The sequence below is a fragment of the Choloepus didactylus genome, chromosome 11 (genome assembly GCF_015220235.1).
Source record: "Choloepus didactylus isolate mChoDid1 chromosome 11, mChoDid1.pri, whole genome shotgun sequence".
Lineage (NCBI taxonomy): Eukaryota > Metazoa > Chordata > Mammalia > Pilosa > Megalonychidae > Choloepus > Choloepus didactylus.
The window spans coordinates 9,187,526-9,331,704 of record NC_051317.1 but is presented as its reverse complement, the minus strand read 5'-3'; the positions used below and the strand labels follow the sequence as shown (position 1 = coordinate 9,331,704).

The 144,179-nt window shown below is 36.1% G+C and overlaps 4 protein-coding genes and 1 non-coding gene across 11 annotated transcripts; 4 read left to right on the top strand and 1 right to left on the bottom strand.

Annotated features, from left to right (window-relative positions):
* Positions 1-34,515: 34,515 nt before the first annotated feature.
* Positions 34,516-41,039, top strand: CCNG1 (cyclin G1). The gene is made up of 7 exons (XM_037799347.1): positions 34,516-34,737; positions 35,821-36,084; positions 37,391-37,644; positions 38,252-38,330; positions 38,411-38,509; positions 38,743-38,937; positions 39,755-41,039. Exons 2-6 carry the CDS (start codon positions 35,821-35,823, stop codon positions 38,932-38,934), a joined length of 888 nt encoding a protein of 295 aa, XP_037655275.1. The 5' UTR covers positions 34,516-34,737; the 3' UTR covers positions 38,935-38,937; positions 39,755-41,039.
* Positions 41,040-60,946: 19,907 nt separating this feature from the next.
* Positions 60,947-65,792, bottom strand: NUDCD2 (NudC domain containing 2). Of its 2 annotated transcripts, none has more exons than XM_037799424.1 (4): positions 65,343-65,792; positions 64,355-64,403; positions 63,954-64,105; positions 60,947-61,333 (listed from the first exon to the last, which is right to left on the bottom strand). In XM_037799424.1, the coding sequence occupies exons 1-4, from the start codon at positions 65,529-65,531 to the stop codon at positions 61,247-61,249; spliced, it is 477 nt and encodes a 158-aa protein (XP_037655352.1). In that variant the 5' UTR covers positions 65,532-65,792; the 3' UTR covers positions 60,947-61,246. The 2 variants fall into 2 exon arrangements, with proteins under 2 accessions (XP_037655352.1, XP_037655353.1); XM_037799425.1 differs by lacking the exon at positions 60,947-61,333 and adding an exon at positions 61,389-61,504 and having other exon boundaries at positions 65,343-65,773.
* Positions 65,793-66,122: 330 nt separating this feature from the next.
* HMMR (hyaluronan mediated motility receptor) lies at positions 66,123-99,228 on the top strand. 3 transcript variants are annotated; one of them, XM_037799044.1, is made up of 19 exons: positions 66,123-66,219; positions 70,927-71,025; positions 71,499-71,578; positions 73,558-73,605; positions 76,728-76,916; positions 79,458-79,544; positions 79,633-79,733; positions 81,980-82,054; positions 82,183-82,361; positions 83,218-83,363; positions 84,701-84,915; positions 87,306-87,422; positions 90,857-91,003; positions 91,285-91,437; positions 91,538-91,637; positions 92,200-92,376; positions 92,912-93,074; positions 93,659-93,703; positions 98,427-99,228. In XM_037799044.1, exons 1-18 carry the CDS (start codon positions 66,174-66,176, stop codon positions 93,676-93,678), a joined length of 2,142 nt encoding a protein of 713 aa, XP_037654972.1. In that variant the 5' UTR covers positions 66,123-66,173; the 3' UTR covers positions 93,679-93,703; positions 98,427-99,228. The 3 variants fall into 3 exon arrangements, with proteins under 3 accessions (XP_037654972.1, XP_037654969.1, XP_037654971.1); XM_037799041.1 differs by having other exon boundaries at positions 83,215-83,363; positions 98,427-99,226; XM_037799043.1 differs by lacking the exon at positions 98,427-99,228 and adding an exon at positions 94,280-94,980 and having other exon boundaries at positions 83,215-83,363.
* Positions 99,229-105,724: 6,496 nt separating this feature from the next.
* Positions 105,725-105,831, top strand: LOC119506628. Its single transcript, XR_005211040.1, has one exon. It is a non-coding gene; the product is annotated as a U6 spliceosomal RNA (small nuclear RNA).
* A 6,594-nt stretch (positions 105,832-112,425) lies between these two features.
* Positions 112,426-134,318, top strand: MAT2B (methionine adenosyltransferase 2B). 4 transcript variants are annotated; one of them, XM_037799304.1, is made up of 7 exons: positions 112,426-112,572; positions 127,560-127,754; positions 129,496-129,610; positions 129,792-129,944; positions 131,751-131,944; positions 132,911-133,024; positions 133,406-134,318. In XM_037799304.1, exons 1-7 carry the CDS (start codon positions 112,543-112,545, stop codon positions 133,574-133,576), a joined length of 972 nt encoding a protein of 323 aa, XP_037655232.1. In that variant the 5' UTR covers positions 112,426-112,542; the 3' UTR covers positions 133,577-134,318. The 4 variants fall into 4 exon arrangements, with proteins under 4 accessions (XP_037655232.1, XP_037655231.1, XP_037655234.1 ...); XM_037799303.1 differs by lacking the exon at positions 112,426-112,572 and adding an exon at positions 114,712-114,865; XM_037799305.1 differs by lacking the exon at positions 112,426-112,572 and adding an exon at positions 126,508-126,563.
* Positions 134,319-144,179: the final 9,861 nt, after the last annotated feature.

Sequence of the window (144,179 nt, the reverse complement as noted above, 5' to 3'; positions counted from 1 at the left end):
TCCACCCCCTTCCAACACCCACAGAAACAACAATAAAAAAACTAAAAATATTTCAAAATATTAAATAAAAATATTTAAAACTATACTTCCAAAATGCAAGAGAATAGAAGAAGAGACAAAAAAGAAGTTAAGTTTTTGGAAGATAGAAAGTAGATAGAGGAATGGCAACTAGTTTACCAACCTGCACTGAGAAAACTTAAAATACGACTTCTGCAAAGGGGTTTGTTAAACCAAAAAAACAAAACAAAACAAAAAACCTATTCAGTCAAAAATAATAATATTAATGGAAGGAAGGGGGGAGGGTGGGGGGCCTCACAGGAATTGTAGGCTCCATGTATGTCAGAAAGCGGGATGCAACATGGGTGATCTTTGAAAATGTGTATATGGAGCAGTTAACCCCCCAGATCCATTCCCATCCCCACATCAGAGCCAGGCAGTTATTCTTCCTCACCCCAACAGGAGACTGTAGGATTTATTCTCTGAAGACACTGAACCAGAGAGATCTTGGATCTGAAACACCAGGTGCAAAGGAAAGCAGGGCTGAGGCACTCAACTGAAAACAGTGGACTGAGGACTCCATCCCTTCCTCTGCCTCACTCCCAGAATACTGTCAACTTAAACTTATCAAACAAAACAGAGAATCCCATGGTGGAGAAAATGAACTCCCTCTCAAGAAGTTCAACAGATAATAATCTTTGTGAAATAGGTGAACATCACCAATACAGCAGAGGTGACCATACCCAATCACCTTGGCATAGCTGACATTTGGACAAAATAATTCTTTTTTGGAGGGGGGAGGGATGCTGTCTGTGAATTGTAAGGTGTTTAGCAGCATACTTGGCTGCTACTCACTAAAAGGTAGTAGCACTGTCCTGAAGGATGACAATCAAAACTTTCTCCAGATATTGCTAAATGTCCCCTGTGGGAGCAAAATCACCCTCGGTTGAGAACTGCTTTACAAGAAAACCCACTGACCAACAAATACTAGAGACATACATAGTTTCCAGTCATACTTGTAATCACTCACTCCTAAAGATGAACAGTTAGCAAAAATTCAAAAGTGAATACTGAGATTAAAACAAAGAGAACAAAGGAACTCTCAAAAAAAGAGACACTGAAGGAAGCACTTTTGTATATATTTGAAATTTCCCATAATTAAAAAATAAATAAATAAAAACAAGTAGAAATATAGAGTTAATTGCAAGAAGAAGCAGTTACACGTAGAGGGCTTTTGTCTCTGAAGAACAAAACAGTGTTGGGGAGGGATGGGGTAGAAGATTGAGTCTCAAATAGATATGGAATTACCTTTTACTGTTAGTGCTGAGAAGGCAAAACGTGATGACTGCCAAATGTATATGTAGACAAGTGATGTGTAAAAGTTCCTTTTCTTTTGGGAATCGGGGCATCAGAGATGTCTTCTCTAAAGAATCTATGTTTGCAAACAATCATAAATGGCCAGTAACAATTGAAAACGGTGGAAATAAGAGGTGGGAGACATTTCAGGCAGAGTAATTTACATTCAGGTAAGATCAAATATGCAAGTCAGGAAAGCTCCAAGCATACTTCGAGAACAGAACCATGGAATCACCGTCATTGAAACAGTAACAGCTAAACCTGGGAAGGGGTTCAATTCCCTCAACCAGAGGCTAGAAGGGCAATCTTCAAGGTCACATCAAACCATCATTCTAGGAATCTACAGTAAATCTAAAATATTTTAAAAGAGGGACATGTCAACCCAATATAAGTGCCTGTGGGATTCCAGTCTTAGGAAAGAATTGCTATGGTGATATCCAGGCCCTTAGCTCCCTGGCAACATGGGACATGACTCCCAGGGATCAGCCTGGACCCAACATCATGGGATCAAGACTGCCTAACCAAAAAGGGGAAGAGAAATTTAAAAAAAAGTTTTGGTGTCTGAGAGATTTCAAATGGAGTCAAGAGGTCATTCTGGAGGTTATTCTTATGTATTTTATAGATATCCCTTTTTAGTTTTTAGTGTATTAAAATAGCTAGAAGGAAATACCTGAAACTGTTGCACTGCAATCCAGTATCCTTGATTCTTGAACACAATTGTATAATTATATAGCTTATACGGTGTGAACGTGTGAATGTGAAAACCTTGTAGTTCACACTCCCTTTATCCAGTGTATGGACAGATGAGTGGAAAAATGGGGACAAAAAGGAAATGAATAACAGGGGGGTGGGAAGGGTACAAGATGTTTTGGGTGTTGTTTTTTACTTGTTGTTTTTTACTTATATTAATTTATTTTTATTTTTTGGAGTAAGGAAAATGTTCAAAAATTGATTGTGGTGATGAATGCACAACTATATGATGATACTGTGAACAACTGATTATACACTTTGAATGACTGTATGGCATGTGAATATATCTCAATCAAATTGCATTAAAATATATATATGTATATATGTATATATGTGTGTGTGTATATACACATATATATGTATGTGTGAGTGTATATATATACATATATATATGTGCGTGTGTGTGTGTGTGTATATATATCCAGGACCTTAGGAAGCTACCAAGATGAAGAATATCAGTTTAGGAAGTCCTGGTTACCTGAGGATAATTGATAAGAGAAAAAAATTAAATCTACTTAAAAGGGGAATATTATTTCTTATTAAATAGAGGGGGGAAAGATTTTTAGAGAGACTTTCATATTGAGAATACCAACTACATATTATGAAATAAGCTTATACTAAAAAATATTTTATAATTGCAACTGTGTTCCAATTCTTACAACAACAACAACAAAAAAGAATTACGGAATGATTTTCTTTTATTTTGGCATTTTCTTTTATTTTTATCTTTTGATAAAATTGTATGAGAGTCCATACGTCAGACTTTTTTCTTCATATTTGATTTTCAGATTTTTGCAAAATAGTCTCAAGTTTCATCAATTTTCCCAAGAGCCTCTCCTTATAACTTGATATTCAAATCATTCCCTTCTGAATCATCTAACCCGTCACTATCCCTTTACAAGTTTTGCAATTTCATTTACAATCCATCTGTATTCTACTTATGTTATATGTTCTGTTTGACAGAGACATTGACCTGATGGGAGGGATAGATACAGAACTACTAATGAGTGAAGGGATCTCTGAGATGAGACTTTGACATGAACATTAGTGAATATGCTCATATTTTGATCCACTATTTTAACTGTGGGGTAACTTGAATCATGAACACTTACTTAACAAAAACTCCCTGTACCTACCACAATAGTCCTAAGCTTATATATAAAGTAAACGCTCTGTTGTCCAGGGAGATGGTAAAGTAGAGTTAGTCTAACATTCTGGTTAACTGATATTATTTGGATTTCCTTAACCTTTAACCTACAATTCATGGTAGTAAACGGGAGTGACGATAACTGTTAACAGCCTATCACAAAGAGTATGAAACAATTTCTTTCTTCTCAAACCAGAATAAACCTAACTCGAAACCCAATATTCACTTACTGCTCTATTCCAGTGCATTTCAACATTTGGTGCCAGTAATTAAACTAGCATTTGCATTAAAATATTAAACATGTCAGATTTTAGAACTTTCTGTTTGGCAAAATGATAAAAAAAAAAAAATGTACAGTTTTGGAGTAGTTCCAAAATTGGGATTAACTTTCCCAATTAATTAGGATTAACTGTCTCAACAGACATGTATTGACCATGGAAATAATCAGGCCTAGTTATACAAATGTCAATCACTTATACTTTAAGCTTGGAAACAGCATGAATAAGGCGCTGACAATATTCTCAGCACTCAAACTGCAACAGGATTACTCTTTCTCCATAGAATTCTATGTGAACTTTAAATTCTTTCCCTTTTGACTTTCCTTGGCATATTACTTTTTTAAAATATTCATCTTTCAAACTTTATAATCTTTACAAATTTGATAATTAAGTGGTTTCAGAGATTTTTAAAAGAACCCACAATGATAACATCATGACCATTTTGGATGGCAATATTTCTGCACAAGTTTAAGCAGCAATGAAAAGAGAACTTATTAGAATACTCCTTTTGTAACTTGAGATTAGTGACTTTGCAAAAATAAATTCTACTTTTCAAGGCTATGCATGGAAAGCTTGCTTTGCATAATCCTTAGAAAAATTTGTTGTATTCCTTTAAAGAACCAGCCAAGAATTGTAGAATATGTGGTTACCTTCCTCATGTAATTAAAGTTATTTAAAGAGCTGCCTGTATTTCCCCCAGAAGTGTGTTCTGGTGCCTGAAATTCCCACATGGACACATTTCTTTAGATTTTGGCATTGCCTTTTGAAGATTTGCATATTACCATTGGGAGTTGCGGAAGACCATATTTTCCAAAAATAGCCCCAGCAATATTTCTGGTACCACATGCTTTTCTAAAATCTTGCCATTTCCTAGCAAGAGGTGGAGCCCATTTTCCCTCCACTTGAACCAGGATAAGCTGTTGTGACTGCCTTGACTGACAGAGGACAACAGAAGGGATGCTTCATGACTTTCTAGACTAGTTCATAAAAGGCAATAGAGCTTCCTCCTGACATGTGCTTGCTCTCTCTCTCTCTCTCTCTCTCTCTCTCTCTCTCTCTCTCTCTCACCTGTGGAACCCAGCCACAGTGGGATGAGGAAACCAAGCAACCACATGGAGATGTCACACGTAAGTGTCTGGCCACATCCCTAGCTGAAGTCCCAGCTGACTTCCAGCATTAAGGCCAGGCATTTGAGTGACAAGTGAGCCTTCAGATGATTCCAACCTACAAACCTACAAACCACTCTAGCTGATTATAGTTGTAGTGGAGATGAGTATCCCCAGAAGTCCTATCTGAATTGTAGATTTGCCAGTAAAGTAAATGGCATGATTGTTTTAAGCCACTTAGCTTGGGGTACGTAGCAATAGACAACCAGAACAAGAGTAGCACATAAATATTGGCACAGATTAATTTGTCAGAATAGCTAGCTATTTTGTAGTAGATATAAGAACCATAACAACATAGCATAGATAAGACTTGATAAAGAGAAAAGGAAAGAAGGAAAATATTATATCTAAAGCAAGACTTTTTCTACTTGTGAAGCATAGGCCTGGAAAGGGTGGGAGTGCTGGGGAGAAGAGAAGTAGTGGGAGGAGAGAAGTATGAGTTTTTAAAAACAAGTCATTTGGGTGGGGAGCACTGACAAAATTCCATATTTTAGAACTAAGAGATTTTTTTTATATAAATAAATAACATGGTTATATATACCACTATCTTTAATTTTCAAGACACATTCTCTACTCCATTGTTTTTTTTGAAGTAGCCAAGGACTCCAAACTATGTACACCAAAGTTTTCAGTACCACATCCATACTTATATAGAAATTGTTTCAGAGGAAAACAATTTTCTACGCCCCTCTTCTCTTAATCAGAAAAATTCAAATTATCCATAGCCTTCTAAATGTATGACCCACTACCCATAGGAAACTACTGTGCCTTAATTTTCGGAAAACAGTTACACACATACACACATATCTTTATATATATAAATATATAAATATAAATATAAATATATATATATATAGATATAGATATACAGAGAGAGAGAGAGAGAGAGAGAGCCAGTTTGCATGTATTATGTCCCCCAAAACACCATGTTCTTTAGTGCAATCTTGTGGAGACAGATGTATTAGTGTTGATTAAGTTGGAATTCTTTGATTGACTGTTTCCATGGAGATGTGACTCATCCAACTGTAGGTGATAACTCTGATTTAATGTTTCTGTGGAGATTTGGCCCTCCTCATTCCGGGTGGGTCTTGATCGGTTTTCTGGAGTACTTTAAAAGGAGTTACACAGGCCCAGACACTTTCTGCAGCCAAGAGAGTCATTTTGGAGATGGCCATTGAATGTAGACTTTTGCTAGTCTGGAGATTGCCTGGGAGAAACTAAGAGAACACCCCCAGACACCTAGAGAGAAATGTCCTGGGAGAAAGCCATTTTGAAACCAGAACTCTGGAGCAGATGCCAGCCACATGCCTTGCCAGCTAACAGAGGTTTTCCAGACGCCATTGGCCTTCCTTCACTGAAGGTATATTTGTGTTGATGCCTTAACTTGGACATTTTCATGGCCTTCAGACTGTAAGTTTGTAACCAAATAAACCCCCTTTATTAAAGCCAATCCATTTCTGGTATTTTGCATAATGGCAGCATTAGGAAACCAGAATAGATATAGATATAGATATAGATATAGATATAGATATAGATATAGAGATAACTAGATATATAAACTATATATATATAACTAGATAAATAGACACTTAGACACATATCCACACATTTTTTAGCTTTTAGCTCACCCATGGTGGTATGCAATAAAATGTTACAAAATAATGAATGGTTTTAATAAAAGATTTTCCTTACTAAGTTTTACTTAGCTTAATACTGCCATTATGGCATACTTTCCCTGGGAGCAAATCAATTATAAACAGTGGGGCTTAGGGGTACTACAGAAAAATATTGTTAGAGGAAAAAAAAATGGGATGAAAAATCAATATAGATAAACTAACAACAAAGTCCCAAAAACAAGGAGCAAAAATGGACAGAATTGAAGAGGCATATAGGCAATTCAACAATAAAAGCTGGAAACTTTAATACCCATTTTCAATAATGGGGAGAACAACTAGGCAGAAGATCAACAAGGAAACTGAAGACTTGAACCATAAGCCAAATAGCCCTAACACACATCTACAGAATGCTCCACCCAATGACAGCTGAATACATATTCTTCTGCACATGGAACAGTTTCCAGGATAGATCATAGTCTACGCCATAAAACAAACTCTAATAAATTTAAGGGGATTTAAATCATATGAAGTATATTCTCTAATTACAATGTAAATTACAGAAGTAAATTTGTTGAAATTCAAAGCTGTGAAAATTTTAAGAGACATCCCTAAATAATTAATCAGTCAAAGAAGAAATCACAAGAGAAAATTAGAAAATATCTTGAGATGGATTTTTAAAACACCGAAAGTTAGACACAGCTAAAGCAGTCCTAGAGGGCAATGTATAGCTATAAATAGAATTCTGAGTTCAGAAATAAACCCTTAAATTTATGGCCAATTGATGTTCAACAAGGGTGACAAGACAATTCAATGGGGAAAGACAGTCTTTTCAAAAAATGTTGCTGGGACAACTGGATAACCATGTACAAAGGAATGAAGTTGGACCCATATCTTACAACATACAAAATTTTTAACTCAAAATGGAATTTAGATGTAAATGTAAGAGCTAAAACCATAAAACTCTTAGAAGAAAATATAGGGGCAAATTTTCATGAACTAGGATGAGGCAATGGTGTCTTATATATGACACTGAAAGCAATAAGCACAAAGATATGTCAAAATTAACATCAATGTTGTTTTTCTGATTTTGATGGTTGTATATAATGTCCTTGTTTATAGAAAAAAAATTTAAAAACAAAAACTTTTGTCATGCAAATGATACCATCAAGAAAATGAAAAGATAACCCATGCAATGGGAGAAAATATTTGAAAAACATAAATATGATAAGGGGCTGGTATTGATAATATATAAAGAACACTACCAACTAATAAAAAGACAACCTAACTGAAACATGGACAAAGGACTTGAATCAACAGTTCTACAAAGATGACATAAAAATGGCTAATAAGCACATGAAATGATGCTCAGCATCATTGGTCATTAGGCAAATGCAAATCAAAACTACAATGATCAAAAAAAGAGAGAAGAAAATGGAAGAGTAGGGGGCTCTAGGACTCAGTGCTTCCAACCAAACAAAATATTAGTCAGGCAGGAAGTGTCTGAAGCAACTGTTTTGAAATTCCAAAGGCCAGAATAACACTGTACAGCATAAAGAGAAGAGTGGGAGGAAGAGGCTGATAATTTAAGGTAAAGAACAGTAAATTGCTCTATCTGCAAGCATTGGCTACCTGCACACATCCCCCACTCCCACAGCAGGCCACCATAGGTTCTAGCCCCTGGTTAGACTGTTGGTGATAGAAATGGACATAAAAATACTATTCACCAAGAACAGGGGTAGGTGCAGCTAATCACTAGTCACAGCTTTTGATTAGCAGATTCAGACAGCTGAATGCATGGCTAAGAGAATGGCAATCATTCCAGGCACCTGGACAGAGGTGGCGGCAGCTATTGTAGTCTCCCTAGACAGAGGTAATAGCAATGGAGACTTAAAGATGCTGCACTTCCTCAGATGTGTTGCACTTCTTACTCCTACAGGTACTAAAATGCAAGTGCATAAAAGTAAAGATTAATCTATGTTTTTGGACATACAATGAACAAAAATATAAGTGGTAACAAGTACAAAGAAAAAGGTAGAGGGACAAAAGGGTATAGGAAAAGTATTTGTGCATGCTATTGAAGTTAAATCACTATCAAACCAAATATGATTGTTATATATTTAGGATGTTAAATTTTAACCCCATGGTAATCACAAGGAAAATAAACAAAAAATATATCCAGATAGAAATGAGAAGGCACTCAACATGGAATAACACAAAACAGCAAATAAATACAAAAATAGGCTTTAACGGAAGTGAGGGATAAAAAAAGGTATAAGACTTACAAAAGCTAAATAGTACAATGGCAGAAAAAAGCCCTGTGTTATCAGTAGTGACTTTATAGTAAGTAGATTAAACTCTCCAGTCAAAGGGCAGAGATTGGCAGAATGGATATAAAAGCATGCACCAACAACATGCTGTCTGCAAAGGACTCACCTTAAAGTCAAAGATACAAGTAAGTTGAAAGTGAGAAAAAAATATATACCATGTGTGCCAGTTTGGATGTATTATGTCCCCCCAAATATCATGTTCTTTGTTGCAATCTTGTGGGGCCAGATGTATTAGTGTTGATTAGGTTGGAATCCTTTGAGTGTTTCCATGGAATTGTGACTCAATCCACTATGAGTGAAATGTTTGATTGGATAATTTGCATGGAGATATGGACCCCACCCATTCAGGGTGGCTCTTAATTAAATCACTGGAGTCCTATATAAAAAGCTCAGACAGAAGGAGCTTGCTGCTACAGCCTAGAGAGCAACTGAAAGTGACATTTTGGAAAAGAGCTGCAGCTGAGACAGACATTTTGAAGACAGCCATTGAAAGTAGACTTTCTCTAGTCCAGAGTTCACCTGGGAGAAACTAAGACAACACCCCCAGATGCCTAGACAGAAACATCCTGGAAGAAAACCATTTTGAAACCAGAACTCCAGAGCAGATGCCAGCCATGTGCCTTCCAGCTAACAGAGGTTTTCTGGACGCCATCGGCCATAATTAAGTAAAGGTACCCTATTGTTGATGCCTTACCTTGGACACTTTATGGCCTTAAGACTATAAACTTGTAACCAAATAATCCCCTTTATAAAAGCCAATCCATTTCTGGTATTTTGTGAAATGGTAGCATTAGCAAACTGGAACACCATGCAAGTAGGAAGCAAAAGAGAACTTGGGTAGCTATACTAATATTGGATAAAATAGACCTTAAGTCAAAAACAGTTATGAGGGACAAAGACAGTCATTATATACTGATAAAGGGAACAATTAGACAAGAAGATGTAACAATTATAAATATATATGCACCTAAGAGCAGAGCCTCAAAATATATGAAGAAAATGCTAACAGAGTTGGGAGAAATTGATGTTTCTATATTAATAGGAGGAGACTTTAATACACCACTCTCAGTAAACAATAGAAGATCAAGCCAGAAGATCAGTAAGGAAACATAAGACTTGAGTGATACTCTAAGCCAACCAGACCTAATAGAAATACATAGAACAATCACCCAACAGAAGTAGAATATACATTCTTCTTGAGTGTGCATGGATCATTCTACAGCTTAGACCATATGTTAGGTAACAAAAAAAGTCCCAATAAACTTAAAATATTGAAATCATACAATGTACATTCTCTGACCACTGAGGAATGAAGCTAAAAATCAATAACAAAGGGAGAAATGGGAAATACAAAAATACGTGGAAATTAAACAACATATTCTTAAAAAACAATTGGTTAAAGAGGAAATCAGAAATGAAAACAGGAAATATCTTGAGGCAAATGAAAATGAATATAGTACATACCAAAGCTTATGGGATGCAGCAAAGGAAGTGCTGATGGAATTTAGAGCTCTACATGCTTACATTTAAAAAGAAGACTTCAAATCAGATACCTAACCTCAAAACTGGAAGAACTAGAAAAAGAAGAGCAAATTAAACCCAAAATGAGGAGAAGGAAGGAAATAACAAAGATTAGAGCAGAGATAAATTAAATAGAACATTTTTAAAAAATAGAATTAACAAGGCCAAAATATAGTTCTTTGAAAAGATCAATAAAATTGGCAAACCTTTCACTAGACTGACAAAGAGAAAAGAGAGTATACAAAAAAAACTAAAATCAAAAATAAAAAGGGAAATATTATTACTGACCACCCAGAAATAAAAAGGACTAGAAGAGGATACTATGAACAAGTGTATGCCAATAAATTAGATAACCTAGATGAAATGCAAATTCTTAGAAACACACTGTTTTAGTTTGCTAATGCTGCTGGAATGCAAAACACCAGGAATGGATTGGCTTTTATAAAAGGGGGTTTATTTGGTTACACAGTTACTGTCTCAAGGCCATAAAGTGTCCAAATTGGGTACCTTCACTGGAGGATGCCCAGTGGTGTCTGGAAAACCTCTGTTAGCTGGGAAGGCATGTGGCTGATGTCTGCTCCAAAGTTCTGGTTTCAAAATGGCTTTCTCCCAGGATGTTCCTCTCTAGGCTGCAGTTCCTCAAAAATGTCGCTCTTAGTTGGACTTGGGGTATTTGTCCTCTCTCAGCTTCTCTGGAGCAAGAGTCTGCTTTCAACGGCCATCTTCAAACTGTCTCTTATTTGCAGCTCCTGTACTTTCTTCAAAGTGTCCCTCTTGGCTGTAGCTCCTCTTCAAAATGTCACTCACAGCTGCACTGAGTTCCTTCTACTTGTCAGCTCATTTATATGGCTCCACTGATCAAGGACCACCCTGAATGGGTGGGGCCATGCCTCCATGGAAATATCTCATCAGAGTTATCACCTACACTTGGGTGGGGTGCATTTCCATGAAAACAATCTAATCCAAATGTTCCAACTTAGTCCCCACTGATATGTCTATCCCACAAGATTACATCAAAGATAATGGCATTTGGGGGACATAATACATTCAAACTGGCACACACACATACTACCTACATTGACTCAAGAAGAAATAGAAGATCTCAATAAACAAATTACTGGTAAAGACTGAATTGGTAATCAAAACCTCCCAACAAAGAAAAGCCCAGGACCGGATGGCTTCACAGGGGAATTCTAACAAATATTCCAAGAAGACTGAACTACAATTCTGCTTAAACTCTTCCAAAAAATTGAAGATGAGGGGGAGGGAACACTCCCTAATTCATTCCATGAGGCCAATATCACACTCATACCAAAGACAGATAAAGATGCCACAAGAAAACTATAAACCAATATTTATTATGAATATTGATGCAAAAATCCTAAACAAAATTCTAGCAAACTGAATCCAATAGCATTTCAAAAGATCATTACATAATGATCAGGTGGGATTTATCCCTGGCATGCAAGGGTGATTCAACAAAAGAGATGCAATTAATGTAACACCAGATTAATGGAATGAAAGGAAAAAACATATGATCATCTCAATTGATGCAGAAAAAGCATTTGATAAAATCCAGCATCCCTTCTTGATAACACACACACACACACACACACACACACACACACACAGCACTTAAAACACTAGGAACATAAGGAAACTTCCTCAACATGATACAGAGTATATATGAAAAGCTCACAGCTAGTATCCTACTTTACGGTGAAAGACTGAATGCTTACCTTCTAAGATCAGAGACAAGACAAGAAACGGCCATTGTCACCACTGCTATTCAACATTGTTCTGGAAGTTCACACCAGAACATATAGGCAAGAAAAGGAAATAAAAAGCATCCAAATTGGAAAGGAAGAAGTAAAACCTTCCCTATTTGCAGATGAAATGATCCTATGCACAGAAAATCCTGAAAAATCCACAATAAAGCTCCTATAGCTAATAAATGAATTCAGTAAAGCAGTGAGTACAAGATCAAAACCCCAAAATCAGTAGTGTTTCTATACACAAGCAATGAACAATCAGAAAAAGAAAAAATTCCATTCACAATAGCAAGAGAATCAAATAACTAAGAATAAATCTAATAAAAATGTAAAGAAATTGTACACAGAAAAATACAAAACACTGTTCAAAGAAATCAAAGAAGACAAAAACAAATCAAAGGACATTCCATGTTCATGGATTTGGAGACTAAATATCATTAAGATGTCAGTCCTACCCAAAGCAATTGATGATTCAATGCAATCCCAATCAAAATTCTAAAAATCTTCTTTGCAGAAATGCAAAATCCCATCATCAAATTTATATGGAATGGCAAGGGGCCCCAAATGGCTTGAAAAAGAGGCCATCTTGAAAAAAAAGAATAAAGTTAGAGGACCCACACATCCAGAACTTAAAACTTATTACAAAGCCACAGTAATCAAAGCAGCATGGTACTGGCACAAGAGCAGACATTTAGACCAATGGAAGAGAACTGAGAACACAGAAATCAGCTCTCACATTTATGGTTAACTGATTTTTGACAAGAAGTCAAAGACCATTCAATTGGGAAAGAACAGTCTTTTCAACAAATGGTGCTGGTAAAACTGGATCCTCATTTGAAGGAAAAAAAAAAAAAAGGAGTACCCCTAACTCACACTATATTCAAAAATCAACTCAAAATGGATCACAGATCTAAATATAAGAGCTAGAACTATCAAGTTCCTCAAAGAAAATGTAGGGAAGCATCTCCAGGACCTTGTGTTAGGCAATGGTTTCTTAGACTTTACACACAAAGCACAAGCAACAAAAGCAAAAATAGATAAATGGGACCCCATCAAAATTTTAAAATTTTGTGCTTCAAAGGACTTTATCATGAAAGTAAAACAAAAACCTACACAATGATAGAATAAATTTGGAAACCACATATCTAATAGTGGATAAATAGCCACATATATAAAGAAATCTTTCAACTTAACAACTAAAGACAAAGAACCCAATTAAAAATGGGTAAAAGATTTGTACAGACATCTCTTAAAAGAAGATACACACATGGCCAGAAAGCACATGAAAAGATGCTCAACATCATTAGCAATGAGGGAAATACAAACCAAAACCACAATGAGATACCATTTCACTCCCATTTGAATTGCTGCTATTTTAAAAAGGGGGATTAAAAACGTGTTATGGGAAGGAAGAGGGCAGATTAGGAGAGACAGAGCAAAATTCTCTTCCATGAAAAACACTAGATTAAAAAACAGAAAGTGCTCCAGAACAGCAGTTCCAGGGTTCCACCGGCTGCGCAGGGACTTCTACACCCATAGCAAGTGTGTACTTGGAGAAACAGAGAGACTGTGTTTAAGACTGGTGAGTGTTCAGCATGCAACACTGCTGGGGAATGGGAGATTGGACCTGGCTGGCAATCATGGAGGCAAGCAGCCTTCCACACCCTGGGCACTCTCCTTGGCACTTGGTTTGTGTGATAAACCTTCACAGACCCATTGCCAAGAGTGTCTGTCCCAGAGATTGGTGATTTGAACAGGTAGACAAGCATGGAGGGGGACAGTGTTCCATACCCTGTGCAGCCATCTTTGCAGTTGGCTGGGAGATGACCCTTCAGAGTCCCACAGCCAGGAGCTTTCTTGAGGGAATTCAGGATTTGGTGGGCTTGTGAAGACATCCATTCCTCCTCCGTGGAAGCCAGTGGTGTGCACAGTCTAGAGACATGGCCACTGCATGGAAGTCCCAGGAGCCCTCCCCCAATCCTGGGGACTTGTGGGAGCATGGAAACAGGGACTGTGGGACAACTGAGATGGAAGTTGAGATGCGCAGCTCTGAAGACCCAGAGTACTCCACACACAGCCCTGGAAATGGCCAGGATCACTGTATCCTGGAGAGGAGAACTTTCCAAACTGTACAGGGCACAACCTCCACTGACAGGGCTGGCAGTCCCCAGTGCACAGAGAAAATTGGTGCACTGATTGGACTGCCACATGATTTATACCCCTACTCATTGCAGAGGCAAAGTTGGGGGAGAACTGGCTTGAGGGTAGGAGGTAGCTCAAGAGCAGCATCTGCTGGTAGGTCATGGAAAGTGCATTCCACCAAGCTGTATCTCAGCCAAATTAAAGATAAATGTTCCAATAATCTTGCATATCCTAAAACATACCTATCAAAATAAGCAAATGCAAAGAGGACAAAAACAACAGAAAATTATAAAGCATATGAAGAAAACAAAACATATGGCTAACCCAAACATCCAAATTAAAAAGCCAGAGGAGACACTGAACTTGGAGCAATTAATCAAAGAAGTACAGGGAAACATCAATATCATGGCTCAGGATATAAAAGACATGAAGAAGACACTAGAAAAGTATAAAGAAGAATTTGCGAGAGTAAATAAAAAAATAGTGGATCTTACAGAAATAAAAGATACTCCTGATCAAAATAAAAGTATTCTTGAGACAGATAACAGCAGATTTGAAGAGGAAGAGGAACCAAATCAGCAAACTTGAGGACAGGTGATGAAATGTGAAAGCACAAAAGAAGGAATGGTGAAAAAAATCAAAAAAATTTGAAATGGATATCAGAGAAATGTTGGACAACATGAATCACATAAATAATCATTGGTGTTCCAGAGGGGGAATAGAAAAGTAAAGGGCTAGGAAGAGTATTCAAAGGCATTGTTGGTGAAAACTTCCCAACCCTTCCAAATGAAATAAATGTGCAAATTAAAGATGCCCAGAAAACTCCAAATAGAATAAATCCAAATAAACCCACTCTGACACATATCCTGATCAGATTGTCAAGTGCTGAAGAGGAGAAAGTTCAGAAAGTGGCAAGGGAGAATTGATTAACCATATACAAGGGAAACAACGTAAGATTAAATACTGACTACACAGCGGGCACTATGGAAGCAAGAAGGCAATGGTATGACTTATTTAAAATTCTAAAAGAGAAAAATTGCCAGCCAAGAATTCTATATCCAGCAAAGCTCTCCTTCAAAATTGAGGCAGAGCTTAAAAATTTCACAAACAAATGCCAAGAGTATTTGCTAACAAGAAAATAGCCCTAAAGAAATACTAAAGGGAGCTCTACCAGCTGAGGAAAGAAAAAGGCAGGAGAGAAAGGTCTGGAGAAGGACACAGAACTGAGGAATTCTAGTAAGGGTAATATAAAGGAAACAGAGAGAGGGAAAAAAATGGATCTAACAAATAAAAACCAAAGGATAAGATGGCTGATTCAAAAACTGCCTTTACAGTAATAACATTGAATGTGAATGGATTAAACTCCCCAATTAAAAGATATAGATGGGCAGAATGGATTAAAAAATATGAATCATCAATATGCTGTTGACAAGAGATTCATCTTAGACCCAGGGACACAAAGAAATTGAAAGTGAAAGGATGGGAAAAAAAGTATTCCATGCAAGCCACAGCCAAAAGAAAGCAGGGGCAGCAATACTAATTTCAGATGAGAGAGACTTTAAATACAAGGATGTCATAAGATACAAAGAAGGACACTATATACAAATAAAAGGGAAAATTCACCAAGAAGAAATAACAATCATAAATGTTTACGCACCCAATCAAGGTGCTCCAAAGTACAAGACAAACATTGGCAAAACTGAAGGAAACTATAAATGTTTCCACAATAATTGTGGGATACTTCAGTACATCACTCTCTCCTATAGATAGATCAACCAGACAGAGAGCCAATAAGGAAATAGAGAACCTAAACAATATGATAAACAAATTAGACTTAAAGGACTTACATGGAGCATTACATCCCAAATTACCAGGACATAACATTCTTCTCTAGTGCTCATGGAACTTTCTCCAGGATAAAATATATGCTGGGGCATAAAACACAACTCATTAAATTTTTTTTTACTTTTTTAATTTTTTTTTATTTTGAAATAAATTCAAAGTTATAGGAACAGTTGCAAAAACAATATTAACCCCATACACAGAATTCCATCATACCCTGACCCCCCTCCCCCAATAGCACAATCCACCAACTTTAACATGCTGTCACATCGCTATTTCTTTCCCTCCCTCCCTCCCTCCCTATCTATCATCCATCATCTATTGCTCTGTCTTCTGAACATATGAGAGCTAGCTGCTCACACACTTGAACAAACACTATAATTCACATATACACTTCCCATGAATAAGAACACTCTTTTATGCAATCCCATTAAGTGCAGCTAAGAAGTACAAGAGATTCAACAATGATACAAAGCTTACATTCTATATTTCCTTTTCCCTATGTCTCAACTGTGACCCTGTGAGCCTCCTGTCCTCCATCCTCCAATCCCATCCAGGTTCATCCTTGGAATTCAATTGTCATCTATTTAGACTTTTTTTTTTTCAATTGTAGAAACATATATACAGCCTAAATCTTCCCATTCCACCCCCTCCCTAGCCTTCCATTAGTGGGATTAATCACATTTAGAATGTTGTAATGCTCTTTCCCACCATCCATTACTAGAAATTTCCCTTCACCTCAAACAGTAACCCTACACTCATTTATTCACTCCCCATTGCCCCTTCCCCCATTTCTCTTAACCTATACTCTAACTACTTTTCATCTCTATGGTTATACTCTCTAATAATTTCTTTGTGTTTACTGTGGGGCTTAAAATTAACCTCTTAAATCCATAACAATCTTCCTTTTCTTTGAGACCACCTTCATTTCAATAGGACACATAAACTATGTTCCTATACTCCTCCATTCTCCCACCTTTATATAGTTGTCTAAAATTACATATTTTACGTTGAGTTCAAAACCACTGATTTGTCATTAGAGTTTGTGTATTTTATATCATGTAGGAAGTAATAGTGGAGTTACAGTTCAAAAATTATTGACTTCTATTTGTATTCCATTGTGGTTGGAGAATGTGCTTTGAGTGTACTCAATTTTTTCTTTTTTTATTTATTGAGGCTTGTTTTATGTCCCAGCTTATGGTCCCTTCTGGAGAAAGATCCGTGATCACTAGAGAAAAATGAGTGTCCTGGTGATTTGGGATGTAAGGTACTATATATGTCTGTTAAAATTCTCTGTATCTCTTTCTCCTTTCTTTGTTTCTCTGTTGGTAGGTTCCCTTTAGAATCTGAAGTAGGGCAGGTCTTTTATTGGCAAAGTTTCTCAGCATTTGTTTGTGAAAATTTTAAGCTCTCTCTCAAATTTGAAAGAGAGTTTTGCTGGATAAAGTATTCTTGGTTGGAAATTTTTCTCTCTCAGAATTTTAAATATGTCATGCCACTGTCTTCTCACCTCCATGGTGGCCACTGAGTAGTCACTACTTAGTCTTATGTTGTTTCCTTTGTATGTGGTGAATTGCTTTTCTCTTGCTGCTTTCAGAACTTGCTCCTTCTCTTCAGTATTTGACAGTCTGATCAGAATATGTCTCAGAGTGGGTTTATTTGGATTTATTCTATTTGGAGTTCACTGGGCATTTATGCTCTGTGTATTTATATTGTGTAGAAGGTTGGGGAAGTTTTGCCCAGCAATTTCTTTGAATACTCTTTCTAGACCTTTACCCTTCTCTTCCCCTTCTGGGACACCAATGAGTCTTAAGTTTGGATGTTTTATTTTATCTTTCATATCCCTGAGATCCATTTCGATTTTTTTAATTTTTTTCTCCATTCTTTCTTTTGTTCTTTCATTTTCTGTTCTGTGGACTTCTAGGACACTGAGACATTGTTCATCTTCCTCTAATCTTGTATTGTGAATATCCAGAGTTTTTTTAATTTGGCCAACAGTTTCTTTTATTTCCATAAGATCTTCTATTTTTTTATTTACTCTTACAATGTCTTCTTTATGCTCTTCTAGGGTCATCTTTATGTCACTTATATCCTGGGCCGTGGTCTTCTTGATGTCCTTTAAATCCTTTGTCATGTTTTCATTCCTCGATTGTAGTTCTTTGATTAATTCTGCCAAGTACTGAGTCTCTTCCGATATCTTGATTTGTGTGGTTGGAGTTGGATTCTCCATATCATCTGGTTTTATTATATGCATTAAGATTTTCTGTTGTGTTTGGCCTCTTGGCATTTGTTTTGCTTGATAGGGTTCTTTCAAGTTGTAAAAAAAAAAAGGATATCGATCTAATTTTTCAGAAACACAGTTTGGTGACATACACTTTCTCTAACTACCCAGATGATGGCATCTGTGAGTCACCTATACCCCTCAAGTCAGTTCTCAACCTTGTTCCTGTGGTGTGTGGGGAAATGATTCTTGTGGGGTTCAGTTGGAGAATTCAGTTTGGGTGTGTTGCTGGAGCCATCCGCCCTGAATGTGGGGCATGTGTATGGGTAGCCAGGGAGGAAGGGCAGCTATAATATTCAAATCCCCCAGGTTCCCTGAGATTCAAGGCCACTGCAAGAGTCTAAGCCTTCATTTCAGTTCAGCCCCAGACCCTCTCTCTCGCTGTCCTACAAACCACCGGACTTGGCGTAGTGTCCCTGGGTTCTCCGAGCCAGTCCCCCCTCCCAGCTGCAATTCTCCAGGAACTCAGCTGAGGGAATGCCATCCTAAGTCACCAGTGCACGCTGTCCCTCAAGGGAAGCCCCAGGCCACCGGGCCGTGCAGTGGCGCTCTCAGCCTGAAGCAAAAATGGCTGAATGGGGTGTCTCAACCCCCTCCTCCTTGCACAGTTCCTCCTTCCTAGCTCTGGGACAACTGGTGGAGCTCTGGGCTGTGGGCACGGCCCTGGGCAGAAGTTTATCCAGCCCTCCGAGGAGCCAGCTGTGAGCCGCAGGGTTTCTTTCAGCTTCTGGCTCTACTCTCCATTTCCCCCGGCCCCAAGGGTATCTGCAGCAGACTATCCTCCAGGCCAGACACTGAGAGGCCAGCCCAGCCCCCTCTTGCTGTGTTTTACCGCATGGTTCCCACTCCCACAACTGCAGCCTCTCCTGGGCTTTTCCCTTTTTTTTTTAAAAACAGCCAGTCAGTCTCCAGACGCCAAGCCCTGACTTCCCCACAACACCACACGGCTGCGGGTCTTCCAGCCAGCTTACTCACTCGTTTCAGAATGCAGACTCCCGGTTTCACCGAGTATACGGCCCCTGTGATACTAGCAGAACTCATCCAGCTGGCGCATCACTGTAACCGGTATTCTGGGTCACTTTCTGGTTTTTATCTAGTATTTTTCACAGAGGTGTTTTTTGCCCTGTCTCACCTAGCCACCATCTTAGTTTCTCCCTCATTAAATTTTAAAAGATTAAAATTATTCAACTCACATTCTCTGGCCACAATGGAATGCAACTAGTATTAAATAACCCTCAAAGATATAGAACATTCACAAATATCTGGAGGTTAAGCAACACACTCCTAAACAATCAGTGGGTCAAAGAATTGCAAGAGAGATTGCTAAATATCTAGAGATGAATGAAAACAAGAACACAACATATCAAAACTTATGGGGCACAATGAAGGTGGTATTGAGGGGGAAATTATAGCTCCAAATGCATATATTAAAAAGGAACAAAGAGTTAAAATCAAAGAATCAATGGATGAAACTATCAAACACCAACCCAGTAGTCTGGACTCCTGTAGATGACTATATAACAATGTAGATTACAAGGGGTGACAGTGTGATTGTGAAAACTTGTGGATCACACTCCCTTTATCTAGTGTATGGATGGATGGGTAGAAAAATGGGGACAAAAACTAAATGAAAAATAGGGTGGGATGGGGGGGATGATTTGGGTGTTCTTTTTTACTTTTATTTTTTATCCTTATTCTGATTCTTTCTGATGTAAGGAAAATGTTCACAAATAGATTGTGGTGATGAATGCATAACTATATGACGGTACTGTGAACAGTTGATTGTACACCGTGGATGACTGTATGGTATGTGATATATTTCAACAAAACTGAATTTAATTCAAAAAATATATAAGAAGAAGAATTCCTGAGTGGAACACAACCCAGGATCAGCAGATGCCAGCCACATGCCTTCCCAGCTAATAGAGGTTTTCTGGATGTCATTGACCTTCCTTCGGTGAAGGTGTACTCTTGTTGATGCCTTAATTTGGACATTTTCATGGCCTTCAGAGTGTAAATTTGTAACCACATAAACCCCCTTTATATAAGCCAATCCATTTCTGGTATTTTGCATAATGGCAGCATTTGCAAACCGGAACACCTTCTCTTCTCCTTCTGGGACACCAATGATTCTTATATTTGTTCACTTCATGTTTTCCATCATTTCTCTGAGAGCCATTTCAATTTTTTTAATTTTTTTCACCATTTGTTCTTCTGTGCATTCACATTCAATTGCCTTGTCTTCTAATTCACCTATTCTTTCTTCTGCATCTTCAAGTCTGCTGTTGTGTGTCTCTAGCATATTTTTAATTTGATCCAAAGTGTCTTTATTTCCATAAGATTTGCTATTTTTAAATTTACTCTTTCAAATTCTTGTTTATGCTCTTCTAGAGTCTTCTTGATTTCCTTTATGTCTTTAACCATCTTGTTGAAGTCATTTTGGAGATTTGTTCATACTTTAATTCCTCTAAATTTTGTGTCTCTTCTAGCTTTTTAATTTGTTCATTTGCTTGTCCATAGCTTCTAGATTCTTCAAGTGCTTTGTGATTGTCTGTTGGCTTGGTGGCATTTGCTTGTCTTGATAAGGTTATTTTGGGAAATGCAGGAGTATTTGAGTATTTATATATAATTTGGGAGAGCTACAGCTTGCTGGCATGCAGTCTCCCAATCCTACCAGCTGGTGGCACTCTTGAGCTACAGCTTCCTGGAGTGCAGTTTCCCTATAATACCAGTAGGTGGTGTGCTCAAGCCTGTCTTCCTCCAACTTCTCCTTTGCACTGGGTGGAGTCCAAATTAACTGGGGAACCAATCAGTGCACCAGTTCTCTGTGGGCTCCGGGGACTGCCTGCCCTGGAGCCACCACGTGGGCCCTGGGCAGTTAGGCAGGGAGTCCACTCAAGGGCACCCTGTAGATCAAACATGCCCTGCTCCCTGCCTGCCATGCCCCCATGAGTCTCAGGTGTGGGAGGGGTTCCTGATGCACTGGTATGGCTACCTTTCCTTTCCCTGCCTGTTGCTGGTGCACCCCTCAGACTTCCGTGGGCAGAAGTGGAGCAAACTCTGTCTCCCAGATTCCCTCATGGGAGTTCCTGGCCATCTGGCTGTGGACGATCATCTCCCCAGCTAACCACCAAGGTAGCAGCACTGGAGTAGAGAGTGGGTGCTCACTCCCTTGCCTGGGGGTTGTCTTGCAGCTGCCAGCCCGGGAGGCAGACCTGGCCAAACAAACCCACCCTGTCTCTCCTCACCATCTCTTGTGTTTTTGTCCATGTCCCCTCCACATACTGTGGGGGACCCTCTGTGGCTGGCCACACCCCAAAACTGTGGTCTCAGGCATCATCCGGCCCGTCTAGTTTCTTTCATAGAAGAGAAGCCTGTTCTGTCTCACCTACTCCGCTACCTTCCCAGAAGTCCCCTCCATTTGCTGGTTGCCTAGAGCAGGGAAGTTGGGAGGGGGTTTGGGAAGTGACTGTTACTAAGTATTGGATTTCTTTGAGGGTGATGAAATGTTTTAAACTTAGATTGTGATGATGGTTGCACAACGCTATGAATATAACAATTGTACACTTTAAACAGGTGAATTTTATGGTTTAATTAAACCTTGATAAAATTGTTTAATAAATTTAAAAATCACTTTGATAATTGACAGATGTATATTATCATCTATGGAAGGCACATGCATGTGAGGAAGTGTATATTCAAAAGCAAACACACATAAATTCATTAAATTCAATTTTGTTGTGGTCTCAAACTGGAGGTAAGAAAAGGCAAGTAGGTTCACTGTGTGTGGAGATTTTTCTATAGAATATTATGAAGATTATCTGCTCTTGGAAGAAGAATAGTCACACTGGCTATGAAAACATCTTCTGTTTAAAATGTACAATGACTCATAACAATAAAAATACATGATTAGAAAAATAGTTTAATTCCTAATACATAACCAAATTCTGTCTCTCAATGTACTAGAAAACTGTTGAACCCTGTGAGAGAGAGAATCAAAGAAGACTGCTCCTGATGAACTACAGGATGGGAGAGGGCAGAAGGACTGAAACTCTGTGTTCCATAACAGATATTTCATTTGTTTTAATACTCACAGAATGTCCTTGTAAATTTGTCTGTTTAAAAACATGAAAATTTGGAACTGCAGAACAGTCAATTCATGGTCCAAGAGGGGTTGTAACCTCATCAACCATTTCATAATAGACTCTTTCCCCATTTTAAGTGCTTAGTATTAAAGATTTTGTTCCATAAGTTTACTAGGTTGTATTTGAATAAGCTGCCCTTTAATTTCTCACACTAGTCCAGAAGCTATTATTGAATTTTGTCAAATGCTTTTTCAGCATCTGTTGAGATGATCATTTGATTTTTTCCCTTTTGATTTGTTAATGTCCAGAAGCTATTGTGAAATGATCATCTAAAAGTGAACAATAGTGAAGTCTGAGACAGTGAGTTTAGTAGAATGGAGAAAGTGCAACCAAGCAATGAAATTCTCTTATATGTGGATAAGATATCTTTCTTTTGTCCATGAATTTGAAATTATTTTATAAACATACACCACCAAGAAAAGATTTCTCAAGAAGTAATTCCATAAGGGAATGTGAGATGTGCAGTGGGGAAAAATGGATTTAGAGTGAGAAGTTCGGTGCTTTAATCTTAACTCTTATTCACAAATGAAGTGATCCTGAATAATTTGAACTCTCTGGATTTACTTTCTTCTTCCAAAAATATGGATTAAAATCTCTGCCATGGAGATCTGGCAAGGGTCCTGGAGTGTTTGGATGGCAAATACATGTGAAAGTCTTTTATAAACTATAAAGTTTACTAAAAATAGAAGATACCATTAACTCATATAATATATAGATATTACATATAGATATTATATATATATATATAATATATATTCACTTTCCTATATAAAGGACAATCCTCTTGACAGAAATTAATTTGTATTAAGCTAATTCCTCCTAATCTATGAGTTCACATGCCTGGATTATTAGGAGATTGTTCTGGGTTGAATTGTACCTCTCTCCCCCTACAAAAGATACATTGGAGTCCTGACCCCCAGTACCTCAGAATGAGACCTTATTTGGAAATACGGTCATTTCAGATGGGATTAGTTAAGTTAAAATGAGGTCATACTGGAGTAGGATGGGTCTTTTATCTAATATGACTGGTGTCCTTTAAAAGAAGAGGAAGTTTAGACACAGACACAAGCAGATACTGGGGAGAAGGCCACGTGGAGATGGAGGAGGCAGAGATTAGAGTGATGCATCTACAAGTCAACGAACACAAGGATTGCTGGCAAACACCAGAAGATAGAAGAATCAAGGAAAGATTCTTCCCTACATGTTTCAGGTGAAGTACAGCCCTGCTGACAGCTTTGTTTTGGACTTTTAGCCCCCAGAATTGTGAGACAATAAATTTCTGCTGTTCTAAGACATCTGGTTTGTGGTACTTTATTACAGCACACTGAGGAAACTAAGACAGTTTTTGGTACCGAGCATGGGATGTTGCTGTAACAGATACCGTATAATAGGAAATTGGCTTTTGAATTAGGTAATGCATAAGGCTGGAAGACTGAGACAATTAATAATACAAGAAACTAGATCACCTTGAAGAGACTGTTGGTAGAAATATGGATGTTAAAGGTGACTCCAGTGAGAACTTAGAAAAATGTGAGAAGAGCTATAGAAAAATCTTCCATTGTATTAGAAAATATACAGAGATCATCATGAACAGAATGTTGCTATAAATGGTAAAGGTGCTTTTGGTGAGGCCTCAGATGGAAAGGAGGAATATATTATTGGACACTGGAAGAAAGGTGATCCTTGCTATAAAGTGGCAGAGAAGTTGGCTAAATTATGATCTTGTGTTGGATGGAAAATAGAACTTGTAAGCTATAAACCTGGACATTGAGCAGAGATTTCCAAGCAAAATGCAGAAGGTCTAGCATGGTTTCTCCTTGCTGCTTATAGTAAAATACAAAAGGAAAGCGATAATTTGAGGAAGGAACTTTTAAGAATAAATGAACCAGCACTTGATGATTTGGAAAATTCTCAGTTTATCAAGATAGTGTGCTCTAGAGTCAGCACCAAGGGTGTGGCTGGACAACTGTTTGCCCATGAGATATAGGCCTGTGACTTGTGGATCCAATCAACCATCTCAATAGAAACCAGGAAGAGAAATATGGCTTTCCAGAAAAGATCTGTTGGAGGACGCTCTTGTTTGCTGACTTGGACCCCTGTGAAATGCACAAGACTTTTGAGAACAACATAGCAGCAGAAATACTGCCAGCTTGGAAGGAAAGGAACAGGGATGAGATGAAATGAAGAAAGAATGACACCAATGGCAGAGCCATGAATGTAGAGGCTTGGCCACCCAGACAACCTCAGGTCAGGAGGATGAGGTGTCTGCTCCAGGTTGGCCTGAACTACTGAGCATTAAGCCATACAAGATTATTCTCAGGGCTTAAAATCTAATGGAATTTGTTGCTGGGGTTTCAGACTTACTTGGAACCATGACTCCCTTTTTTCTTTCCAATTTCTTCCTTTTGAACTGGGGATTTATATCCTATGCATGTCCCACCATTATATTTTAGAAGCAGATAACTTGTTTTCTCATTTCATGGGTCCCTACATGGAAAGGAATTTTGCCCAAGGATCAACCATACCTAGTCTCACCCATAACTGATTTATAGGAGATTGTGGCATTGATGCTGGAATGGTTAAGACTTGGGGAATATTGGAATCAGATAAATATATTTTGCAGGTAGGAAGGACATAAATTGGGGGAAGGGGGCAGAGAACACAGAGCAAACCATTATGGTTGAATTGTGGTCCCCCCCAAAAAAAGATATGTTGAAGTCTTATCCTTCAGTTCCTCAGAATGTGACCTTATTTGGAAATAGGGTCATTTCAAATGGAACTAGTTAAGTTAAAATGAGGTCTGACTGAAGTATGGAGGGCCCTTAATCTAATATGACTGGTGTCCTCTATAAGAAGAGGGAATTTGGACACAAACACAGACAGATACTAGCAGGAAGGACATATGAGGATGGGGAGACAGAGATTGGAATGATACATCTTCAAGCCAAGGAACACCAAGGATTGCCAGCAAACCCCAGAAGCAAGAAGAAACAAGCAAAGATTCTCCCCTAAAAGTTTCAGATGGAGCATGGCCCTGTAGAAAACTTGATTTTGGACTTCTAGCCTTTAGAACTGTGAGACAATAAGTTTCTGTTATTTTAAGCCATCCAGTTTGTGGTATTTTGTTATGGCAGACCTAGGAATCTAACACAGAAATGAATTCCCACTTTAAGGTCAAAACAACCGGAAGCTTAACTTATTAGTGTAAGTAAAAGAGGTCAAAGACCCTGATATACAGCTCAGTTTTAATATTCTGATGTTTTAATCAATTGATTGATGTTTTGATCAGTGGATATTTTAATCAATTGAGTTTTAATCATTGATGTCAGCAATGTGATGGGCTGTAGATTGAAAGTTATTTATCTCTCAAAATGTTATTTGTCTATAGATAATAATAATACCTAATATTTATTGAGCCCTTACCTGTACTCTATTCATGTATTGGTCCATTTAATTCTCACAACAACCTTTGAAGTAGTAGTATTATTTCCCATTCAAAATATGAAGGTACTGAGGCTTGAGAGCTAGTAAGTGGGGGTACTAATACTCCAACTATGATCTGTTCCCTAGTTTTTCAACCAAATCAAAGCTTCTAGTTATTAAAAGTTCTTAGATAACACCTGGATTTAGAGGAAAATTCTTAATAGAAAAATGTGTAGCAATGCTATTTTGCAACATTGTTTATCATATCCAATATTTCCATGCTCATACACACTGTATTATGAATACTTGATGTAAATGTGTGTATATTTACACTAAAAATGGAAACATTTATAATGTGCCTAAATTTCATGCTATATGAGCTAAATCTCTGCATGGGTGAGTTTCAACAAAAGCTAGACATTTTTAAAATGCTTGAGCAAACTGATGTTTTGTTCCATCATATTTTAACTAAGTATGGATATATAAAATCCATGTTTTTATTTATTATTCATAGTTCCCCACTGGTGTAAAGCTCCTTAACTTGACAAGCCAGAATATTTTAAATCAAGAAGAGCCCTTTGAATAATTTAAAACTGAAAGTTATAAAACTGTTAAAACAAACGAACCTGGAAGCTATAAATAAAAATAGCTACAGAAAACAAACATTTAAAAGCATTTAGTGATAGAGAATTTCTGCACCTTTTTGTTATTTGCTTCCCTTGTAATCTGTATTTGACTATATAAATACAGCTGACTGAGTGTAAAATGACTAGTGTTAATTAAATTCACTAACATCACACAAGGCCTTACATTGTTTCAGAAGACAGACACTTCTTTTTCTCTGCTGGCCCTTTCCTGTCATTATTTAAACATGCACAAAACTATCTCATCTTGGAAAAACAACATATTTCCCTCAAAACCATGCTCCACCTTCTGGCCATTGCCTGGATCTTACAAGGTTCCTTGTAGGAATGATCTCTATATTCATCGATTCCACTTTCTCTCTTTCTTTTTTCTACTTCATTTCATCCTCTCTAGAGCATCAGATACCATTATTCACTCTCTCCTTTAAGCACTTTCTCTCTTGATTCCTATAATAAAACTTTCCTCTGATCTTTCTCTTCCTCTCTCTCCTCTCCTACTAGATCATCTACAGTCTTCTCTTCCCCAGATTCTTTCCTCAGGTTTCTCCCATCACCTTTGACTCTCCCTAATTGATCTCTACTTCCATGGCTCAAATTACCTTCTATATTCTGATGAATCCCAAAACTATCTCCAGCACCAAAACTGTTTATTTGCCTCCTGAATATCTCTAGCTCTAAATATCTACATCTTATTCATCATCTTCCCCACAAACCTGGTCTTTTTCCTGAATTTCCTGGTTAAAGTCAATAAATTATACCCCCATTCAACCTTTGACTTAAACCAGAAACTTGGAAATTATTCCTGACTCCTCTTTCGTGCTCTCCTAAATTCAGTCAATCACCACCATGTATCAGCTCTACCTCCCGAGGTCTCTTGACTCTATCTCCTCTCCATTCTTGCTCTCACTCCCTCAGCTCAACCTTCCAACTTCTTTCCCAAGCTAAGCCAATGGCTTTTCAATTGCTCTTTCTGACTCCAGTCTTTGCCCCCCTCTTCCCAGTCTCCACATTGTTACCAAGTGGTCATTTAAAAACACAAATCCAATTGTGATGTTCTTTTTAAATTCTATGGCTGGTTCCCCAAAGTCTGCAGAATGAAGTCCAAAATTCTAATCATGGTGTTCATAGTATTCGGGCCTTTCAGGATGAGCAAATGTTTCTCTCCCCAACCTCATCTCTAGAAAGTACCCCATCATCCTCCATGCTTTAGCCAGAATGACCTATAATTTGCTGAAATTAATTTTCTCTTTCCTCTGTACAATTCCATATACTGTTGCTTCTGTCTGGAATGCTCTTTGCACACACGACCCTCTTCATCTGGATAAATCATATAAAACTACCATGAGGAATTGTAGTATCTTGAAAGGTTTCCTTGAGTGACCCCCTTGGCCCTGGCCTTAAGTCTTCTCATGTGTTCCTGTGGCACCCTAGGCATAGTTTTCAGAGGACTTACTCCATTGTTAGTCATCTGTTTCCCTCAAAGGTTTTTGTTTCATTTTAAGGAAAACTGTCACCTGAAATGTGTTATCCTAACCTCAGTGCTTTTCTGCCACCTGGGAATGCTGAGCCTCCCACTGCTCTCTACCAACTGCTGGCAGCTACAGAGAGGCTTTGACTGATAACTAATACTAGAGGCAGTAAAAAAGAACAACCTTGGAACTTGCTGATTATAAAGAGATTGGGGTTGGAGTAGAGAAAAAGGGCAAAGGGATATCAAAGCCGGATAAGAAAATAAAGAATTAAAAGGCTAAAGAGATGAAGAAAGTGGTGGCCGGAGGAAAAGAAAGACTTCACTAGTTCACTGCCAACCTGGGGAACAGAAGATCTGACCTTTAGTCTCTTACTTAGGACAATGCAATGGAACAAAAACACTGGATTAGAAATTGTGATATCTCATTTTCTAAATCTCAACTCTGTCAAAAGTTTCTATTAGGTGGTGTGTGTGTGTGTGTCTGACGGAAGTAGGTTAGCAGCCTAGGCAGAAACCTGAATAAGGAAGGGAATTGTTTTCCCCTCCTCATGCCCACCTTCTCCTACCAAACCAGATAACAGAGACTCTTTCAGTGTGGGCTTTGAACTGGGGAAGAGATGCACTTGGAGGACAATAACCTGGCTGATACTTCTGACCCCTTACCTTTACAGAGAATAATAACCAACCCACCCTCTTCCCAAAAGCTGTGCAGTTCTAACCTGGGATGATAAAACAAAATGGTCTGGTACCTAGAAAGTTCTCAATGTTTGCTGAATGGATTGTCAAACAGAAAGTAAATAGGCAACATGGGCAAAATGCTGATGACTATTGAAATTGGGTTATGAGTTTGAAATGTTACAAAATAAAAACTTTTTTTAAAAAAGCAGTAAAATCCTAATTTATGTGTCAAGTATACTCAGTAAATAGTAAATAGTTACTAAACAGGATGTATTCAAGGTATCCCTCATCTTTGAAGATGATAGCAATAATAATAATAATATCAGAGTTGTTGGAAGACTAAATGAGATCATGTGTGCTTAGGGTCAGCACAGTAGCCTGGCATGGGAACCATATAACAAACACAAACTGTTGTTATTATATTGGCTGATCTTGGCTCTGAAACTTGCACTCAATAAAGCCCATAGCCATAGCCTAAGATCTCCCCCCTAATGTCTCCCAGTACCTTTATACAGCAGTGGTTACTAGACAAGTTAGTTTGGTTTTACCTGAGATACAGTAAAGCCTCAGTTAATTGGAAGGGGTTACTTTGGAATATCTGTGAATGCTAGAGGTGTACTTCAAATTATTAACCTGTTTTCTATGTATCCTTCCCCCTCTACCTCCCCTGGATCATACACAATTTTACTGGTAACACAGTGGCTAACAAATACTTAAAGAAGCCACTGCCAGCAAGTTTTCTTCAAATGAATAAAAGAAAGCAAGTGCACTAGAGAAAAGCTAAGGTGATGAAGAAAGATCAGGAAATAGAGAGGAAGGACCTTGGCTGAGCTCTTGTTAACACTCACTTCCTGGCCCTCATCATAGTTGGAAAAACCCTACATTCACACTTCTCAGTGACCCAGACTAGAGGGTGAGGTGCATAGACACTTTATGTGGGTGAGGGAAGGCAAAGCCTTGCCCTCTCTCCAAGGTGGAAAAGAACAGGACCAATTTGGAATTTCCCTATGAGTCAGAGCAGCAGTGTACACACCACCACATGTTACAACTGTTTGTCATAAACTTCATTGCTCAAAGCCATTTCTATCGTCTAAAGGGTAGGGAATAGGATATAATCTTCCTGTTACTTCCTGTGATTCTTGCCAAGCCTCAAGGCATAACTCTGAGCATCGGTTCTTTTTGCATTTAACTTATGATGGGGAAGAAAGTATGAAGTGGGAGTTGAATATATCATTGATCCTAGAAAATATCCCAGAATTCAGTCATTTGAAAAATTCTTGATAGGAACTATTACTAAATTTACACTTCTTTAAAAATAAAATAATAGTTAATGAAAGTTTTTCCTTTTTTATGAGTAAATGAGCCTTTTTTTCATAAACAGTTAAGAAAGTTTCTTTTCCTTTTTCACGAGTAAATAATGGAGTCTTTTTTTCTTAAACAGCTAATTGTTGAGGTATATTCACATACCTTACAATCCATCTAAGTGTATAATCAATGAATTTTTGTATAATCACAGAGTGGTACATTCATCATCATAATCAATTTTAGAACATTTTCATTACTCCAAAAAGAAAAAACCCATAAACCTTAGCAGTCACCTCTCAATCCCTCTTTCTTTTAACAGCCCTATAAAACCACTAATCTAATTCTGTCTCTACAGATTTATTTATATTTACATTTTATACAAATGGAATTACACCATATGTAGTACTTTGTGTCTGGTTTCTTTCACTTGGCACAAAGTTTTTATTACAGTTATTTTATTTTAATTAGAGAAATTGTAGGTTTACATAAAAGTCATGTAAAAAATACAACATTCCCATTTATCCCCCTATTGTTGACACTTTGCATTGGTGTGGTACCTTTGTTACAATTGATAAAAGAATATTAAAATATCACTGTTATTTATAGTCTATCATTTGCATTAGGTCTACTTTTCCCATATACCTCCCTATATTAACACCTTGAAATAGTGATGTACATGTTACAGTTCATAAAAGAACATTCCTATATTTGTACTGTTAACCACAAATGTTATCATCCACAACAGGACTGTATTATACACTCCTGGTTCTGATATTTAGGTCTGATACATTTTGAGTTAATTTTTTTATAAAGTGTGAGATAGGGGTCCTTTTTCATGCTTTTGGATTCAGAGATCCAGTTCTCCCAGCACCATTTTTTTAAAAGAGATTATTCTATCCCAGTTGAGTGGACTTAGCAGCCTTGTCAAATATCAATTGCCATAGATGTAAGGGTCTCTTTCTGAACTCTCAATTCAATTCCATTGGTCAATATATCTATTGTTATGCGAGTACTATGCTGTTTTGACCACTACAGCTTTGTAATATGCTTTAAAGTCAGGCAGTGTGAGTCTTTCAACTTTGTTCTTCTTTTTCAAGATGTTTTTGTCTATCTGAGGCCCCTTACCCTTCCAATAAATTTGATAATTGTATTTTCCACTTCTGCAAAGCAGGCTGTTGGAATTTTGATTGGGATTGTGTTTACTCTGTAAATCAATGTAGGTAGAATTGACATGTTAATGATGTTTAGTCTCAATCCGTGAACATGGAATGCCCTTCCATTTATTTAGTCTTCTTTGGTTTATTTTAGCAAAGTTTTGTAGTTTTCTGTGTCAAGTCCTTTACATCCTTGGTTAAATTTATTCCTAAACATCTGATTATTTTCATTGCTGTTGTGAATGGAATTTTTTCCTTGATTTCCTCCTCAGATTGCTTATTGGTAGTGTGTAACAACACTACTGATTTTTGCATGTCCATCTTGAATCCCAACCACTTTGCTGAACTTGCTTATTAGCTCTATTAGCTTTGTTGTAGATTTTTCAGGATTTTCAATATATGGGATCATGTCATCTGCAAATAATGAAAATTTTACTTATTCCTTTCCAATTTGGATGAATTTTATTTATTTATTTATTTATTTATTTATTTAGCTAACTGCTTTAGCTAGAACTTTTAGCACAATGCTGAATAACAGTGGTCCTCCTTGTCTTATTCCAGATCTCAGAGTAAAAACGTTCAGTCTTTCACCATTGAGTACAATGTTAGCTGTGGGTTTTTCATATATGCCCTTTATCATGTCAAGGAAGTTTCCTTCTATTCCTATCTTTTGAAGTGATTTTAATCAAGAAAAGGTGCTGGATTTTGTCAAATGCCTTTTCTGCATCAATAGAGATGATCATTTTTTTTTCCCCCTTTGATTTGTCAATGTGGTATATTACACTAATTGATTTTCTTGTGCTGAACCATCCTTGCACACCTGGGATAAAACCTACTTGATCATGGTGTATAATTTTTTTATGTGCTGTTGGATTCAATTTGCAAGTATTTTGTTGAGGATTTTTGCATCTATATGTATTAGAGAAATTGGTCGGTAATTTTCTTTTCTTGTAATATCTTTATCTGGCTTTGGTATTAGGGTGATTTTGGCTTCATAGAATGAGTTAGTATTCCCTCCTCTTTGATCTTTTGGAAGATTTTGATGAGGATTGGCATTAATTCTTCTGGGAATGATTGGTATAATTCACTTGTGAAGCCAACTGTTCCTAGGCTTTGCTGTATTGGGAGGTTTTTGATGACTGATTCAATCACTTTACCTGTAATTAGTCTTTTGAGGTCTTCTATTTCTTCTAGAAGTATAGGTTGTTGTGTGTGTTCCTAGGAATTTGTCCATTTCATGTAGGTTGCCTAATTGTTGGCATACAGTTTTCATATTATCCTCTCATGAACCTTTTTACTTTTGTGGGGGATCAGTTTTTAAAAATGATTTAAATGATGGTCTGTATTCTAATTTTATAGAATAAAAATGGCAACAAGGGATAAGAAGGAGGAAATTTTAAGTATATCCACTTGGCTTGATTTCTGCTTAAGGTTTCTTCATCACTAGTAAAATAATTTTTTTCATGTAGGGCTATTGATATTTTAATAAAATTTTTAAAAGTAAAAGCATGATCCTAATCTGAGAGAAACATTTTATTTCTCTTTATTAGAGAAATTGTGGGTTTACAGAACAATGATGCATAAAATGCAGGAGTCAGAGAAAACATTTTTATTACATAAATAGCAGTAAGTTACTGAAAGCCCTCAAATGAAAATTTCAAGTATAAATAAGGTGTACAATTTCATACATATAATTTAGATACTTTTGTTAGTGTTTCATAAACAAGTTGAATACTCTGCCCTTCTAGGTTCATAATATAAGACTGACAACAGAGAAAACACAATCAAATGAGTATATAAGCAAGACCTTTTGAAAGAAATGTTAATAATTGAACAATAATATATTTATCAAGTATTTACTGGGTCCTAGGAACTGGGCCTAGCTCTTTATGTACTTTATATGTATTTAATCCTCTCAATAACCCTATGAATAAGGTATAATTATTTCCTATTTTTAAGAAAAGAGAAATTGCTGAATTTCACATAGCTGGTCAGTAGCCATTTCTAGATATGAAAATGTTAGTTTTATTCCAATCTATGTTTCATGTTGTGGACACCACCACATGTTCCATGAGTTCAAGAATCACTATATTGTGTTCTCCCCTGCACATATTAAGTGTTTAATAAACATTAGTAAACTAATAAATGTTTTATATTGAAATAAAGGTTTAAAGATTTTAATGGTTCCTTAGGCTTAAAAAAAAAATTGCATGTGTGTGTGTTTGTATACCAAGACACGTCCCCATTTGATCCCCAGTCTCTCACAATGACCTGATAATGGCTGGGATATTATTTTGAACTATTAACTTTTTCTCCCTGGTTTTCTTTTCTTTCTTCTACTCCCTTCCCCCTATTCCCAGCTCTTTTCCAGGGCTTGGTTCTGTGGCATTACCCCAAGAGAAGTACATGTCAGGGCAAACAGCGAAGGTGTCCGCAGATCATTCAGATTTTCACTCTTTTGTAGCCTAGATATCCACTAAATGGTAAAAGGCCATGAGAACAGAGACCTTCAACTACAATCTGTGAGAGCTGATAACTAATTCTCTGCCTGTCCTTCCTCAGGCCCCTTCACATGTAGACCCCCGACCTATTAAAATCAGGGAGGGAGGGAGAAAGTACAGGAAGGATTTAGGTTAATTAGTTTTCCAGTAACCTGGCATAGGAGAGGCTCACATTCAGAGATTAAATTTATTTGAGGTAAATAAAAATAATCCTGTGTCAAGCATGAATCTGTAGTATGAGATTCATACTCCAATTATCTTGCCTATGTATTTCTTGTAGACCCAATCTGACACACCTTTCATTTTAGCACATTGGAAAAAAAGAACCAATTTTCCATTTAAATTTGCTTAAAAAGCAAATTCAGAAAATTGGAAGATGACCAAGAAATTAAATATGATAAATTACATAAAAAGCAGAATTAAGGCAAAGGATCCATTTATTTCCAGACTTCACAGAGAAACATCTATAATTTAATAAAACACAACTTAGAAAATCCTCCACCTCTCCATCTATAACAAAAATCAAAGCTTGGCTTTTTTTTTTTTTTTTTTTTTTCCCTTCTCCCTCTTAAACTAGTCACTGTATTTTCAGAAACTAGGGAGAGAACCACTGTACACCTACTCAACCACACGGAACAAAAACTCCCAGTACATTCTGGAATGATATCCCGTCCCAACCGGCTTGTGGGAGACACCTAGCCCGGGCCTGGGTTGGTGCGTACACTATTTCGTTCTGCCTCTTACTGAATGAAGACACTTTAGGAAGTTGTCCAATGAGAGACGCTGAGTAAGGGAGCATAGTCTTAAGGAGGCGGAAAATTTAACACCGGAATAATGGTAAATGCGTCCTGATTGGTCCGGCTTCTTGCCGCGGTAGACCAGCCCCCTGTGCACCGCGTGGCCATCTATCAAAATAACTAAGCCAATCAGCGGTGAAAGTAGGGCCCACCGCCCCTTCCCCTGAGGAAAGGCCACGCCCTTCAATATATTACTCAGGAGGTCAGGCGCGGCCCCTTCTGCTCCGAGCTGAGCCGGGGAGAGGGTAGGCTCCTCTCAGCGGCGCTGCGGAGACCTCAGCCCAGGACGCTGCCCCTCCCCGGGCCTCTCCCCTCTTGCCCACGAGTCCCCACAGTTCGTAGGCCTCTCGGATCTGATACCGTGGGGTGAGGTGCGAGCAGGCCCGGGGAGGGTGATTGCTGAGGAGCCGCTATCGCGATCAAGGTGAGCTGGGAGTGCGGGGTCGATCCCGGGGTGGGGGCGGGGGGTGTGTGGCAGCGGGAGAAGCGAGCAGGGTTGAGGATGCAGGGTAAGGGAGAAGTTCTGGCCTCGCGTCCTTTTGCACGATTAACTCTCCCGCTGATGTTAGCACAAGCCCCGGCTTGTCCGAGCCTGGAGGGGCGGGGCCGGATCCATCCTCGCTGAGGTGTCTTGTGTCATGCCCTCCCCGTCCCAGGGACCAGCCCAAGGGCGGAAGAGTTGGTCTTACTTAATGGGCTCTCATTTGTTCCCCTCTTCCGTCTCCCAACCCTAAAATATCCCGTCTCCTGGCTTTCATTTGGTGTGGGAAGGGACCGTTCGTGTAACCAGCGCTTAGCTTAATACCCGGGACGTAGTAGATGTGTAACATACAGTCTTAAATGAATGAGACGTCTACATTCATCTTGCTGTATGACTACGTTCATCTTGCTAACTAGGCTAGACCCCCTACTACGGGCTTTGATGGCAATCTTTAAAGTTCCTTTACTAACACCAATAAAAGTTAATTATTGAGTCCTTGCAATGTGCCAAGCACTATGCTAAACTCTACGTGAATCCTTGTTTAATTAATCTTCATATCTAAAGAGATAGTTATCGTCATTTCATAGATGTATAAATAGGTGTTCACACTTTTTATCATCCAGTGTCTATTAAGCACCTACTATATTTTTTTAACTCTACCTACATAATCTGGTTTCTTGCACACAAGTCCATGGGGTAGGTATATGGCAAAATGCATGCTACCATCTGATTTCACAGGTGCTTGGTATTCTGTCTTGGAGCAGTCTATTAATAAGTTATCTACTGATAGTTAATGACTTGAAGTATTTCTTGAAAATTTGCAATTAAAAAAAGCATGTTTCCTGCCTTCTAGGAACTCCCAGTTTAGGATGAGTGACAAAGGGAGAAATATTAACAGATAGCACTCTACATTGAGTAGATTCACAGGGGAGATTTGTGTTATTAAGCACTTGGCACAATACAAAGATGGCCAAAGAAAGTGGGTAGAGCTCTTACACTCCTTTCTGGGTTTTGTTCTATATATAGATGATAGAGGTCCTGACAACAACTGACGCTCAGAAACTGCTACACCAGCTGAATGCCCTTTTGGAACAGGAGTCTAGATGTCAGCCAAAGGTCTGCGGCTTGAGATTAATTGAGTCTGCACACGATAATGGCCTCAGAATGACTGCAAGGCTAAGGGACTTTGAAGTAAAAGACCTTCTTAGTTTAACTCAGTTCTTTGGCTTCGATACAGAGACATTTTCTCTAGCTGTGAATTTACTGGACAGATTCCTGTCCAAAATGAAGGTATGTTTACAGCTACACTACCCTATTAATTTTGTTCAATGTGTTTTGGAGAAGGAATTCTTTACCTTTTTCTAGCTTTTGGCTGGAATTCATAAACTTGCCCTTTTTTCTTTTAGCAAGTAGCTGAAACAGTATGGTAATTCTCCGTACTACAGCATTCCTTAATCACTGCCTGTAAATACAATTCTAACTATTTGACCTAATCAAGTCTTGCTAATTATTGGCATTTCCAGCATTGGTTTGCATGCAATAAAAAGAGTATCTTAGGAATAAAATATATTTAATCATTCCCTATAATGGATAAGCAAGATACCTGAGTAACTTTCAGAGCTTAACTGTTAAAAATACACCTGCCTTTTCTGTGTGTCCATGGTCATTAGTGGATAATGAGATAGTGTAACAATTAAAATGAAACTCTTCTTTTAGTCTTCAGTACCTAACAATGCATCTCATATAAAAAGAACTCAGTATTAGTTGAATTGAACGGTTCAAAGAAACTTTTGTATTAGTTTGTTTGACAGACTGATTAAACTCTTTAGACACTTACCAGGTTTAGGCACTGGCCTTGGAATTGTAAATGTTGCACAGATGAATATATAGCTGTCCCTCAAGTATATTACAGTTCTACATGGGAATAAGATGGTTACACCAATAACTATCATAGAAGGCATAAAAAGAAAAATAATTACATTATACCTTTAAAGAGATAAATATACTGGTAAAGGCTTTTTAAAGTTTTGAACTGAAAAAAGACTGGGTAGGATTTTGGTGGTGTCTCACATGTTGCAGACATTCAGAAAATGATGAATAAATGAAAAAAAAGTGATTAGTAACGGATAAGGCTTTACAGGCAGAGAAAACAGTATGTGCTATTGTACTTAAAAAGGATTTTACATATGTTACTAAAAAGAAAACAGCCTGGAAAAGGCATGACATCCTGGAAAGAAATTTTGTGAATAAGTCATCTATGTAAGGTGTTTCAATTCATTATATCAGTCTTTGACCAGTTAACTTATTTGGTCAAACTCAAGCACGGTACAGTGATGAGAAACAATAAAAAATTTTCTATGCTGAAGCTGAACATCATAGTGAAACTTAGTCTAATTACTCAAAAATTGGTTCCAAGTGGGGTGTGTAGCATTCACAGATGACAGATGAGGTATGAATGATCTTGCTAAGCCCATTACAATTGAGAAATATACCTCAAAGATACATTTTCCTAATGATAGGTCTGAGTTCTAAATTGTTCCTTGTGTTTTATTAATTGAAATAAGGCAGAGATGTGGGGTTATTATTTCTTTTTTAGGTACAGCCTAAGCACATTGGGTGTGTTGGACTGAGCTGCTTTTATTTGGCTGTAAAATCAATTGAAGAGGAAAGAAATGTCCCATTGGCAACTGACTTGATCCGTATAAGCCAGTATAGGTTCACAGTTTCAGACTTGATGAGAATGGAAAAGATTGTACTGGAAAAGGTGTGTTGGAAAGTCAGAGCTACTACTGCCTTTCAATTTCTGCAACTCTATTATTCACTCATTCAAGAGAACATGCCATGTGGAAGGTATGTGATCTTTGTTTTCAACAAAGGACATTTGAAAATCAGAATGGTATCTGAATGTTACATAAAATTAATATCCTCCTAGAATTTCAATTAAAAAAGTAAAATGGCACCTGTAGTTCCTTAAACTTCACTATCCAGCACCAGTGAGATGACTTTTAGTTGTCAATAGTTCCTGGAAGTCTATGAAGGTTAATTCTTAAGATCAGATGATATTTCAACTTGAAATTTTCCATTGCTAGACTAGTTAACTTATAGAATTTTATAGGTTAGCATCTAACACAAATTTATGGAGAAAGGAACTTGATGAGATGTGAAAAAATATCTATTAAAATGTAAGGAAAATAAACTTTGTTTTGTGGTATGATGCTTTTTATTTTTTATTTGTTTTTTGGCCCAAATCAGTTAAAACTCATGTGTGGTTTCCTTAAGAAATTAATGTATCCAAGGAAAGGGGAATTCCTTCACTTCAAAAATTTTTTTTCCTATGATAAACTTCCTATGATATAGACTTCACTTTAAAAAATGACTAAAATGTTTTTCTAAACATTTGTCTTCTAACTAGACGTAAAATTATCTACATAAAATTAATTTCATCTTATTTTTAAAGGAAAAACAGCCTTAATTTTGAAAGACTAGAAGCTCAACTTAAGGCATGCCACTGCAGGATCATATTTTCTAAAGCAAAGGTAAATATTTTATAAAGATTAAACCTATTTGTATAAATTTTTTAATTTGATATTTATTTAAAAATTTTTCTTTCTTTTAGCCTTCTGTGTTAGCATTGTCTATCATTGCATTGGAGATCCAAGCACAGAAGTATGTAGAGTTAACAGAAGGAGTAGAATGCCTTCAGAAACATTCCAAGGTGTGTCAAATTCACAGCCTATGTCCTATTAGCAGTTGTAAAAGAAACGAAACCACTTGTCCTATCTCCTGAAGTAAAATGAGATGTCATCTGTTTAACTGAAACCTAAGTAGCTTATCCTCAATATTTTTTGATGAGGAAAGACACATGTTAATAGCATTGCATTTATTACTATAGTTTAATGGTGGGGATTTATTTTAATTGAGTAATAATTTTAAAAATTTCATATACAGATAAATGGCAGAGATTTGATCTTCTGGCAAGAGCTTGTATCCAAGTGTTTAACTGAATATTCATCAAACAAGTGTTCCAAACCAAATGTTCAGAAGTTGAAATGGATTGTTTCTGGGCGTACTGCACGGCAACTGAAACATAGTTACTACAGAATCACCCACCTTCCAACAATTCCTGAAACGGTTCCTTAATTGGTAAATTTGGTTCATAGTTATTCTCCATATAGAGAAACTTTTCCAATATTATAATTTTTTTCCACAATTGAAGAATTAAAATCTAAATTATTGTTTTCAAAATAAACAAAATGGAGTTGGAGCAAAGGGAAAAATAACAACTCATCTAATAATTAATATTTGAAGGCATTTACTACATACAGGGTACACCACACTAAGAGTAAATAATTATCCAACCTCTGATATGTACACTAATCATTTTTATTAAATATCAGCTTAGAAAAATCCTTCTTAATAATCTGAATGTTAAAAGTAGCATTAGAATAGAAGTTTTTAATTGCATAATAGTTTGCTATATGTAGACCCAAGCTCTGGTTCACAGTATATGTCATTTGAAGTTAACACAAGCCTGAGTTGGGCAACAGGACCAAAAGTCTGAAACATAGATGAACTAATTTGAAGCTATTAGCTTATTAGCAAAATCAGTGTGAACTTGAATATGGCAGATGGTCTCCATATTAAATATTTGGAAACTGCTAGTGTGTCTCAACACCAAAGTTGCACACTATTGCTACAGCCATTGAACTAACTGTAAAGTAGTTATAATCATAAAGAATGTCCAGACCCCTGCATACATGATATTCATCCTTGCCATCTAAATTACTTAACTTACAGTGGTGACTTATCTTTTTCTACTCAAAACCAAGTGTACCATTTTTAATATGTCTACATGTGACATAATTATGAAACTGAGATCTGAATAGTTCATTTTAGCAGTAGCTAGTAATATTTATGTTTGGCAGATTTTTGGTAACTTGGTTTTTGTTTATTTATATAGGATTATTACAGCAACAATATCTCCTCTCTGAAGCCTTTTTCCACTACCCTGAGCTATGGATTCATTAGTGTTATAACAGATTTAAGCTGTGAAGTCTTGAAATATCACAACTAGATTAACATTGATGTTCTCAGACTTGGGAAAACTGCCTGCTTAATATTATGCTACAGAATTGTTTAGATTTGAATTCATCTATGAAGCCTACAAATCAGCTAACAGCATACATACAAGCCTGGGAAGATAAACTGTGAATCTTCATTTCTAACATTGATCCAAATTTCTATATTGGATCAATATATGTATTTAGATGGTACTGAAATTGGTAACCTACTTAAGTCTCATTTTAAGTGTGTTTTTTAAATTGTGAGGTGTATATCAAAACCAACTTTCACATGCACTTTTCAGGCATAACAGAGTACTATTCTAGGCAGTATAAATGATTTCTTGGTACTCACAATGCCAAGTGATGGATATTCCATAGATGTGGATTTATTACTACATGGCAATTACATTTAAATTTAAAGGCATTTTATATAAAGCAAAAAATACAGTCCTGGTAAGCTTGGCATATTCATTAAGTTATTGTTAATATTTTTTCTAGAACACAGGTGATGTTTATATCCATGATAAAAATTTTTATATAGAATCTATTGCCTCAGTCTAATCCCATCGAGAAAGTCAGCTTCTCTTGTAACAAAATAAATTATTACTCTTGTAACAAAAAAAAAAATTACTTGCTTTACCCCACCAAAGCAAGTAGAGGCTAAATTAACACTCTAGAGGTTTTCAACAAGGACCACTTATATAAAATTGCCATTCTTTAATTTAGATTAGTTTAAAAGGAAGAGAGTACACTTTGAGTAATGCCCATACTGTGCCAAAACAAAGTCTTAAGGAGATCCCTCAAAATAGGTAATGTTCAGGATTTTCCATGTAATCAGTGAATGTAAGGTCGGCAGTATTAAAGTTGCCATTGTAACAGTCAGTCAGTGCAAATGTGTAGCCTGGGTCCAACTAGAATAGCTGTTCCAATTCAGATTTACTTTTGACATCATGTTATGGATATATACTGAAAAATAAACCAAAGAACTACAGTAATGCCTAAAAAGTTATACCTAACTTTTGTAAACTATGTTTGTGGATAACTATTCAGTTTTCCCAAATGAGTGATACATTTCATTTTGAATACATCGGTGTTAATTTTGAGTTGGCAGAGACAACCTAACAAACTACCATTGTGTCTGGTACTAAACAATATACCTTTCAATAAAATTACTGAAATGGATTCCTTTCCAGGTGCATTTTGTTTGTGTTTCTTCTGATTTAAATGAAGAGTCTCCTGATTTAATTAACTATTTTGGCAAAGTAGTATAACAAAAAGCTATCTCTACTTAGTATATTTCAACGTAGCACTAAAGTAAGATGCATCTTAGCAGAAACAATAAAATCTCTTAGTATGGCTTTTACCTATGTGGCACTTTACTTTCTAATGGTTACTTTAAAAAGATGATGACAAATATGTTTAATATGCATTAAAAGCTGGTGTTAATGCACTATTAGTCACTTTTGTCACTTAGATTCATCGCTGCCATGTATACCATCCTTACACAATTTCATGCTTAGAATCAGCCCACCTGAAAGTTACTGCAAACCCTGTTGCCTAATTAAACAGTATTCCAGAGAAGTGGTTGCTAATGACAAGTAACTAATGCCAAGTGCTATGTTAGCCCTCTTAGATCAATTGGTACTACTATGGGAACTGAACCAATTAATATATGATTTTGAACTGTTCATTTTAATTAAACTAAAAAGCCATCTTAACACAAACATTACAAGGAAAAATTATTTTAAAAGAAAGCTCCTTGTGTGCTTGACTCAGACTAGACATACTTAATAACCCCCTTTTCACAAGTGTTATTAAAAAAAAAGGTAAAAAGCACCAGAACTTTAAATCTATTTCCAATTATGTGACATATAATTTAAAAGCAATAGACATTTCTGATCTAACATTTGTGATTAACAATGATAGTTTTTACTGTCGGGTACTACTGCTAAGTGTTTTATATCATCTCATTTAATTCCCTTAACTGAATGAGGTTGTCCCACTTTACAAATGAACCAGAGACACAGAAAAGATAAATGATTCCTGGTACTTGGAGGTAGGATTCAAAATCCGGGCAGTTCTGACTCTAGGGGCTGTGATCTTAACTACTCTGCACATTACCTCTCATAGCAAATTTACTGTACCCATGTAAATTTGTATAATTTCCCATCAAAACTATATTCAGGCCATATTAACAGTGCTATCATCATGGTCCTAGAAGAATAATAATATTCAGTGAACTTATTTTCTTTAATTTATACTAATAGTTTTTGTCAAATTTATTACTTGATAAAAATAAAATCCATAATTTTTTATAAACCTAGAAAAGTAAACATAAATAAAAGATAAGTCAATTTTTATATTAATTCAGACAAAGTAGACTAGGAGCAATCAAAATTACCTGAGATAAAGGACATTATATATACAATAAAAGAATCAATTCACCAGGAAGACATGACAATCCTAAATACCTACAAGCCTAAACTTCAAAGCCTAAAAATACATGAAGCAAAACTGACAGCATTGAAAGGAGAAATGACAAAGCCGGTTATAGCTGGAAATGTAAATACTCTTCTCTCACTTATCTACAGAATATCTAGAAAATCAGCCAGGATGTAGAAAATCTGAACAATACCAAAAACCAACTGGATCTAACACGACATACTAAAACAGCAAAATAAGCATTCTTTTCAAGTGTACATGGAACATTCACCCAGATATAGCATAACCTGGGTCATAAAAAAAAAAAAAATTAACAAATTTAAAAGAACTGAAATCACAAAAAGTATGGTCTTTGACCAGAATAGAATTAAACTAGAAATTTTAATAAAAGTTAACAGGAAAATTTCCAAACCCTTAAAAATTAAACTACAGACTTCAAAATAATTCATATATCTAAGAGGAAGTCTCAAAGAAAATTAGAAAACATTTTGAACTAAACGAAGATGAAACTAACAAAATGTATGGGATGTAACTAAAGCAAGTACTTAGAAATTTATAGCATCAACTGCTTTTGTTAAGTAAGAAAAATGGTCTCACATCAATAACTTAACATTCCACTTTAAGAAATTATACAAAGAGCAAAATAAACCAAAGCAAACAGAAGGAAATAATTTTTAAAAGGAGAAAAGTCAATGAAATTGAAAACAAAGAAACAATAAAGAAAAATCAATGAAACCAAAAACTGGTTCTTTGAAAAGATCAATAAAGTTGATAAACCGCAGATGACATGATCCTGTATTTAGAAAGCCCCGAAAAATCTACAACAAAGCTACTGGAGCTAATAAACAAGTTCAGCAAAGTGGCAGGATAGAAGATCAAGATGCAAAAATCAGTATTTCTGCACACTAGTAATGAGCAGAGGAGGAAACCAAGAAAAAATTCCATTTACAATAACTAAAAGAATCAAATATCTAGGGATACACTTAACCAAGGGTGTAAAGGACCTGTTTTCAGAAAACAACAAAACATTGCTAAAAGAAATCAAAGAAGACCTAAATAAATGGACATTTTGTGTTCATAGATTGAAAGATTAAATATTAAGATGTAAATTCTACCCAAATTGATTCACAGATTCAATGCAATCCCAATCAAAAATTCCAATGACCTACTTTGAAAAAATGGAAAAGACAATTACCAAATTTATTTGGCAGGGTAAGAGACCCCGAAAAGTAAAAAAAAATCTCGAAAAAGAAAAATGAAGTTGGAGAACTCAGATTGCCTGACTTCAAAGCATATTATAAAACAGCATGGCACTAGCATATTGATCAATGGAACTGAACGGACAGTTCAAAAACAGACCCAGTATCTCTGTGACACCTGAAACTCAGAGCTAGAGCTTGGCAGATATGAATGTTAGTATTAGCACATATAGCAACTGTTTAAAAAAAAAAAGAAAAGGCTGAAAAAGAGTCCAGACTTCAATTAGTGATATGAACGAAGCAGATAAGCAGATCTGGTTAACACTAGGGCAAACCAGGCCAAAGGGTCAAGGTTGAAACTGACTGTGTTTTAAAACTTCAACTTCCATGTGAGACCAAGGGAAGACATGTCTATTTGGTGCAGGATCTATATTTTCTAAATAGTATACCTCTACAGTCAGTTTGTTCAAACACAATTACATGGAACTTTGACTAGGAAGTGAGATATGGTAGGTTTGTACAGGTTAGAGTGAAACTTTAACAGATCCCAAATTAATATGGGCAGAGAATAAAAATATATTTGCAGCCCCCCCCCCACCCCCCCCGAGGAACTGGGGGAAAATGTGGCAGAGTTGGACTTCCTCACCTGGACTGATGCTGATATTGTCACAGACATTGAGGACTGGCGGTTTGATTGCTGAGACCTCTATCATGAGACTTACCCTTATGAAGCTCGTTACTGCAAAAGAGAGGCTAAACTTGCATATAATTATGCCTAAGAGTCTCCCCCCAAGTACCTCTTTGTTGTTGAGACGTGGCCATCTCTCTCTAACTAAGCCACCTTGGCAGGTGAACTCACTGCCCACCCCACTACGTGGGATCTGACTCCTAGGGGTGTAAATCTCCCTGGCAACACAGGATATGACTCCCGGAGATAAATCTGGACCCGGCATCATGGGATTGAGAATATCTTCTTGACCAAAAGGGGGATGCAAAATGAAACAAAATAAAGTTTCAGTGGCTGAGAGATTTCAAATGGAGTTGAGAGGTCACTCTGGTGGACATTCTTATGCACTATATAGATAACACCTCTTAGGTTTTAATGTATTGGAATAGCTAGAAGTAAATACCTGAAACGATCAAACTTCAACCCAGCAGTCTGGACTCTTGAAGACAATTGTATAACAATGTAGCTTACGAGGGGTGACAGTGTGATCGTAAAAACCTTGTGGATCGCACTCCTTTATCTAGTGTATGGATGGATGAGTAGAAAAATGGGGATAAAAACTAAATGAAAAATAGGATAGGATGGGAGGGATGATTTGGGTGTTCTTTTTTACTTTTATTTTTTATTCTGATTCTGATTCTTTCTGATGTAAGGAAAATGTTTGAAGATAGATTGGGATGATGAATGCACGACTGTATGATGGTGCTGTGAAGAGTTGATTGTGTACCATGGATGACTGTATGGTATGTGAATATATTTCAATAAAACTGAATTTAATTAAAAAAAAAACAGACCCACACATTTAGGGTCAATTAATTCTGACAAGGCTGCCAAGTTCAATCAACTGGGAAAGAATAGTCTCTTCAAAAATGGTGCAGGGAGAACTGGATATCCATCTGCATAACAATCTTATTTCATATCTTACACAAAAATTAACTCAAAATTATCAAAGACCTAAATATAAAAGACAGGACCATTAAGATCCTAGAAGAAAATGTAGAGAAGCATACTTCAAGATCTTGTGGTAGGCAGTGGTTTCTTAGATTTGACACCAAAAGCACATGCAACAAAAGAAAAAAAAAATAAACAGAACCTCCTCAAAACTTAAAATTTCTGTGCATCAAAGGACTTTGTCAAAAAGGTGAAAGGCAGCCTAATCAAGGGGAGAAAATATTTGGAAACGACATATCCGATAAGGGTTTAATTAATATCTAGAATTTATAAAGAAATCCTACAGCTCAACAATAAAAAAACCAAACAACCCAATTAAAAAATGGGCAAAACTTCAATAGACATTTTTCCAAAGAAGAAATACAAATGGCTAAAAAGTACATGAAAAGATGCTCAACATTACTAGCTATTGGGGAAATGCTAATCAAAACCATAATGATATCATTTCACACCTACTAGAATGGCCACTATTAAAAAATAGAAAACTACAAATGTTGGAGAGGATGTAGAAAAACCGGAACACTTACTCACTGCTGGTGGGAATGTAAAATGGTACAGCTGCTGTGGAAGACAGTTTGGTGGCTCCTTAGGAAGCTAACTATAGAACTGCCATGTGATCTGGCAATCCTGTTACTAGATAGGTGCTTAGAAGAACTGAAAGCGAGGACATGAACAGATATTTGCACACCAACGTTCATAGTGGCATTATTCACATTAACCAAGATGGAAATGACCCAAGTATCCATCAACCAATAAATGGGTAAACAAAATGTGGTATATACATACGATGGAATATTATTCAGCAGTAAGAAAGAATGAAGTCTTGATACATGTGACAACATGGATAAACCTTGAGAACATTATGTTGAGCGAGGTAAGTCAGACACAAAAGGACAAATATTGTATTACCTCACTAATATGAACTAATTATAACAAGTAAACCCATAAGGTTAAAATCAAGACATAGAATGAGAGTAGAGAATGGGGAATGGATGCTTAATTTGTGCAGAATTTTTAATGCGGTTGAATGTAAATGTTTGGAAATGCATAGAGGTGATGGTAGCAGATTATGGTGAGCGTAGTTAACAGCACTGAATTGTGCATGTGATGGGTGAAAGGGGAAGTTTAGTGTGTATGTCACTAGAAGGAAAGCTAGAGGATAAAATGGAATGTATGACAGTGAACACAGTTTTGGATGATGACTGATTAATAGTACAACTATAAGAAAGTTCTTTCATGTACTAGAACAAATGTACATCACTATTACCAGGCATTAATAATAGAGTTGCATATGGGAAAAACGCACACAGTGAAAACTATGGACTAAGTAACAGTATATTCTTTCATCCACTGTAACAAATTTACCACACCAATGATAAAGGCCAATAATAAGGGGGGGCAGGGAGGATAAGGGGTATGGGTGTTTTCTTTCTGGAGTAATGAAAACATTTTTAAACTGTGGTGATAATGCACAACTCTGTGAGCCATTGATTGTATACTTTGGATGGATTGTATAGCATGTGAATATATCTCAACAAAACTGCTTTAAAAATTTCATAAAAAATTGATAAACCTCTCTCAAAACTGACAAAAAAAGAGAAAGACAGAAGTACCAATATCAGAAATTAAAGAGGGGATACCACTACAGGCCCTGAAGACATTAAAAGTACAGCGAGAAAATACCACAATTCTTAGCACATAAGTTCAAAACATTAGATGAAATAAGCCGATTCCTTGAAAGACGTGAACTATGAAAATTCATCTAAAATGAAGTAGGTAACCTGAATAAGTTCTAAAATTATTTTTTTTAATGAATACATTGTTTAAAACCTTACTGGCACCATGACCAGGTGGGATTTATTTCAGGTATGCAAGGCTGGCTCAACACAAGAAAATCAATTAATGTATTACACCCCATCAATAAATCAAAGCAGAAAAAGCACATGATCATCTGAACCGATGCAAAAAAGGCATCTGACAAAATCCAACATCCTTTCTTGATGAAAACACTTCAAAGGATAGATATAGAAAGGAACTTTCTCAATATGATAAAGGCAATATATGAAAAACCCACAGCTAGCATCATACTCAATGGGGAAAGACTGAAAGTTTTCCCTCTAAGATCAAGAACAAGACAAGGATGCCCACTGTCACCACTATTATTCAACATTCTGCTGGAAGTTCTAGCTAGAGCAATTAGGCAAGAAAAAGAAATAAAAGGCATCCAAATTAGAGAGGAAGAAGTAAAGTTTGCACTCCTTTCAGATGACATGATTCTATATGTAGAAAATCCAGAAAAATCTACAACAAAGCTACTAGAACTAATCAATGAATACAGCAAAGTGGCAGGCTACAAGATCCACACACAAAAATCTGTAATGTTCCTATACACAAGAAATGTGCTACGAAAGGAGGAAATCAAGAAAAAAAATCCATTTACAATAGCAACCAAATGAATCAAGTATTTAGGAATAAATTTAACCAAAGCCATAAAAGACCTATACAGAGAAAACTACAAGAAAACTGCTAAAAGAAATCAAACAGGACCTTAAAAAATGGAAGAACACACCGTGTTCATGGATTGGAAGACTAAATATAGTTAAGACATCAATTCTACCTAAACTGATTTATAGATTCAATGCAATACCAATTAAAATCCCAATAACCTACTTTGCAGAAATAGAAAAACCAATAATGAAATTCATTTGAAAGGGCAAGGTGCCCCAAATAGCCAAAAATACCTTGAGAAAGAGGAACAAAGTGGGAGGTCTCACACTACCTGACTTCGAAACATTAGAAAGCTACAGTGGTCAAAATGGAATGGTACTGGCATAAGGATATACTGACCAATGGAATCAAATTGAGTGTTCAGAAACAGACCTCACATCTACAGACACTTGATCCTTGATAAGGCAGTCAAGCCAAAGCAACTGGGACAAAGCAGCCTCTTCAACAAATGGTGTTTGGAGAACTGAATATCAATTTCCGAAAGAATGAAAGAGTACTCCTATCTCACATATTATACAAAAATTAACTCAAAATGGATTGAAGACCAAACATTAGCACTAAGACCATAAGACTCAGAAGAAAATGTAGGGCAGTATGTTAAAAAAAACTTGTGACAGGAGATGATTCCCTAGACCTTACACCCAAAGCGCAAGCAGCCAAAGATGAAATAGATAAATGGGATCTCCTCAAAATTAAACACTTTTGTACATCAAAGGACTTTGTCAGAAAAGTAAAAAGGCAGTCTATGCAATGGGAGACAATATTTGGAAACCACATATCAGATAAGGGCTTAATATCCCAAATATATAAAGGGATCCTACAACTCAACAACAGAAAGACAAACAACCCCATTAAAAAATGGGCAAAAGACATGAACAGACACTTTTCTGAAGAGGTAATACAAATGGCTTCAAAACATATGAAAAAATGTTCAACTTCACTGGTTATTAGGGAAATGCAAATCAAACCCACAATGAGATATCATCTCATACCCACCAGAATGGCCACTATCCAAAAACAAACAAAAAAAAACCAAACCAAACCAACCAACCAAAAAAAAAGACAAAACAAAATGACAAGTGCTGGAGAGGATGTAGAGAAAGAGGCACACTTATTCACTGTTGGTAGGAATGTAGAATGGTGCAGCCACTCTGGAAGGTAGTGTGGCAGTTTCCCAAGAAGCTAAGTATAGATTTGCCACATGACCCACCAGTCCATCACTAGGTGTTCCGGTTTCCTAGTGCTGCTGTTATGCAAAATAACAGAAATGGATTGGCTTTTATAAAGGGAGTTTATTTGGTTAAAAATTTACAGTCTGAAGGCCATGAAAATGTCCAAATTAAGGCATGAACATGAGTATACCTTCACTAAAGGAAGGCCAATGGTGTCCGGAAAACATCTGTTAGCTGGGAAGGCAAGTGGCTGGCATCTGCTGATCCCAGGCTGTGTTCCAGCTCCTCTCTCAGCTCCTGTGCTTTCTTCAAAATGTTGCTCTTGAGATGTTTTGTCCTCTCTTAGCTTCTCCAGAGCAAACACTGAGCTAACATCCCCTAAGTGTCACCAAAAGTCTGCTTTCAGCGGCCGTCTCCAAAATGTGACTCTCAGCTGCTCTGAGGTTCTTCTGTTTGTGAGCTCTTTTATAGGACTCCAGTGATTAAATCAAGACCCATCCTGAATGTGTGGGGCCCATACCTCCATGGAAATAATCCAATCAAATGTTTTGCTCACAGTTGATTGAGTCACATCTCCCTGGAAACAATCAAGGGATTCCAACCTAATCAACCCTAATACATCTGCCCCCCCCCCAAGATTGAATTAAAGAATATGGCTTTTGGTCAGACATAATATACCCAAACTAGCACACTAGGTATATACTCAGAGGAACTGAAAGTTAAGACATGAACAGACATTTGTAAACTGATGTTTAGAGCAGCATTATTCATGATTGCCAAGAGACAGAAACAGCCCAAATGTCCATCAACAGACGAGTGGATAGACAAACTGTGGTATATACACATGATGGAACATTACGCAGCTGTGAGACAGAACAAAGTCACGGAACATATAATAATGTGGATGAACCTTGAGGACATTATGTTGAGCGAAGTTAGGCAGAAACAAAAGGACAAATACTGTATGGTCTCACTAATATGAACTAACATTAATGAGCAAACTTTGAGAGTTAAAAACTGATAACACAGGTTATCAAGAGATAAAAAGACAGTAGAGATCGGGCATTTGATTTTGAAGGACTATAGAATATTCAACAGGATTAATTGTATAGATCCAGAAATAGAGAGCATAATATTGTGTGATGATAGCACGATACTGTAAGTACACTGAACAAAGATGTCTGTGAGTAAAGCTGAAAGAGAAGGGCTAAGGACATGTATGACACCATAGGTAAAGACAGACAATAAAGACTGGGACAGTATAACTTAGCGAAAACTAAAATGGTCAATGATTGTGACTAAATGTACAAATGTACAAATGTTTTTACATGTGGGAAAACAAATGAATGTCAAACATGGAGTGTTGAAAAAGGGATGGTATTGAGGAAAAAAAATATAATCAAAGCAAACTGGAGTCTATGGTCAACAGTAACATTGTAATATGCTTCCATTAAATGTAACAAAGGCAACATATCAAAGCTAAATGCCTATGAGAGAGGGATATAAGGGAGGGATATGGGATTCTTGGTAGTGTGGTGTTGTCTGACTTCACTATTGTATTGTACGATATTTTATTTGTCTTATCTTTTTTATTATTCTTAAAATTTTTTTTCATGGTAATCAATGTTTGAGTGCTGACTGTGGTGATAAATGCACAACTGTATGATGATACCATGAACGACTGCACACTGTGATGATTGCATGGTATGTGAATACATCAATAAAAAATTGTAGGAAAAATAGAAATAGGGATAAAACTGCTGGAGAAAACATGGAGAGAGGGAGGTACCTATTGTTTACTGTTTGTGGAGAGGCAGAATGGTGTAGCCTATTTGGAGAACAGTGTGGTGGTTCCACAAGAAACTATGTATGTGGGCGCCATGAAGTCCTGCAACTTTATGTACTTGGAAGTATGTACTTTATGGGGTATGTACTTGGAAGATCTGAGAGCAGGAACATGAATGGACATTTGCACACGGTGGTTATGGAGGCAGTATTCATGATTTGCAACAGGTGGAGTGCTTAAGGGTACACAGACTGATGAACAGAATGGTGAACTGAGGTGTATGCATACAATGGAATATTGAGCAATTGTGAGAGTGAAGCTGTTAAACACAAAACTAGGTGAATGGATCCTGTAGACAGCATTTTGAGTGAACTACACCAGAAATGAAAAGATAAAACATTATAATGCCTCACCAATATGGACTAACTACAATGTGTACACTCAGAATTGAATCTTGGCGCACAGCCTATCAGGGGAATGCTTATTTAACAATCCCTAGATTGTAAGTTCTTACAGCAGTCACATCTATTCCTGAATTGTAATGGCTATTTCCAAATTCTGACATGCTGATCCCTTTGTGTATAACCTGGTCGGTCTCTGGAACTTTGGGTATATGTGTGACACCTGAAACTCAGAGCTAGAGCTTGGCAGATATGAATGTCAGTATTAGCACATACAGCAACCGTTAAAAAAAAGCTGAGAGTGCAGACTTCAATCAGAGATATGAATGAAGCAGATCTGGTTAGGACTAAGGCAAATCAGGCCAAAGGGTAAAGGACAATACTACTGTGTTTTAAAACTTCAACTTCTGTGTGAGACCAAGGGAAGAGATATTTATTTGGTGCAGGATCTAAATTTTCTGTAATATACTAAATAATTTAACTTGTATGTTCAGTTTATTCAAACACCATAATTACATGGAACTTTGAATAGGAAGTGAGATTTAGTGGGTTTGTACAGGTTGGTGTGAAACAGTGATACATCTCAAAGTAATTTGGGCAAAGAATAAAATTATATATGCAGGGAACCCCTGAGGAGCTGGGGGAAAATGCAGAAATGTTGGACTTCCCCATCTGGGTTGTTGCTGATGTTCTCCCAAACATTGAGGACTGATGGTTTGGTGTGCCGAGCCCTCTATCTTGGGGCTTGCCCTTATGAAGCTTGTTACTGCAGAGGAGAGGCTAAGCCTGCTTGTGATTGTGCCTAAAAGTCTCCCCCAGAGAGCCTCTTTGATGCTCTGATGTGGCCTCTCTCTCTAGCTAAGCCAACTCAGCAGGTGAACTCACTGCCCAACCCTCTACATGGGACCTGACTCCCAGGGGTGTAAATCTCCCTGGGAAGGCAGGATATGACTTCTGGGGATGAGCCTGGACCCAGCAACGTGGGATTGAGGACATCTTCTTGACCAAAAAGGGGATGAGAAATGAAATGAAATAAAGTTTCAGTGGCTGAGAGATTTCAAATAGACTCGAGAGGTCACTCTGGTGGGCATTCTTACACACTATATAGATATCCCTTTTTAGGTTTTGGTGTATTGGAATAGCTAGAAGTAAATACCTGAAACTATCAAACTGCAACTATTGCATAACTATGTAGCTTACATGGGGCGACAGTGTGATTGTGAAAACCTTGTGGATAACACTCCCTTTAGGCGGTGTATGGCTGGATGAGTAGAAACATGGGGAAAAAAACTAAAAGAAAAATAGGGTGGGATGGGGGGGGATGATTTAGGTGTTCTTTTTTACTTTTATTTTTTATTCCTATTTTTATTATTTCTTGTAAGGAAAATGTTCAAAAATAGATTGGGGTGATGAATGCACAACTATATGTTGGTACTGTGAACAGCTGATTGTACACCGTGGATGACTGTAAGGTAGTGAATATATCTCAATGAAACTGAATTTAAAAAAAAAAAAAAACCTTACTGCCTAGTTCAATAAAATATTTAAAGAGGCATTAACACAAAGTCTGCATAATCTATTCCAGAAAATAGAAAAAGAATCACTTCCCAACTTTTGTTAAGGTCAGCATTACCCTGATACCAATATAAGACAAAAATAATACAAAAAAAAAAATTAAAACTGTTGACCACTATCCCACATGAACACAGACACAAAAATCCTCAACAAAATAATCCAATATATATAAATGGAATAATACACCATGTCCAAGTTTGTGGGGGTGAAAGGGTGGGAGATGGTATGCAAGCTAGTTCAGCAGTGTAAAATCAATCAGTGCATTGTGAAGACCTTGTGGATCACACCCCCTTTATCTAGTGTATGGATGAGTGGAGGAATGGGGATAAAAACTAAAGGACAAATGGGATGGGATGGGGGGATGATTTGGGTGTTTTTTTTCACTTTTATTTTTTATTCTTGTTCTGGTTCTTTCTGATGTAAGGAAAATGTTCAGAGATAGACTGTGGTGATGAACGCATAACTATGTTATCATACTGTGGACAGTGGATTGTATATCATGGATGATTGTATGGTGTGTGAATGTATTTCAATAAAACTGAATTTAATAAAAAAAAAAAAAACAAAAAAAAACACCCAAAACATCCTACACCAAAAAAAATAAAAAAATAAAAAAATAAAAATCAATCAGTGCAATTCACCACAGTCTAAAGAACAAAAAACCCAACATGATAAAATCAATTGATACAGAAAAAGTATTTGAGAAAATTCAATGTCCACTCAAAATAAAAACTCAAACTAGGATTAGAGGACAACTTCATCAACCTAAAAGAGACATTTCTGAAAAACCTACACCTAACATAATATTTAATAGCGAAAAACTGAATACTTTCACCCTAAGATCTGGAACAAGACAGGGATGGCTGCTATCACTTCTATTGGTCTAGCCAGTGCAATAAGGCAAGAAAAAGCTCTGAGTAGTACACATTTTGTGCACTGGCTTGAGGGAGGAAGGAGAAGGCAATGCAAAGGATCTCTATGCCAGTGTGTTGAAAGAAAGACAAGATTAACCATTTTCCCTATATTTGTACATTTGGTTTTACCTTGTTGTGTATATAGTGTATATAATGGATGTACACATTCTAATTTACATCCCGTCTTCTGGATGTTGAAGAGGTTGCCAGTGAATGACAAAAATAGAGTTGGAAACCAATACATCTTTTACATTTTGTGTTAAAATTCCTAAGAAGGATTGTCTGCTGTAATTATGAGCATGATAGCCCCCAGGGTTGGCACAGGAAGGATAAAAGGGGAGGTTTCTAGAGCAGAATGCTCATATTTAGAAGACACTTTCAGATTAACTGTCGTTACATGTGTGCAGTTTATTCAAGACTGCTCTGTATATAGTGGACAAACTAAGTCCTTATTTGAAACATCTAGTCTGTCTAGATGTTTAGAAGAGCATGCTGTATGTTAAAAGAAGTAGTAAAATATTACTTTGTATATATTTTTTTTGCACAAACTCATAGAAAATAGTGTGTTTTGGAAACAGGATTGTTAAGCCATCTCGGTGAATAGCATACTATTGTCTATATGCTCGTTCAGTGGTTTGGAGGAGGTGGGAGAGAAGCAATTGCAAAAGGTAATATGCTACTTTGTTAAAACAAAACTTTTTCCGTATTTCTATGCATTTTATTTGGTTGTATATACAGTGTATATAACGGACAAATGAGTCCTAGTTTTGCAGCATGTAGTCTGTAGATGTTCAAGAGGTTGCCAGCGTTCTGACAAAGTAGAATTATTAAATTTAGCACGTTCCAAAATTCACTGGAAAGCTATCTTCTGTAAATGACTCTTGGGTATGAATTTGTTCACCCACTTCTAAGCACTACGCATGCCTGTATTTGTCTACTGAACTGGTAGTGGAGAGAAGGAAGTGAGGGAATGGTTCAAGGCAAAGATGGTCACATTTGGGTGATAACTCAGATGATAACTATTATTATGTGTGCAGTTTTACTTAACAATACTATATAACAAGTAAATTCTTATTTGAAATATCTAGTCTTTCTAAATGTCTAGAAATAGTTGATGTGTTTCAAAATAGAGGTAGCAGGATAATACTGTAAATAGCTCTTAAAAATTGATGAGAAATATTGTCTTTGAGAATGAATTGTTAAACCACCTCTGAACATTGCACTTGTTCATTGGTATGAGGGAGGTGGAAAGGGAAAAAGGTATTTTGCTAGTGTGTACTAGAAAATGTCTGACCACCAATTGCCCTGTATGTTATGTGCATTCATTTAACTTTGCTGTACTGTATGTGTATACACTGTACAAATGAGTCCTAATTTTATAATATCTAATCTCTAGATATTAAAGAGGTTGCCAATGTATGACAAGAGTAGTTAGTAAATGTGCCAGTTTGAATGTATTGTGTCCCCCAAATGCCATTATCTTTGTGGTCTTGTGGGACAGATCTTTTGGTGCTGGTTAGATTTGCTTGGAATGTGCCCCACCCAGCTGTGGGTGGTGACTTTGGTGGGATACTCCCATGGAGGTGTGACCCCACCCATTCAGGGTGGGCCTTGATCAGTGGAGCCATATAAAACATGCTGCTGACTCAAAGAGACTGAACGGAGTGCAGCTGTGAGTGACGTTTTGAAGACGAGCAAGCTTGCTAGAGAGGAACGTCCTGGGAGAAAGCCATTTTGAAACCAGAACTTTGGAGCAGACGCCAGCCATGTGCCTTCCCAGCTAACAGAGGTTTTCGGGATGCCATTTGCCATCCTCCAGTGAAGGTACCTGATTACTGATGTGTTACCTTGGACACTTTATGGCCTTAAGACTGTAACTGTATAGCCAAATAAACCCCCTTTTTATAAAAGCCTATCCATCTCTGGTGTTTTGCATTCTGCAGCATTAGCAAACTAGAACAGTAAACTAACACATTTTGTGCACTTTGTGTTAAAATTCATAGAAAGGCTGTCTTCTGAAAATGACTTTTCGAAATGATATTGTAAAACTACATCTAAGTGACACATGTGCCTGTAACTCATCCACTGGTTTGTGGAGAGAAGGAATTGAGAGAAATGAAGGGCTCTAGACCAGAATGTTTCTATTTAGAAGACACTTTCAGATATAACCATTGTTATTACGTTTGTAGTTTATTTCACCCTACTGTGTAAATAGTGAACAAACTTAACTCCTTATTTGAAACATCTAGTCTTTTTAGATGTTTATAGAAGTGCACAAAGTATGTTAAAAGTAGAGGTAATAAATAACATATTTTGTAGATATTATTTTGTTGAAAATTCATGAAGTATCTTCTGGGAATGGAAAGGTCAAACCACCTTCAGAGCAGGGTGCACTGTTTGTGCTGTTTCATGGAGGAGGGAGAAGCAAGTACCAAGGGCTCTAGATCAATGAGTCTACAGTTGGGCAAGATAAACCATCATCCCATATGTTCTGTGCACTTTGTTTTACTTTATTGTGTATATAGTGTATACAGTGGACAAACAACTCCTAATTGTTTGTTATCTAGACTTTCTAGACTAGTGTACGACAGAAGTAGAGTTAGTAAACTAATACATTTTGTGTTAAAATTTATAGGGAAGACTTTGTTCTGAAAATGACAGAATTTTACTTGTGGAAGCAAAATTGTTAAAATACCCTCTAAGCATTGCAGATGCAACCTCTGTATTGATAGAGGTGAGAAGGGGAAGGGTTCTAGGTCAGAATGTTCCTATTTAGAAGACATTTTCAGATTACATACTGTTATATTTGTATGGTTTATTAAAAGCTACTGTGTGTATCCTTGACAAATTTAAGTCCTTACTTGAAACATCGTTTTTCAAGACGCTTAGACGTATACAACATATGTTAAAAGTACATGTAAAATAATACTTTAAATTTTTTCAGAGGAATGGCTGTACTTGGGGAATGGCATTGTTAAACTAGTCGTCTTGGAGCAGTGTGCTGAAGGGTGGAGATGGGAGCAGGGAAGGAAGTGCAGAGGGAAGGGGTCTTTGATAGACAAGTTCGGATTCTCTGACCATTGTTCTACATAGGCATTTTAGTTATTGCTGTATATTAAACAACATGACCTAATGTCCAAAGTATATTAAAAATAGAGGTGGAAAGATAATCCCTATAGAAATGTCCTTTTGTTAGTTTATAAGAAGGACTGTCTTTTGGGAGAGACCTTTGCTAATCCTCCTCTTGTAGCTAGTCTCATTTGTGTACTGAGTCACTGAAATGGTGGAAGAGGAAGAGGAAGTGCAAAAGGAAGGGCTCTTTGCTAATATCTCTTTATCTAGAAGGCAATTTTAGATTATAATCATAGTTCTATGTGCATTTTTTGTAAAAATACCTGTGTTTATTGTGGATAAGATTCATTATTTCAAAACACCTAAGCTTTTTAGATAACTTGAGGTGACAATGTATGATAAAAAGTAGAGCTAGTGAATTAACAAATTTATAAATATCTTTTTGTTAAAAGAAAAGAAGCACCTTTGACACTAAATTTTTAAACCACCTATGAGCAGTATGCATCAGAACTTGTTCATTAGGTTAACTGCAGAGGAGCAAAAGAAAGTGCACGTGGAGGGATATATGAAACTGTGTTCCTATTTCCATTTTGATGTAACCATTGTACAAGAACATCTCTTGGCTGTACCATACGAAAACACTGTTAAAATAAATTCATTGGAAACATACCTTGCTATTTCTATGCAGATCTGATAATGAATTCTCTTAGATGCATTGTACTTATTATACTTTTGCTTTATGTCTCATTTTAAATTAAGCCTCAAGGGAATGCAATATTTGTAACTCTGACAATATCTGTAGAGGCCTGCTGGATTTTTGTCTTCTATGAAATTTTTGTCCCCAAGAAAGGCAGAAATATATTTTCCCCCATGATTGAGTTGGCATCATGTACTCATGGTCTGGGGACTCTGAATGGGCAAATATTCATGAAAAAGCATGATATATTCTGCATGATCTCAACCACATAAAAATGTATGTTCAGTTGTGTGTACACACATAAAGCACCTAGAAGGATATATCAAACTGTACACTGTGATTCTGGATGACTTTTGTGTTCTTTGCTTCTTGTGCTTTTCAGTTTTCTATGTTGCACAATTAACTTACAAGTTTGAAAAAAATAAATGTTATTTTAAAAACCTTCAAAAAAAGGACCTATATAGCAGAAAGAACAAAATAAATTTGCTATTATTTGTGATTTACGTAGAAAATCCCAAGTAATCAACAACAAAAACTTCTAGATCTAATAAGTGAGTTTAGGAAGTTGCAGGGTATAAGGTCAATGAACAAAACTCAAACATACCTATACAAAAGCAATGTCTAATTTAAAGAGAAATTTAAAAAACAAAAATGAACACTTAGGAATACTCTAACTAAAGCTGTACAGGATCCTACAAAATGCTGGAAAATGAAATCAAAGAGGTCCTAAATGGAGAGATAACCCATACTGTGGATTGGAAGATTCATGCAATTCCGATCGAAATTCTAGCAGGGAAGGGATAGAAATATAGATCATGCATAGAACAGTCCCAAAACAGACCCAAATAGTAATCAATTTTTAACAAAGGTGCATTAACAAGTCCATGTAAAAAGGACAGGCTTCTCAGCAAATGATTCTGAAACAACTGGACGTCCACATGCAAAAAAAAAAAAAAAAGGAACTCAACCTAAACGTCACGTCTTCCACCAGATAACTTCAAATGGATTACAGATCTAAATGTAAAACAGAAAACTATAAAACTTTCATAGGAAAAAATGGGAGAAAAATCTTAATGGCCTGGTATTAGGCAAAGACATGACAACAAAGAGCACGATCCACTAATAAACCATGATAAATAAATCAGACTTCATCAAAATTTAAAACTTTTGCTTTGCAAAGGATAGGCTACAGACTGGAAAAAATTATTTGCAAAGCACATATCCAAGAACTCTTACAACACAACAGTAATGAAATTATGTGATTTTAAAAATGGGCAAAAAAACTTAAAACACTTCACCAAGGAAGATATATGGATGGAAATGAAGCTCATGAAGAGATGTTCAACATTATTAGCCACTAGGGAAAAGCAAATTAAAGACTTCATGAAATATCCTCTACAAATTACTAGAACGTGTAATATTTTAAAATTCTGACAATACCAAGTGCTAATAAGGATGTGGTACAGCTAGAACACTCATTCACTGCTGGTGGGAATACAAAATAGTAAGTATAGTCACTCTGGAAAACAGTTTGGCAGTTTCTTATCAAGTTAAACATATACTTACCATATGACCCACCAATCCTCACCTACATTATTTACTCTAAAGAAATGAAAACTTATTTTCTCACAAAACCTCTATGCAAATGTATATAGCAGTTCTATTAAGAATTGTGAAAACTACAAACAACCCAAATGTTCTCCAACAGACGAATGAAACAGACTGTGGAACATCCATATAATGGAGTACTACTCAGCAATAAAAATACATGCACTATTGGCTCATGCAACAAGTTGAAAGAATCTCAAAGGCAATAAACTGAAGAGCCAGTCTTAAAAGATTACATACAATTTCATTATATGATATTCCTGATGAGATAAAACTGTATCGACAAAGAACAGACCTCTAGTTTTCAGGGTTATGAGTAGTAGTGTAACCATAAAGAGATAGCATGAGGGAGTTTTGTGTGATAGAACTGTTCAATATCCATGGTTACACAAATAAACACGCCAAAATTCATAAAACTATGTAACAAACAATGTTACATGTTTATCTAAAAAAGAAAGTTTTTTAAACGTCAAAAAGAGAAACCAATTTTTTTAAAACAAGGAGAAAAGCCTCTTCCCCAACAATTCAGTCCTAAAGCTATGTATAAAGGTGACAAAACAGACATCTTGCCAGAGGATATGCATGAGCCATAGTGGCCCAGAGTGAGGTGTCAGGATCCAAGCAGAGTTAAGAGAGATCCCTGCTTGTCAGGGTGTTGGAGCCTGAGTAAAGGTGAGGAAGGTATTCACATGGAGGAGATGGCTCAGATTAGGGAATCAAATATATTAAGGATAACAGGAACCGGGTTACTCACGGTTGTTAAATGTTGTTGAGTTACAAATATGGCAAAGGAGAAAGCTCAAATGAGCCCCATGGGATCAGAATTTAAAATATCAGTGTGGTCATGGTTTTCAATATACATGGAGATAAAAACAAATATATATGTAAATATACATATCATATACAAACACCAACAGCAATGAGCACATCTAGCATATCTTGGCTTCTAGACATGTTTCTCTACTAAAGAGAACCAGAGTTCTTTGGACAAAATGCTGATTTGTGGGCAGAGGCAGGGAAAGCACAATGAGGGTGATATGTCTTATGCCACAAAGTAAGAAATTGTTTGTGGAATTATGAGGATGTAGTGAAAGGACACAGAAGCCATCCAGAATGGGCTTTTACTGGCCAAATCTGAAAAAATTTTGAGCATCAATTTACAAAAGTAATAGATTTCTTAACTCACTGACTAGAATAGGAATTTATGAGCTACACTGATAAAAATAAATTGAAACTTTGATGAGAAACAAGGTGGTACTTTGAAACTACCTTCCCACAAAATACTTACAGAAAGAGTAACTTTACAGTGTAGAAACCTGGCAGACACCACCTTAATCAAGTAATTACGTATCAGAAATGGGTCAACTTGAAATTAATTCATAATAGAATGCAAAAAGAACACAGGATTAACTTTATAGCATTTCTTCCATATATGTATAACCTGATTCGAAGCATGACAACTCAAAATGAGGGATGTTCTACAAAACCAGCCTATAATCTTCAAAAGTGCTAAAGTCATGACAGTCAAGGGAAAAATGAAGTTGAATACTTTAAGTAGATTAAATACACCTAACATCTAAAGGCAAGGCTTGATGCTGACATAATACTTGATGGTAAAGAAGTCTGAAGCTTTGATGGTAGTAATATATCAATATCAACTTCCCGATTTTAATGATTGCACTGTAGCTATTTAAGAGAATGTCCTCCTTTACAGGAAATGCACATTATAGTACTTGGAGCTAATAAGGCATCACGTTGTCAATTTATTCACAAATGGTTCAAGAAGAAAAAAGTTCTGGGTACTTGGCAACTTTCTGTAAATTTGAAAGTTTAAATTTAAAAGTTTTGAACTATTTTTCAATTTCCTGACATAAAGTAATCTCTCAAAGAGTAATATTAATTAAGAAATTTTCTTCATCTTTGAAAATTAATTTGCTCAAAATACAATTGTGGATTGTTTCTTTCCTTTCTTGTCATTTTTTTCAGTGAAATAATTTCCTTGTGTGACCTAGTATGCTTAGACAAAGGGGTACACAATTCCTATTTAGAAAAGTTTATTCAACATTATTCCTGGATCACACTTACGGAAAGAAAAACTTAATTTTCCATGAAGGCACCCTGGCATCTCACATGAACTATACTCTAATGGGTTTTTTTGTATTAAAAATACAGATTAAATACAAAATTACTGAGTTTAAATAGGAACATATAAAACTTCATACTGAGCAAAAATTAATCCAAAAAAGGTTACCATATATCCACAGAATACTTCCCACAGTAGTTATGATATTTCCTATATAAATCACGTTTGAATGCAATTTTTAGAACTACATTTAACTATATTTTGCAATTCATTAATTGTAAGCATCCACATTTTTCTTCCACCACATAATCTGTTTCTTTGATTTGGGTTGCCAATATCTTCTAGGATCCATGGAATATAGGAAAAAAAAAAAAAAAAACAAAACAACACACCCACAACAAAAAAAAAAAAAAAAAAAAAAAAAACAGTTATTTTTCAAGATTTGAGAAATCTGGTCCACCTTTAGTGTAGTTTCCTGAAATTTCTGCTTCACTGAAGTCAAAACCAGGATTCTAAAAGATATGAAAAAAGTTACAATAAAAATAAAATAAGGAAAAATACCAATAACCTTAAGGAAAAATGGAAAAAAGACATGAACTGGAAACCAACTAAAAAGGAAATCTAAATGGCCAATAAAACATGTGAAAAGATATTAAACTTCACTGTAATTGCTGAAATAGAATTTAACATAATTAGATACTTTTTACATTTCAAATTTATAAATACTTAAAAGACTGATATGTGTATTACCATGCTAAGCAAATGTGTGGGGAAACATATCCACCAGTGTCTAAACAGACATTTAATACCTAACACATTTTGTGAGTTCACTATATGCCAGGTAAGTTCTAAGAGCTATGCATATAGTGACATATTTGAGCCTCACAACAATCCTATGAAGGAAGTACTATCATTGTAGAGAAATCAAGGAAGTTGCCTTAGGTCATACATTTACTGTGGATTTGGGATTCAGGCAACATGATTCCAAGACACTGAGATCTTAACCACTATAGCATACTAACTCAGGTGTTAAACTTCTGAGGCAATTTCACTTTTTTTTTTTTTTTTTTGAGGCAATAAATTCAATGAACATTTATTGAGCTCCTATGGTTAGCCAAACAAAGATCTCTGTTCTGGTGGAGCAGGAGGAGCCAAATAATAAGCAATACATTATCTATGCAAAAGTCGGCAAATTTTTCTGCAAAAAGCCAGGTAGTAAATATTTTAGGCTTTGTCGGCCAAAAATAGTTCTATGTCACAACTACCCAACTTTGCCAGTATGTGAAAGCAGCCATAAACAATACACAAACGAAAGAGTACAGCTGTGTTTCAGTAAAGCTGTATTTACAAAAACAGGTGGCGGGTCATATTTGAACCACAAGCCAAAGTTTGTCAACCCCTGATGTTAAAAGTTAAAAGTTTTTATGTGTGTTAAAAGCTGGTAAGAGCTATGAAAGGAAAAAAAAATAGGGCAGTGTAAGGGAAATGAGAAAATTATAGTATTACATAGGATGATCAGGACAAGCTTCATTGAACAATGATTGGAAAACAGTGAAGTTAGCCAAGTGGATCACTGGAAGAAGAACATTCCAGTCAGGACAGTAAAACAATGTCTAAGGAACAGCAAACAGGGCAGTATGGCTTGAGCAGAATCACTGAGGGACACTACAGTAGGAGAGGAGGTCAGGGAGGTAACAGAGAGCCAGATCATATAAGGTCTTGTAAAAGAGTTTGTCTTATACTGGAATGAAAGAATGATTTGCAGAGTTCTGAAAAGAGAAACAATATGATATATCTTGAAAAGAGAAATGATGTATCTGAAAGTTTTAAAGAATTGCTCTAACTGCTATGTTCATATAGACTACCTGGGCAAGGGTAGAATGCTGGAGACAGATTCTAGGTTACTGCTGTAATGCAGGCAAGAGATTAGAAGTGGTCCAGATGAGAGCAGTAGTAGTGTTGGTGGTAAGAAGTGGTTAAATTCTGAATTTATTTGGAAGATACTACCAGTAAGATTTCCTAACAAATAGATGGGGTGTGAGAGAAAGAAAGGAATCAAGAATGATTCACAAGTTCTCTTTGCCCTGAGCAACTCGAGTTTCTATTGACTGGCTAGAAGTAGAAGAAATCTGGGAAGGAAATTAGGGAGTTCATCTGGGATGTGCTAAACTGGAGATACTGTAAATGCTTTTGGATATGCAGATCCAACGTTCAAGAGAAAAGTCTAGGCTAGAGATATAGATTTGGGAATTATCAGCATACACATGGAAATTATTCATCAAAACTTTAAAAGTGCTTTGAATCCAGCAATTACTCTCTTGGATATCTATCTTAAAAGAATATTTGAGCAGTTTCACAGAATTTGAAAGCACAAGCTTTGTTTGAAAGAGAGAAAAATGGAAAATTCTAAATCATATCAAAAGGGAATAACTAACTAAATAATTATGATACACCCAAACCAGGAAATACTCTAAAGCAGTTTAAAATAATTTTATCTATATGCGCTAACATGAAGAGACCCAAGCCATACCATTAAATGAAAAGGCAAAATGAAGAACGACATACACAGTATTATCCCCATTTATATAAAATAAAAACCAAACATAAAATAAGACAATACATGAGACACCAGTGAGATGGAGGCATGTAATTAGAGGAGATTGGTGAAGGGGCCTTTCACTTTTTACACTATCTAAATCTATACTGACTGAATTTTTGATGAGTCTATTCATGTATTACTTATGATAACATGGCAGTACAAATACAGCAAAATTCCTTTCAAGACAAAAAAAAAAAAATCAAAACATACATAGAAAGGCCATTTTTCTAACCATTAAAAAAATCCCTCTAAAGAATTTTTGTGCCTTTTCATAACTACATTTGAGTTTTAATTTCAAATAATAATGATTATTCTATGATTTTTACATTTTAATTAAACATATTAATACATTCATGACTTACTTCTTTCTGGAATCTCTCCAAGGTAAGTTTTCTCTGCATTTGGTCTTGCACCCAAGGATCAGCCGCATATTCAGATTCTAGAAGAGAAGTCCAACAGTTTGCTGCATCTCTCTTTGTCTTCGTAAGAACAATACGAACCATTTTTCTGTCCTCTACACACAAAACAAAATCACAAAGAAATTGGAGTTCATTATTAGACTTCATTTTTTAAAAATCATTAAGTATGAAAAGAAAAAACCCATTATGTAATCTTGACATACAATTGTGTTCAATACATTTCTATTACTTTTATCTTTCAAAACTGTAAAGACAAAAAGACTACAAAAGGGAGAAAGATACTAAGTTTCAAGACAAAATTAACTTTAAAAAAGATTCTATGAAATATAATAGATTTCCCTTACCTAAAGTCCATGTTCCCTCATCAGCTATTGTAGAATCAAAGAGTTTACCCTGAAAAATAAATTTACAAGGTACTAAAAATAAAGCATTTCATTAATTTTTATAAGGCTTTCATGACCAAAGACTTACCTAATTGCCTATTTTACATAAAATTGTTGAATTTGGTTAGAGTAGGGAAATCAAATTTTATAGTACTTTATAGGTTCTCAATCCTAAATTTCTTTCCAGAAAATGAAATGAAGCCTAGTTTACATTATTTGGAATTTCTATTATGCCAAAAAACACAGGGTCTTGTAAAGAAACATCAGGGCTCCTGAATTTATGGAAGATGTAGAAATACTACTTATTGATCACCGATTAGCCAAATGTGAAATTAATATCTGAAATGCTGTAATTTTCCCAATTAAAAGGAAAAGGTTTCCTGCTGAAACTAATAAGAAATGCTCCCTTTTAAAAGAAACTTAAAAATTGGGATTTTTCTAATTTTAGATAACAAAATAAATCACCTCACGTCTTCTTTGAAAGCAAATCTCAGTAACTCATCCCTTATTTTCTCTGTTGTGCTTCCAATACCAGCCTCAAATAATTATCAATTTAGTTGTTTTATTACGTCTCCCTACAAGAGCTAACTTCTCTGAGGGCAGGAACTTTGTCTCTTATCACCGCTCTACTCCCAGAACCTAGGTCAGTGCCTGGTATAAAGTATACGTCTGACAAATATTTGTGGATTTAACGACTAACTTAATCTGTTCTCAGCTGAAGACCCTCAACGGAACAAAAGAGGCAGTCTTACGTGACAGAAAAAAGGGCCCTAGTTTCTAGATAGGGACTCCACCGGATCAAAACCAGGCCAATTTTATCACTTTCTGAGAGCCAGAGGAGCGGTACAGCCTCCCAACAGTCTTTACACGAAAACAATGAATCTTAGGATTCGGAAACTCTCTGAGGACCGGATGAAGAAACTGAGCACAAGCCACGACCGTCCGCTACCTTGAGGATCTCGCGGCCACCCACGGCCAGCGCCACATGACGGCTCTGCAGGCCGCACTGGATATCCTGGGCGCGAGTGCCTGGAGGAACCTGAACTTCAATGAACACCTCCTCCAGGGTCTGATACCACTGGCCCCACGGCGTCCCGCACAGAACCACTCCACTCCGTTCCTCAAAAGGGGTAGACATACTCCACTTCCCTCCCGGCAGCCAATGCACCAGCAAGCCGAGCGCAGGTGCGTAACCCCCACGCTCAGCCTACGTCCGGGGCTCTAGGCTAGGGTCACTGCACATGCGCAGAGACCCACGCTGATGTCTCGGTAGGAGTTCGTTTTTCCTTTTCAATTGCCATTTTGGACTCTGGCAGAACCTAGTTATAAAGAACTGAAACCCAGAAAAGTTTACATCCAAAGGATGGTGGGGAAGGGTTGAAACCAGTGAATCAGGAACACACTATACCGTCATCTGTGTGACGCCAAAATGCAGACTTGCCAACGCCTTAGATGTAAAGTGCGCTTGCGCAAATGCTGCTAAGTGCATAGGTAAAATTACGTAACACCAGAAATGATTGGAGGGGGGCGGGACGAGAGTACAGTACTGGTCTTTCATTGGCTGATCACCTAAATTCTTGGGTTATTTTATTAAATGATGGAGAGTGCGCATGCTCCTTTGGCGTTCCCGTACGGGATTGGCAACCCCAAGATTTTGTTTTTCAATTGGCTGACGTCCGGAAGGGCGGGGAACGTGAGGTCAGATTTGAATTTGAAGCAAGAAAGCAGGCAGTTTGCGGAGGATCGCTGCGAGCTTTGGTTTGTGGAGCTGGTTGTCAACATGTCCTTTCCTAAGGCGCCTCTGAAACGATTCAATGACCCTTCCGGTGCGTACGAGGGACGGAACTGGGGGACGGGAGACCCTCTGACACGCTTTGCCCCTCTAGGTTTCCTCCATCGGAGGCAACCTAGGGCTGGTATGGGGTCCATTCAACTGAATAATTTTCTCAAATATATATTAAGCATTTACTACCTGCCAAGCACTGCTTAAAAAGCTACAGATACGACGGTGAGCGACCAGAGTTCCCCATGAAGCTTAGATTCAAGTGAGGGAAACTAAAGAAGGTGTAGGCCAGGGAAGATATTGATCGCTATTTGGTAGTCAAGCCCGGAAGTCACCGATAGGAACATATGAGCCTTGCTTTTCGTCTTATATTTTGGATTTCCTTCGGATATTCCATTCTGGCAGTTTCTGGGCGTAAAGTTATGGAAGTAGAAGTTATTGAAAACAATATAACCGAAGTAATGGCAGCTCATTTTGACCACTTACCATGCACTCCAGGCACCGTCATTAGTTCTTTGTTAATTTCTGACACCACTAAGAGGTATCTTGTTATTATTAAACGGATAAAAAGACTGAGACTTAGAGAAGTAAAGTGATTTTCCCAATATCCCACAGTAAAAACTAGGGCGAACTGCGTTATGAACCTAGGCCTCCATGAGTCGGTCCTGTGGTCTTAACCACTGTAATGCATAAGCACAATAATCCCGGAAGCCTTGGATATGGTCCGTAGGCATTCATATTTTAGTGAGAGCCATCTACGTGCTCAGGTCTTCCCTACATCATTTCATTTATACCTTGCAACAGCTAGGTGAGGAAGGTCCTGATATTGTCCTCATGTTACAGATGAGAAGAGTGACAGTTGTTTGTAATTGTGTTAAGCAGCCAGTAAGTGTTAGAGCTGAACATCAAAGCCCGTGATTTATCCATTATATTATCCACTACTTAATGGTCACTCCTTACATCTTTAATTTTTATCAGCCAACATGAGAAGAAAATGTGTGCCACTCTGCTTGCAGATGAAGACCAAGGGAGCAAGTGGATCAGCATAAGTTTATTTTCTTAATTAGAAGGCTGAAGAACTGTATTCTTTCCCAAGTATTCACAGGACCTTCTCTAGTTCTGTCAGCATTTAAGGAAAATTTATTTATGTTAAACTGACTACCAATGATGCAGTACCTCAGGCCTACAGTTTTAGAAATAATAACAGTTGAAAATTTTTTGACATTTAGTATGCATGAGGCACTGTAGTAACTCATTTTACTACAGTAATCCTCACCACAATACTGTGAGGTAGGTACTAGTTTTTATTCCTGTTTCATGTATGAAGAATCTGAGTTTCAGAGTATAAATAACTTTCTGGAGATCTTAAAGTTAGATGGGAAGGGGAGAGAGCATAATGAGCTTAACTCACCATGGTCTCCCCATGTCCCTAAAGTATCTGGCACTTGATGATGTCTGCTGATTGGCCGACAAAGTGGGATTTAAAACCTTGTTGGGCTGATAAGGAAGCCCTATTCCCATTCCCACAATTCATATGTCCTCCTTTTCCCCCTCATCATACTGCTAAACTCAACCCTGAGCAAAATATTGAGTATATTTACGTTCCCTAACTTTTGTCTTGTCTCATGCGAGATGGATAAGTAACAAGCCATTACAAAACTGAGAAGTTCTATAATAGGAACAGTAAGCACAGATGCTATAGAGAGGAGATTTTAACATGATTTGTGAATTCAAAGAAAACTAGAAGTGGCATACAGGCTGAGATGTGAAGGATAAATGAGAGTTGGCCAGGCAAGTGGATAGTGAACTGTCTGTTTCAGGAGGAAGAAATAGAAAATACCAGGTCTGAAAGTCTGAAGCATTTATTTAAGGAAATGCATGAAATGTTTTGTTTGCATATAATTATTGACTGTATTAACTTTGGATCAAGATACAATTTTTTTTTAATTCAGTTTTATTGAGATATATTCACATACCATACAGTTATCCATGGTGTACAGTCAACTGTTCACAGTACCATCTTATAGTTGTGCATTCATCACCCCAATCTATTTTTGAACATTTTCCTTACACCAGAAAGAATCAGAATCAGAATAAAAAATAAAAATAAAAAAACAACACCCAAATCACCCCCGCATCCCACCCTATTTTTCATTTAGGTTTTGTCCCCATTTTTCTACTCATCCATCCATACACTGGATAAAAGGAGTGTGATCCACAGGGTTTTCACAATCACACTGTCACCCCCTTGTAAGCTACATTGTTATACAATCGTCTTCAAGAGTCAAGGCTACTGGGTTGGAGTTTGGTAGTTTCAGGTATTTACTTCTAGTTATTCCGATAAATTAAAACCTAAAAAGTGTTGCCTATATAGTGCATAAGAATGTCCACCAGAGTGACCTCTCAACTCCATTTGAAATCTCTCAGCCACTGAAGCTTTATTTCATTTCATTTCGCATCCCCCTTTTGGTCAAGAAGATGTTTTCAATTCCATGATGCTGGGTTCAGATTCATTCCCGGGAGTCATATCCTGCATTGCCGGGGATATTTATACCCCTGGGAGTCAGGTCCCACGTAGGGGGGAGGGCAGTGAGATCACCTGCCAGGGTGGCTTAGTTAGAGAGAGGGCCACATCTGAGCAACAAAGAGGTGCTCACGGGAAGACTCAAGATACAATTTTAATCCTTGTTCCGCAAAGCTTGTGGTATCTTCCAAGATACGTCATTCCTTTTCTCTGATGTTCTAATCTGGGTATCTTAAGTAAATACGAACATTAATAAGGAAAATACTTAGTGCCTGTAGGTCGCATTGTGCCACATTGTTTTCAACTTGCGTGATGCTCCTTAAATACCGCCCACTGTCTCATCTAATGCTGCTAACTAGTATCCCTTTTTAAGAGCGTGGTCTCCACAATAGACTAGAATTCAGCATCATTTTGTTTTTTCTTCTAGGTGCTCTGCCAGGTCTAGTGCAGTGCTTCTCACATTTTTCTGCAGAAGCATTTCCTAAGAGCACAGAGCAAGGGTGAATAACCATAGGCTGTGCATACTCCCCACCCCACCCCCAATCCCCACAATGATGTAACTACCAATATTGGTGGCAGTTTTCTTTGAAGTCTCCTGTTTGCTTTAAAATAAAGATATGTCCCCCCACTGCCTCCCCTATCCTACCCCAAATGAATAAAAGCAATTGCTATAGGAAGATATGCCATGCTTAGCCTGATTTTCAGGAACCCCCCAGCATCCTACTACTCACACCAGGGTGTACACAGTTTGTAAGGTTTGGGAAATCTGAACTACCAAGATTACTACTTTTTTGCTAAGTCTCCTTTTACCTTAGATACCTCCGTGAATTCTGTCCTTCCATTTTAGACTTTTTCTCCTAGTTGGAAATCTGCTCTACCCTTTATTGACCACATTTAGATCTGGGAGCTCCCAGGACTGGAGTCTTTGCGTCAGTGCATATGATCGTGGTTCCAGATAAAGGGATGGAAACTTAATTCTGTCCTTTATGTTTTTATAGTCTGTCTAGAATTGTTGAGAGCAATGACCTTCAAACTTTTGACTATGTCCCAGGATAAGAAATAAATTTTATGTCTTATATCACTACCCAGGATATATTTTTATATTTTTACAAACGCATATATCACTGAAACAAAGTTTCAGAAAACAATGCTTAGCCTTGCTACACATGACTCATACTGATATTTTGTGTTGTGTTTCACCTTTTGAAAATGCTAGTCAAGACCTAATGAGTCTCTGCCATTTGAAAAACACTTAAAGAATAGTAGTAGTTATCTTGAGAAGGTCAAGGCTATTTGCTGTTCCTTTTTGTTTGCATGAGACTATGTAATAAGTAGGAAGAACTTCAGAGAATAGTATAAAGCTACTGGTTCCTCATCCTGAAGCTTTATGCTAAGAATATTATTACGAGTACTGAGGGCCTTATCTCAACTCCACAAAACAAACACTCTGAAATGCCTTCACTTCAGGCCTCCAGTTAAGTGAGGTTACACGGTATACATTTCTGGAACATAAAAATATAGCCTAGTACAGTTTATATTTTGCATAAAATGGCTTTATAAATTCCCTGAACCTCAACTTCCTTATCTGAAAATTAGAATATTAATACATTATGCTTTAGGGTTATTATGGGGATTAAATGAGATGATAGCCATAAAATGCTTGGCATAAAAAATAATAGTTCTTAGTGTGATTGCTTTTTTTCTGTGTATACAAATTGTAGGTGTCATCATCAGTGAGTCTGATCTATTGATATTAACCAGAGGAAGATTATTACTTTATTTTATTTAGTACTAAATAAATTTTGGCAGTAATATACTTAATATTACTATGTTATGTAGGCTAAATCTCAAGGGCTAGACATTTTTAATTGCTTCATTTTTAGAAAATCAATGATAGTTACTCCTAGTGAGACTTTCTTTGAATAGAGTTGATACCTATTATTTTCTTGCTTCTCATATTCAGCCCTTCATGACAAAAGCCATGTTGCTTCTTATTACATGATAATTCATCCCAAGACTGTCTTCACTATTTCATTATGTTGCTTTGCCTGTGTTTTCCTTTGACCCAATTTAAATAAAGGACATTTGGGAAAGTAATCTTACCTGTCTTTATAGAGACGCCTTTTCTGAGTTCTCTACAACAGCAAATGGATACTATTTTTATATTTTTTAAAAATGTGAATTAGTTCAGTTTATTAATGACATGATGTTTTATGTTTCCTCTAGGTTGTGCACCATCTCCAGGTGCTTATGATGTTAAAACTTCAGAAGTATTGAAAGGACCAGTATCTTTTCAGAAATCTCAAAGATTTCAAAAACAAAAAGGTAATGGATCCCAAAATAAAATAATGGTTATATGATCTTACGAGTTTTACAGTTATGAATTGAATAACTAGTTAAATTTAAAGATGCTACAGTGTTTCTAAAAATAAGAAGGTAGAACTGTATTTAAATAATTTCCTTATTTGATGGATTTATAAAAGGGTCAAGTACAGAATAACACTTTCATCGTTACATTGTTGTATAACCGGTAAAATTAAGCAAGACACTCATATATAGAATTTCCTCTTGGTAATTACCTTAACCCATTTGTCAAGAACATGTTTGGAAAATAAAAAATGTGTTAGATATGTAAAAAATATTGTGCAACTAAATTTGGAAATACACATTTAAGAAAAGAATACCTTTATGTTGCCACACCAATAGTTGCAATAGATATTTGGAAACTGTATTTTGCCTGTGGTTAAACACATGAGGGCACCAACCATGACCTCTACAATTTTACTTTGCTTTTGCAGAATCTCAACAAAACATTAATGTTGACAAAGATACTGCCTTGCTTGCTTCAGCAAGAAAAGTTAAAGCTTTGGGATTAAAGGTGAGGAACTTTTATATGCCAGCTTTAAAATGTTTGATATGTTGTATCAGCTGTATCATTGTAAACATTTCTGAAAGGTGTTGTATTTAACTCAAATGAGGTAATTGTGTAAATAAAGTTTACAGGTAATTAGTAATTTATTAAAACATATTAGGACTCCAGCAAGTTTTACATTTCTGATTGTATCATTACTAAATATATTATGTTTAGACATGTCCTTCATTTCAGAATTATAAAATGGCCTGTACCTCTCAGTCATTTCTGTATCTGGATGAATTTTGCAATACCTAGTAAGCCTTAAAAAATTGTGTAATGCTTTGATTTTTTAGTAACCAGCATTAGAGTTGTTTTTTTTTTTTCTTCCATTGTTTGTTTGTTGGGAAGGGTAGGTATTGGTGAAAAAAAAGCAAAAATAATCCTAATGCCTAAATTCTAACTAGCATTATGTTGTGGTTTTATGTTGTGCCTTATGCAAGACCCCACTATTACTGTTTCCATTATTCCTTCTATTAGTTCACAAGCCCTCAAACTGTACTTAAGGAGTTGTACGAATTAATAGATATTAGTGTGAAAAAATTTAGAGTTGGACAACCAAAGCTCTAGGTTAATATTAGATGTGTTCATACATTTGGCAATTACCTAAATCTGTGTTCTGCAATATACCATAATCCAGTACAGAAGCCATTAGCTACATGTGGCCATTGAACATTTAAAATGTGGCTAGTGCTATGAAGAACTAAATTTTTATTTTAATTTAAAAAGTGATAAAAGGATTCATTTATTGAAAAACTCTTAAATGTTTTTGGAACAATTTGGGTATATGAATCTACTTTTTCATCTGTATGTTTTGGGGAATCTAAATATAGATTAATATTTCTGGTGAAAATTTAGCATCTTAGTTGAAATGTAGTGTAAGCGTAAAATGCACATAAAATTTGAAGACTTAGTACCAGCAATTTAAACTATCTCATTAATAGTTGTTTATATTAATGACAAGACAAAATAATATTTTTGATATGTTGGGTTAAATAAAATATTAATGTAAATTTTTTACTTTTTAAATATAGCTTCTAGAAAATTTAAAGATACATATGTTCTTGCATTATATTTCTTTAGGACAGCGCTTGTATAGACAGTATGTTCTTGGAAATTGATATAAATGGCTTGACTCAATTTTTTTTAGAAAACCAATTCTCAAACTTTGAATTAATTTTAGAATTTACAAGCCCTCTTAGAAAACTAAATTACATACAAGTTCATGTAGAACCCTAAAATAATAGACATTCCTTGACGGAAAATATCATTTGTGTGAAATTAATAAACAAGTTACTGGTGTGGTCCTCCCCAACTTAGAACCATAAAATTGATTTCATTCAAGATGTTTATGCATCTTCTTCCATTTTTAGATGGAGAAGTTGATACTGTTTCTGATGATTGTGTCATAAAGGCTATTGTAAAAGATGTAATGTGAAAATTATATCATAATTAGACTAAAGACAATGAGAAAATTTGAGTCAGAGTTTGTACTATTTCAATTTTTCTTTATTTCTTTGCATCAATTTTTTTTTTTTTCTTCTTTGGGTTTCAAAGTTGAAGTTGATTGCTCTTTGTAAGATTCTTCTCTTTCTGAGATAGCATAATTAGATATTCAAAATATATTGCTCTTTAATGTTGGAAGGAAGGTAGTCTGTATTTATTAAAGCTCTACCTGTTCCTTCCACTGGGATTGTTAGAAAAATCTTTCTCTGTCGGGGTGAAAACTTATAAATCTGAAATATTTTGAGATTCTAAAAATCCTTTTCTTCATATACCAGATAAGTTACCAACAGAATGTTTGTTAGACTAAATGAAATGTTTAAAATATAAATTGACTCTTTGGAACCTTTGATCTTTTATGAAAACTAAAAATTTAACTTGGCACTGATATTTGTGGCACCTATTTTAAATGTATTTATCATTGTTCTTTGATTTTGAAATAGAAAGAAACTCAAAAGAATGATAAAGATCTAAAGGTATTGGAAAAAGAGGTAAGAAGTGCTTTCAAATCATTGAAAAATAAATGTACTATATGATGGAAAGAGAATTACATAATACATAAAGTTAAGAGACAAGGATTCTGTTTCAATTAGAGGATGTGTACAATGAAGCAAATATGCCTTCCAGACCGGTGCCAGTTGCTTGGCACGATAGCACATTTCTGAACAGTGACTGGCAAGGTCAAGTGTGATAGCATACTGAGGGACAGACAGAAGATAACCCACTCCATAAGAAACAGATCAAATCCAAGGTATAAGTTTATTACAATTAGATATGTGGATCAAGTATTTATATTTACATGTAGCTCACACTCTTCCTATAGGCTAATCTATTTGTTAATATAATGGCAAGTTAGAGAATTGACTTGGTAGCATGAAATCCTAGCATGTTAGTAGGATTATGATCAAGTTATGTTAACATGATGCATTCCTCTGCACCCCAGATAATATATCTTCCTCAAGGATGAAATAACCCACAGCTGTGCTACCTTATATGGTAGCCACTAGGTACATGTAGCTATTTAGATTTAAATTTTAATTAATTAAAATGAAATAGAATTAAAAACTCTGTTCCTCCATTGCACTAGTCACACATTTCAAGTGCTCAATACCATGTATGGTAAGTTGCTACCACTACTGTCATGGGTAGTGCACTTCTGCAGTGCCAGAAAGTTCTATTGCATAGTGGTGACCTAGAGAGCACCCACTTACCTAAGCAACCCTAAGCTGCCACTGCCAATTTTGCTTTTCTGGCAGTCTTTTTTCAGTGTTTCCATTGCTGACCAGCTTTCCTTCTAATGGATGTATTCTCTTGATATATAAAAACTTTCAATTGATTAGTCAAATGTTGACGTAGGACAAAGACTATTGCAAGGTGACTCTGTAAATCTCTGCCCTGATGCATTTATTCTAATAATATTGGCTATCCTTTTGTTGAGGACACATGCTTATGATGTAGGAGTTAGTATTTTACAGATGTAATAACTGAGTCTCCGTTATACAATTGGTGAATAAGTGGCAAAATTAGGTAGAAATGATTATTTGGGTTACTTAATCTTGTAGAATAGTTATTTTTTGACAACACAGAGCTCTATTTTCTTTAAGCCCCACTGTATTTGTTTCTTTGTTCATTTTGAATTGTCAATATTTTAAAATAAAATTTCACACACAAAAAATCCAGATTTCTGACTTCTGTTGCACAATCAGAAGATCTGACAACACTGCTTCCACATTCCCCTCCAGGGCAACAATCTGCCAGCGCTGAGCTGCATTTGCCCTTCAGCCTTCATATTATTGCTTGACCCTGTTGACATTTCCAAAACCTTTTTTGGAGCTTAAGCTTCTTTAACTGCAAAATAGAAAAGGTGAAGTACATAATCTCAGTGTTCTTTTACTTTATAATGCTGTGTTATAAGCATTGGTTTATAAACCAATAATACAAGCATAGGGAATCTTATGGTAGGGAATCTTAATGCTCTTTCTGTCCTTAGCAGTTCATAACCGTATATATAAATGGTGTTTGATATATTTCCAAGTAAGCACTATTAGCCTGATATGAATACAAAAGTCAAGAGTCGAAAATACTTTTTCACATGACAATGCAGCTGTGCCTTCTAGAGATTTACTTTATAGCCCAAAAATAGTCTATTTTGGTAAATGTTCCACATGCACTTGAAAAGAATGTATATTCACTTGTTGGCTATATTGTTCTATATATGCTAGTATGTTAAGTTGGTTAATACTTTTGTTCACATTGTCCTTGCTGTACTCATAATTTTGTTTGCTTATTCTATTAGTTACTGAGAGAAGTATGTTTAAATTTTTAGTTCTAATTGCAAGTTAGTCTATTTCTCCTTTTAGTTCTCTCAATTTTTGCTTTGTATCTTTTGAAGTTATGGTGTTAGGTACACAACAAATTTAAGAGTGTGTCTTCCTCTTTTTATCGTTATAAAATTCCCTCTTTATCACAAGTAATGCATTTTGCCTTAAAATCTGTTTTGTATGAAAATAATATTGCCATATCAGCTCTCTTTTGGTTAATATTTGCATAGTAAATATTTTTCAGTTCCGTTTATTGTCAAGCTGTCTGTGTCTTTATATAGTACATATATAAGTACTTATATATGTACTATATATAAGACAGAAAAAAGACTGTCTTTAAAGTACATATCTTATAAACATCTGGAATCATTTTCCTTCAGCCTAAAGAACTTTCTTTAACACTTCTTTTTGTGTTGACTTAATGGTGACAAATTCTCTCAGGTTTTTTTCTCTGAAAACCCCTGTATTTTGCCTTCATATGTAAAAGTTGTTTTCATTGGGTATAGAATTTTAAGTTGGACCCCTCCATTCCCCACCCACCCACCCCACTGAGTATTTTAAATATACCATTCTATTGTCTTCTGTCTTCATATTTTCTCCTGACAAATCAGGCATCTTTGTATTGCCCCTTTGAAGATAATGTATCTTCTTTCTCTGGCTACTTTTATTTTCTTCTATCATTTTTCGAAGTATTACGATGTACCTGGAATAAATTTTTTCTGTACTTTTGCTGCTTAGGATTCATTGAACTAGACCTCAAATCATTTAAGAAGGTCTTTTTCTCACTGGAGTTTTAGTTTATTGAGTCCTTTTCCACAAATAGTTGGTCATTAAGAAAATTTTTGATAATTTATCTTCTTTTTTAATTTAGTCGTAGCAGCAGGCATGACAGCTTGTTGATGCTTGCTGTATCCTACCCAGAAGCTGAGCTCTGCCTTCTTGAAATAAAGATGGTTAGCATTTCAAACTGTAATTTGAATTTATGCGATTAGAACTATAGACAAGAAGAACTCTTATAGGTTGAAATACCTTAAAAGTGAATAAACAGCTTACTTGAACCTGGAAGTTCATGGCAATTAAAATGCTTCTGCTCTTAAAATGCATACAGATTTTAAGATGTGTTGAAAGGTGACTGTAATTGTTTAAATAGCTAGTAAAATTAGAATACGTAGGGACATAATCTAAAAATCTGAGTTTTTTCTAGAAACTTTAATGCTTTAATTATCAGTAGCATGCATTTACATTGGCATTGTATCCGTGAATAATTTATTTATAACCTTATTTTTGTCCAGATTCGTGTACTTATGCAAGAACGTGGTGCTCAGGACAAGCGGATCCAGTATCTGGAAGCTGAGTTTGAGAAGACAGAAGCAAAGCTAAATGCTGCAGTTAGAGAAAAAACGTCTCTCTCTGCAAATAATGCTTCACTCGAAAAACAACTTATTGAATTAACCAGGACTACTGAATTACTAAAATCTAAGGTATTGAACCTCATAATAACATTTACAACTGAATAAATAATAAATGTGGTTTTTCTCATTACAGTAGTTTGGAAACTTTAGGCTCTACTTTAGCCATATTCCTTCTCTAAATGTACCTTTAATACTAAGGTGCTTTAAATTAGAAGTATTATTTCATCTTTTTTATTATGGTGCCTGGCACGTAAGTGACTTTTTGCTTTACTGCCTGACATTACCTTACCCTTTGTCAAAATCATCTCTAATAAATAAGACTGTTAATAAAAATGACAGTTTACATCTAGAACTCACATTAAAGATCTATCTCTGAAATAAATAGTAGCATAACAGCAGCTTTCCATCTCAAATCCTTTTGGGAATGAAGCATTTAAATGAACTGATGGACTAAATATGTTCAGTAGATCAACTGGATTATCAGTATTAGATCTTAGGGGCCTAACATCGTCGTCCTGCTTTTTACAGTAGTAGAGAGAGCGTATAAATCACTAGTCAGTATAATGAGTCGTTTTTTCCAAGGTCTATAATGTGCTGGGTGCTCTTTGCTTACAAAGGGAGTGAAAGGATAATCAGGGAAGCCTCCAGAGCAGATGATAACTTGAATGGACCTATCAGTTGGGGAATGGGACCAGTTTTCAGAGGAGGGATACCATCCAAATGCATAGAGACTTGAAATATTTAATATATCGGGCGATCTGCCATTGGCTCTGCCATTGGAGGACTAGGTGGCAGACACAGGACTGACAAGATAAAGCAATTATAGATAGCCTTGGCATTCAAATGAGGGAGAATGGATTTGAGAGAGTTGGAATTAGACATCAATCTATTGAAATACTTAGGTGAGAGATGAGGGTTATGAACCAAGGTAGTAGAGGTGGAGAAGAAGAAATAGACGAAAGAGGCAATTGCAAAGTAAAATAGATAAGGTTGTGTTGATTGGTTGGATATAAGGCTATAGAGGAGTCTGTTATTCCTTCTACAGCACTGCCGACTCAGGATATAGAAAATATTAAAGCTAGGCATCTCGTTTAGGAAGAATGAAAGAGGTTAAAGAACTTCACACAATCTCACAGCTAGTAAGTAACTGAGCTGGCTCTTTCTGACTCCAAAGACTCCTTAACCACTTTACTAGACTTCTTCCCAATGACTTAAACTTTGGGGAATCATTTACCCTTAAAGAAGCCCTTCCCCAGAAATATCTATATTTTTAAAACATGAAAATTTGTCTGTGATTTTAGGAAGTTTAGAAGCCCATTTCATGCCATCTCCATACTCTTTTGGTTTGTAGACCCAGAGTAAGTACTACTGGTTTATACTATTAAAAATATGACTGCCTGCTTCTTGGTCATAGAGCTATACGTGTCAAGCAAAGGAGGAATTGCCGATGCTACCTAGCAAGATGAAAACCATGTCAGGCTGCCAGGCGAAATCTAGGTCCTTCCCATCCCTGCCCCCTAAACATAAATTATATGTTTACTGAGGCATGTTCAGGTTCCGTCATTTTACAGTATTGCCATAGTAATCACCTCTTTTGCTGTGAGACTATTTCTAGAGAGAAGGGAAGAGATGGGAGAAAATTTGAGTAGGATTTTTAATCTTCTGCTAAGGAAAGAGTTTTCACTGCATGCTAGATGAACTGGGATTAACCAAAATTTAGATATAAGAAAATGAAAAGTTTATCTTAGTACAGCTTTTTCATCTGGGTATTGTAGGTTGGAAGAAGAATTTAGTGAGTATTGTACATATCTAACAGGACAGAGGCTTTCCACACTCACTATAGCCCTTTGGCCTACAGTTGGGGTGTGGATTCCTGCCTTACCGCTTAATAGCTGAGTGGCCACCAGCAGGTTATTTACACTCTGTTTCAAGTTCCTCATCTGTTAATATTAAAAATAGAACCTTCTTCATAGGGCTATTATTAAGTACTGAATACAATTCTTAGTAAATTACTCACAACAATTGCTATTCACCTTTTTGGAATGAGCAGGATCACAGCCCTTGGTTTTATAAGTCTCAGTTCCACTGCTGCCTGTTTCCACCTAAAGAAGTCACAGTTTGGACGTAGAAATGCAATGCTCTTTAGTTCTTAAAAGTTAGGGTGCATAAGAATCGATCATGCTGTAGGGAGCAGATTTCTGGGCCTCACCCAGGGAGATTCTGATTGAGTAGGTCTGGGGTGGACCCTATAATTTTCATATTTAAAAGATACACCAGGTGATCAGATGCATATTGTTAACCAAGCATACTTTATAAGAAGTCCTACCCAAAAGACTTGTTTCAGAGTCATGCAGTGAACTTCCCAGTGTGTAGAAGTAGTGACCACATAGGCTGCCTTTTTAAAAATAAACAGAAAGTCACATTAAGGAAAAGGAGGGACAGAAACAAAAGCGTGCAATCAGTTAATTGTGGTGTTGGTCAAAAAGTATTTTCTTCTGAGGTGTATTGCAGGCAATGTCCACAGTAAGAGTAGAATAATCAATATTTTACTGATTTTATAGATGACAGCAGAAAATATTTATGAATTTTTTACATGTTTGCTGTATCTAGTTTTCTGAAGATGGTAGCCAGAAGAATATGAAAATTCTAAGCCTGGAGTTGATGAAACTTAGAAACAAAAGAGAAACAAAGATGAAGGTGAGTGATGCCTTTGAAAGTTTGTTTTGTCCAATCTAGAGATCTGAATAATTTCTCATATCCTAAAACAGTTTTATCTGTTGCATAGAGTATGATGGCTAAACAAGAAGGCATGGAGATGAAGCTGCAGGTCACACAGAGGGATCTTCAGGAGTCTCAGGGGAAAATAGGACAACTTGAGGGGCAACTGTAAGTGACAAAAAGGAATGAGAAAACATTAAGTGTAACTAATTCTTTGATTTGTGTCTCTCATTTAGTTATTGTTTACTGATATGTTTTTCTTCCCTCTCAACTCATCTCATTGCCTCCCTCTAATTGCCCTGTTTTTCTTCCTAGGTAATAGTTATGCGTAATCATTCCAAAACACTTTATGCTGAAAAGTTGTATAACTTGGTTATTTTTTGTATTAATGAGGTAAAGTCTTCATAACCTTTTTAATATCATAATCTTATGGAGATGGCAGTCAGACCAAAATTAAGAAATACTGGTATAGGAAGTTTTGATTAAAGTGTGTTCCTAGCCTTCCTTTTAATACTGAGCTATACATTCAATAAAATGCACAGATCTTATGTTTTCAGTTTGATGAGTATTGACAAACGTAAACACCTGTGTAACCTCCACCCAAGCCAGATAGAGAACATTTCCATCCCTCCAGAAAGTTCCCTCATTCCTACTACTACTCTGCAACTTATATACTCTGTCCCCCCCCCTACAAAATTATAAATCAGATTAGGTGTTTTTTGGAAGTTTATTACATGAATTTGTGTGTTTGTGGCTTCTTTGTTTAATTGAAGTTTTTGAGATTCTTGCTAGCTATCATGTGTAGTATAATTTGTTCTTTTTCATTTCTTAGTATCCCATCATATGCATATATCTTATTTTGTTTACTATTTTCCTGCTGGTGATTATTTGGGCTGTTTCCAGTTTCTGGCTGCTATGAATATGTTGAATGTCTTTGTGGGGAAATGTTTCTATTTTGGGTAAATCTCTGGGAGTAGCATTGCTAGGTGCTAGCATATATGTATGTTTAACTTTTTAATTAACTGCCAAATAGTTCTTCAAAGTGGTTGTACCATTTATATTCCCACTAGCATGAATAGTTGTTCCAATTTTTCCACATTCTCACTAACATTTGATGTTGCTCTTCTAATTTAGTTTTAGTCTTTCTAATAGATGTGAAGGTGGTATCTCATTTGTGATTTTAATTTATTACTAATGTTGGCAACCTTCTTTTTGTGTGCTTATTGACCATTCATATATCTGCTTTTATAAATATCTAGTTAAATCTCTTGCCCAGTTTTTAAGTTGGGTTGTTTTTCTTTTTATTGTTGATTTTTAGGAGTTCTTGGTGCTTGTATTCTGGATAGAAGTTCTTTTCAGATATGTGGCTGAATATTTTCCCCCAGTATTATTTATTCCAGACTTGCATTTTTTTTTTTTTCTAGTGGAGTCTTTTGATGAACAGAAATGTATAAGTGTTTGTTTTGATTAAGTCTGATTTATTGATTTTTAAATTTATGTATTTATGGGCTTTATGTTTTTTCCAGGAATTCTTTGTATACCAAGGAGGTGAAGATATTTTCCTGTGTTGGTGTATAGGGACTTTATGATTCTACATTTTACATTTATGTGTATGATCCATTTGGAATCATTTTTTGGTTTTGGAGTGGTATAGGGATCAAGGTTTACTTTTATCCATAAGAATATATAGTTACCTTAACACCATTTATAAATAAGATGATTTTGTTTTTATAGCTTTCATGAGTTTTTTTTTTCTAATGTACACATTCATGTTGTCTGAGATTAACAACCCTTTAGTTCTTTCTTTCCAGTTTTATGCCTTTTATTTTCTTTTGTCTGTATTGGTTAGCTTCTTAATCTTTTGTGCATCTTCATTTGAAGGGCTTAGAACTTTGATTGGATCCTTATTCTAAAATAGAAACATATACACAAGGACAATACCTCATAGGCCCAATTCTGACAAGTATCAAGAATGAGCCCCTTTCTGCTCAATATTTCTCAAAATTTTTATTTTATATTGCTAAACTTGGTTAAATGTTCATCTCCTGAGTTTTTCTTCTGTGTGCCAGGCATTGTGATATGTGTTGTGATGGGTACACAAAATGTTATATTGTATGTCTGGTGTGTGAGAAAAACAGGAAAGCTACAAAAAAAAGATTGTTTTTGACACTTGGAGGGTTGTAAATGATGACTCTTGTCATCATAGACCTTTTATCAGAATATGTTTGGAAAGCTATCTTACTTAAAAATTTTGTCTCCTATTTGTATGTAAAACGCCATCTTGAGATTTCACATAAAATAATGGTTAAGAGTTGGACTCTGGAGTCAGCCTACCTGATAAGACAGTATCTGTTGCATAGGAATCGTGTGTAATTAGTAAATAAATATGTATTAATATATGTAATATTTTTTAGTGTTTCTATAGAGAAAGAAAAGATTGATGAAAAATCTGAAACAGAAACACTCTTAGAATACATCGAAGAAATTAGGTAATATAAGTAATAATTTTAAATTGTACTTTATTTTGTTGAATAGTGATGAATACATTGTTTTCATCATTTTTTGGTTAATTTTCTCTACATAGATGTGCTATTCAGAATAATTTGTTTTAATACAGTTGTGCATCAGAGCAAGTGGAAGAATACAAGGTAGATATTGCCCAGTTAGAAGAAAATTTGGAAGAGAAGAATCATGAAATTTTAAGCCTTAAGCATTCTCTTGAGGAAAATGTTGTTACATTGTCCAAACAAGTAGAAGACCTGAATGCTAGATGTCAACTGCTTGAAAAAGAAAAAGGTATCATTGTATTACTTTCTTTAGATAAGTACTGCATACAGTTTTTAAGAAAAAATAAAGTATTGCTATGTTAAAATACTTTTTATTATAAAAGCAAACAAAAAGTCCTTTTCTATATTTGAGAAATTTTGACCATTATGATGTTTGCTCTCTGCTTACGTCGATGTATCACTTGTCTTGATTGAAGTACATGCGATTGTTCGGTTCTTGACTTCTCCACTGAGTGGCCATTTAAAATTGGTAGATATGTAGAACTAGATTTCGGGTTTTATCAGATCCTAGAGCCTAAATTCTAAATTCCTTTTCTAAAACTGCAATTCAATAAAACTAATTTAGATTCTGAGTTACAGTCACCTTTATCTTGTCTGAGAGGATAAAAAAGAAACCCTCATCTAAACAAGAGTAATGATATTGAAGAAATCTCATGAATGCAGCTCACCTTAATTAGGTTTATCAACATTTAAGATTTTAGCAGTACGCTTTGCATAAGAATTTCTATACTTGCTTATCTCTTCCCTAAATAATTTTTTATACCTCTTGCTTGTTTCTTTGTTTATATATTAAATGGTATTTTCAAAGTTTCTATGATTCTGACTTATAAATCAGGCTAAATTGGTAACTATTAACTTAGTAAGTTTGGTTTATTCAGTAAGTTAATGCAAAATGATTCTTTAATATTCATTTAAATATGCAGACTTAAAAGTTAGGCCTTGTTTTGCTTTTATTTTTTATTCCTTTGGGAACACTTAATCTGTATAACATGCCAAAAGCAAGGAATACTGTGGGAGTCTGAGTTTCTCAAAGTTTTTGTTAAGTATCTAGTCATAGTATTTTTATGATTTCTCTTTTATAGAAGACCTTATCATCAGAGACAGTGAACGGGACAAAAGTCTAAATGCTGAGATTCAAAACTTAAAAGAGAAGTTTATTCTTGAAAAACAAGAATGTGAAAAGTTGCAACAAAAAGATTTACACATTGATTCACTTTTGCAAGAAGAGAAGGTAGTGTATTGCAATTTTTTTTTTAAAAAGCTGGTGCTTCTGTTATGTTATAAATTTCCACATGTGTCAGAAAACCTTTAAATTGTGTTTATCCTTTGATACAATCATTCTGTCTTTAGAGTCCTATCTGGAGGAAAATAATCATGGATATGCTGAGGATGTAGCTACATAATGTTCACCATAGGGTTATAGATAACATGAAAAAAATTATAAACAACAGATATCCCAAAGAAGGAAATTGTTTAAAAAATTTCCGGGGCACATCCTTGGGTTAGATTACTGTGTTGGCATTAAGGATTATATTGTAAAAGAGTGTTTAATGGCGCAAGAAACAGAAGATACACATTTTTAAAATCCATATTACGTAAAGAACATTTTACATATCAATGAGAAAAAAGTCTTCACTTAAAAAAAAAAAAGAGAGAAAAGGCCATAGGATGTAAATAAGCATTCTCAGAAGTAGAAATTCAGATAACCTGTAAACATGAAAAGATGCTCAACTTAAGTAGAAAGCAAGGAAATAGAAATAGCTTTATTTTATTTTTTTTTCTTTTACATATATGGAATATATATCATTAATATCCAAAAAATGTATAATATGTATATAAAAAGACCAGATCATGTATATACCAAATTAGTGGTTGTCTCTGGAATGGGAGAATGGGGATTGGGGTGGGGAGTAGTCATAGGTAATTTTTCACTTTATTTGTAATGTTAGAATTTTTTTTCAACAGTAATGTATTTATGTATTATATAACTTTAAAATATTTTTGTATAGCATTACAATCACAGTATGTTTTTATATATTAGAAAGGCCCTATTTTTTAAATACATTTTTTTGTGTGTGAAATTTAGCATATATACAGAACAGTGCTAACTTTCAAAGTACAATTTAGCAAGTAGTTAGAGAGCAAATTTCAAAGAATGTTATGGATTACAGTTCTACCATTTCAGTTCTTGCCTTCTAGCTATTCTAATACCCTAGCATCTAAAATATATATATATACACATATATATATTTATATACAGATTCAGTATTCATAATCCTTTTTTAAATCCTTTCTTGTCTGTTGCTACCCCTTCCCCTTGTTTAATCACTTTCTTGATCTTCACGGATGTCTAGGCAGCTTGTTCTTTTATAAAAAGTTTTCATGTGTGGCATAGAAAAAAGGTAAGAATGATATTTACCATGATGTTAACAAAGTGTAGATATAATCTATTAAGGCATGACGCTCTTAAATTTAGTTTTCATGCCTCATTATCTGTTCATTTTGTCTCTTAGTAAAACCTCACAATGCCATTTCAAATTATTTTGGTGGTTTTCTATTTGGGTGTAGGAATTATCTTCTAATCTTCAGCAGAAACTATGTTCTTTTCAAGAAGAAATGATTAAAGAGAGGAATATCTTTGAGGAAGAATTAAAGCAAGCACTGGATGAACTAGATAAATTACAGCAGAAGGAGGAACAATCTGAAAGTCTGGTCAAGCAGTTGGAAGAGGAAACAAAGTCTAGAGCTAAAGAACTAAAACTCCTAGAAGAAAAGCTGAAAGGGTTTGTCTTAATAGAACCTGGTGTTGATATATAACTTCTAAAGTTACAGAGTATTTTCAAGCACATTCTTTAATGATCCTCACATAAATCTTGGGAGTGGGTAAGGCAGAATTATTTTACAAGTAAGGAATAGATAAAGAGAGGTGAAGTACATGCCCAGGATGTAAGACAAACAAGTCTGACAGCCAAAGTTAGGAGCCATGCCCTTTCTTTTTTTAAGGACAGTGGTTTCATTAAAGAGAACTTTCATAAAATAGTGAGCAATATTTCGAGTTTCTTTTGCTACTCTTTTATTTTCTAAGAATTATTGGACCTCAGTATTATAACAATAATGGATTAAGGGAAGAAACTCACAAGAAGAATCCCATCCTTTAATAAATCACTACTTCCATTTTTTATGTCTAAAAGTACATTAATTTACGTAGTGAAAGTTATACCTTTGGTTATCTTTTTTTAGAAGGCATACTGGCACTTTAGAAGCAGCGACCAAAAAGCAAAATGGAAATAACAACAAGAACTTGGGAGAAGAAACAAACAAACAAGCAAAAAACAATTCTAAAGTTTTTAAATGAAAATCTCACAAAGCTTTAGGAGAAAATAATCTTTATAAATCATGTGTCATCCTTTCAAAAAGCATAAACTGCAAAAATAAGTTTATCCTTCAAAGTAGAAAGATATCTCTTTGTTTTTTACTCTAGTTTCATGTTATTTCCTTTACACTGTGCTGCCTTCTCTGCCACATTTATTTAAATTCAAATATCTAGTTTGATTCTTGAGTTCAAAATTGCAAGTAGAACAATTGTGTTACTAAAAACCTTGGCAAAGCTCATCGCTAGTTTTATAGCAAGAAACCCTGGACTAGGCATGAGCCTGCATGGTTGTAACAAATGTCACATCTGTGTAGCTTTCCCTTTTTGCATATTATTGTGCTAATCCCTTTTAGATTTTCTTGTAGTGATTAGTGATGAAAAGTAACACTGAGGTTGTGTATATGTCTGCTTATTGGAGGACAGTACAAAAGTTTAATTAAGGGAATTGTTGTATTCTGCAGCCAGTCTTCCTAAGGAAGAGAAACCTTAGGGAAACTGAGTAGATGATGACAGTTTCAGAGAGGAAAGTAAGTTTGTTCTAACTCAAAAAACTCTTGTCCAGAGGTCAGAAGAATAAGAGTTTTATTACTAGATATGTTAACTAACCATGTAACCCTGAATAAGGCGATCTTAATTTCTTTAATTTTCTACTTCATTAGATATACAAAAAGGAGTTTTGTTAGATGATCTCTAAGGTCCCTTTCAGCCTGGAAATTTTAGGCTTTAGGGAAAAAACTAAAAGAACTGAAAGTGATTCCTAGGGGTCAGGAAAGGGAATGTTTTTATTATAAGTCCTTTAGTACTTTTTAATTGTTTTTTTTATAGCTGTGATATATGTATTTTAAAAATCGCATACTCATTACAGAATTAATTTTATCTCTACTAGTTTATATTGTCCAATATCCAACTGAGTCTATAAATAAATCATGCTTCTTTTTTTTTTTTTTAACTTTGTTCCTTCAAAGATCTCTTGTAAACTCATGCCTGTCTAAAAATGTATCACAATTTTGGTGATATATTGATATCTCAAAAATATTTGGTATTTCTAATACTTATTTATAAAGATGACTTAAAAACTATTCTGTCTATGCAAAATAATGATAATTCATTAAATAAGTTGTTAAATCTTTGAATAATAATATGCAATTGTACATTATATAACTTCATAATGTTATTCTGTAGCATGGAAATTATAGTACATATTTTATATAATATGGTAAAAGTATATTACATGATAAAACCAATTTTAAAGCTGTTTTAAAATATGATTTTAATTTTATAAAAGTAGGTTATGAATATAATCAAAATAAATCCACGAGTCCCATAACTTTACAAAAGAACTTTTCAAAATGTCTTTGACCATCCTTAGTACTTCAGTGTCTAAATGCAGAGAATTAAATTTTACTCAATCCAAGTGCTTTTTTTTAATCCTTTGCATTCTTTAATTTTGCCTGCTGCTATGATTCTGTTTCAGTCTTTTTACCCTACCTAATTCCAAAAAAAATTTTTGACTACCTACATAAATACATATAATATCAAAAGTTATATTTAGAAATAAGTAAATTAGGATTAAAACAAAAAGAAAGTAAGAACAGGAAAGATAAGATGAAGCCAGGAGAAAAGTTAGAACATTAAAAAAAATGCTATTAGATAGGCCATAAATTTGAATCTAAGCTTTCTAGCAACTAATGCAAAGATAAAACATGAGTTGTTACGGTGTCAAAGGTAAACATTAATCTCTTGTCTTAGGGTAATGGTTTTTAGTTAGCATTTTATCTTTTAATTGTTCATTTATCTTAGGAAAGAAGCTGAACTGGAGAAAAGGAATGCTGCTCACACTCAGGCCACCCTGCTTTTGCAAGAAAGTTATGATAGCACAGTGCAAAACCTTGGTGATGTTACTGCTCAATTTGAAAGGTATTTCGAAGGGAGCCTGCACGCAACTATGTCAGTGGAGAGGGGTGGTACCTAGGGAAATCTTTGAACAGAAGAAGCATACAAATAGGAAAGGTTGGTGTTACTTTAAGTTCACAATGTTCAACCAGAAATGGCCATTTAGAGTTACCTGGTAATCTTACTGTGTTAATATAGAAATTTCCCTTTTCCATTGTCCAGTTCAATTTTATGCATTCTCAAACTTTGGACACTTCTGCCTCTGCACTCCTGATGTCTCCATTTCCCTCATAAAGAATTGAGGTGCTTTCACCTCCAGATGATTAACCCTATAAACCTGAATTTAGATTCGTCCTACCTTCCCACCTATTACAGATGAAGTGTCAAAACCTTTTAACTTTCAGTGACCTCATTCTGTCATTTATCCTCTGTTGTATAATTTTCAACCTTCCTACTAAAGTTTTTTCAGTCAACATTAAAACATGTTCTCAATGTGGCTTCATCTTTAAATATATAAATTTTTAAAAAATTTCCTTTGATTCCCACTTCCTTCAGCAACTATCCAACACCTCTCACTTCCCAAACACTTTTATTCCCAAATTCTGCAACTCTTCATAGCCAGTCTTCTTGATGAAGGATTTGTATACTATATCGGCTTACCTCTCCTCCCATCCATTTAGTATTTTCCTTCTTTTTATAAACAAAATAAGCTTATTTGGAAGGGGGAGGAACTACAAATTACAAAGGATAATATAACAAATGCCTATGCACCTGACACCCAGAATATATTAATGTTAACAGTTTTATTTATCTTATTACTTCAGATCTTTTTTGGGGTGATCCCCTTTTCTTTTATCAATTTTAATGTAATGCTTTATAAATACAAAACCATATACAACATATACACAAATTATAAAGCATAAAAATAAAATTGACACTCATGAGCCCATGAAAGAAAACCAATAAACCAAAAGATTTTAAACAACTTAGTATCTTTATATGAGTTCTTTTGCTCTCCCTTCCTCTAAGAGATAACACCATCTCAAACCCTGCATTAATTAATTACTCACTTTATTTCCTGTGTATTGTAGTTTCATAACATTTGTATTCAGACAAATAATACACTATCTAATTTTGTGTGTTCCTGAACTTCACCCAGAAAATGTCATCATAGTGTATGCCATTTCCTGGGACTTGCTGTTTATGTTCCAATGTGATCTAGGATTGGATCACACTGTTGCCAGAGAATAGGGTTCGTTCATGTTCACTGCTATAAATATGCCACAGGATATACCAGAATTATTTTTCCATTTCCCTTTTGACTTCTGGGTTGTTTGCCATTTCTTTTATTATAAATATTACTCTTGAATATTCTTGTAGGCTTCTGGTACATTGTGTAAGTGTTTCTCAAAGGTTGTAGGTATATGAATGTTAAACTTTAAAAATTTATGCCACATTTCTTTACAAAGTGGGTTTAAGAAGTTATACTGCCACTAGTGATATATGAGTTTCCATTGATCAACAGCTTCTCCAAAGCTTGTTAGACTTCTTAAAATTTGCCAGTGTAGTAAGCAGAAAATGGCTGCTTCTTGTGGTCTTAATACACATTTCCTTCATCATTAATCAGGCTAAACATCTTTTATTTTATTTATAGGCTATTCATCTTTCTGTTTCTGTGAAATGCTTATTCATAACTTTTGTGCATTTCTCTATAGGTCTATTGTTTTTTTCTCATTCATTTGTAGTGTTCTTTATCAGCGATATGGCTTGCAAACATCTTCTCCCAGAGTGTGACTTTTCTTTTCATTTTCTTTGTGGTTTGTTTTGATGAAAGGATGTACTTTTATTTCAATGTGGTTAAATTTATAATCTTTACGTGAACACTTTTGGATCTTATTTAAGATCCCAAGGATATAAAGATATTCACCTACATTTTCTTCTGTAAGTTTGAAAGTCTCACTTTTCATACTTTCATTTAGAACTTATTTCTGCATGTATAGTGACATGTAGAGATCAAGTTTATTAATTGTTTTCCAAGATGGATAATCAATTGTCTAGCTTCCATTTATTGAATAATACCTTCTTTCCCTAGTTATCAATACCTACAAGTGATATATTCTGATTTGTATGTGTGTATTTAGTGCTGTTTTCAACTCTTTAAAGTGATTTCTCTTCTTGCTAAGGGGTCATGATTTATAGTTTGAAAAATAGTGCCTTAGGAGATTTTTATCCATTCTAAGAAGTCATTCACCATCAATAAGCTAAGAGAATTCAAATTTATTTCTTCAATCCATGCCTCTCATTTGAGCTCCACTCCAGCTGTCTACTTGGCATATTCAAGATGTCCCATCATCTAATATTAACCTGTCCAAAATGATTCTTGATCTTCTTTCCACCTTTCTATATCTAGCCTCTCGTTCTTTTTCCTCAGTCAATGATATCCCTATCTTCCCAGTTTTTCATTCCGTAAATCTTGGAGTCATCCTTCCTAATTTTCTCTCCCAGCTCCCCACATCCGGTCTTATCTTTTGAATTTTCCAGTTCTATCTCAAAAAAAGATCTCTCATCTCTCTATTTGTCTTTCTCCATTGCTACTTCCTTAATCCAAGCCTCCTTTATCACTCACCTTGACCAGTATGTATTTGTCCTCTAACTGGTGTTCTAGGTTTCTGCACCGGAATAAATCTCCAGAGTGATTCACACACTTAGAGTCCATTTAATGGCTCACCTTTGTGCCTCACTTAAACCCACTGGTCCAGTGATGAAGACATGACCCCATGTCTCTTGCCTCTGCTTCTGTCTCTCCTATTTGCTGGACTCTAGCTTCACCTGTTAACATACTGTCTTCGTCTTGCCACTGAGCACTTATACAACTTTTTCCCTCTGAAATATTTTGCCCTTAATGGCCTAGCTAATCCTTCCTTATCCTTTAGACCTCAGCTTAAATATAAGTTCCTCAGAATGTACGTTTCTGAATCACCAGTCAAAATGTGTGTTCCCCCATTCTATCAGCTTAAAGTACTCTGTACTTTTCCTTCATAACATTTATCAGATATTTAATTAATTATATTGATCCTTTACACGAGGAGTGGGAGAGGCATTTCTTTGACTTCCCCACAAGACCATAAACTGTGTGACAGTAGTTGCAGTGTCTTTTTTTTTGTTTTGAAGTAATTTCCATTTGTTTGGGTATTTGGTGGTTTCATCTCTCTGTGCATACTTCGTGCACATAATCGTCACTTGATTTTTTTTCTTTGAATGAACAGTGAAGACATGGTATGTAAGCTCATTGGTACTGACCTCAGAACACTGAATTCTTATTTGTACACATGCATGCATATATTATGAAGTCTTGTATGTTTTACCTTAAAGTGTTTCAAGATAGACTAATCAGTGTATGTCATTTATACAGTAGTTAGAAATTTGCTTTGACCGTCTTTTTTTTTCTTTTTAATAAGGTATAAAGCATTAACAACTAGTGAGATAGAAGATCTTAAGTTGGAGAACTCATCATTACGAGAAAAATTGGCCAAGGCTGAAAAAAGTGCAGAGGATGTTCAACATCAGATATTAGCAACTGAGAGTGCAAACCAAGAATATGCAAGGTATATAGGAGAAATAAAGCCTGCATACACTTGTAGCCTTAGAACCATTAATACAATTTAGTGTTGTTGCAAACCAGCTAGTAAGGATTACAGGGAATTATAGTCCTGTGATTTGCTTTTATTAATTTTAAATTGCAGTTTAAGGATTTACTCAGTTAAAAATTACAACTCTTGGAAAACTCCTTTAGTTAAAAAAAGAAGAAGAAAAGTAGAAAAGTAATTAAGTGGCTGTAAAATATTTAATGGACTGTTTTTTTTTTTTTTTTTTTTCAAAATCCAAGGATGCTTCTAGATTTGCAGACCAAATCAGCACTTAAAGAAGCAGAAATGAAAGAAATCATGGTTTCTTCTCTTAAACAAATAACTGATTTACAAAAACAACTCGTGCAGCAAGATGAAGATTTTAAGAAACAACTGAAAGAGGAAAAAGCAAGGTAATGTAGGTTTACAACTTGAGTGCCATGTAACTCAGTTATTTTTTTTCTTTAAACTATATTTCTTAATTGTTGATTTTATTTTTGTTTTCCCTTACAGAAATTCTGGAAATGAAAATACAGTGGCAGAATTAACTGAGGAAATTAATAAGTGGCGTCTCCTTTATGAAGAACTGTATAATAAAGCGAAACCTTTTCAGGTTTGTCAAGTTGAACTGAACTTACTTGGGGTTGTTTTAGGAATTCACTTTGTTCTTTGTTACAGTCATGATAGTGACTTGTCTTTTCTGAAAGTTCATTTTGCAGTGCATTTACAGTGCCAATTTAACTTCCTATTAAGAAAGCTATGTACTTCATTAAATTATTATGCATAAATCTTTAAATGTAATCTTTAAAGGTTAAAAAATACCTTTTAATAAAAGAATTAAAGTTAATAGCTTGGAAGCTCTTCTGATATGAATTTTTGATAATTTCTGTAAATTTGTGATACTCATTTTGCCATGCTCTATTTCATTGTTTTTCACATTAATATGCTAGTTTGCTGGCTCTCTTTTTTTCCTTCTATTTTAATGATCTTTGAAATAAAGGCATAAAGTTTGAAAGATTCTCAGAGAACTCATGGAGAGCCCTAACAGTATATCAACAATCAACATACTGTTTTTGTTTGTTGCTTGTTTATTTTCTTTAGCTTACTTTGTGATTTACATGAGAGAATAAAAACTTAAGAGTTTTAAGTCTTAACACTGTAAAAATCTCTTTCAGCTACAACTGGATGCATTTGAAGCAGAGAAACAGGCTCTATTGAATGAACATGGGGCAGCTCAGGAACAGCTAAATAAACTGAGTGATTCGTATGCTAAATTATTGGGTCATCAGAATCTAAAGCAAAAAATCAAGCATGTTGTGAAATTGAAAGATGAAAATAGCCAACTCAAATCGGTTTGTAAAATAAAATTTAGCTCTCATGAAGATTTATTTTCCCATTTATAATATTTAAGTAAAATGAGGAATTTGATATAAAAAACATAGTTTGTAGAGGAAAACCCATCTCAAGTTTGTGGATTTATTTTAGTGTTAAGCAGATAGATATTTAATATTCTCAGGTTTCCAGCTACCTCATTAGTATATTGAAAATTACTAGTGTGATTGGAAAAATTCATAAAGCTTTACAGATTCATTTCTGTTTGCAAAATAGTGAAATCCTAATGCCATAATTTAATTTTGAATCACTTTTATCAGAAACATAGTTTTATACCTGTAGAGGGACAAGAAGATTTAAATGATTTTTTATCTCCTTTGTCACAGCTATTCAGAAAGTCATTTTTCAGTTCACACTCTTAAAGGCTGTATATGGTAGTAATTTTGCCACTAGGGTTGATACACAAGCAACTTTGCAATTTGTCAGTTAACATTGGTAACATATCACCAACATGATGTTTAATAAGTGTTTACTGTCTACATTTTTCTTACATAGGAGGTTTCAAAACTCCGTTCTCAGCTTGCTAAGAAAAAACAAAATGAGACAAAACTTCAGGAAGAACTGAATAAGGTTCTGGGTATCAAGCATTTTGATCCTTCAAAGGCTTTTCATCATGAGAGTAAAGAAAATTTTGCCCTCAAAACCCCATTAAAAGAAGGTAAGAAAAGAATAAGTGATAGAAGTATCATCTTCCTTTGGTTTTGCTTTCACAGCATTTAGCAAGTTATCCACTTTTTTTAATCAACTGTGAAAATCTGTTGATATCTTCTGAAGCAAAAGAAGTCCTTAATGAGATTTTTGTATACATGCTTATTTCTTTCCTTCTCCCATACTCTCTCTTCTCTGTATGTCCAGATACCACCTGTACTTTAAACACAGTTCAAAATACATCTACCTTGACACTTTGTTTGACATTTTTTCCCTCCTAAACAAGCCCCCCACACCACCACCACCAGAATTACTCCCTCTGTAATGCCCTTAACATTTTTTTCTAAATGTCTTTCAGGTATTTAGTCATTTCCTAATTTGCAGTTTTGGGGAAGGAGATTTTCTCTCTTTTTCAACTGTGAATCTTTGTATTTGTCACAGTAAATCAAAATTAGTAAAATAGTGAATGAAGATATAAAAGAAACATTGCTTTCTCTGCCTTAGAAAAGATAGGAGGCCTGATTTTAGTTTACAAAGATTGATGAATTAGTTTCAGTATGGAATACTAATCCCTCTTTTTAATAATCTTTCCAGGCAATACAAACTGCTGCTGAGATCCCATGGAGTTTCAAGAATCATGTAAGTGAACATCTGAAAAGCTGTTGAAGATTATTTTATTATTGTTATTGTTATTAACGTTATTACTACTGTTTGTAATAGTAGTTTTTTTAAATCATGTTGTATCTAATTTTAAGTGCCTATCCTTAGGTATGTGAAAAAAAGTTCAACATTTTTATCTAATGTTTCTCTGTCATTGTATTTTCTGTTGCACCCACCTCCTTGATGCTCACCTTTATCACTTCATTCTAAACCTCCTAAATTGGTTTCCAGCTTATAACTTGTTCCATCAAATCAATATTCTTTTAAAAATCGCTAAAAAAAAAAAAAAAAAAGATTGTCATATTATTATTCCTCTACTCTGAAATCTTAGATGATGTCAAGATGCTAATCCCCAGGTATTTTATTTTGAAAATGGAAACCTGTTCTAATCTGAACCCACCTCTTTAGCTAAGCTAAAAGACCTTTGTTTGTTCTTGTCTCCATTTTGATTCTCCTAACAATGTTCATTCTGTCTCACTCATCATGCATTTGTACAGTTCAAATAAGAAATAAGGACAAGCTTACTTCCACAGTAATCTCTTAATCTTTTTCCAGATCCATTGTGGTGGTTCAACAATTTACAGTTTCCTAGACCCCATCCCAGACCTACTAAACTAAAATCTAAGATTTGACCTGTACATCTGCATTTTTAACAAACTCTGAAGTTTGTTAAAATCTGAGAAACCCTGCTTATAACCTCTTTAGAGAATTTGCTTTATACTACTTGTCATTTATCTGTCTACTGGATGTTTGATTAATACTTCTATAATGTGAAATAAAGTCATACAGTAACTTATTTATGCAATTACTCTATTTGCATTTCATGAAGTTACATTAATGCTTCTATTTAAGATATATTTATTGTCTCTGCCTTGCCCACCCCATGTTGTCCACAGAATCACAAATGGTAGTATAATGTTTTGAAAGTGGTAATTCTTCATCTAAAATGTCTGATTTGCACAGTTGGTAGGATGTTATAAGCCATCTTTTTTGTAATGTTTCCCCATTGATGGACAGAGATGATCACAGTCAGAATAGCTTTTCAGAATAAATTATTAGATTGTAATACCTGATTGAATTTAATAATGTGGTTATTTAAATTAAGTTCAGAGGAAATGTAGAAATCGGAAAAATTAATAAAACTGAATAGTTCAAGATTTCTGCTTTTAAGATGAGTAATAAAATAAAGACAAATATATAAATAATAGGCGGGATAAGGGGTATGGGATATTTTGGGTGTTCTTTTTTATTTTTATTTTTTTTTCCTTATTTTGGAGTAATGAAAATGTTCTAGAATTGATTGTGGCAATGAATGCACAACTATATGATGATACTGTGAGCCACTGATTGTATACTTTAGATGGATTATATGGTATGTGAATATATCTCAATAAAATTGCATTAAAATAAAGATTTCTGCTTTTAGCCAAGATAGAGAACAGGGACCAAATTTATTGCCCCATTCCTTTCCCTCTATACATATCCCTAAAACAACCCCAAATTAGGCAAAATACATAAAATAACAATTGTCAAGACACTGGACATCAGTGTTGTGTCCTGAGAGATGGGAAACAATCAACATAAGCCCTACAATTGCCCCTGTATACTGCCGTGAGAGGATTTCCAGACTGTGATGTGGAGAAGGGGAACCTAGGCAGAACTCACCAAACTACCAGAGTTGAAAAGAATAAACTGAGGTTTAGGGAGATCACAGTGGCTAGAGTTTGCAGGACCAATACCTGAAAGGAAGAAACTACACAGAGAGAGAGTCCCAGGGATCTACAGAGGGTCCCTCTCAAGTATCACCTGAATACTGACCAGTGCATACATATGAGGAAACTACCTAATGCCTGGGGAGAAACACCCAAAAAGTGGCAGTGCCCAGAGCTCACAAATGCCAGGAATACTGCCTGGAAATAAGAATCTACCCAAAAGAATGAAGAGCACTGGGCAAGGTCACTACATAAGTAAATATATAGGACTGTTTTTCTAATTATATTTCTAAGATATTTAATCTTTAGAAGATAGTTGATTGAGTAAACAAAAATAATAACAGTGTGGTTTGGGGATTATATATGTTCAAAACTAAATGTATGACAGCAATAGCACAAAGGCCAGGAAGAGAGAAATGGAAGTATTATTATAAGGTTCATATACTATTTGTGAAGTGGTATGTTACTTGAAAGTAGACTAAGTTAATAATGTATACTATAAACCCTCAATGAACCACCAAAATGAAATAGAAAGTTGTAAGTAATAAGCCAACAGAGAAGATAAAATGGAATCATATAAAAATATTCAATTACTTCAAAAGAAGGCAAAAAAGAGAACAAAAATGGGCAAACAGAAAATATAGCAAGATGATCGATTAAATGTAGATGGTCTAAATACTCCAGTTTAAACATAGACATTACCAAATTCGATTAAAAAGCAAGACCTAATGATATGCTGTCTACAAAAATGCATTTCAAATGTAAACTCACAAATAAGTTAAAAGTAAAAGTAAAGGGATAGAAAAAGATACACCATGCTAACACTAACCAAAACAACAAAACAAAACTAGAGTATTTATCTTAATATCAGACAAAATAGACTTCCAAGTTAAAAATACTACCAGGGATAAAAAAGTTCATTGTATAATGATAAAGGGGGCAATTCATCAGGAGGGCAAAACCTAAACATTCATGTATGTAATAATAGAGTTTTGAAATATACAAATCAAATACTGATAGAATTCCAGGGAAAAACAGATAAATTTGTAATTATAGTTAGAGATATAAATAGCCTGCCCCCAATAAATGTTAGGACAAGTATCCAGAAAATCAGAAAGAATGTAGAAGGTTTAAACAATTCTATGAACCAACTTGATCAAGTTTACATTTATAGAAAACTCTACCAACAAAGGATTCCAGCCACACCAAGTATGTTCTCTGACCACCAATCCATAACAGAAAGAGCCCTGAAAAATCCACAGATAGTTGGAAATTAAATAATACTTTTAAATAAACCATGGGTCAAAGAAGAACTCAAAAGAGAAAATTAGAAAAGGTTTTCAACACAACATATCAAAATGTGAGATGCTGCTAAAGCAGAGTTAGAGGGACATTTAGTACATTTGAATCCTTATATTTTAAAAGCTTTTACCTTATCAAATGAGAAAAAGAAGACCAAATTAAACTCAAACTAAGTAGAGGAAAGGAAACAAAGATCAGATTGGGAATCAATAAATTAGAAAACAGAAAAATAGAGAAAAATCAAATAAAAAATAGTTGGTTCTTTGAAAGGTTTTAAAAAAAATGATAAACCTCTAGTTTGATTAGGAAAAAAAGAGAAGACACAAACTATATCAGGTTGAGAAAAGTGACATCATTACAGAGTCTGTAGCTATTAAGAAGATAATAAGAAAATATTATGGACAACTTTATGCCAGTAAATTTGAGAACATAGATGAAATGTATATTGATCTTATATCCTACAACCCTGCTAAACACTTACTTCTAGTAGCTTTTTTATAGATTCTATCAAATTTTCTTTATAGATGATCATGCCATCTGTGAATAAGAGTTTTACTTCTTCCTTCCAAATCTAAATGCCTTTTATAATTTTTTCTTACATGGTTGGCCTGACTAGAACATCCACTCCACTATTGAGTAGAAATGGCAAAGCAAATATCCCTCTCTGAACTCCACATCTTAGGGGGAAAGCCTTTTATCTTTCATCATTAAGTACAGTGTTAGTTGTAGGTTTTTTGTAGATACACCATTTATTAGACTGAGGAAGTTTCTCCTATTGCTATTTTACTGAGTGTTTTTAGGAATGGATGTTAGATTTTGTCAAATGCTTTTTTTGCATCTGAGATGGTCATATGTTATTTCTTTTATAATTTGTTAATGTGAAGATACTGATTCTGAAATGTTAAGCCAACTCTGCATTACTGGGATAAACTCCTCTTGATCATGGGATAAACTCCTCTTGATCCTTTGATATATTGTTGGATTTGATTCACCAAAATTTTATTTAGAATTTTTGCATGTGTGTTCATGAAAGACAGTGGTGTGTAGATTTCTTGTAGTGTCTTTCTCTGTTTTTGGTATCAGGCCTCATAGAATTAGTTGGGAAATACTGTCCTCTTCTATACCCCACTATTATATAATCCTTCAGTTATGAAACAATAAGCATCCTCTTTTATCTCATTATATAGAATGTCAAATTCCATTCATTAGCATTTTTTATAGATATTTGGAACAGTTTCAAAATTGTATTCTCAGATTCTGCTAATCTTGCCAATGTCACCCCAGGGTGCCTAAAATTTCTGAGAAGTATGTAGTCATAGAAGACCACATACCAGAAGGTATTCATGGTGGTTAGTGAACATTTATAGGAACTCAGCTCCTGAAGACTAGCCTTGTGACCACCTAGACCTTAACCAATCACATTTTCCCAATTTTCATACAATTGCATATAATATTTTCTAAAGATAATCACACGAATATACCCCATCCAAAATGTTCTTCTTACAATATGACATTGGCACTCCTCCATCAGATGGCAGGGGGATATATTCTTCCACATGAATCTGGGCAGTCCTTTGATGATGGTGGAAGTGACACTATAACTTCAGAAGCTAAACCATCCATTTGCTGCTATAATGAATTACCACCTATTTAGTGGCTTACAACAATGCATATTTATTGTCTTACAGTTCTGGATGTTGGAAGTCCAAAAGGAGTATTGGAGGACTAAAGTCAAGGTGTCAGCAAGGATGCATTCCTTCTGGAGGCTCCAGCAGATAATCCATTTTTTCTCCATATTCAGTTTCTATTGGTCACCTGCATTCCTTGGTTGTGGCTCCTTCCTCCATCTTCAGAATGCGTTACTCCAACCTCTGCTTCCCTCATCAATTCTCTTTTTCTGATTTTGACCCTCTTGCCCCTTTCTTGTAAGTAACTTGTGGTTGCACTGGGCCCACCCAGGTAATCCAGGGTAAAAAATCCTTAACTTAAATCATATCTGCAAAGCCCCTTTTGCTATGTAAGGTAACAGAACTTGTTTACAGATTCCAGAGATTAAGATATGGCCATCTTTGGGGGCCTACTATTCTGTTTACCACAATTACCAAAAGTGATACAGATCCATCTGATGTTCTTGGACATTCACTCTTGGAACCCAGTCACCATGCTGTGAGAAAGCAAAGCATGCACATGGAAAGGGCAGGTGTTCTAGTCATGGTCTTGCTAGGGTCCCAGATGAAGCCAAAATCCACTGCTTTACATATGAGTGAATGAGCCTTGGGTTGATTGCAGCTCCTAGCCTTTGAGCCACCTGTCCCAGCTGCTGTGTAGCAGTTATGAACTATCTAGACTGAGCCCTGCTTAAATTATAGATTCATGAGCAAATAAAATTTAACTATTTAAGCCACTAGATTTTAGAGTGATTTGTTACCAGGCTACTTTATATTTAATTCTCTTCAATGTATTTCTTGGCTAAGTGGTTCATCACTATGACCTCTGTCTTCCCATTCTTTTTCCTTTCACCTTATTGTCAAAATTCAGCACACACAAATGCAACTGCATGCACCTTATGTTTTCACACCTAAGCTGTTGAGAACTACTAAATAAAATCTTCTAATTTCAGAGTTGGGAGCCAAAGCAAGGTCCTCCTTTCCAACTTTAACTAGGCTCCTGATATCACCTAACAATTATGAGTTTCTTTCTCCCATTTTCAATTTTCCTCAAACCACAGACTTAAGCACTTCTCTTTCAGCAGACAATGGCAACTTCTACTTCACAAAGGAAATAGAAATAGCAAATGATGGGATTTCCTCAAAATGTGGACTATTTAATAAATAGTTTTGCAAAAACTGGCATTTCACATGGGGAAAAGAAGTTGCATCCTTTCATTTTCAAAGCAAAAAATAAATTCAGGTTTTAAATGTTAAAAAAGAGGAAATTATAAAAGTAATAGGAGAAAATAGGGGAAGTGTCTTTATAATTTCAAAGTAGAGAGACTCTAAAGAAGACTATGAAATCTTGAAAGAATACATAGCCATGATTTCTTTAAACTAAAAGAATCTGGATGCAGAAAGAATCCATAGCCAAAGTAAAAAAAAAAAAAAAAAAAAACAAGTAACAAACTTGCATATAATAAGCAAAGAACAAATTTCCTCAGTTAAAGAGATTTTTGTAAATCAACAAGGAAAAGTCCAACTCCAAAAGTAGGCAAGGCACATGCAGGCAGAACATAGAAAAAGAAAGGCAAAATGTTCTTGGTTTTTTAAGATACTCAATCTTACTCATCATCTAAGGAATGCAAAGTAAAATGGATTACCAGTGTTTTCATATGAGCTTAACAAATATCAGCAACTTTGATAACACACTGCAGGTGAAGCTGTAATGGCATGTCATATAACTTAATTGAAATCAATTTGACAGAATCTGTTAAAGTTTAAAATCATGTATTCTTTGGCCCAGAAATTCCTCTCCTAGTACTTAATCCTTCAGATACCTGTATAAAGACACATGTACTAATGTTCTTTGAAGAATTGTTTAGTAGCAAAAGACAATGGTGTGCTTGATTAGGAAAGTAACTGAGTGCTCTAGCAGGAGTGTCTAGCATAGTCCAGAAATTGACTTCTAAACTAGGACCTGATGAATGAATAGGAACGAGTCAGATGGAGAATCAGATATGAGGATTCAGGGGCAAAGGTAGCATCAATTGGGAAACTGAAAGTGAAAATTCAGAGTCATCAGTAAAGTCAAAGTGAGAAGTTAAACTGAAAGGATAAGTAGACCTGATTGTGTGAATCACAAAGAACAGATTGCATGATAAGAAATTTGATCTTTAACCTCAGGGCAATGGTAAGCCATTGAAAGGCATTAAATCAGCATCAGATTTGTGTTTCAGGAAGGTCACTCTTGACTGCTGAGTGGAAAATGGATTAGATTAGTCAGAGAACCCACACCCAACAAATATTTACTGAATGCTTAGCATGTGCTAGATAGTGTCTAATTGCTGTGTAAAAAACAGACAGTAATTCAGGTAAGAGTAGAAGATAGCCCCTGGCCTGAGCAACTGGATGAAAAACATGCCATTCCCTGAGAAAAAGAACTCAAATGAGAGAGCATGTTTCAGAGTAAAATTGATACATTGGGTTTGGGATATACTTAGTTTGAGGTGAAGTGGAGATGTCACATAGAATCTTTAGAAGGCTCTGAGTTAGAGATATACATCTTGGAGTGAAGAATGTGAAGATAGTAATTGAAGCCATATGAATGAGTGAGATCTGCCATAGTGTTAGATCCATTTAATAATACTACCAACATGTTTTGAAACAATTACTAAGCAGTGTACTGCAGAAGTGGTAAACTAAGCTCCTCACAGAATTAACAGTCTAGTAATAAGGACAACCACAATTACAAATGTACAACTACCAACTGATATAAATGCACTCAAGGAAAAGGAAAGTAGCTGTGTTAGTGTGGAGATGAAGGTACAAAAGATGACCAGGAAGGCCTACACCAAACACTACATGGGTGAATGACCAGTGCAATTAGCTTTCCAGTGGTGGTGGTGGTGGGGCGGTGGTGGTGGAAAAAGTTCCAGCTTTTCCCAAAGAGGAGGATGTATAAAGGAGAAAATTCAGGGCTTTCAGAATTCAGCTCTGGTATGGATGGGAGTTCCAAGCTCTGGAGTTTTGGAGGTAGATGTGGGGTCTCTAGAAGGAATGAACTGAATTTAGGATTGTTTATTGAGCCTCCAAGCTTTTGTCTCAAGATTTTTGGGATGCTGGCTCCCAGGGACATGCAAGATCTGGCCTATGTGTGCTAAGGCTGGCAGGTAAAGGCCCCAGTGATCAGAAGTCTGGGCTTGGGTTTTGAGGGCCATGCTCAGTCCAGTGCAGGCCCTGTATATCCTTGATAGCCCTTGTACCGGTTTGAATATATTATGTCCCCCAAAACGCCATTCTATGTGATGTAATCTTGTGTGGGCAGATGTATCAGTGTTGATTAGATTGTAATTCTTTGAGTGTTTCCATGGAGATGCATCCCACCCAAACTGTAGGTGATAACTTTGATTAGATAACTTCCATGAAAGTGTGGCCCTGTCCACTCAGCGTGGGCCTTGATTAGTTTACTGGAGCACTATGTAAGTTCAGACAGAAGGAGCAAACTTGCTACAGCCAAGAGGAATACTTTGAAGAGTACACAGAAGCTGAGAGAGTAGCTGCAGATGAGAGACAGTTTGAAGACGGCCGTTGAAAGCAGACATTTGCTCTGGAGAAGCTAAGAGAGGACAAATACCCCAAGAACAACTAAGAGTGACATTTTTGAGGAACTGCAGCCTAGAGAGGAACATCCTGGGAGAAAGCCATTTTGAAACCAGAACATTGGAGCAGACACCAGCCAGGTGCCTTCCCAGCTAACAGAGATTTTCCGGACACCATTGGCCATCCTCCAGTGAAGGTACCCTTTGTTGATGACACTTTATGGCCTTAAAGACTGTACCTTTGTATCCAAATAACCCCCCTTTTATAAAGGCCAATCCATTTCTGGTGTTTTGCATTCTGGCAGCATTAGCAAACTAGAACAGTCCTTAACCTTGAACACTTGTCCATGTTCTGCAGTATTGACGAGAGAATCATTCACAATTTGGGATGTCCTGCCTCCTTCCTCACTACTCCCCCAGATCCTGTTTTCTTGTTTCCATCCATGACTCTAACACCGTCTGTTTTAGAGGGTGTAGCCCCGGAGAGTGGGTAGCAGTGTAAAAGAGAAGGCCCCAGAATTTGGGTGGGACTGGACACCAAGACATTGACCTTTGTTACAAAGGTTTTGGTTGAGACTCCACATCTAGCTCATTCAGTAGTCCTTTAAATTAGAAGTCTTCTGAGTCTAAACCACAAGTCAAATTTCAACTTGATTTTCTGGAGACTGTTACAACCCTCTCCCCATCTCTGCTAAAATAATATTTTTCCTGAAACAAGGGAAAAGTGATTCCTTTCCTATTCCTATTCACTTTAGACTCCTTATTAGCTCTAGATTTGAGAGGATAATAACACCAAAAAATTATTTGCCATTTCTTTATATTTTCACATGAATCATCCTAATTTTCCTCCAGGCTCTCTGAATGCTGCTGATTAGATCATAAAAAGTTGGAGAAGTGCAGTAAGAAATAAAAAAGCACAGAGATTAATCTTAAAAGATCTTACCACACTAACCTCAAAGCTCAGGTTGAGAGAAATGACCAAAGAAAGAGATATAAACATAAAATTTGTGAAAGTCAGAACAATTTTAATGGCAGGACCTAGCTGGAGATACCTAGAACCACCAGTGAAAAAGGTACATAGTATGGCTCTTTCTCCTTTGCCACTTCTCACACTAGCCCACTGTAGTCTGGTTTCTGTCCCAGCCCCCCTCTTTTTCTAAGGCCTCTGCCTGTTTTTTCCAATGAATTCCATCTTGCCAAATCTAATGGAGACTTCTCTAGTCTCGCCTTACTGTAATCTACAACTTCCTCTTTCTTGAAACGCTGTCTTTTCCAGACTGCTGGTGCCATGTACTACACTTGGCTTTTTTTTTTTTTTTTTTTTTTTTTTTCCCACTTAACTGCCACTTTTCTGAACCCTCTGTTGCCTTACCTTCTCCGTGACTTCCAGTTGTTGGAGTAAGAGGGTGATCCTGGACAGTCTTCTTTATTTACACTTTCTCCCTAGATAATCTCATTTAATCCTATGAATTTAAATACCTTCTTGACCGCTTTGCCACCCCAAAAGAATAATTGATTTAGGCAAGGAACATCAGTGGACACTAAAACAACTAAGTGAAAATTGTTAGGTTTCAGGATATTCACAGGTTCCAAAATAGCACTCCGAAGATGACTAATTTCAAAGGGCAAAAAATTCACTGCCCTATCAAATGCTCAATCACAGTGTCACTAATACTGAGGTGGCCTGACTTCATGTGCCTCCTAATGTGATACAATATGAAATACACAGCATCATCAATCTAATCCAGTCTCAAAACCTTCCATGTTACAGAAAATACAAGGCTTAGTAGAATATTTGATGATGCCCTGAAGAAATCAGACAACTAGCATGGGTTGTTTAAAATGCCAATGTCATGAAGAAAATAATTAGAAGGGCTGGTTTAGATAAAAAGAGAACTACAAAGACATAACAACCAAATGAAATGCATGAACCTTGATCATCTATTGGTTAAAAAAATAAATAAAAACATTTATGAAATACATTCTTGGGATGATTAGAGAAATTCAGATATGGACTAGATATTATGTAATTGATAATTTTCTTCTGTATGATAATAGTGGTATGGTTATATAAGAGAATGATCAATCTTAGTTTTAAAAGGTGAATGCTGAATTTTTAGGACATGTTATATGTCTACAACTTATTTTTAAATGCTTCAGAAAAAAATTAATTAAAATATATAGAGAAAGAAAATTATAGCAAAATGTTAACAAAATTTTAATATTAAACAAAATTGTTGCATTTGGGTAGAAGGTATATTGGACTATCCTTTAAACTTTTCTGTAAGTTTGAAAATATTTATAATAAAAACATTAAAAATCCCTATACATTAGCTAAAAATATAAATATATATAGTTTTAGCTCAGGCCTCTCCTCAGAGTTCTGACTCATGTATTCCTCCTTCCTCATCACTCTTAGCTGATGAAATTACCACCTACTTAACTGAAAATTGAAGCAGTCAGACAGGAACTTCCTCAACTTTCCTCTATTAAATTTACCAATCTTGCTTACATCTGTGCTCATAGTTTCTGTCTTTACTCTCTGTAGTAACTTGTATTATTATTCAAAATACAATAGTTCCAGGGGGAGGATTATACTTCTCCACTCCATTGATGTCAGGCTGGACCATGAGACTTGTAGTACCCCTGCCTTCAGGAGATTTATACATCCTTGCCTTGACAAACATGAGGTGTCCAATGAAATGTGGGCAGAAGTGAGCTGAAACTCCTAGTCCATCACGTCTCTCTTTTCCCTATACCAGGAGACCGGCAACATCCAGACAGATGCTGCACATGAGCCTGGGTCCTAGAGTAGAGATGGTATGGAACAGAGCCCCAGCGAATCCAAAATAGACATGTAACATATGAACCCGCAATCTTCCTTGGATCTCATATCAACCCTCAGCTATACATCTTTTCTTTGCTCCTTCACAAATAAAGTCCTTGACAGACTTTTCTATAATCTCTGGGTCCACCTCTTTATTTCCCATTTTCTTTTCCAACCATTACATTGAACTTTTATACACTCTCCCTTCCCACCCTGCCCCACTCCACTAACCTGCCAATTGCAACAGTTACTTCACTTCAAAGAATCTGACAACGTTCACTGTTAATAGAGGGTCTTTGATATCCTGGGTGCTTGTGCATGGAATAAAACACCTGAAACCATTTGTATTTTGTGTAATACTCAATTTTTGGACTCATGTTTAATATAAACAATTTTGAAAACTATGTTTTTTCTTGAGCATTTAAACTTGGATCACAATTTTGATTAATCACATTCCCTAAAGCAATTTAAATAATAATTTAAACCTTTTTTGTCTAAAAAATGTTAGATGATTTTAGATTAGTAATTTTCATACATTTTTTACATTCATAGAGTTATTGCTATACTTATTTTGATATCTTCTTACGGTGGTAGTATTAATATTTTGATTTATTCCTAGGATTTCAATAATCTTACCAGACATAGAACAGATAACAGTTTCTCAAAGTGTCATAGGTTACTAGATCCGGATTATTGGCCAATTAATTTTTGGTTGGGGCACACAGGGGCAACTACCTAAGTAGATTCAAATCACATAAACTCCCCAAAGTTGGTTAAAGTCACAGTCACTGGTCAACAGAGTTAAGTTTCCTCTCTTTTTAGGTTAAACATAACTTGTTTTTTCAATGTGTGATCAATATAAAAATATTATATTTTTTACTTTCTTTTACTTTAAAAATCAATGTTTGGTGCTCACTTCGGGAGCACATAAGCTAACATTGGAATGATACAGAGAAGATTAGCATGGCCCCTGCACAAGGATGACACACAAATTTGTGAGGTGTTCCATATTTTTTTATCACTTTTCTGTATATATGTTGTATTTCACAATAAAAAATGTAAAAAAAAAAAAAATCAATGTTTGAATTTCAACTAGCCACATTTCAAGTACTCAAAAGCCACATGTGGCTAATGGCTACTGTTTTGGTAGCACAGTCTTAGAAGTTTCTGATAGGATTGATTGATTAATCATGTTTAACTGGTGAGAAAGGAATTAGTAGGGGGAAGTCAGTTTGTAGAAAAATACAAGAGTGAAGACAGAACAGAGGGAAATCATAGCAAAAAAGATAAAATAGCCAGAGTATAGTGAACAGTATTTCCATTATAAATTGAAAAACAGTTTAAAAACCTGGGGCTGCTTTGTATATACTAAAAGACAGCCCTCTCTGACTTTCAAATATTACTGAATGAAAAAAGTTAGATGCAGAAATATGCAAACAGCATTTCATACACACATACACAGACACATGCATATGTATATAGAGACATAGAAGAAAACTGGAAAATTAGACACTCAGTGGATACTTGAGTTACGTTTAGGGAAAACTGGAGGAGACACTGAAAGTTGGAGGGAAGAGTCAAAAGAGATGTTAGCCTTATTTAGGATATTTAAAAGTTTTATAAGAAGAATATAGTCATAATAAATAGAATTTAGTAATAAAGAAAAAGAATGAATCTAAGATAAATTGAAGAAATTATGACGGAAGAGAGTGGTGCATAGTAGGAAAGTGAAACTTTTTTTACATTCCTAAAACTTGTAGGTATAAGTAGATATTAAAAAAAAAAAAAAAAAAAAAAAAACCTCTGAGGTAAATTCAGAATGTTCAAAAAAAAATAATTATGCATGTGTGTGGAAATGATCCATAGTAGGTCTCTTTTATTTAGAATAACTGTTAAAATTAGATAGTAGTATCCTAAAAATGTTGTTGATATTGTAATTATTAAAACAAGTAGGCTGAAAAGTCTCCTTTCTCTCCTAAGAGAGAAAGTTTCCTTTCATCATCCTAACTCAGATGGGACACGCTGTTTCCCATAAAATTCATACCTTTATATTCATTTGCTTATTCAAGTTCCAGTAACATCACATAATTTAGAAGACACAAATGTCAAAAGAATTACCCCCAGGCCTGGAGGAATTTAGTTAAAAAGGAACAAAAGGAGAGAACTGTGGCAAGACAGCAAAGTATGTAGCTCCAGGAATCAGTCCCTCCACCAAAAGAACTATTGAACTTGCAGGAATTGTCTGAATTGCCTATTTTGAAACTGATCTAGTGGAACACTATGCAGCATCCAGGAAACAGCTGAAGGAAGAGGCTGGAATTTGAAGTAAACATTGGTGAATTTCATCCTCTGAGCAGTGGCTACCACCCCTATCCCCCAACTGCGTGGCAGGCACTGGGATCTGCAGCCTGGGCTCCTGGTACAGCTTGCTGGTGCTAGAATGGGCTATAAAGGATCCAGGCCTTCAAAATCCAGGAGGGTGTTGTCTGATTGCTGATCACTACTTTTGATCAGCTACTTCAGATCTCTGGGGCATGTGGTCTGAGAGCAGCCATAGTTCCAAAGCCCAAAAGGCAAAAGCAGCAGAGGAGTCTTAAAGAGGCAGTACCTCTTTTCCCTTGCTTTTTTCTCTTTCCATTTATCTGAACAAAATAAAGAGATGGAAATTATGAAAAGGAACCAAACAGAAATGTTGGAGTTGCAAAGTACAGTAATTGAAATGCAAAACTCATTTAGGCTCATTCAGTAGCAGATTTGAATAGGCAAAAGAAAGGATCAATCACAAGACAATTTAAATTATCCAGTGTGAGAGGCAGAAAGAAAAAATAATGAAGAATGTGCTAATTTGGAGCTGTTGTGTACCCCAGAAAAGGCTATGTTCTTTTAATCCATTCCTGTGTTTGCATACCTACTGTGGATGGGAACTTTTGGTTAGGTTATTTCAATTGACATGTGCCCCAGCCCATTCAAGTTGGGACTTAATCCTTTATAAGAAGATAAAAGCCATGAGAGCTTAGAGAGAAAAGCCTTGGAGAAGCTAAGAGAGGATGCAAAGGGGAAGCCACTGGAACCAGAAACTGAAAGCAATGAAACCTGGGAGCGAAGGACCGGCAGATGCCAGCCATGTGCCTTCCCATGTGACAGAGGGGTCCTGGATGCCAGCAGCCTTTTTTCAGAGAAGGTAGCATCCTGTTGATGCCTTAATTTGTACATTTTCATGGCCTAAGAACTGTAAATTTTAAGATAATAACTCCCCATTGTAAAAGCCAATCCATTTCTGGTATATTGCATTCTGGGAGCTTTAGCAAACTGAAACAAAAAAGAAAGAACACAGCCTGAGGGATCCATGGAACACCATCAAGCATACCAACATATACATCATTGTAGTCACAGAAGGGCAAGTAAAAGAGAAAGGGGCAAAAAAAGTATTTAAAGAAATAATGGCCCAAAATTTCCCAAATCTGATGAAAGAAATTAATAGACACATCCAAGAAGCCCAATGAACTTCAAGCAGGATGGACTCTGAAAGATCTACACCAAGAAATATTATAGCAAAATTGCCAAAATTCAAAGACAGGATTTTGAAAGTAGCAAGAGAGAATTGACTTGTTACATACAAGGGATCCAATAAGATTAACAGCAATTTCTCAGCAGAAACCCTGGAGGCAATGGTGGGATAGCCTATTTAAAGACCTTAAAGAAAAAAAATTTCAACCCAGAATTCTATATCTGGCAAAATTATCTTACAAAAATGGAGAAGAAATTAAGACATTTACAAATGAACAAAAGCTGAACGCGTTCATTACCAGAAAAAGGAATGCTTCTTCCCTACAAGAAATGCTAAAAGGAGTCCTTCAGGCTGACTAAAAGGGCATTAGACAACTCAAAGCCGTAAGAAGAAATAAAGAACATTGGTAAAGGTGAATATTAGTAAATATAAAATCCTGTATTATTGTACTTTTGTTTTGTAACTGCTTCCCCTCTCCCATAATACTTAATAAGCAAATGTGTAAAATAAAATTTTAAATCTATGTTAATGAACATACATTGTATAAAGATGTAACCTGTTAAACAAACCGTGAACCCTAAGTCAAACCATGGAATATAGTTAATAGGACAATTGTAAAACTGTGCTTTTATCAGTTTTAACAATTGTACCACATCAATGCAAGGTGTTAAAAATAGGGTGGTGTATGGAAATTCTGTATTTTATACATGATTGTTCTGTAAACCTACAACTTCCCTAATTAAAAAAAAAGAAAAAGAAAAAAGCAGCAGCAGCAAGTAGGAAGATGGTCAGCAAGTCAGAACAGACTTAAATGACAAAAGAATCTATTTTCATATAGATCTCTTTTAACTCTCAAGATTCTAAGATTTTTTTCCATACTGAATTTCTGTAGTTTCCTTTTCCCTATGTACTGTCATTTTCTACAATATTAAACTGCCATTGGCCACTTTAAAAAAATAAGAAAAAAAGATGTAACCCAAGACAATAACAATATAAAGGGGGAAGAAAGGAGATATAAGGGAGTACACAGTTGTGTACTATTGAAATAGGTTGGAACTAGTCAAACTAAGTTATTAATTTGTTAATGTACTTACAAAGATAACCATTAAGAAAATAACTTAAAAATATACAGAAAAGGCAAGATGAAAGGAATAAAAACTGTACACTACAGAAAAGCAGCTAAATACCAAAAAAGGAAGTAATGGAGTATTTGAGGAACAGAAAACTTACAAGACAAACAGAAAACAAACAGCTAAATGACAGAAGTAAATCCTTTCTTCTCAATTATTACCTCAAATGTCAATGAATTAAACTCCCTTATTAAAAGGCAGAGGTTGGTAGATTGGATGGAAAAGTGTGATCCATCTACTTTATGCCTGTCTACAAGAGACTTGCTTTAGGTGCAAAGACACAAAGGTTGAACGTCAAAGGGCAGAAAAAGATATTCCATGCAAACAGTGTTGGGGTTTGAATCATGTCTTCCACAAAGGGCATGTTCAGGTCCCAACCTGTGGTCCTGAGCGTGTAAACACATTTGTAAATAGGACCTTTGAAGACGTTATTAGTTAGGGTGAGGCAAAACTGAATGAGGGTGGGTCTTAATCCAAAATGGATGAAGTTCTTTGAAAGCAAGAAAATTGGTCAATGAAAGAGGAAGCCATGGAAAACAGAAAGAAACTGGAAGTCAACAGAACCTGAAAATAAATGTGAAGATGCCATCATGTGCACTATCAAGTGGCAGAAAAGCCAAGGACTAAGTATTGCTAGCAGCCAGCCCCAGATGCCACAGTCTTTAGGGAGAAAGCATCGCCTTGTTGATGCCTTAATTTTGGACTTCTCCTTGCCTCAAAACCATGAGCCAATAAATTCCTTTTGTTTAAGCTGATTGTTGAGTATCATTTAAACATTGTATGGTATTTGTTTTAGCAGTTGGGAAATTAAAATAGTTTTTGGTCCTGGAGAGTGGGCCTCTGCTGTTGCAAATACTAAAGAATGTGGCAACAGCTTTGCAATTGGGTAATGGGTGGAGGCTGGAAGAATTGTGAGGCACTTGACAGAGAAAGCATAGATTGCTTTCAAGAAACTGTTGTAGAATCATCAGCATTTAATATTATCAGTCTTTTAGATTTTAACCATTCTGTTGTGGTATCTTAATGTGGTTTTAATTTGTATTTCCCTGATGTTGAATATCTTTTATGTACTTGTTCTAGTTTGCTAATGCTGCCAGAATGCAAAACACCAGAGATGGATTGGCTTTTATAAAAGGGGGTTTATTTGGTTACAAAGGTACAGTCTTAAGGCCATAAAATGTCCAAGGTAACACATCAGCAATCAAGTACCTTCACTGGAGGATGCCCAATGGTGTCTGGAAAACCTCTGTTAGCTGGGAAGGCAAGTGGCTGGTGTCTGCTCCAAAGTTCTGGTTTCAAAATGGCTTTCTCCCAGGATGTTCCTCTCGAGGGTGCAGTTCCTCAAAAATGTCACTCTTAGTTGCTCTTGGGGCATTTGTCCTCTCTCAGCCTCTCGGGAGCAAGAGTCTGCTTTCAATGGCCATCTTCAAACTGTCTCTCATCTGCAGGTCCTCTCTCAGCTCCTGTGCATTCTTCAAAGTGTCCCTCTTGGCTGTAGCTCCTCCTCAAAATGTCACTCATAGCTGCACTGAGTTCCCTCTGCGGTCAGCTCATTTATATAGCTCCACTGATCAAGGCCCACCCTCAATGGGTGGGGCCACACCTCCATGGGAAAATCTCATCAGAGTTATCACCTACAGTTGGGTGGGCGCATTCCATGCAAACAACCTAATCCAAACGTTCCAACTTAATCCCCACTAATATGTCTGACCCAAAAGATTACATCAAAGAATATGGCTTTTTCTGGGGGACATAATACGTTCAAACCAGCACAGTACTTACTGCCTATCTTTATATCTTCCTTTGTGAAGTATCTGTTCAAAATTTTTGTTCATCAAATTTTTTTTAAATTATTGAGTTATAGGAGTTACGCATATATTCTGAAAAATAAATCCTTTTCAGATTTATAAATTGAGACTATTTTTCCCAGTCTGTGGTTTGAGCTGAAGTTTTTAATTTTGAGGAAATCTAGTTTATCAATTTTTAAAAGTTTATGGTTTTGACTTTCTCTGTAATAGTTAAGAAATAATTTGTTTATTCTTAGGTTTTGAAGATATTCCGTTCTATTTTCTTCTAAAGCTTTATATTTTAGTTTCTATATCAGGACAATACAAATTTCTAAGATCCTTATTTAAATAGACACACACACACAAGTTCTCCTGTAATTTATAGACTCCTCTGAGTGTTTCATAGAATTTATCATACATACACTGTGTACTCTAAATGTGTAAAAGAGTTGTGGTTTTTTTTTTTTTTTAGCTCTGAGTGGTCTTTTTTTAATTGTTAAATTGGCACAAAGCCATAATCTAGAACAGTGGTTCAAAATTTAACAGAACATATTCATTACCCTTAAGACTGTTGAAAACAGTTTATTGTACCCCACTCATAAAGAATGATTGAGCTCCATGATGTAAGTCAGGCTTGAGAATCCTTGGTCTGGAAATCCTTAATGTTTGTCCAAACTTAAAGGCCACGTCACCTACTATTTTCTTAAACACTTAAGAGGGCAGCAAAATGTTAATAGAAATGACCTGTTGCATTTTAACTTTTGTGTGTTGTTACCAGCCGTGCCTATTACTGACCTTTGACATAGTCGTTTAAAAAGCACTGGAAAATTGTACTAAATATGTTCTGATGTAATAAGGAATAACTGAGTTAAATATTTCAGAACAGGAATTAATTGCATGATTGGTGTACTTCCCAACGGCTGGCCCTTGCTTTTCTCCTGCAAGAGAGACTGCAATGAGTCTGGACAGGAAATGTGAATGTGTGGTGTGCTTGTGTTTTTAATAAGGTGGTTCTGCCTAAGTTCTTCAAGTAGTCCCTCACTTGGCTGGCAATTAGACATGAAACTTCTCATTGGGTGTTTTCAAGCCAGTCATAGGGAATCAGCTGCCAGTTTACTGCAATGTGGAAAACTGCATGAGTTTCTGGGATTGGAATCAAACTGCTAATTCAAAAGGTCACCTGAAGCGGCGGCTCAAGTTTTGGGTGCCTGCGCGCTCTGCAGGCAGAAGCAAACAAAGACCCAGCCAAGAGGAGGCAGAAGCGGAAAACCATACCATTTTCCTGAAATAATTTTGGAATCATGCCTGAAATGCCGGAGGACATAGAACAGGTAAGAGCTAGCTGTTCAAGAAACAACGCACTCCACAGTTAGAATTGCTTTAAAAGCATCTCAGCAATGAAAATAAAAACTGCTGTCTTTCATTTCTTTAAAACATGTAACCCTCTGACACGGAAGACTAAACCAACTTTAGTTGTTGACCCAGGAAACGAAGCTATGGAAATCTAAGCTAAATTTCATTAATTGACAAAAATAAAACGCATAACGGAATAGCACTTTCATTTACCAGATTAAATGCAATGACATATGTGAAGATTCTATGTAAGTAAGCATTTCATCTATAGTTTTATGTTTCAGCCTTTCTTTGTCTTGACTTGAATTGAATCTGCCAACCTAACTTCTAGTCTTTAAATTTATAGACTTAGCCACAATAGGAACTTGGATTTTTTTTTGTATAACGATTGCGTTTTACTCTCATAGCACCGTTCATCATTAAAGAGTATGACTGAAAACCATAGGCGAACATATGCATTTAGAACTATAACCATTTACCTGGCAAGTATCCTAAACCCAGTTTCTCAAATATAGGCAAGTAAAGTTTTTGTTCCTGACTCTAGACAAGGCTGCTCTGGGAATCAAAATGCTAATTGCGTATGCATGTCATTAAATGTTCATATTGAGTACTTAATTTTGTGTTTTCCTATAAAGATTAGACTGAATAATACGTTTGCAACTAGAAAATAAACAAAATCCCCCAGCTTTTCTAGAAAGGAAAACCCTCACCCCTTCTCATTGCCTGCCGATTATGCATGTTTAGTGCTAAGGCAGTCCTGTCTGGGATTCCCTAATAATGCTAAACCAATTAACAGTAAGAGCCTACATTAAAATAAAAATAAAAAACAAACAAACAAAAAAAAACAGGAAAGGGAGGAACCTCAGGGTCTCTCCTGTTACAGTTCCAAAAAGGACTTTGGATTCACGTGAATAAAGGAAATGGATGCGCGTTGGGGGTTGGGTAAAAAAGAAAGTCACGGAGTTCAGACCTCGAAAAACTATTTTTAAAGACTGCTTAGAAACTTTAGCTCTAACCTAAACCCAAAAGGATTACGAAAACAAGTCCTTCTTTGAAAAATTCTATCAGTGGTCACATTTGTGTGCGACCTTTGATCTTGGTTTGCTCTAAGTCTGAACAAGAGCGCTTCACTGTTCCGTGAAAAGTCGGCGAACCCTACAAGGTCCGTGCTTGTTTTTTTGGAAGGGGACTTCTGCGGTTTTGAACTGGAAGGGAAATCAGTTGCGTGCTAGGACGTTCTAAATAGACTGTTGAATCCGAATCATTTTTTAAAAAGCGGTACAGGTGACAAAATGTCCATCATTACACCTTCCCCTTGATTCCTTCCTTTAATTCCCAAAGGCTTCTTTTAATTGCGGTGCTTCGTAAAGTGGAGTCTTCAGTCCCCTTACATCCACTAAAATGTAGATTCACTGGGCTCTGATTCCACAGATTCTTATTCTGTAGTAACGGGTTAAAGCCTAAGAATCTGAAGAATCTGCGTTTTGAAGAATCATAAAAAAGTTCACCTTCCTCCTCACACATCTTATTATTTTTATTTAGTTAAAAATAATGAGTGTAGAATTTTTGGAATTTCACACGTATTACTTTTTAGGAGCCGAGAAAGACAAACAGGTTCCTGAAGTGTTAACTGATTCAGATGCCAACATTCTTATTTTTATTCCCTTTTTCCATATCTATAAAACCCTACACGTAATGCCCCCGAGGTATACGCCCTTTGAGCTCCCATCCTCTCCCCTCATTCCCCATGACTTTTAAATATTTTATTTTACATTGTATATTATATACCCAGTTGAATCTTTTGCGTTGAGCACAGTCTGTAAACTTCCACTCACGCCAAAATTCAACCCTTCCGCAACCACAAGAAAAAGAAGAAAGGAAATAAAGGCGCGCACGCACACACAAGTTCAAAACAAAACTTGAATTCATACATTGCTTAAGTCGGGGCGGGGGTGCCGGGCTCCGTTGTGTGTATCCCTTTAAGAGTTGGCGCGTGGGCTGAAAGCGTTCCGCGTGCGCCCGCCCCTTTCTGTGGTGTCGGCGGAGCGTGTCCAATCAACACGCGTGGCCCTGGCGGCGGAAGCCGGAAGCGGAGAGCAGGGGCTGTTCTGCTAGGGAGGCGGGCCGAAGCGGTGGGAGCGGCGGCTCAAGGCGGCCCTGGGCTGGCAGAGGTGGCGGCCGCGGTGGCCGCTGCGCGAAGACAGCGGGATGGTGGGGCGGGAGAACGAGCTTTCTATCCACTTTGTTCCCGGGAATTGCCGGCTAGTGGAGGTGAGGGGTCGGACTGGTGGTCTCCAGTGGGGTCCGGGCGCATAGAGGGAGACGAGTCAGGTCGGCGGGGCCTGGGATCGTCTGCTGGCGCGCCCCACTGAAGCGTGAGCCCCCGACCCGGAGTTGCCTGAGTGTCGTTCCCCCCACTTCGGGAATTTAGGGCGGTGCCACTGAGTTTGTTTACCTCAGCGCACATCCATCATTGTTTCTCTTTCAGCCGCTGCGGCAGGAAGCGAATAGGTCGGGGTTTCACTTTCGGGTCCCGGATCTCGGCTCCCGGGATCGAAGAGGGGATTTTCAAATTTGTTTCCGCTTTGATTTTACTTTTCTTTTTCATCTTGGTTCGTGTACCTCGATCTTACCAATTCGTAGCTCTGAGAAAGAAGGGAAAGGGTGACTTTTCGGGAATAACAACAGCATTAACACATTTTACTTGCATTGTTTTATTTGATATTCATAACGCTAAGATACTGTTATTGCCCCATTTTACAGGTGAGGAAACTGAGGCTTAGATTTGCCTAACTTAAGTCAGTAAGTTTGGAGCTGGGATTCAAATGCAGGTCTGTCTCAGGCATTGAGTCACTGAAGAGTTTGCATGTAGGAAGACCTTTTATTGTGTTTGAGAGCTCCACCCCTGGTATTCCACCAATCTTTGTTCTATTCCAGGCACCCCAGCATATTTACTCATTTCGCAGAATATATCAGCACTGGAGATAAAAAAACTGTTAATGCCAGGATCAATATGTTTTATGGAGATGAAAGAGCATAGGAGATGGCTGTTTTTGATTTTACAAAATTTCTACTCTTCCAAAATGTAGCATATTTAGTCTTGGAGACTTTGAGGATAAAGTTAAGAGAAATGGGCTAAACTTACATTGCTCTTGTGTGCCCCCAAAAGTGCTGAATTCGTAATGTTACATATTGTTTATATTTATGTGTATGCACAGATGTATGTCTATGTGTGTGTATAAAGCTTAAATCTGTTTTCACAGTAGGAGTTCAATAAACTAATGAAAATGAGCTTTCATATTTTCCTTCATTAAAAATAGTACATCTAAGAGCTTGGCACCGATTGTTGGTTGCTCTCAAAACCTCAGAATTGAAACCCACTCATCAGAATAATTGTGTTATAGTTCATATTAGGGAAGCAGGCTGTAGTGATTTCCTGTTAATAATACTGTCTGCAAGGTACAGTAGGGTGACAGTGGGAGTTAGACCAATCCCACCTAGGTGGCCATGAGATCTTAAAAGTTTCTTAAGGCCCAGGAGTTTCCATTCAGAGGTCTGTGTTTTGAGCATCAATTAAAGCAATGAATATTAAACTTTGCCATATTTATGAGGTTTGAAATATAGCAAGGTATTATCATGTTTACCACTAAAATTTGAGATTACCCTAGGTTTTTTAGCAATAGTTTGCTCTTTATTTTTCTAGAACATTTTTAACAGGCGCTAAAGTAGAACTCACTGCTATGGTACTGTGTCATTTTGAAAGAGCCCTATATATTTCCCATTACTGATACAGTTTGATAACATTTGATGAGATGACATAATAAGAGAGTGGCTCCCCATTTATTTGTATTTAAATTTTCAAGAATTCTTCTAGTGTCTGTAATCTGGTCCCCTGGACTTGTTGAAATCCATACATTTTAGAGTTTACACAATAAGAGACAAATATCTTAAGACTAGTTTAAACTGATGTATAGTCTGTTTTACCTATTGTAATAAAAATTGAGAATTCATGCTTTGCAGATTGACAAAATAATTTCAGCTCTTCACAGTAGTATGGGTTAACTAGTCAGCCTTTTATTTTTCCATTCTGAGTTCTAATGGTTTTTTGAAGTGTTGAGACATTCCTTTGTTTTGCAGGACTAAATTTAAGGGAATGATGGTCCAAAGTAATTTTTATGTTTTTTTTTTCCTAACAAAACAAAACAAGTGTATTTCAAAAGCTTCGATTGAATTTGTTTATACAGGAACTCAAAAATGTAAGAGATACTTATGTTGACAACCTTTTAATTTTAGAGTGATGGATATTTTATTTGCCAACCATCAATAAACCTGCAATCTAAATGATAAAATCTTGTGTTAGTTTCTGTACTGGTGACAGAGAGAACTCTTGCAGTCCCAAGTGAGAACTAAGAGAAGAGAGGAGATGTTACCTTGTTTAAGTGAATGATGTTCTTTCCATTCTATTCAGGCCCTCTGTAGTAAGGATAATAAGTAAAAAGAATTGTAGAACTTTAAAGAATTTTAGACTAAGAGCCTTAGTCACCTTGTCCAAACAACTCATTTTACTAATGAGGAATTAGATCAATAGAGATGGAGTAACTTCTCAAAACTACATTTTGTGACACAGGACAAAACCTTAATACATAAAATCAAATGTAAGTTCAAAGGATGGAGGCAAAACTCCAGGAATTTGGTGGGTGGACCATAGAGGCAGGAAGGCCTGAGTTGCCCCAGCCTTTCATTTACTTTTACTGTAAGCAAAACCGTTAACTTCTCTTGACTTCAGGTTCCTCACTTTGGAAATAATATCTGCCCTCGTCTAACAAAGCTGTTCTTACGGTCAAAAGGTATGATGGACGGTAAAGCTGCTTATGTAACACTTGATAGTTTTCAAATACAGAATTGTGCAGCATCATTTCCATCTCAGTAAATGTTTGCACTTCAGATCCCTGTTCTTTTAGTAAATAAAATTCTTGAGTATTGACATCTGACTACTGAGTACCAAGGGCTGTTTCATATTTTTTCTCTAGGGATCTTACATATTACTCAGGTTTTAAAGTTGCATGTTCTCTGTGCAATCCCAATCCTTTTATATGTTTCCTGATATTTAAATTAAGTATTTTATATTCCCTAAAGAGACTTGCTCTTGTAACCTATACTGTATTTAATCAAATCTAAGATGCTGTTGATTATAAGGTCATCTGGGCTCTTATTTTAAGATGCACTAAGAAACACTGCCAACTTATGACATTCTTAAGAAGGATTTCTGTTTCATTCATTTAACAAAGATTAAAATGAAGATGGTGTGTGCAGCATAGGATCGAAATATGTAGCAGTTTTAACTCAATGTTTAGTAATCTTTGTGAATTGCAAAATACTTGTTCTTTGTTTTCTATTCCTAGTTTTCTTTTCCAAGGGGGAAGGAGATTTAGAAAAGTGGATGGGCATTTTTCTTTTACTTTTTTTTTTTTTTAATTGTAAAAAACGGATCTTTTTCAAAGCCTTGAACTTTCCTAGTGTTCAAGATTGCACTGGTTCTCAAAGTGGAGTCCCCAAATCACCATCATTAGCATCAGCTAGGAACTTCTTAAAACTGCAAACCTATTAGGTCCCACCTCAGGCCTACTGGATCTGAAAACCCTCCAGGTGATTCTGATCTACACTGAGGTCTTGAGAACCGCTGACCTAACAGCTGTTATCTGTTCTTTTGCTTCTCTATAGGAAGTAAAAAAACGTGAAAAACTAAGAAGAAACCAAATAATATGTCTTTTGTAGTATTTTTCCAGGGATTGTTATTGGATTTATCCTGTGTAAATTGTTTTCTTATTGTATATCTAATAGACTTGGCATGTTTTCTCCTTTTTATAATTCAGTCTTTATAGAACTGTTTTCCTGCCAAAATTTAAAGAAAATATTTTGCTGGCAGAAATTCTTGTTTTCATAGAATTTCTTGGCGGAGTCCCAGATTTTTGAAACAGAAAGCCCAGATGAAATTTCCTTCAACTTTTAGAATGTCTTGAAATTGGCCAAACTAAAGAAAATGTCTTTTAAGAGTTTACTTTATACTGTCTCCTATCAGCCCTTTCATTTCAGGTTTTTCCTTCTTCCTCTGTTTTGTTTTGTTTTGTTTTTTTTTTTTTTTTTTTTTTTTCATATAAAACAAATTGTACTTTCGATTGTTTACAGTACCATTACATAGTTGTACATTCATCACCTAAATCAATCCCTGACACCTTCATTAGCACACACACAAAAATAACAACAATAATAATTAGAGTGAAAAAGAGCAATTGAAGTAAAAAAGAACACTGGGTACCTTTGTCTGTTTGTTTGCTTCCCCTACTTTTCTACACATCCATCCATAAACTAGACAAAGTGGAGTTTGGTCCTTATGGCATTCCCAATCCCACTGTCACCCCTCATAAGCTACATTTTTATACAACTGTCTTCGAGATTCATGGGTTCTGGGTTGTAGTTTAATAGTTTCAGGTATCCACCACCAGCTACCCCAATTCTTTAGAACCTAAAAAAGGTTGTCTAAAGTGTGCGTAAGAGTGCCCACCAGAGTGATCTCTCGGCTCGTTTTGGAATCTCTCTGCCACTGAAGCTTATTTCATTTCCTTTCACATCCCCCTTTTGGTCAAGAAGATGTTCTCCGTCCCACGATGCCGGGTCTACATTCCTCCCCGGGAGTCATATTCCACGTTGCCAGGGAGATTCACTTCCCTGGGTGTCTGATCCCACGTAGGGGGGAGGGCAGTGATTTCACCTTTCAAGTTGGCTTAGCCAGAGAGAGAGGGCCACATCTGAGCAACAAAGAGGCATTCAGGAGGAGACTCTTAGGCACAAATACAGGGAGGCCTAGCCTCTCCTTTGCAGCAACCGTCTTCCCAAGGGTAAAACTTATGGTAGAGGGCTCAACCCATCAAACCACCAGTCCCCTATGTCTGTGGTCATGTTAGCAACCATGAAGGTGGGGTAGGCAAATACCCCTGCATTCTCCACAGGCTCCTCAAGGGGGCACTTAATCTTTTTTTTATTTTTTTTTCCCTTGTTTTTCTTTTTTTTTTTTTTTTTTTAATTTTCCCTTCTTTTTTAAATCAACTGTATGAAAAAAAAAGTTAAAAAGAAAACAAACATACAATAAAAGAACATTTCAAAGAGACCCTAACAAGGGAGTAAGAAAAAGACAACTAACCTAAGATAACTGCTTAACTTCCAACATGTTCCTACTTTACCCCAAGAAAGTTACATAATATAGCAACATTTCAGTGAACTTGTTCCTACTACATCCATCAGAAATTAACAGACCATAGTCATTTCTGGGCATCCCCAGAACGTTAAATAGCTTATCTGTTCTTCTTGGATTATTGTTCCCCCTTCCTTAATTGCTCTCTACTGCTAGTTCCCCTACATTCTACATTATAAACCATTAGTTTTACATTTTTCAAAGTTCACATTAGTGGTAGCATATAATATTTCTCTTTTTGTGCCTGGCTTATTTCGCTCAGCATTATGTCTTCAAGGTTCATCCATGTTGTCATATGTTTCACCAGATCGTTCCTTCTTACTGCCGCGTAGTATTCCATCGTGTGTATATACCACATTTTATTTATCCACTCATCTGTTGAAGGACATTTGGGTTGTTTCCATCTCTTGGCAATTGTGAATAATGCTGCTATGAACATTGGCGTGCAGATATCTGTTCGTGTCACTGCTTTCCGATCTTCCGGGTATATACCGAGAAGTGCAATCACTGGATCGAATGGTAGCTCTATATCTAGTTTTCTAAGGAACTGCCAGACTGACTTCCAGAGTGGCTGAACCATTATACAGTCCCACCAACAATGAATAAGAGTTCCAATTTCTCCACATCCCCTCCAGCATTTGTAGTTTCCTGTTTGTTTAATGGCAGCCATTCTAACCGGTGTTAGATGGTATCTCATTGTGGTCTTAATTTGCATCTCTCTAATAGCTAGTGTAGCTGAACATTTTTTCATGTGTTTCTTGGCCATTTGTATTTCCTCTTCAGAGAACTGTCTTTTCATATCTTTTGCCCATTTTATAATTGGGCTGTCTGTACTATTGTCATTGAGTTGTAGGATTTCTTTGTATATGCAAGATATCAGTCTTTTGTCAGATACATGGTTTCCAAAAATTTTTTCCCATTGAGTTGGCTGCCTCTTTACCTTTTTGAGAAATTCCTTTGAGGTGCAGAAACTTCTAAGCTTGAGGAGTTCCCATTTATCTATTTTCTCTTTTGTTGCTTGTGCTTTGGGTGTAAAGTCTAGGAAGTGGCCTCCTAATACAAGGTCTTGAAGATGTTTTCCTACATTATCTTCTAGGAGTTTTATGGTACTTTCTTTTATATTGAGATCTTTGGTCCATTTTGAGTTAATTTTTGTGTAGGGTGTGAGGTAGGGGTCCTCTTTCATTCTTTTGGATATGGATATCCAACTCTCCCAGCCCCATTTGTTGAAAAGACCATTATGGCTCAGTTCGGTGACTTTGGGGGCCTTATCAAAGATCAGTCGGCCATAGATCTGAGGGTCTATCTCTGAATTCTCAATTCGATTCCATTGATCTATATGTCTATCTTTGTGCCAGTACCATGCTGTTTTGGCAACTGTGGCTTTATAATAAGCTTCAAAGTCAGGGAGTGTAAGTCCTCCCACTTCGTTTTTCTTTTTTAGAGTGTCTTTAGCAATTCGAGGCATCTTCCCTTTCCAAATAAATTTGATAACTAGCTTTTCCAAGTCTGCAAAGTAGGTTGTTGGAATTTTGATTGGGATTGCATTGAATCTGTAGATGAGTTTGGGTAGAATTGACATCTTAATGACATTTAGCCTTCCTATCCATGAACATGGAATATTTTTCCATCTTTTAACGTCCCCTTCTATTTCTTTTAGTAGAGTTATGTAGTTTTCTTTGTATAGGTCTTTTACATCTTTGGTTAAGTTTATTCCTAGGTACTTGATTTTTTTAGTTGCTATTGAAAATGGTATCTTTTTCTTGAGTGTCTCTTCAGTTTGTTCATTTCTAGCATATAGAAACATTACTGACTTATGTGCATTAATCTTGTATCCTGCTACTTTGCTAAATTTGTTTATTAGCTCTAGTAGGTGTATCGTCGATTTCTCAGGGTTTTCTAGATATAAGATCATATCATCTGCAAACAATGACAGTTTTACTTCTTCTTTTCCAATTTGGATGCCTTTTATTTCTTTGTCTTGCCGGATTGCCCTGGCTAGCACTTCCAGAACAATGTTGAATAACAGTGGTGACAGCGGGCATCCTTGTCTTGTTCCTGATCTTAGAGGGAAGGCTTTCAGTCTCTCACCATTGAGTACTATGCTGGCTGTGGGTTTTTCATATATGCTCTTTATCATGTTGAGGAAGTTTCCTTCAATTCCTACCTTTTGAAGTGTTTTTATCAAAAAGGGATGTTGGATTTTGTCAAATGCTTTTTCAGCATCTATTGAGATGATCAATTGATTTTTCCCTTTCGAGTTTTTAATGTGTTGTAATACATTGATTGTTTTTCTTATGTTGAACCATCCTTGCATGCCTGGAATGAACCCCACTTGGTCATGGTGTATGATTTTTTTAATGTGTCTTTGGATTCGATTTGCAAGTATTTTGTTGAGGATTTTTGCATCTATATTCATTAGGGAGATTGGCCGGTAGTTTTCCTTTTTTGTAGCATCTTTGCCTGGTTTTGGTATTAGATTGATGTTAGCTTCATAAAATGAGTTAGGTAGTGTTCCATTTTTTTCAATGTTTTGAAAGAGTTTGAGTAAGATTGGTGTCAGTTCTTTCTGGAAAGTTTGGTAGAATTCCCCTGTGAAGCCATCTGGCCCTGGGCATTTATTTGTGGGAAGATTTTTGATGACTGATTGGATCTCTTTGCTTGTGATGGGTTGGTTGAGGTCTTCTATTTCTTCTCTGGTCAGTCTAGGTTGTTCATATGTTTCCAGGAAATTGTCCATTTCTTCTACATTATCCAGTTTGTTGCCATACAGTTGTTCATAATATCCTCTTATAATTTTTTTAATTTCTTCAGGATCTGCAGTTATGTTACCTTTTTCATTCATTATTTTGTTTATATGGGTCTTCTCTCTTTTTGATTTTGTCAGTCTAGCTAGGGGCTTGTCAATCTTGTTGATCTTCTCAAAGAACCAACTTTTGGTGATATTTATCCTTTCTATTGTTTTTTTGTTCTCTATGTCATTTATTTCTGCTTTAATCCTTGTTATTTCTTCTCTTGTACTTGGTTTAGGATTGGTTTGCTGTTCATTTTCTAGCTTCTTCAGTTGATCCATTAGTTCTTTGATTTTGGCTCTTTCTTCCTTTTTAATATATGCGTTTAGTGCTATAAATTTCCCCCTTAGCACTGCTTTTGCTGCATCCCATAGGTTTTGGTATGTTGTGTTCTCATTTTCATTCGTCTCTATATATTTAGCAATTTCTCTAGCTATTTCTTCTTTAACCCACTGATTGTTTAGGAGTGTGTTGTTTAACCTCCAGGTATTTGTGAATTTTCTAAGTCTCTGATGGTTATTGACTTCTAATTGTATTCCATTGTGGTCAGAGAATGTGCTTTGAATAATTTCAATCTTTTTAAATTTATTGAGGCTTGTTTTATGTCCCAGCATATGATCTATTCTGGAGAAAGTTCCGTGAGCACTAGAAAAGTATGTGTATCCTGGTGATTTGGGATGTAATGTCCTGTAGATGTCTGTTAAATCTAATTCATTTATCAGATTGTTTAGGTTTTCAATTTCCTTATTGGTCTTCTGTCTGGTTGATCTATCTATAGGAGAGAGTGATGTGTTGAAGTCTCCCACAATTATTGTGGAAACATCAATTGCTTCCTTTAGTTTTGCCAATGTTTCTCTCATGTATTTTGTGGCACCTTGATTGGGTGCATAGACATTTACGATTGTTATTTCTTCTTGCTGAATTGCCCCTTTTATTAGTATGTAGTGGCCTTCTTTGTCTCTCAAAACATCCCTGCATTTGAAGTCTATTTTATCTGAGATTAATATTGCTACACCTGCTTTCTTTTGGCTGTAGCTTGCATGAAATATTTTTTTCCATCCTTTCACTTTCAGTTTCTTTGTGTCCCTGTGTCTAAGATGAGTCTCTTGTATGCAACATATTGATGGTTCATTTTTTTTGATCCATTCTGCGAATCTATATCTTTTAATTGGGGAGTTTAATCCATTTACATTCAACGTTAAAACCGTGAAGGCATTTCTTGAATCGGCCATCTTATCCTTTGGATTATGTTTGCCATATTTTTCCCTCTCTCTATTAATATCCTTTATTGTACCCATACCGAATCTCTTTAGTACTGAACCTTTCTCCAGGTCTCTCTGTCCTGTCTTTGTTTCTCTGTCTGTAGGGCTCCCTTGAGTATCTCCAGTAGGGCAGGTCTCTTGTTAGCAAATTCTCTCAGCATTTCTTTGTCTGTGAAAAATTTAAGCTCTCCCTCAAATTTGAAGGAGAGCTTTGCTGGATAAAGTATTCTTGGCTGGAAATTCCTCTCACTCAGAATTTTAAATATATCGTGCCACTGCCTTCTCGCCTCCATGGTGGCTGCTGAGTAGTCACTACTTAGTCTTATGCTGTTTCCTTTGTATGTGGTGAATTGCTTTTCTCTTGCTGCTTTCAGAACTTGCTCCTTCTCTTCTATGTTTGACAGTGTGATCAGTATATGTCTCGGAGTGGGTTTTTTTGGATTTATTCTATTTGGAGTTCGCTGAGCATTTATGATTTGTGTATTTATGTTGTTTAGAAGATTTGGGAAGTTTTCCCCAACAATTTCCTTGAATACTCTTCCTAGACCTTTACCCTTTTCTTCCCCTTCTGGGACACCAATGAGTCTTATATTCGGACGTTTCATATTATCTATCATATCCCTGAGGTCCATTTCGAGTTTTTCAATTTTTTTCCCCATTCTTTCTTTTATGCTTTCATTTTCCATTCTGTCATCTTCCAGGTCACTGATTCGTTGTTCAACTTCCTCTAGTCTTGTACTATGAGTGTCCAGAATCTTTTTAATTTGGTCAACAGTTTCTTTAATTTCCATAAGATCATCCATTTTTTTATTTAGTCTTGCAATGTCTTCTTTATGCTCTTCTAGGGTCTTCTTGATTTCCTTCATATCCCGTACTAGGGTCTCATTGTTCATCTTTAGTTCTTTGAGTAGCTGCTCTAGGTGGTGTGTCTCTTCTGGTCTTTTGATTTGGGTGCTTGGGCTTGGGTTATCCATATCGTCTGGTTTTTTCATATGCTTTATAATTTTCTGTTGTTTTTGGCTTCGTGGCATTTGCTGAACTTGATAGGGTTCTTTTAGGGTTTGTAGACCAGTTGAAGTCCTTATCTCTAATTTATCAGATCTACAGCTTCGTGGAGTACACTTTCTCTAACTAACCAGCAGGTGGCGTCCACGAGCCACCTGTTCTCCACAAGCCAGATCTCCCCTGCTTAGCCTTTTTGGTGAGTGGGGGAGTGAGTCTTGTGGGGCCCAATTGGTGTACCAAGCTTGCGTGTGTAGTTGGTGTTGCCTGCCCTGTATGTGGGGCGTGTTTCTGGGCAGTCGGGGAGGGGGGGTGGCCCTAACAATGAAATCTCCCTGATGATCCTAGAGTTTTAAAGCTGCTGCAATAGTCTAATCCTTCAGTTCAGTCCTGCCACAGTTTGTCTCTGCCACTGACCCACAAGTCTTTGGTATTGGCATATGGCTCCTGAGACTTGCAAGTGGGCCCCTCTTCCAGGCTGTGCACCCCGGGTCCTCTGTTGAGGGATGACTGTGCTATGTCACAGGTGAGTGCCGTCCCCCCAGGGCAGTTCTGGGCTGCTGGGCTGTGTTGGGAGGCTCCCAGTCTGCTCAAATGATGGCTGAATGGGGCTCTGTTAATTCACACTGCTCCCCCTTCCCAGCTCTGGGACATTCAGCTGAGGTTGCAGGGAAGGCTGATGTCCACGCCCAGTTTTGTGGTGTGTGCCTGTTATTTGAAGCACTTCCGTCACACTGGGTTGTCTGGGGCAGCTCTGGGCTATGGGGCTGGCGATGGGCAGGAGTGTTTCCTGTCCACCAGGATGGTGGCTGTGAGCGGACACCCCCCTTTTCTTGGGAAGTTGTGTTGTTTAGTGAATTTTCTCAGCCACTGGATTATTGCCTTTTGTCTCAGAGCTCTCTTAGTTCTGCTCTTGACTTGACGTGCCCAAATTTCAATTCTTTGAAGCTTTCTGTATTGAGCTTCTTAGAGTAATTGTTTTAGAAAAAGCAAAAAGGATTTAAAAAAAAAAAACAAAAAAAAAACAAAAAAAAAACGGCCCTCCTCAGAGATCTAATGGGTTATTGAAATGCTAATAGACAAAGCAACCAGGGCCATTAAGGAAAGGTTCACAGGGCAGAGAGATCAGCCTTGCTTCGGGATTTGCATATGCGCCTCAAGGCCTGATCTCCGCCCTTCCCCTTTCTGTGTTCACCAGAACTCCAAAAATCCTCTGCTTTTATTTTGGAGTTTTTCGTGTTGTTTTTTTTCTATGTCTGTCTCCTCTCTGCTGGGCTGGCTGCTCTCAGAGTCTCTGGTGTCTGGTCTCAGTCTATCTATGGTTGGAGTTTGAATCAGTAGAATGAGTTTCCGATAAGAGCAGCCACTGCAATTCTCCCTTCTCCTTCCCGGAGCTGACAGCCCCTCCTCCCCCGGGACTGAGCCTGGCAGGGAGGGTCGCTGGTCCCCTGGCCGCAAAAACTTACAGATTTCGCTGATCTCAGCAGTTCCACGTTTTCATGAGTGTTGTATGAAGTATGCCCAAAGACAGATTGCTCTGTGGTGTCCAGTCCACGCAGTTCCTGGCTTTTTACCTACTTTCCTGGAGGAGTAACTAAAACATACAGCTCACCAGTCTGCCATCTTGCCCCGCCTTCTTGTTTTGTTTTTAAATGTATATTCTGGTAAGTAGTTAAGCTGAATCTAGATATTGTATGCATATTTAAACTTTTTGACAGTGACTAATAGAAAACTTGAAATAAAAAGCTTCCAGTTGTTAAGAGTTAACAAACCGTTTTTTTGTTTGTTTTAAATAACAAATGTTGACTTTATTCAAGAGTTTTGGAGGAAATTTAGTTTTACTCACCTTGGGAAAAGGGAAAAATTTTAAACTTTGTCTTGGAAATATAGAATATATTTCTTAAATAGTAGTTGTTTTAAATATGTGTGCAAGGAATGTTTTCTTACAATAACAACACATGCCAATTTAAAGTATCTTAGAAGGTTTTTGTTTTCTTATCCTCTGTATTTATTCCTTCAACATTCCTATGTAGATGCACTTAGAATTAACTCATAAACATTTATCAGTTTATTAAACATAGAAACCATATCAGTGTTGTAAGAAGTATATTTATTTTTCTTGACTAGTATTCTAATTTTCTCGGATCTGTTAAAATATAAATAAATGAAAAAGATTTGAAAGAAAATATAGGATTAAAAACTGAAGACCAGAACTGTCAACTTGTAAACTTATTGATAGACTACAGCCCCAGTATATAATCAGGATAAAATAAATAAGCTCAAAACTAATTGTATGTTTTTATAAACTGAAGGACATAACTGAAGTTTATGTTTATTACTCATTTGGGCATCTTTGATCAGAAATAAAAGATTTTCCATTAACGTAAGAAATCTGAATCTGTTCAAATCAATAATTCCTTATGGTATCATCTTGTTTTTCTTTTTTCTTTTTTTTGGTAAGATTTTACTTTTTTCTTAAGTGATGCACTTGTCAATGCAGTTTGATTAATCTTCGTTCTAACTTAAGAATTGGTTTATAGATGTGGTACATGTATCAAACTGCTTAGGTTTTAGACATTTAGTATACAATGATGGGGAATAATTTATTTGAGAGTCTTATTCTCAAAGTAAATAATCCTTTTTATCCCTTCTCCTTTTAGGAGGAAGTTAATGTCCCTAATAGACGGGTTCTGATTACTGGTGCCACTGGGCTTCTTGGCAGAGCTGTGTACAAAGAATTTAAGCAGAATAATTGGCATGCTGTTGGCTGTGGTTTTAGAAGAGCAAGGCCAAAATTTGAACAAGTTAATCTTTTGGATTCAAATGCAGTTCATCACATCATTCATGGTTTTGAGGTATGATTTAGTCTGTTTATATTAACACAAACATGAACTCTGTTAATTGTCTGGAGGTTATAGAAAATGTTTTGGTGATGAAGGAAGTTACAGTTCTTGATAGATCTAAGCTATTAGGCAATAGTAAATATAGTGCATCTTTTTAGCACTGTAAGGTACTAGTATATGCAGTCCTTAAAAAGATTAGGCTGGGAACTAATTTGAGAAATGACAGAAATATGAAGCATTTTATAAAAAGCTAGTATCTATGGAGTGCCTTCTAAGTACCATATTCTATGCAAGCACTTTTTGAATTTTATCTGTAAACCTTACAACACAGCAAATGTTACTTTGTAAATGGTATTCTGTTTTAGAGCTGAGGAAGCAGGCTCAGAAAAGTTAAATAAGTTGCTGTCCATGGTCACACAACTAGTCAAAGAAAAATTTGTTTATTGTTTCACCTTTTTCCAAATCTGTAATTCATATTTTTTTCTAAAAGTGTGATCCAAGGAACACTTGCATCAGAATCACTTGGGGAGCTTTGTTTCTTTCTTTCTTTCTTTTTTAATGTAATTTTATTGAGATATAATCACATAACATACAATCCTTCAAATTGTACAATCAGTTGTTCACAGTATGGTCATATAGTTGAACTTTCATCCATCACCACAATCAAACTGTGAACATTTTCATTACTCCAAAAAATAAAATAAGAGTTAAAATAAATAAGAACATCCAAAACATCCTAATTCCCTCCTCCCCCCATTGTTCATTTGCTTTTTTAAAAAAATACAGTTTGAGATATATCCACATGCACTACAGTCATCCATAGTGTACAATCAGTTATTCACAGCACCATCATACAGTTGTGCATTCATCACCAGAATCCATTTTTGAACCTTCTCCTTACTCCAAAATAAACACTAAAAGCGAAAAAGAACACCTAAATCTGAGAACTTACTTTTAAGCTTCACTTCCAGAGATTTTAACTCACTGAATCTGTAGTAGTGCCCAGGTATCTACATTTTAAGAAACACCTCAGCTTATACACATTAAAGTTTGGTCTATGGATACCCTAGCCCTATCTGTCAGTCGTCATCCAAATCTTAGCTCTGGTTCAGCTCTTTTGGGAACTAGGTGTCATTTCTTGCCCAACAACCCTTTGCATTCCTTTATCTAATGTCTGTCACATTATATTGAAATGGTCTGTTTATATAAATTATAAATCTTTTCCATTAGATTATAAGATCCTTGCTCCTAGCACAGTGCCTGTCATATAGGTAACATACTAAATATAACTAGGAATGTAATTTTCTTGTAAAGCTGATTTTCTTTAAATTATTGGTTGAAAAGATCTGAACTTATGAATCTAGTTGTAATTGATATTACTCTTCCTTTCACAAAATTTATTAAACATTTAAGTCATTTATATAACTTTATAATGTATCTCCCATCCAAAATTAGGGATGGAACTTGTTTTGATTTAGAAATACAATTGATGACACAGAGAATTTTGTCTGGTAGGGGTCACTAAATTGCTCTTTCCTTTTCAAAGTTTATACATACATTTTTTTTTCAGGGAGTTCAAAACTTGGAAAAGAAGCATGACAAAACTACATTAAAAATTATAATGATTTATTCCTTAGTTGAAGGAATTTTGACTTAATGAACATTTTTCTTTGAAGTAATTTACTCTAGGAATGCTGTGATTATCAATTTTATTCCTTCTTGGATTAAAAATACATCACTGCTTAACTTCCAGCCTCATGTCATAGTACACTGTGCAGCAGAGAGAAGACCAGATGTTGTAGAAAATCATCCAGAGGCTGCTTCTCAACTTAATGTGGGTGCTTCTAGGAATTTAGCAAAGGAAGCAGGTAATGAAGACTTTATAAAAGCTCCATAAAATATTAAATGATCACTGAGTTTTTAAAGATTAAAGTTCTATAAATCATTAAAAGACTTTTTTTTAATATGTCATGAAGAAGAAATCATTCTAAATTCCAGTAAAGAATAATGTCATGTAACAATTTAATGCATTGTTGTTTTGTTTGGTAGCTGCAGTTGGAGCATTTCTAATCTACATTAGCTCAGATTATGTATTTGATGGAACAAATCCACCTTATAGAGAGGAAGATATACCAAATCCCCTGAATTTGTATGGCAAAACAAAATTAGAAGGAGAAAAGGCTGTCCTGGAGAACAATTTAGGTGAGGTATAATCTCTTTCACTCTTTTTATTATTTAGGACTCTTTTTTTTTTTTCCTGGCATATATATTTTTTTAATTTGAAAAGAAATTAGTCAGGAAACAAATTATTAGAGAAATGATATGTAGAAAAATATGTTTTTAAGGAAGAAGAGAAACAAGAAATTTTGAAATCCCAAGGGTAACTGCTTTGTGACTCCATCAGACTTTTTCCAGGAGCAATGTATATATAAATATACATGTTTATATATAGAAGATAAGTCATATAGTGCACACTTTTATTATAAGCTGCTTTCAGAAAATATAAATCAGTATCAGTTTTCATAGCTTGAGGTATTCTGATTTTATATAACTTTTCTATTTCCTTACATGTGTGTACAAATTAAAGTTATATAACCTCCTTTAAAAAAATTAAAAAGAAATTTAAAATTATAAAGGATTAAAGTCCTCTTGTAATGCTTCTTCTGGGAAATAACATTTGATGCTTATATACAGAAATATTTTTTGTGTATTTAAAAAAAAATGCAGACAATGTTTCAAAACTTGTTTTTTCCTCACATTTTTCCATTTCAATACATATGGAACCATCTCTGGGATATTTTATTCCTATTAATAATTGTGATGTACTTGTTTTCATAGACCTTCTCCACTAAAACTAGTGCCTCAGACCATGTTCGTGAGAAGCATCCCCTCATATAGGATTCCCTACTGATGACTGTTTAGTTTTTCAATTTTTTTTATTATAAATATTCCTGGAAGCAGCATCTTTGAATAGATAGCTAAGTACACTTGCCCAAGAAGTTAATTTTATTAAAAAAGTGTTTGTTGATTTTCATTTAAAGTGTTAATTATCTGGAAATTATTATAACCCCTCAGCAGGGACCAGTACACTCTACCACAAAATTCCTTATTCAGTGGCTCAAGAATAATGCAGTGAACACCCACATATATATACTCTTCACATAGATTAACCAGTTGTTAACAGTTTGTCACATTTGTTTTATGCATATACTTTTTTTCTTGCTGAACCTTTTGAATTTTCCCTCAGAATACTTAAGCATGTATTCTTTTGTGTGTGTGTGTGTGTGAACTTTAACATATATACATAACAGTGATAACTTTCAGTGTACTATTTCACAAGTAGTTAGAAAGCAAATCTCAGAGAGTATCTTGGGTCACAGTTCCACAACTTCAGCCATTTCCATTATTGTAAAATAAAAAATACATAGAGGAAGGTGTCATCTCTCGACATACAAGTCAACAAGCAGTCATATAGGTAATTTAAAAAATTGTTATGGATTACAGCTCCACAATTTCAGTTCTGTCCTTATTAAAGCATGTGTCTTTTAAGAAAAAGGACATTCTTCTGCGTAAATTCAACTAGGTTATCACTTTTAGGAAATTTAGCATTAGTGCAATATTTTAATCAAATATACAGTCTATGTAGGAATTTCCTAATTTTCCCAGCAATATCCTTTGCTGCTTTTTTTTCTTTTTAAATCTAGGATCCAGTCAAGGAACATTCATTGCACTTAGTTGTCATGACTAGTTTTATTTTTAATGATCATAATATTGTAGAAATTATATATATTGCTGCATAAAAATACCCCAAATGACAGAAGATGCTTTAAAATATTCAGGATCACATGACCACGTTTGTTAAATTGGCATTATCACAGGTGAGCTGTGCCATTTTAGTACGTTTTTATTAAAAAGCAAATTGTCTGCTTTGATGTTACTGAATTTAAATCTACGCATTTTCACTTACCTCAAGCTTTTAAATGTTGTATGCTTTTACTTAATTTCTAGGAGCTGCTGTTTTGAGAATTCCTGTTCTGTATGGAGAAGTTGAAAAGCTTGAAGAAAGTGCTGTGACCATTATGTTTGATAAAGTGCAGTTCAGCAACAAGTCAGCGAACATGGACCACTGGCAACAGAGGTTTCCCACACATGTCAAAGATGTAGCCAGTGTGTGTCGTCAGTTAGCAGAGAAGAGAATGCTGGTGAGAAGCTCTGAAAGAATTCCTAATTTCTCTGTTTGTGAAAATCTAGTTTATCTTTTCCATCCTTGAATTTTCATAGCTGTACATAATGTTAATGAGCGAAAGTTAAGGTGCTTATTTGTTTTAAAACTAGAAAACCAAGCAAAAGTCATTTACAGATAGACTGTATTAATCTTAAAAATGTTATGCTTTTATGTTTGAGTTTGTTTTTCAAATACTACAGACCCCGTTTGTTGTTTCTTTTATTGCAGGATGACTGACAGCTTATAGTCTTTAGATAAAGTAATCAACTAATGTCTTTCAGGAAGTTGCTATGGTTAAGATAGTTGTAGTTCCAAAGAAAAATTTAAGTAGGACTGTATATTTTTAGCCACTTGAAGACTTATTTGTATTATTATTACTTTTTTGGTATTTCAGTAGGAGTTAATTTTAAACATTTGACAACTTTAGAGCCAAATAGACTAGCCATAACAAAAAAGATTAGAGACTTATTTAGTTCAGAATATTAAAAATAATAGGATCATAATTTAATATATAAAAATTCATATTTATTTTAAATATATTCTTTGACAGTATTTAACAATGCTGTGATTAATTAGCTCGTCTTGATAAATGGTTCTATTAAAGTTTGGCTTTAGCTTCTTAGGATAATTAGAAATACTCATTAAATTAGACTGTGTTTCCCTAAAATTCTCTAATCATTTTTAGTATTCTCACGAATTAAATAAAATTCAAGCCAATTCTGTTTTTCTTTCAAAAAATTCGTAAGGCTAAAGTCCAGAAATTGCTTTTGGTATTTAGCTGGAAATATTTATAGGGATTTGACTTTAGATATCTTGTTGAGAGCATTCCAGAAAAGGAATTTTAGTCCTTGGACTTTTTAATTTGTTTTCTTGTCAAACCTACTGTTTCCCTCAACTTGAAAAATTGAAACTAATTTGAATTGTTTTGTGTTCTTGTTCTTAGGATCCATCAATTAAGGGAACCTTTCACTGGTCTGGCAGTGAGCAGATGACCAAGTATGAAATGGCATGTGCAATTGCAGATGCCTTCAACCTTCCCAGCAGTCACTTAAGACCTGTAAGTACATGGCATTCAAAACCGTCTCACTTCGTGGAAGTCCAGATCCATCACTACAGTGTGTCTTATTGATAATACTTTTCTTGTTGCTTTGGACATCTAAGGTAACTTCACTCCCAATACTAATCACAGTGAACTTTGCTTATATGTTGGCAGTTTATATTGCTACTTTTCTCTAAATTAATCATCTGTAAACTCCATTAGTGTTGATGAAATTTATAGAAAAAGTATGGTCTTGATTATGACAGACCTTTTATTAATTTTATTAGGTATGATTGAATCAGATTTCTTGCACTAAGAGCAAAGGGAAGTAGCGAATATAAAATCTCAAGATGTGGCTCTTAATTTACTTTTGACTTTTTATTTTCATCTTTCTTAAAGATTACTGACAGTCCAGTCTTAGGAGCACAACGTCCAAGAAATGCTCAGCTTCACTGCTCCAAATTAGAGACCCTGGGCATTGGCCAGCGAACACCATTTCGAATTGGAATCAAAGAATCTCTCTGGCCTTTCCTCATTGACAAGAGATGGAGACAAACGGTCTTTCATTAGTTTATGTGTATTTTTTTTTTAATGAAAAGTATAGTGTGTGGCAATTTTCAAAGAAAAGGGAATTAGTTTTGTATGAGTGCTCTTTAATTGTGAAACATGATCTTTCAGGTAAATGATGCTCTTGCACTAGTGAAATTGTCTAAACAAAGGGGCAGTGATGCCTTGTTTGAAGTAATGATCTTTCTGTTTATCATTTTGTTTGTTCTGGCTTAACTTGCTCTTTAAGTATAGTGAATTATGATTCTTGAATGTTTGAGAGCCAGGATGAAATAGATCTGCTGTAGACTTTTTTTTATTTTTTTAATGAAATGCATTGTTCATCATTTTCAGGATTTTTGCAGCAGTTGACCGTTTTATGTTGATTGTTTGAAAGTGTGTTAAAGTAATACGAAAATCATTGTGTTCAGTATTTGCTTTGCTTGAGCTCAGATCAAAATGTTTGAAGAAAGAAACTTTATTTTTGCAACGTAAGTGCCGTTTTTATGCTTGAGATATTTCAATATGTTTCTTTATATTGGAACTTCACACCTCCTGCTTTTGTAGCAGTGTATGGTGAGCACTTGAGGGAGAGAGGGAGTGTGTGAGTGTATGTGTTTGTATTTTTAAAATACGTATATGCCTGTCCTTTTCACTCCATGTCGCTAAGTGATATTTCATATATGTGGTTATACTACTAATAAAGGGCCTTGTAAGTCTTTGACCATTCATGAATAATAATAAATATGTACTGCTGGCATGGTAATTCTTAGTTTTCTTGTATTTACTTCTTTTTTTAAATGTAAGGACCAAACATCTATTTGCTGCTTTCATTTTCTTATCATGTGACATTGATGCATACAAAAGAATATAGTTAAGATTTATTGAAATATACAATACAATAGTAAAATGAATACTGATTAATCCACCACTCTCAATCTAGGGTGTTACAGGTATTGTATCTACTTGTGCCAATGGATTGTTTTTTAAATAACTAAAAATAAATTATTATATAATTTTGTTATATTTTACATTTATATAGAATGTGCCTTCTGAAGAATGCAGAATAACTTTTTCCTTCCTTCTGAATAACTAGTTTTCAGGTGACCTTAGCCTCCATGATATTTTTAGTGCTGGACAACTAAGCCAAAAAGGTAGGTAGGGTAACTTGGTTTCAGATTTTCTAATTTCACTTCTGAGGTATTTTTCCCTAGATTATGACTTTATTCCCTCATTAAAAAAAAGTACTTGGTTCTGATTTCCTAGTGTATTTAGAATTGTGGGTTAAGAGGATCAGATGGTTTTTGGTAAAAGCAGTAATTCCCAGACCACATTATGTTTTAGAATTAACCAGGGGCATTTTACTGATACTTGAGCCCTATCCTAGATCCACTGAAATAGAATTTCTGGAATTGAGATCTGCTTATCTCTTTTTAAATGTTTCCCAGGTGCTTCTAACATAGCCAGCCTGGCACTTGCATTTGGCAGCCACTGAATTAAAGCATTCTTTTTTTTTTTCAAGTTACTACATTTCACATACTACAGAAATTCAGAAGTTGCAGAGAGTGAAAACCTCCTTCTCATTCTTCTCCTCTAGACACCTGTTTTCCACCTGTGGAGGAAACCTATGTAGATCCATTCCTTGTCTGTATTTCTGGAGGTATTCTGCTTATACAGGAATCCAAACATACAACATATGTATGTGTCTTCATACTCTAGCCATCACCTTTATTTACACAAATAGTAGTATAAACACTTTTTTTCCCCTACTTTGTTTTATTCACTTAATATGCCTTGGAATTTGTTCTATATTAATTCAAGACTTTTTTTTTTAAACCATTCATTTTGAAATAATTTTAATATTACAGAAAAACATAAAGAATGCCTATATTCTCCCTCCCAGATTCCCCAATTTTCAGATTTAATCATTCATCCTATCATTTTCTCTTTCCCTCTTTTTCTCTCTCTCTTTCTCTCTCCTCCCTCTCCCCCCTACACACTAATTTTTTCCTGAATCATTTAGGAGTAAGTTGCAGAAGTGCTGCCTCATCACCCATATAGTATATACACTTTGGTGTGTGTTTTCTAAAAACAAAGACACACTTCCACATAACCCTATAATATAACCATCAAAATCAAGAAATTAACATTGATAAAATACTAACATCTAATACACAGACCTCATTCAAGTTTCATCAGTTTTCTCAATAATGTCCACAATCTAGGATTACTTGTTGCATTTCTTAGCATGTCTCTTTAGCTTCAGTCTGGAACATTTCCTCCATAGTTTTTTGTTTTTCATGATCTTTATATTTTTGACATCTGTGAGAAACAGTAAATTCACAGATACCTCCAATTCTAGTCTTGCTTCCTTCTTTCCATATAGCTTCTTTCTGAGACACCAAAACATCTGGCTCCCATTATACTCATTATACTTACTATATTCTCATTATAATTATCCATCTCACCCATCTATAAGAAACATTCTTTTGATCACACCTACCAAATCCCCTCCATTCCCCTCATCACACAGGACTCCATGAGCCTGCTGATCACCCTCAACCCCCTTGGCCCTGGCTCTGATGTCAGTGATCATGTGGGCCACTGTACCAGATCAAGGACCCTCCAGCCCACACAGGACAGCATGTCTCCACAGAGTACCAAAGAGAAGGAGCTAAGTGTTCTTTTTTAAGGTTGCGTTTACTCTTCTGAAGGAATGAATTAACCCAATTCATTTAATCAGTCTCTTATTGATGAATTTTAGGTTGTGTGCAGTCATTAGAGCATTCTTTTAGTAAGCCCACTGGGTCAGACATTCAAGTTTGTGAGACTTTCTGTTACTCTGCTTTATGTCTGCAGATTGTACCTGTAAGCTCACAAGTTTGTGCAGCAGGTCATGAATGTTTATCAGGCCACAGAATAGGAATGAATTCAGGAAAAAATTCATTGCCAAAATAGGAAAACAGCTTGCAACATGCTCCTGAATGGGTGAGGAATAGAACACATCTTAAATATCTCACCATAAGACTAATTATATTTTGTAACATGCTTAAAACACTCTCCCAGTTAATGGTATTTGCTTATTTCATGTGGTTTTTTAATATAGAAATGTAATCATTTCACCAATTTCAGAAGGAAGTAGGAGCAGCCAACTTTGTAGTAGCAAAATTTTTGGATAAAATTAATATTGGAATCTAATTTAAATCATATCTCCCTGAAAGCCAGATCATCTTATTAGTGGTAAATATGGCAGTTGGTTTCAATTCCAGTGTATAGGCTAATCAAGAGAATTTTCTGACTTGAAGGCAATTATTATGTGTAGTGAAATTATATGTGAGATATATGTAGTGAAATATGATCCTGCTGAAATCTGGATTTGAGGGTGATTCCACCACTTGCTGCTAGTAAATTACCTTTCCTTCCAGAGTGTCAGATTATTCAAAGGTTAACTGGGAGGGATGCTACCTATTTCACAGGTTTATTATGGAAATATGGCAGGTCAATATGGGAGGTACTGTGCCTGGAACATAGATAGTTGCCAAATGTAGCTGTGGACTTATGAGTGAGCCAAATGAGGGTGGAGGCTGGAGATAATGGGTCTGTCTTTGTACTGTCAACATTTTCTCCTATATTTGTTATCCCTTCATTTTCTGTCATAACACATTATTAATTAGAAGTTCTCTTCCATAAATAGGATTACCAGTGGTTTTAATTTTCTTTGTGAATTTTTATATTTTCTAAGTTTTCTTCAATGAATATTCTTTATTTTGGAAATAAATTCAGGAAGATGTCAAGGATAAATTAATTTTGTAACCTGTTTTGCCTATTGACTTCTGAAAAAAGTCATTTTTTGCCACAAAAATGGCAAAATACTTGAATTTATGTGCATGTAATTTTATCTCTGGAAATTGGATGCATTCAAATTCTTGTATATACTTGCAGATAATTTATAGCAAAAGAGCTGGCCATGAAATTGCTCAGATCACACTCACAATTGCTTTACTTTCCATTGTCCCCATCTTGATTCTAAATTATAACATACATATTACATATTATTGAACAATTCCAGTGCTTCCGCAGCTTGTTATAGAACTCAAAAATGTTTCCTTTGAAATGTAAATTTGTTATAGAGGCTTCAGAATGTTTTAATGTGAGATGTTAAAACTTCCCCAGGATAAGCCAAACACTTGGGTATGTTGGAGGGCTGGGGATATTTTATATTCTTCCTCACAGAGTATCACCCCCAAACTTTATGTGCTTAGTACATATTAAGTCCTTGGATAGTTGAATTGAAAGATTGATGATGGTTCTGACCTTCATTCTTCTGTAGACTTAGAATCCACCCTGAAACTAGAGGACAAGGATGGATAATGGAAAAAAGAGATGCTATATGAGGTGCCACCATGAGATGACACCATTATCTATTTAGTTTAATAAAGTGTCCCTCAGCAGCATGAGGAATGGTTATCTTTCATAATGTCAACCCCCAGATATTCCTAATTTCTCTTAAATGACCCATTACCAATCCATCATTCATGATCCACTCAAATCTGTCAAAACAATTTTAAGTGAACAGCATCTCCGACTACAGACAGGTTTATCAGGTCAAGGTGATTTATTTTATTTAAAATCTTAAAGGATTGTTAAGAGTTCTAGATGTGGTCTTCAGTGAGTGAGTAGTTTCATCCCAACCTTAGATTAAAAAAGTTCAATCTAAAACCTGAAGGAGAGAATCCTTTGTGTCTTCAGAATTCTGGTGTTTGCTGCCAATTCTTGATGTTCCTTGACTTGCAGCTGCAGGACTTCTATTTCTGCCTCTGCTTTCACATAGCCTTGTCCTCTCTGTGCCACTTCTCTTATAAGGACACCATGCATGTTGGATTAGGGCCCACCCTAACCCAGTTTGGCCTCATCTTCACTAATCACATCTCCAATACCCTATTGTTTAATAGGGTCATATTCACAGGACTGCGGGGGTTAGGACTTGAAGATATCTTTTTGGGGTACACAGCCCCACCCATAGCAGAGAAGATTGTATCTTGAGCTAAATACTGAATGGTCACTAAGAATGTGGTAAAAGGGGTGTGCTGGTTCGTATATATTATGTCCCCCAGAAAAGCCATATTCTTTAATGCAGTCTTCTAGGGGCAGACTGATTAGTCTGTTGATGAGGGTGGAACCTCTGATTGAATTATTTCCCTGGAAGTGTGGACCCCACCCATTCAGGGTGGGTCTCAATTAATTCACTGTAGTATTTAAGAGAGCTAAGAGCCAACACAGACTGAGGCTGAGAGATGCTTGGTTTTGCAGACAGAAGGACATTTGGAGATACTAAGCTAAGAGATGTAGCCCAGAGTTTGCCCTGGAGAAGCTAAAAGAGAACCCCCAGGTGCTTAGAGAGAAATGCCCCAGGAGAACCAAGCAGAGAGTTGTGAGAAGCTAAGAGAGACAGAAGGCCAGAGACATTTTGGAGAAAGCCATTTTGAAACACAGCCTGGGAGCAAAGGACCAGCAGATGCCAGCCACATGCCTTCCCAGCTGACAGAGGTGTTCCAGACGCCATCAGCCTTTCTTCAGCGAAGGTATCCTCTTGTTGATTCCTTAGTTTGGACACTTTTATGGCCGTAAATTTGTAACCAAATAAACCCCTTTTGTAAAAGCCAGTCCAATTCTGGAATTTAGCATAATGGCGGCATTAGCAAACCAGAAAAGAGGGAGTATTTTCTGCTTCTAAATTCATCATGGCCTGCTTCTGGCTGTCAAGTGTAGTTAAAACAAAACATTCTTTGGAGGTAAAATGAGGACCCTCACCTATCATCAGGGTGTGGAGGCAGAGCAAGAACAGATAGTAATCTGGGCCAAGCTCATTTGGTATTCTCTCCTTAAGTTAAAAACAAAAAATAAAACTGATAAAGTTGCAGAAGCCATCTTGGGGATGACAGCTCTCAATCACTTTAGTGCCATTGCTCTGATCTGGACTTGTTGCCTTGAACTTCTGATCTCTCTTCACTGTTGTCCTGGAGATTTCTTTCATCTCTCCTGTGTTGGGTCTCCTGCTTCCTCTGTTTTGTTTCTTTCCCTTTATTGTTTTACTTCTTAATTTGGATTGTACATACTCTAGTAGCTTCCTGAGAAAGGGACCATAAGAGAGAAAAATGCCCAGGATTGATTGTGAGTGTCTGGGTATAAAACTCTAGCTGGGAAATAATTCTACAGAACTTTGAGGACATTGTCATTGTGTTTCTAATACTGCTATTAGGAAATCCACAGACGTCCTAATTCCTTGTCCTTTGTATGTTTTTTCACTCTTTTTCTGGAAGCTTGTAGAATCTTCTTGTCTCTGATATTCTGTAATTTTACTATGGTGGGCTTTGGTATGGTTCTGTTTTCATCCATTTTGCTTAGCATTTTAGTAGGCCCCTTCAGTCCTTAAAGCCAAATCCTTCACTCTTTCATTGATATTTTCCTCTTTTCCATTTTCTTTTTTTAATGCATTTTTTAATTCTGAACTTTTAACATTTACACATAACAGTGATAATTTTCAAAGTATGATCCAACAAGTAGTTAGAAAGCAAATTTCAGAGAATGTTATGGGTCACAGTTCTACAACTTCAGCTATTTCCATTACTGTAAAATATAACATACATACTGAAAGGTGTTAACTTTCAATGTACAGCTTAGCAAGCAGTTATATAGGTAATTTCAAAAATATGGGTTATGGTTCCACAGTTTCAGTTCTTACCTTATTATGCAGTTTAGGATATATAAAGTTTCAGTATTCATAGACCTTTGTTAAATCTTTTCTTGTTTGTTGCTACCTCTTCTTCTCACTTAATCTCTTTCTCCATCTTCAGGGGTGTCTAGGCAGTGAGCACTTTACTTGTTCATACTGAAAGGGGGTGTCGACAGTATGGGGAAGAGGGCTGCATCTAATAGTTGATCTTAAAGAGGCTGTTGCCTCTGGGTTTTAGGATTTGTCTGGTATAGGAACACTCTGGTGGATTTAAGTTTCTGAAAGATAAAACTTAGTGAGTGCATGTTTTCTAGAATCTCAGGTAGGGACCTAGGTATTTGGGGACTACTTTTCATAAGGGCATGACATAATGTGGCCATTTGGGATGTCTAGCTGGAGTATGCATAAGAGAAACCTCCAGGATAGCCTCTCGATTCTATTTGGGATCTCTCAGCCACTGAGAGATCAGCATCTTACCTTCTCTTTTTCCCCCTTTTGGTCAAGTAGGCATTTCCAATCGCTCGCTGCCAGGGCCATGCTCATTCCTGGGAATCATGTCCCACGTTGTGGGGGGAATATTATGAATTTATTTGATGAGTTGGGCTTAAAGAGAGAAAGGCCGCATCTGAGCAACAAAAGAGGTTCCCTGGTGTTACATCTCAGACATAATTATAGGAGGGCTCAGCTCTCCCATTTACAACCCTGAATTTCACAAGAGCAAGCCTCAAGTCAAGGGCTTGATTTATTAAGTCATGTGTTCCTAATTTTTATCCCAAGGTAAACAGTTTCTTACATTGTCTTCACTTAGTTATACAATCATAATCACTCTCAACTTTAAACATTTGTCATAACATAATACATCCCAGAGCTCTTTGATAAAAGCTGCTTATTATTCATCCCTAGTGATTAGTGTGATGTTGGTAAGATATTCCTATTAAATGTAATGGGTAGATTTTCCATAGACCACTTTTTTAAAACCATTTTTTAATTGAAATATATTCACATACCATATAATCATCCAAAGTGTAAAACAGTTGTTCACAGTATCATCATGTAGTTGCATATTCATCACCACAATCAATTTTTTTCACAATCAATTTTTGAACATTTTCATTACTCCAAAAAATAACAATAAGAATAAAGTAAAAAAAGAACACCCAAAACATCCCATATCCCTCCTCCCCCATATTAGTTGTTTACTTTTTGTCCCCGTTTTTCTGCTCATTTTTACGTGAAGTAGGTAAAGGGAGTTTGAGCCATAAGTTTTCACAATCACACAGTCACACCATGTAAGCCATATAGTTAAACGCTTGTGTGCTGGTTTTATGTATTTTGTCCCCCAAAACGCCATTATCTTTGATGCAATCTTGTGGGGCAGATTGATTAATGTTTTTGATTACAGTATGACCTTTTGATTGAGTGTTTCATGGAGATGAGACCCACCCAACTGTAGATAATAACTCAGATTAGATAATTTCCATGGAGGTATAGCCCTGCCCATTCAGCATGGGCCTTGATTAGTTCACTGGAGCCCTATATAAGGTCAGACAGAAGGAGCAAGCTTGCTACAGCCAAGAGGGTCACTTTGAAGAGTGCACAGGAGCCGAGACAGGAACTGCAATTTACAGAGACATTTTGGAGATGGCCTTTGAAAGCAGACTTTTGCTCTGGAGAAGCTAAGAGAGGACAAATGCCCCAAGAGGAACTGAGAGTGACATTTGGGAGAGAAGCTGAAGCCTAGAGAGGAACATCCTGGGAGGAAGACATTTTGAAACCACAACTCCGGAGCAGACACCAGCCACGTGCCTTCTCAGCTAACAGAGGTTTTCGGGACACCATTGGCCATCCTCCAGTGAAGGTATCCGATTGTCGATGTGTTATCTTGGACACTTTATGGCCTTAAGACTAACTTTGTAACCAAATAACCCCCCTTTATAAAAGCCAGTCCATTTCTGGTATTTTGCATCCCAGCAGCATTAGCAAACTGGAACAGCTCGCCTTCGAGGATCAGGGATACTGGATTGCAGTTCAGCAGTTTCAGATATTTCCTTCTAACTGTTCTCATGAGCTAGAAATTAAAGAGATATATCTAACACATAAGAGTTACTTCTAGAATGCCCTCTTGATACCATTTGAAATCTCTCAGCCACTGAAACTTTATTTTGTTTCATTTCTCTTCCCCCTTTTGGTCTAGAGCCTTTCTCAATCACACAATGCAGAGTCCAGGCTCATCCCTGGGAGATTTACATCCCTGGGAGTCATGTCCCACATCGGGGGGAGGGCAGTGAATTTACCTGCCAAGTTGGCTTAGAGAGAGAGGCCACATCTGAGCAACAAAAGAGGCCCTCTGAGGATGACTCTTAGGCACAATTATGAGTAGGCTTAGCCTCTCTCTTGCAGTAACAAGTTTCATAAGGGCAAGCCCCAAGATTAAGGTCTTGGCCTACTAAAATTGGTAGTCTCCAATGCTTGCGAGAGTATCAGGAATTCCCCAGCTGGGGAGGTTTAATATTTCTACATTTTCCCCCAGTCCCTCAAGGGGGTTTTGCAAATACTTTTTATTCTTAGCCCAAATTACTCTGGGTTGTATTGTGGTTTCATGCTAACCTGTACAAATCAACAAGATCTCACTCTCCAGACAAGGTTCCATGTAGTTAACAGTATTTGTGTAAACTGACCATACAAGTTAAATTATATAGTGTGCTACAGAAAATATAGATTTTGCAATAGGTAAACATCTCTTCCTTTGGTCCCACACAGAAGCCAAAGTTTTAAAACACAGTTAATATCATCTTCTACCCTTTAGTCTGATCTCTACCCCAATGTCAACCAAGTCTACTTCGTTCATATCTTCAGTCAAAGTCTGATCTCCTTTTCAGCCTCTTTAACAGTTGATTCATGGGGCAATGCCAACACTTACAGTTTCCGAACTCTGGCTCTGGGTCCCAGGCACCACACAGACACCTGAAGCTCCAGGGACTGACGACATCACACACAAACAGCTCAGAATCTCAAACTTTAGAAATCACTGTTACAACTCATGAATAGATGTGATTGCTTTAAGAGCTTACAATCTACGAACCTTTACATAAGCCTTCCCCTGATAACCCATGCTCCCAGATTCTATTCTCAGAGTTTGCATATTATTATCAGTCCATACTAGTGAGGCATTATAATTATAATGTTTATCTTTTCATTTCTGGCTAATTTCACTCAACCTGCTGTCCTCACAGTCCATTCACCTAGTTGCATACCTCACAATTTCATTCCTTCTTGCTGCTCCCTCATGCAGAAACATTCTTATATTTGTACATAAAATTTAATCACATTCATTGATGACTCTAGGTTTCACTAAGTTATACAGTCCCATTCTTTATTTTCTCTCTTTCCTTCTGGTGTCATACATACCCCCAACCTTCTTTCAACTGTATTCACAGTCATCTTTTTTCAGTGTACTTACAATATTGTGCTACCATCACACAGTATTTTGCTATCCGTTTCTGGGTCTATACAATCAACCCTCTAGAACATTCTGCACTCCTTCAACATCAAATGCCCAATCTGTACCCTCTTTCTATCTCCTGGTATCTTCATTTCTAAACTGTTCTCCAAACCTCTCTCCTGTCTTTTCCTATCTGTCTGTAGCACTCCCTTTATTTCCTGTAGAGGAGGTCTCCTGTTCACAAACTCTCAGTGTCTGTTTATCTGTAAATATTGTAAACTCTCTCTCATTTTTGAAGGACAGTTTTGCCAGATATAGGATTCCTGATGGCAGTTTTTCTCTTTCAGTATCTTGACTGTGTCATACCACTGCCTTCTTGCCTCCATGGTTTCTGCTAGGAGATCCACACTGTCTGTCTTATCGAGCTTCCCTTGCATGTGATGGATTGCTTT

Bases quoted from the DNA above. Each gene is read 5' to 3' on its own strand.
- CCNG1 (XM_037799347.1), top strand. From the start codon at position 35,821: ATGATAGAGGTCCTGACAACAACTGACGCTCAGAAACTGCTACACCAG. The intron at 38,331-38,410 runs GTAAATATTTTA...TCTTTCTTTTAG, and splicing joins TCATATTTTCTAAAGCAAAG to CCTTCTGTGTTAGCATTGTC. The intron at 38,510-38,742 runs GTGTGTCAAATT...TTTCATATACAG, and splicing joins GCCTTCAGAAACATTCCAAG to ATAAATGGCAGAGATTTGAT.
- NUDCD2 (XM_037799424.1), bottom strand. From the start codon at position 65,531: ATGTCTACCCCTTTTGAGGAACGGAGTGGAGTGGTTCTGTGCGGGACG. The intron at 64,106-64,354 runs GTAAGGGAAATC...TTTTGTGTGTAG, and splicing joins TGAGGGAACATGGACTTTAG to AGGACAGAAAAATGGTTCGT. The intron at 61,334-63,953 runs GTAAGTCATGAA...CATGGATCCTAG, and splicing joins TGGAGAGATTCCAGAAAGAA to AAGATATTGGCAACCCAAAT.
- HMMR (XM_037799041.1), top strand. From the start codon at position 66,174: ATGTCCTTTCCTAAGGCGCCTCTGAAACGATTCAATGACCCTTCCG. The intron at 82,055-82,182 runs GTAATATAAGTA...GTTTTAATACAG, and splicing joins GAATACATCGAAGAAATTAG to TTGTGCATCAGAGCAAGTGG. The intron at 87,423-90,856 runs GTATTTCGAAGG...CTTTTTAATAAG, and splicing joins GTTACTGCTCAATTTGAAAG to GTATAAAGCATTAACAACTA.
- MAT2B (XM_037799303.1), top strand. From the start codon at position 114,803: ATGGTGGGGCGGGAGAACGAGCTTTCTATCCACTTTGTTCCCGGGAAT. The intron at 114,866-127,559 runs GTGAGGGGTCGG...TTCTCCTTTTAG, and splicing joins GGAATTGCCGGCTAGTGGAG to GAGGAAGTTAATGTCCCTAA. The intron at 131,945-132,910 runs GTGAGAAGCTCT...TCTTGTTCTTAG, and splicing joins TAGCAGAGAAGAGAATGCTG to GATCCATCAATTAAGGGAAC.